Source organism: Bubalus kerabau, chromosome 19 (genome assembly GCF_029407905.1).
Source record: "Bubalus kerabau isolate K-KA32 ecotype Philippines breed swamp buffalo chromosome 19, PCC_UOA_SB_1v2, whole genome shotgun sequence".
Classification (NCBI taxonomy): Eukaryota; Metazoa; Chordata; class Mammalia; order Artiodactyla; family Bovidae; genus Bubalus; species Bubalus kerabau.
In genome coordinates, this window is record NC_073642.1 from 16551886 (window position 1) to 16696064 (window position 144179).

A 144179-nucleotide genomic window follows, 5' to 3' on the forward strand; every position below is an offset into this window, starting at 1 on the left:
TCGTATGCTTGCTGAAATATCTTTAACAAAATTATGAAGTTCTTTAATATGAGGCAGGCTCAAACAGATAAATACGTAAAATGATCAAATCATGAAAACATGTGATACCAAAGCAGTCTGTTGGTATCACAGACCCTGCACCCTCATTCTAGGAAACCCTAACATCCGAATTTTGGAAGAGACACACTTTCTGCTGAACTTCACCCAGGCCTCTTACATCGCTTTTCCACATAAGAAACCTGAAACTCCCTCAACCATTCTTTCTGGGGTGCATGACTTACAGCTGCACATTTCCTGTATGTTTCTAAGCTGCTTATAAACTGGATCTCATTTGCAGTAACCACTTGTGTTTCTTAGCATTTTCTCCAGGCTGTTAATATAGGATTTCCAATCACATTAAGAGCTTCTCCTGGAAAACTGTAATTCAAAAAGATACATGAACAACACTTAGGAAGGATAAGAAATGGAAACAGCCTAAACGTGCATTAACAGACGGATGGATGAACACTGTATACACATACACAACTGAATGTGTGGATGTGTGTGTTATATACACACACACACAATGGAGTTTACTCAGCCTTAGAAAAGAATGAAATGATGTCAGCTACACAGATGGACCTAGAGATTATCATACTACATGAAGTAATCGGAAAGGGAAATACAAATACCGTTATGATATTACTTACATGCGGAATCTAAACTATGACACAAATGGACTTCTTTACAAACCAGAGACAGACTCACAGACCTCGAGACCAGACTTGCGGCTGCAAAGGCAAAGGGGAGGTGGCGGAGGGAGCGTTGGGGTGTCTGGGATTAGCAGATGCAAACTGTTATATGTAGAATGGATAAACAAGGTCCTACTGTGTAGCACAAGGAGCTATATTCACTATTCTGTAACAAATCATAGTGAAAAAGAAGAAGAAATAATTTCTCCTGGTTTTTTCAGAAAGTGCACAGGGGTGCCACTTGTCGGGACACAAGTGTTTCCCTCATGCTCTTCTGCACGCTCTGGTTCCCACTTTTGATGTTTAGCGCATCCTGTTAATACAAAGCCTCTCCTCACTGTCACCATCGCCGAGCCTCTATGCACAGTCCTGCAGCCTGCTCGCCCAGGGCTCCCACCCAAGTCCGGGGAGGTGGCCAGTGACCGGTCTCCAAGACGACATTGTCTTCCTGCCCTTCCTTCCCCGGAACCTGATGCACACAGCTGACCTCTGTTCTTCAGCCAAAATGAACTCTGCCATGCAAACCAATGCCAGAAAGGTCCGTCTCATGAAACACACCAGGACTCACACTCAGACACATCTTCACGTCCTTCACGCACCTGTCCTCTCTGGTCTTTCAAGCCTGCTCATCTTTAGGTGGGGAGCATTCTGGAAAAGCACGGCTCCTTCAGACCAGACTTACTGCACCCCGATTTCCCTGTGGCACTCTACTTTCTGGTCTCCTCTCTCTCCACTTGGCTTCAGGGAGAGTGATATGCACGGAATAGATGAAACATGCAACTATTTTGCATTAAAAAAAAAGGTGAAATTTCTTTTCCCTTAGAACTACAGATTCGAGTAAAGGCAAAGAGAGGGAAACAACTAACATTTACACACATCAGATGAGAAAAAAGGAAGGTTCAGAGAGATCCTCCACTTGCCCAAGCTAACCATCTAGCAAATGACAGAGGGCTTCCCTGTGGTCCAGTGGTTAAGACTCCGCACTTCCATTGCAGGGGGTGCAGTTTCAGTCCCTGGTCAGGGAGCTAAGAATAAAATTAAAATTAAATAAATAATAAAGTAAAGAACCAGGTTTTGGACCCCTCCATCTCTTTCTCTCCCTGATTACTTTCTTTCGTAGTTTTCATCAGCCTGACTGAAGTCTCCTGTCACCACTTTGTGGGTATCTTAGTTAATATCTGACTATAAAACTAGACTCCATTTTTTCTCTGACTACTTCCCTTTTATTTTTCCTTTAAATTATCCCTGAGTCCAGATTTCCCTCCACATTATGTTTACAGATCACCCACTGCTTTTTCCCTTCGGAAGAAGACAGCCGTGGGGGGGAATAAGCAGAGTACATCCCGTCAAGTGTCTCCAAGTGAAGTTTATCGAACCTCGCATGCACCCTCTTCTTTGCATCCTACCCAGATTCACATGCGGAAGATTCCATTTCCGTGTTTTACTTTGGTTCTCACTGTAGGAAATCGGAACTTGGAGGGACCTAACAACCATTGGTCCACCTCTTCTATTTTAAAGATGATGAAACTGGAGCTAAGAAACCAGTCCAAGACCTCCCAGCCCTTCCCTAAATCACACAAGTTAAGAGTGGAGCCAAGAAACTCTGGGCACCCAGATGGAGCTTCTCTGAGTGTATCCGACTGCCTTTATGTGGATCAGATATGCTGAATAGACTTGCTCCCGCGAGCTCTGCTGGGATGGTGACTGCATGTGCTTAAACATGGTTAATGTCAGGAGCTGCCTCCCATACATGCATGCATGCTAAGTTGCTTCAGTCGTGTTCAACTCTGTGTGACCCTATGACTGTAGCCCACCAGTCTCCTCTGTCCATGAGATTCTCCAAGCAAGAATACTGGAGTGGGTTACCATGCCCTCCTCCAAGGGAATCTTCCCAACCCAGAGATCAAACCCATGTCTCTAACATCTCCTGCATTGACAGGCGGGTTCTTTACCACTGCTGCTGCCAAGTCGCTTCAGTCGTGTCCGACTCTGTGCAACCCCATAGACGGCAGCCCACCAGGCTTCCCTATCCCTGGGATTCTCCAGGCAAGAACACTGGAGTGGGTTGCCATTTCCTTCTCCAATGCATGAAAGTGAAAAGTGAAAGTGAAGTCGCTCAGTCGTGTCCGACTCTTAGCGACCCCATAGACTGCAGCCCACCAGGCTCCTCCGTTCATGGGATTTTCCAGGCAAGAGTACTGGAGTGGGGTGCCATTTGCCTTCTCCATCTTATGTGGAAGAGCTCAACTTTTGAACAGATACATTATAAATATGGGCTCCCCTGGTGACTCAGATGGCAAAGAATCCTTCTGCAATGCAGGAGACCTGGGTTTGATCCCTGGGTCGGGAATATCCCCTGGAAATGGCAACCCACTCCAGTATTCTTGCCTGGAGAATCCCATGGACAGAAGAGCCTTCTAGGCTACAGTTAATGGGGTCATAAAGAGTCGGACATGACTTAGCGACTAAACAACGTTAGTCATCTGCTAGGATGTTGCTAAGTGTTTCCACATGTTGTTGTTGTTGTTGTTCAGTCACTAAGTTGTGTTGTTCAGTTACTCTATGCAACCCCATGGACTGCAGTACGCCAGGCCTCCCTGTCCTTCACTATCTCCCAGAGTTTGCTCAAACCTATGTTCATTGAGTCGAGGATGTCATCCGATCATCTCATCCTCTGTCCTCATTCCACATGAACGTTTAATAAATGTTTGCTCAGTCTGAATCTAGACAGTTGCCCCCAGCAAGTAAATCCTGTTTCAGACCTGAGAATATTACAAATGATTGAAGAACACTCTGATCCCTTGAGAAATTATTCTGGAATCATCTCCACTTTCACATGCATCCTAAAGAATAGAGGGAAATGTTTGTCATTTTACAAAAGCTGTCACATTCCACTTGAGGTGACCAGGACCGAAAGCTAACCACCCTCAGAGTATAAATGCCATACATCTTCAAGGTAGCGACTGCCCTCTAGTGTCCTGTGAAAATAGCAAAAAGTATACTTCGTGGGTGTGCTCAGTCATGTCCGACTCCGCGACCCCACGGACTGTAGCCCTCCAGGCTCCTCTGTCCATGGAACATTTCGGCAAGAATACTGGTGTGGGTTACTGTTTCCTACTGCAGGGGATCTTCCCAACCCAGGGATCAAACATGCCCCTCCTGGGTCTCCTGCATTGGCAAGCAGATTCTTTACCACCACCACCTGGGAAGCTCTCCCCATCTCTAAAAGGAAGAAAATAACATTTAGACCTTTAGTTTTTTATAAGGAGATATATCATATCTCATGTCATATAGAAAGCTTTCCATACATGTTTGCTAATATTAGGATCACGAGGTATTAATAGTTTAATGTATTCACCAAATCAAATCTTTCTACTACATTAACACACTAAAGAACAAAAACGCTTAGGTCATCAGAGCAATTCCACTTTCCAGAGACAGTCAGATGGAAAAACACTTAAAGGGAGAAGGAAACTGGAGCATGAAAAATGTGAAGAGAAAACAAAACTGACTTTGGTCATTTCACAGCCTCGCTTTAATCATTCAGTAGGTGCATTCATGATGTATGGTATTATTTACAGACTTCTCCAGACAGCTCTAAATGCACATACAGCAAAGCTTTATCAGCCAGCTGTCGAGTCATTGTAAACCGGATAATGAGTACCTTTGCCCATCACGTGCAGAATTCCTTTTCTTGGCTCACAGCTTGTGGCCCTGTGTCCTCCTTGTGGCCATGGGATTGGTCAGTGTCTCACGCAACTGTGAAACAAACCCCCTTTTCGTCATCTCTGCTTGAAGGTGCTTCCAAAGAGAGATGGCAGGCTTCCGAAGAAAGAGCTCCTTCCTCCGTGGGCCGTGTTTCAGCACATTTCATCAACAGCAATAATATTGCTTTCTATGTATGTATTAGTATTGTTTTATGCAGTAATATTGCTTTCTTGTATATGCCTTTCTATAAATTCCTTCTATATCTACAATGCATTCTTTACAAATCTTAGAGCACTGTGCAGGACTACACTGGATACTTGGCAAGATTATTTCTATTAACTTTGTTCCAGACACCCAACCAAGAGCCATAGTTGACATAACTACTCAACTCACATTGGAAAAGTTAGAAGTGCCCCAGCCAATCAAAGGACTGAAATAGCCATGTTTATAGTTCAGTTCAGTTCAGTTCAGTCGCTCAGTCGTGTCCGACTCTTTGCGACCCCATGAATCGCAGCACGCCAGGCCTCCCTGTCCATCACCAACTCCTGGAGTTCACTCAGACTCATGTCCATCGAGTGGGTGATGCCATCCAGCCATCTCATCCCCTGCCGTCCCCTTCTCCTCCTGCCCCCAATCCCTCCCAGCATCAGGGTTTTTTCCAATGAGTCAACTCTTCACATCAGGTGGCCAAAGTACTGGAGTTTCAGCTTTAGCATCAGTCCTTCCAAAGAACACCCAGGACTGATCTCCTTCAGGATGGACTGGTTGGATCTCCTTGCAGTCCAAGGGACTCTCAAGAGTCTTCTCCAACACCACAGTTCAAAAGCATCAATTCTTCGGCGCTCAGCCTTCTTCACAGTCCAACTCTCACATCCATACATGACCACAGGAAAAACCATAGCCTTGACTAGACGCTATAAAACATATTCAAAACTACTGGTCAAACATTCAAGGAAGATCGTGACAAGTCACACGTCTGGATCCTGTGACCTTCCCCCCAAAATGGCCCCTCTCTATCTCCCCTCCCACCAGAGGGAATAAAACCTCTTAATCCCCCAGCATTGCTTATTGCAGCCCAGAGGCTTAGTTGGGACTTTCTAAATTTAACCCACTACTCCAGAATTTTTTTAAAAAGGTTCTTAAGCATAAGTCAGTAAGGGAAGATGGAGCAAGAAACTTGAACTTATTTTCCTAATAACTCAACCTGCTTTATGTACGTACCTATCATATCAAGAACAAAGAAGTAATAAGAAAGATAAAGATACTGTACTCTCTTAGACTGTTAGGGTTGGGGACCTCCAGGATTCAGACTGACCAAAAATCTGGGACCAAATGGAAATGCACAGACCAGCTATCTTTAAGTCTGGCCTATATGAAATGTAGCAGAATTGACAAGTCCGTATCTAACCAGTTGATAAATATTTCACACTTTTAAACTTTAAAATAGCCCTTAGATCTTATCATATAAAGTAAAAATAGCCTGAATCAAAACGGACTAATTCATGGCATGTGTACTAAACAATAATCGTTTTCCTATCTATACATTGTGTGCATGTGTGTGCTCAATTGTGTCTGACTCTCTGTGACCCCATGAACTGCAACCTGCCAGGCTCCTCTGTCTATGAGATTTTCTAGGCAAGAATACTGGAGTGAGTTGCCATTTCCTCCTTAAGGGATTCTTGACCAGGAATCGAACACACGTCTCCCGGGCCTCCTGCATTGCAGGTGAATTCTTGACCACTGATCCATCAGGGAAGCCCCTATGTTGTGGAGGGATATTTTTAATGTATATATGGATATTTTTATGTATATATGTCACAAATACTTCCATCTTACTTCTCCAAAATTTAATTTTTAAAAGTTGAGCTACCTTTCAAAATCATCAATTAAACCTATTGGTTACATATTTGTCTCTTCAGGACTACCTATATAATGTTCTTTTCCTGCCTCACTTGTTATACCACATATTCTAACATACATCTCAGCAACATACCATTTATATTCTGATCAAAAATCTTCAGCTTATGGTTTGATATTTCAACCGTAAAGTATGCAGAATGCAGGTTTCTGATGGTATCCTTATTTAAAATCATTAGCAAGAATATGGGCAAATTAGCTATTAGCAATAGCTATTTTTTAAAGTTGTTATATTTTAACAATATTTGTTAAAGTTGAGTTTTCTTGATTTATCCACACCAACTCCAAATCGGAAAGAAAGCTGTTACCACAAAACAAATTTTAAAGAAGTAGAGTTTTGCCACTTCCAAATACTTTTGAGGTTGAAAGAACTAACTTTGTGACTCTTTGGAAGAAACACTTCTGTAAATAAGGGTCATTTATATGCTATGTGGCAGCCTGGATGGGAGGGAGTTTGGGGAAGAATGGATACACGTATATGTATACCTGAGTCCATTTGCTATTCACCTGAAATTATCACAACATTGCTAATCGGCTGTACCCCAATACCAATCAAAAAGGCTTTGTGAGATAGTTCAAAGTCATATTTTCCTCAAAGGCTATTTTTTTGGCCTTTTGCACATATCCTATTGAATTCACACACTCTGATTTAGATTTAGAGAAATCTGTATTGCTGAGATTATATATTGTAGGTGTAATATTCATTGGAAGGACTGATGCTGAAGCCAAAGCTCCAATACTTTGTCCACCTGATGCAAAGAGCCAAGTCATTGTAAAAGACCCTGATGCTGGGAATGACTGAAGGCAGGAGAAGAGGGTGACAGAGAATGAGATGGTTGGATGGCATCACCGACTCAACGGACATGAATTTGAGCAAACTCCAGGAGGGAGTGAAGGACAGAAAACCTGATGTGCTGCCGTCCCTGGGGTCGTAAAGAGTCGGACACGACTGGGTGTAGGTGAGAGGTGAACAGGATAGCTGGTTTCGAATAGCCTGCTTTCCTGAGTGACAGTCATGGAATTAAACAGACCTCCCTATCTAGCCAAATGACCAAATGTGGTGTAGGGGGTATCTCCTGAAAGAACTTTAATTTCCAGAGGAGTACATATTTATGGTCCCTGAAATTCGAAGACATTTGAAGCCAGCAGGGCCAGAAGTGAATGGGTAGCCAAGCATGTCCTTTCAGGGGACATGGTGAAGAGTCCTCACTGCCCAGCTCATGGCTCGAATCTCCCGAAGTGTGTTACTACCGTCCTGCTGAGCACATCCCCTGCTCACCCTGTAATTAACAACTATATAGCACTATATAGCGCCACTGACTTCCCCACTTGCTTTTGTGGATAGCGCTAGTCTTGGTTTCAGCTCATCATCAATCTTTTCAGAAACTTCAGCGCTGTCACAAAAGCTATGCATATAAATCTCCCCACTGTGCTTCTGCAAATTAAATAAAATGTGTTTTAAGCTTGCCTCAAATGCACAGGCTTCATGTGATTTATTTCCACACAGTTCTTAGGGCTGTGCCGAAGCATGACTCAGCTACCCGCAAAAGCCCAGACTTTGAACATGGGGACAATCACTTAGAGGCGGGGCCCTTGTAGGAGCGTGGGACACATGTAACCATTCTGCAAATATATGTGGGATGAAGTCTAAGTGGAGGAATTCTTCGTATCAGTCTTTCTCTTTTCGAAAGAAATCTCTTCACCTTTTTCTAGAGATATTTCCGTGCCAAGTTCAGGTTGACTGTCGCTGATCAAGTTCATATCTAGCCATCACTTCATGGACACCCATCAGTTACTAATGCACTGCCCCCACTTGATTGTCCCTGAACTTGAGGATGATGATAATCATTTTTTCATGGCTTCTAGTTTTTTGAGTTTCTTTCTGATTTGGGCAAGTTTTAAATGATCAATATAATAGACCTTCTCCAACAAATCAAATTGGCAGATTGTTGATGCTGCTCTAAATATGATCCAAGGACTGAGGCCAACCACACCACCTTGGAGTTGGTTAAAAATACAAATTCTCAAATCCCACCCCAGATGGGGTGGGGCCCAGCAGTGTGAGTTTTAACCGCCGCCCCACCCACCCACCCAGGTGATTCTGACACATGCTAAGGTTTAAGAAGCATTGTCCACCTCTCCTTTCTCTTTTTGTCCCTTAGTGCCAAGATCTTCAATTTGGAGGACACATGGCAATGTTCCCAGGTAAAGGTGGCATTTCCCAGCCTCCCCTGAAACAAAGGGAAGTCCATGACATACTTGTGGAAGCCACCAGAAGAGGAATCCAGGACAGCAGGTCCAAGAAAGGCTGCCTCAGCTGGGAAGTGTGTCCCCTTCGCCTATTGCCTTTCCTTCTGCTTCCCACTGAATTGTGGATGTGAGGTCCGGTGCTCCAACAGCCATCTCAGTCAATGAGGCAGCCTTGATGATGGAAACAGCACTGAAAACTGAGCAGCTAAAAGGCAGAAGTCTGTTCCTAATAATCAGATTACAAAGCAACCACACTGGCCATGGCTTTCAGTTCTGCATCCCCAGAATTGAGTGTGGAGACTGGCACACAGTAGGGGCTCAGTAAGGATTTGTTGAATAAACAAAATGAATGACTGAATGCATGCTTGCTCAGTCACTCAGCTATGTCCAATTCTTTGCAACCCCATGGACTATAGCCCGCCAGGCTCCTCTTTCCATGGAATTTTCCAGGCAAGAATCCTGGCTCGGGTTGCCATTTCCTTCTCCAGGCGATCTTACGGATCTTATCGACCCAGGGTTGGAGCCTGTGTGTCCATGGATATACACTAAACCCTTTCATGTTTATACTGGTCCTTCCACTTTTTCTAGGTAAAGCAATCAAGTGGACTTTCAGTGAATAGTCCCAGGTAAGTGTTGGTCATATTTTCCCATTCCTCGAAGACTATGGGAGACTCTGTAGTAATATATCAGTGAGCAACTAGCCCAGAACTAGACCAACTTGCAACCCACTTGTAACCCACTCCAAGCACTACATGTCACCTTGGTCACATCACTTAAGCTCTCAAGGTCCCCATAGGCAACATAAGAAGGAAATGATTGTCAGCATCCTGTCAGCACATCCAATCAATCAAAGATTCCAGAAGAGACTTCAGAGTCTAGAAATAATCTTTAGTCTCAGTTCTTTAAGGCTTGTTTACAATTACTTTTATTATTATTTTTATTGAACTAATACAAGGGGCCAGGAAACCCTGGGAAAGAGATTATTTATTACATGACCTCAGGGTCGTGTGCTATAAACGTCACAAGTAGGCACACCCCTTTCACTATTTATTTCCAGTAAAACAAAAGATCGAGAAATCAGCATCAAGAGATGACACAATACAGCTGAGACCATTAAAAGCAACTCCTCCCAAACTGGGCATCATAAAAATACATCATGAACCGCAAACAGATTTGCTCAACGAGGGACAGCTCATCCTTCTGATTCTCCACTAATGCCATAGGGAGTTTCTCAGGGTAGAACGTGAAATGAAAAAGAAGCGCCTGGCCAGGAATGCTGTACATTATCCCCCAATGACCTGCCAAAGTGACTATTTTTAAAGACACATTTATCACAGCAGGAATGACAGCATTTAAGAAGTGGCCAGGTCCCAGTGCCAGACAATCCTGCATTGGAAAAGTCTGCAGAGCATGGCTGTACCTTTACAAAGGCCTGGGTGATGGATGAGATGGGAATTGCCCTTGGTTGGCTAGATGGTTGGTGTATGGAGCCATAAGGATAATGCAGAAGTGAGAACTTGGGAATCAAATGGAGTTTACCTCAAATCATCGCAGCCATCCCAATGCTCAAATATGAATCAGGCTTTAGATTTACAAGATTCATCCTAACTAGAAATGCAGGCTTTTGCTGCCTTATAAATTTCTTAAGCAGTAACTGTTCATCGAATTGTACTATCCCACTGAAAAATCATGTTATAAGGGAGGTAGTAATCCCAGTTTACACCGTTCTCTTTTATGAACCTAGTGTATTTTGTATCATAAGCAAGTATATTACAGCTATGTTACATTGATCCTCTCATTATTGATGTAGCACTGATGTTAGGTAACTCCTGTAACAAACTGAGAAAAACACTAATACACAATGATACATTTACACATTTGGGGGAGTCAGGATATCAAACCAGAGTTGATGAGTCTTCCTTCCCTGCACAGAAAAAAAAAAATGGTGATCCAATTATCAGTGGACGAAAGAAGCAAAGAAAACCTTTTCATCATTAAAACTGATTGCAGATCAAGGATAGAGAGGTGCCAGGAATTTACTTTCTCCTCTCCACCTTCAACTCCAGAGAATAATGAAAGGATGGCTGGAAGCTATCACGGGGCCTAAGTGTTTCTCCAAAACAGAAAATACACTCAATGCTGCCATCTTTATTCTTCTTTAAATTTTTGAGGTTTCTGGTAGCAAAAGCCTGGCACTTCATAGAATTGAAAGCATCACAAATCAAAGGGCTAGTTCTTGCAGACTGAAGTCCATCTGGCCTCAGGGTTCACCTCCAGGACCCAGGGCTTATAGCTCACAGTCCCTTCTAGGCAAGACGGTTCTGATGGGTGAGACAGTTGTTCTTTTTCCATGGATTCAAGACTTCAATCTATTACTGACCTTTGCCAAAGCAGTTTGTCCTGAGTTCCTCACCCCACCCCCACCCCACTCCCATTCACGTTTCATACTAGACCTCAGGAAAGTGTTCCTTGTGAGGACTGAAGAAAAACATATATGACAACCCCTGCGCTCCCCAACTCCCATGCCAATGTCTGCTTCAAAAAGAAACAGAACCGAGACACACAGAATAGATTTCCATGGGTCTGACCATTATAATAAACACGGTCGTGTCTCACTGCCAAGTCTACACTTTGAAGGCCTGCGGCTGCCTTCCCCCACCCCGCCCTCCATCCCCCATGCCCACCACATCTCATTCCTGCCTACAAAGACGACGGCAGGAGCCACGGAACACTTTCTGTGTTGCTTCTGGGGGAGCAGGCACGTCAAATGCTAGGATGGACGATGTTGAGCTTGCGTTTCACCAGCAGTCTATGTAAGAGAGGAAATAATTCCTCCCCCACGAGAAGAAAAGAGCCAGAACGAGATGAACAGTGCAATGTGAGTTCATGAAGTGCATCCTCCCGCCAGCAAGTTAAATGGCTATAAGAAATTGTGCTTGCACTTCACTCCATCAGCCCCAATTTCCTGGGACCTCAAACACCAACTCCTCTCCAAATATGGCTAAATGCTGGCAAATATTTGCAGACACCTTTCTGCAAATGAAACCCAAAGACAATTATGTACAAAGTTAGTTTACAGAATGCCTATCCCCTTAAGTGTTTTTGACTAGATCAAAATAGGAATAAATATTATTCTTCAATTTACCCCCTAATCATCATGGAAAACTTAGGACTCTTGGAGGGGGTGACATAGATTTCTACAGATATTGCTCAAATATTTGGTTTCCTATATCAGAGTATCTTCAATGCTATTGTGCCAATTTTCAAATGGACACTATGAGAAGTGACACTTTAACTGCAAAAATATATGTATCATATGTACTTCAGAATTCAGATGATGACTCAACTTCCCCACCAAGTCCATTTGTTAAGTCCTTGGGCTCCGAGGAACTTTACGGAGGAACGTGAGTGTTTCTCAAGTTCATTTTGAAATGCAAGAAAGTCCTTGTACCTCACTTGCAGAAATACACACCCCTTGCTTAGTGTGTGCTCCCACTGGGGGGTGCTCTCCCCCTTGGGCTGGGGACACTAGAAGCCAAGCATGGAGTTCTGAGATTCTATGGGAGGACAGCTCAGGAAACCCCCAAATCAGTCACCTGAGTTACAAACATACAGACAGCGGAAATGGGTGCTAAGCTAGGGGTCACAAGTTCAACTTTTCCTCCTGCGCTATCCAGGTGTCCGCCGGACAGTGACAGACAGGAAGTGAGGGCACCGCTGAGGTGCCCAGACGGGGTTCTTCCAACATTTCCTTTCCCTGGTAGGTGGTTCACATCAGGACCTGTTCTCGAGTCTCTGGCAGTCGAAGAGCAATCAGGCCACCCCCAACGAGAGAAGTGGCCGCCAGAAGGATGGGGACCACTTTGGTGATCCCAACGAAAGAAGCGAAGATGGTGTTTCCCAGGATGGCACCAAATTTGCATAACCCGTTGAGGATGCCAAAGGCTGTTGCCCTGTAAAAGAAGGAGAAAGTAAACCATTCTGAAGAATACAAACTAGACCTCCTTAGATGTGTGGGACTGGGTTCTTTCTTTCCCTTGTTAAAGAAGTGTGGCCTGGACGGGAGGAAGTCTGGGGGAGAAAGGATGCATGTGTAAGTACGGCTGAGTCCCCTCGCTGTTCACCTGGAACTACAACATTGCTTTCTAATCAACACATTCTTTTCTACCTCAACACGAAATAAAAAGCTTTTTAAAAAAAATAAAAACCCTGTTGGAGTGAATCCCTGTAGCAAAAAATAATAATAATAATAAAGAAGTATAGTGAAGGTGTGGGAGGGAATTTTTTCCCCTAAATATCAAAGTAACACATTCTTATTTTATCCTAATTTGGCAATACAGAATAACATAAAGATACAAGAATTTGTAACTTCACCACTGCAAGGAATCACCATTATTAACATTTTGGAGTATTTCCTTCCAACTTGAGTTGTTCACAGGCTTCCCAGGTGGCGCTAGTGGTAGAGAACCCACCTGTCAATGCAGGAGACATAAGAGAGGCAGGTTTGATCTCTGGATCAGGAAGATCCCCTGGAGGAGGGCATAGAAACCCACTCCAGTGTCCTTGCCTGGAGAATCCCATGGACAGAGGAGCCTTGCAGGCCACAGTCCATGGGGTTCACAAAGAGTCAAACACAACTGAAGCAACTTAGCATGCACACAAGTACCTGAGTATTGTGACATATTGCAAGAATGAAAAAGGATGAAGCAGAAAGTGTAAGTGTTCCCCATTAATAACTCCTCTACCTTCTTGAGGCAAAAACAGTTCTGCCTAAATAGCAGATCTCCAGATATAAGGCTATATTTCCCAGACTCCCGTGCTTCCGAGCCTAGCCATGTGAGTAAGTTGAAGCCAATGGGATATAAGTACAAGTGGCAGTTCCTGAGAAACTTCCTTAAGAGATGTCAAGAGTGGTCTTTTCCAACTGCATAGCACAGGGAACTCTGGTCAATGTCATGTGGCCATCTCGATGGGAGGGGCATTTTGGGGAGAACGGATACATGTGAATGAATAGCTGAGTCCCTCTGCTATTCACCTGAAACTATCTCAGCATTGCTAACTGGCTATGTGCTGTGTGCTCAGCCGCTCAGTCGTGTTCGACTCTTTGTGACCCCATGGACTGTAACCAGCCAGGCTCCTCTGTCCATGGGATTCTCCAGGCAAGAATACTGGAGTGGGTTGCCATGCCCTTCTCCAGGGATCCTCCAGGGGATCTTTCCAACCCAGGGATCAAACCCAGGTCTCCCACATTGCAGGCAGGCTCTTTACTGACTGAGCTATCAGGGAAGCCCAATAATACTGGAGTGGGTATACTCCAATATAAAATTAAAAGTTTTGTTTTGTTTTTAAAGAGTCCTTTTTCCTTCCATCCTGCTTCCTGGAATGTAGATGGTCTCACTGCAGACCATGACGGAGGTCATGAAAGAGGAAGAAACAAGATAAAAAGAGCCTACAGTTCCTATCTTCCTACATCTGTCTTATTAACATCTGGAGTCTCTCACTCATGGAAGAACCTAATCCTAATTGGTATTAACCACACTTCCCAGTGATAACTACTGTTAACCATCAATTGTCTTCTGACTCCATTTATGTATAGAGGCAATATTCTAAGCACTATTGGAACTTTCCAGATAAGAATACTGGATTGGGTTGCCATTTCCTTCTCCAGGGGATCTTCTCAACCCAGGGATCAAACCCTTGACTCGTATGTCTCCTGAATTTGTTGTTTTTCAGTTGTTCAGTCGTGTCTGACTCTTTGCAACCTCATGAACTGCAGTACCCCAGGCTTTCCTGTCCTTCACTACCTCCTGGAGTTTGCTCAAATTCATGTCGATTGAGTCAGTGATGCCATCCAACCATCTCATCCTCTGTTGTCCCCTCTCCTCCTGCCTTCACTCTTTCCCAGCATCAGGGTCTTTTCCAATGAGTTGGCTCTCTACATCAGGTGGCCAAAGTACTGGAGCTTCTGTTTCAGCATCATTCCTTCCAATGAATATTCAGGGTTAATTTCCTCCAGGATCAATTGGTCGTATGTCCTTGCAATTCAAGGGACTCTCAAGAGTCTTCTCCAACACCACAGTTCAAAAGCATGAATTGATGCTTTGGCACTCAGCCTTCATTGTGGTCCAATTCTCACATCCATACGTGACTACTGGAAAAACTATAGCTTTGAGTATACAGACCTTCGTCACCAAAGCAATGTCTCTGATTTTTAATATGCTATCTAGGTTTGTCATAGCTTTCTTTCCAAGTCACTATAAATTAAGTAAACTGTCTCTATTTCATACCACAAATTTATAAAGAATATATATATTTTTACTTTAAATTCTTTTTACATTTTTTCTATAATCATACCACACTTTTTCTTTATCCATTTTTGCCAACTCCAACCCCAGTCTTTTTGTTTTCAGAATTTTTTGGATATTTTCATATGTGTATTTCTCCAAATAAACTTTACAGTCATTTTTTTCGAGTTTCTCAGGGTGGGAAAAAAAAATCTCATAGAGTTGTGAATGAATGCTTCAAAAGCTGAAAAATACTTAACATTTTTGTGAGAGTAAATCTTCTTAGATACATATTGACATATATTTAAGTTTTATTTTATATCTCTCAGTAAAGTTTTACGATTTCTTCACATAAGCTTTTCAGTTTTCTCATCAAATGGATTCTGAAATATCTTATGATTTCTTCCATTATTAAATGAATTTCATTTTATTGTTAATATTTGATCTTTTTAAAGATCTATAAATTCTTATGTCAGTTTTATTATTGACCATTTTACCAAATTATTTTATTGTTTCTATTACTCTCTTTGTATAATTCCCTTAGGTTCCCTGGATTTAAAACCACATATAACTGAAATAGTAAATTTCCACCTCTTATTTTTTGTAATAGAAGTTCTTTGATTAACAGAAGAGGTTTCAAATACAGTATTCTGTGCTTTTCCATAGCTACCTGTAATCCAATACCTCTGTCGTCAATCTTGGGAATATCATTATTTTCTGCAGAATTGCATTTACTTGCCTTCCACACCACTTCACACTCATTTCTGGCCCAAGAGCCACTCACATGCAGTCCTGAAAAATCCCCCCTCCACATACTATGAATCCATTTAAAATACTGAGAAAGTGACATGGAACAATCTCCAAAACATGTGCCTGTGAGAATAAAGCATGGCATAGAATGTTAGCATGTTCTCATCTTGGTTTTAAAAAGCGGGATGGTAACATACACACAAAGATGGTAGCAAAACACACAAACACATACACACACAAACACATACACACATGCATTCCCATTTATGCAAAGACTATTTCTAACGAGTACACGAGAAACAGGTAGCAATTGCTGCTTCTGAGAGCAGAACTAGCAGCCTATGGTGGAAGAAAGATTGAACTTTTCATTGTAAATCTTTTTTTTTTCACTGTCTGATTTTACACTGTCTGTGTAACTTATCTATTAAATAAAAAAAATATCCACAGAAGAAAAAAATTCCCCCTCCATTAGAAGAAACTACCTGCTAAGCAATGGGCCTTGACTCTATGCCTTTAAACTAGACTTCTTCCTAAAGAGTGTGCACGAAAGAAAATAAACGCTGCACGTTCCTGCCACATTCTCTGCAAATCCTAACCATCGTGCCTCCTTTCACCTTTATTTCTGCTCCACGCTTTGTCTGTCCAGCTCTTCCTGTCTCCTTCATGTCCCACTGGCAGCTCTGTTCTCACCTCCCTTCGGGTGGCACATACATAGGTTTGGCCCTGGTTCCTCTCTCCTGGACAAGGTTTGCCCTGGTCCTTTACATCTTGTCATCCAACCCACTCTATCAAGCCTTAGCCTTCCCAAGCCCAGGCCTATGCCAGCTTCTGGGCACACCCAAGCCTCAACAGCCCAAGAGACATTTGGTCCATCAAACTCCAAGAAGACCAAGACGGCCGCGGTGGAGGATCTCGGGGAAGGCTGACTCCTGGCTAAAGGAGCCCAAGCAAGTCCCAAGGGAAGGGCAGAGAGGAGCTGACCTCTGGTTGGTGGGATACAGCTCCACTGTGATCACATCCAGCGCGTTCCAGGCGGCAATGCTGGTCCCGCAGAACAGGCACTGCCAGCCGATCATCGCGGACTCGCTGTTGCCGAAAAACAGGAAGAAGCAGCAGACGGCAGAGATAAGCATGGAGCCACCTGCCCAGGGAGATCAGAGGAGAAAGAAACATGAAATCCAAGTCAGACAACACCTGCAAAAGCAGGTTCATCTCCACACACAGAGCCCACAGCTTGGACCCCCACATGGCACCCCAGCCATGGAATTAGAGCCTTCTGCATGGGTCATGTCACCAGAATGAGCCCCCAGGAAGGATTTCAAGATTCTCCCTCCCTAGTACTGTCCAGTGGTCATGTATGGATGTGAGAGTTGGACTGTGAAGAAAGCTGAGCACCAAAGAATTTATGCTTTTGAACTGTGGTGTTGGAGAAGACTCTTGAGAGTCCCTTGGACTGCAAGGAGATCCAACCAGTCCACCCTAAAGGAGATCAGTCCTGGGTGTTCTTTGGAGGGACTGATGTTGAAGCTGAAACTCTGATACTTTGGCCACCTGATGCAAAGGGCTGACTCATTTGAAAAGACCCTGATGCTGGGAAAGATTGAGGGTAGGAGGAGAAGGGGACAACAGAGGATGAGATGGTTGGATGGCATCACCAACTCTATGGACATGGGTTTGGGTGGACTCCAGGAGTTGGTGATGGACAGGGAGGCCTGGCGTGTGGCAGTTCATGGGGTCAGGAAGAGTCAGACACGACTGAGAGACTGAACTGAACTGAACTGAGTACTGTCCAGCCCAGAGTAACTGAAGACAAGGCAGAGAGGGTGGATATTAGTTCAGAAAATATATGCCAGACGTCCTAAGGTGCCTGAAATTCATCAATGTCAGAAGACTCCCTTCTTGGGACTTCCCTGATGGCTCAGTGGTAACAAATCTGCCTGCCAATGCAGGAGGCACGGATTCAATCCCTGATCCCAGGAAGCTCCCACAGGCCACAGGGCAACTGAGGCCCTGCTTCAGAGCCCCTGGGAGCCACAAATACTGAAGCCTGTTGCCCTAGAGCCCGTGCTCCACAAGGAGGGAGCTCCCCCTTGCCGCACCTAGAGACAAGCCGGCATGGCAACGAAGACCCAGCACAGCCAAAACTAAATAAATAAATGAAAATTTTTTTTAATTTTTTAAACCCAAGACTCCCACATTGCAGGCAGATTCTTTACCAGCTGAGCCAGCAGTATAAGTGAAAGTCACTCAGTCTTGTCCAACTCTTTGCAACCCCATGGACTGTCCATGGAATTCTCCAGGTCAGAATACTGGAGTGGGTAGCCTTTGCCTTCTCCCAGGGATTTTTCCAACCCAGCCACCAGGGAAGCCCCTTAAGTTTTAATTGAAGGATAATTACTTTACAATATAGTGACAGTTTCTGCCACACATCAACACGAGTCAGCCACAGGCATACGCATGTCCTCTCCCTCTTAAACCTCCCCCGACTTCCCTCCCCATCCCACGCCTCCAGGCTGTCACAGAGCATAGGCAATCATCTTTTCTTTTAAGACTCCATTCTTATGGAGCTCAAGTTCAACTGGACACCGGTTACAGAAGAACACCTGATCAAGAGCCCCGGTGCGCACTCTTATGTATGCCACCTGCATCCCAGATATATCTAAGCTACCCTCCTCAGCCCTGCCCTGTGCCCCAGGAAGCTAACCCCTGTGGACGGCATGCCTGCGGCTGGCTCCCTTGTCAGTTGCAGGGAGAAAGGGCTCGGGGTATTTCATGCCAGTTCCCAGCCTGCTTTATAAGCCCTTTTTGGGGCAAATGTTCCATCCCTCCAGGACTATAGTTTCTCCCGGATGCCTCCTCCTCCTTGGTTCTAGCTCTCTCTGGTTCAGTTACTGCTGTTTTCTCCCTCTGTCCCTGGAGATAGAGCCTGCTGCCCACTGTCACTAGTATCTGGGTGTCTCATCAACCTCATCTATCCCCATAACCCTGCCCACACATTTAAACACTGCTCCATCCTACAGTCTTCACCAGAACTATCTTGGGTGAATTCCTTTTCCCACCAGGACTCTGGGTGACACAGTTAATAACAAGAGATCCCCTTGAAGGAAGGCTAAGTCGCACCCTACCCAAATTCAACACATCCAGCCCAGAAGAGCTGAGGAAGTCTTGAGTGGGTGCAAGGCAGGGATCAAGAGTGTGTCAGAAAATATGGTGGGAATAGTTGGCAGAAAGGAAGAAAATAAGCAGGTCCCAACCAACCAGCTGGGAAACAAAGAGGAGTCCCCACCAGGGATCAGGAGCCTGGAGGAGGGAGTTCTTCAGGTTGCGAAGGAACCAGAATGCTGGTCTGGCCTCCCCTGCAAGTGCCTCCCTGGGTTGGGTAGGGGCGGCACCTGTGCCTGGAGCCTCGCCATCAGACCCGGAGCCGCTGAGACTCATGCCAAACCCTGCTGACGAGCTGGGGGATGGTAACTGTCCACCTGCATTCTGCTGATTCTGGGGAAGGATAGGGCTGTGGGTAGCATGCTAACCTCTTTCCAACAGTGAGGAGAGAACGAGAGTGGGAGGAGACTGCTATCTACTGGACCACAAGTGCCCTGAGAACTGTATCGTCAACATGCATGCATTGCTCAAAGTGGCCAGCCATGGGCTTTGGTGTACAATGTTTATTGAATACAAAATATTATCATCAAAGAAATCATAGGGAACCATTGCTGTTGTTCAGTTGCCAAGTCATATCTGACTCTTTGAGACCCCCCCTCCCCCCGCTCGCTGGATTGTAGCCCATCAGGCTCTTCTGTCCTCCAGTATCTCCTGGAGTTTGCTCAAACTCATGTCCATTGAGTCAGTGATGCCATCCAACCATCTCATCCTCTGTCCCCCTCTTCTCCTCCTGCCCTCAATCTTTCCCAGCATCAGGGTCTTTTCCTGTGAGCTGGCTCTTCACATCAGGTGGCCAAAGTACTAAAGTTTCAGCTTCAGCAACAGTCCTTCCAATGAATATTCAAGATTAATTTCTTTTAGGATTGACTATGTTGAGTCTTCCCACTATAGATCCCTCTGGTCCCCAGTTCTTCCACTCTCATCATTAGTCCTTATTCTCCTTGTTTTGGAGAGGCCTGAGGTCAACCCCAGCTGCCCCTGTGTGATCTTGAGTGAAACACTCAACCTCCCTGAGCTGTCTCACTTTCCCCATCACAGGGTTACAGTGAAGGTTAAATATATTAATATTTACAAAATGCCTGGAACAAAATCTGACCTCTAATAAGCACTTCCTAAGTGTTGGTTCAATGAAATTTCTAGTTTATGTCTATCTCTCCAACAGATCATTTGTTCCTTAAGCACAAGGATGGGGTCTGTCTCAGTTAGCATCGTATTCCCATTGCTGACCACACAGCCTGGTGGAGAGCTGTCCTGGACAAATTAATGTTTATTAAACTGAATAAATGAGGAATAACAGGCTCATCAGGAAAAGTTTCTTCTCTGCTGTTAACAAGGCACAATTCTGGCCCGAAGAGGGCACAGTGGCAGAGTAAGCAGGATAAATGATGCTCCAGCAGACTTGACTGGGGGGTTGTCTGAGGGTCTTGGGAAAGGCAATTTCAAAACAGATCACTCCACATCACATCGAGACACTAACTGAGTACCAGGTAGGTACTGGGCCCTGAGAATATAGCAGCTGATACTCTGTACACCAGACCTTTTTCTAAAGATACAAAAAGAACACTGTATGAGCTTTTAACAGTCTTGCTCAGAAATGAAACAGACATTAGTAAAAGATGAAAATATGAAGACAAAGGTCTATATAGTCAAAGCTATGGTTTTTCCCATAGTTATGTACGGATGTGAGAGTTGGACCATAAGGAAGGCTGAGTGCCAAAGAATTGATGCTTCTGAACTGTGGTGCTGGAGAAGACTCTTGAGAGTCCCTTGGACAGCAAGGGGATCAAACCAGTCAATCCTAAAGGAAATCAACCCGGAATATTCATTGGAAAGACTGATGCTGAAGCTGAAGATCCAATACTTTGGCCACCTGATGCAAAGAACTGACTCATTAGAAAAGACTGATGCTGGGAAAGCTTGAAGGCAGGAGGAGAAGGGAACGACAGAGGACAAGATGGTTGGATGGTATCGCTGACTCAGTGGATATGAGTTTGAGCCAATTCCAGGAGATAGTGAAGGACGGAGAAGCCTGGAATGCTGCAATCCATGGGATCTCAAAGAGCTGAACAAGACTGAGTGACTGAACAACATATAAAGAATGATGAATGGTAAGTATTAGCTGCAGATATCCAGTTTGGGGAGTATGACTAGTTAGCATTGGAGAACTCTACTTTCAGCTGGGATACATTCATGATGACAAGAAGAGACTCCGTGGAGAAGGAAAGGACATGTGCTCTCTCCCTGCCCCACCTGCTCCCTGTGCTCAGCCCTCCCTGCACCCTTGGTTGAGGGGGGCAGTCCATTCTCGTTCACAGGGGCACCCCCCCCCGCCCCCAACCCTTCATCCACCATCATCTCCCAAGAACTCTTTCAGCTGCTCCAGGAGCTGACACAGAATTCACTATTCAACCCTAGGACTTAAAAGACCTGTGATAGAAATTCACTTCCCGGGGACTTCCCTGGTGGTGCAGTGGCTAAGAATCCACCTGCCAACGCCGGGGACACGGGATCGGTCCTCGGTGCAGGAAGATCCCACATGCCTCAGGACAACTAAACTTTTCCATCACAACTACGGAGTCTTCGGGCCCTAGAGACCATGCTCTGCCACAAGAGAAGCCACTGCAGTGAGAACCCACGCACACAGCTAGAGAGCAGCCCCTGCGCGCCAGAACCAGGGCAAGCCCGCATGCAGCAACAAAGACCCAGCATAGCCGAAAATAAAATAAACAAAGAAATTTTTAAATTAAGAAAAATATTACTTACCTGAAGCTATTATATACGGAATGGATAAACAAGGTCCTACTATATAGGACAGGGAAATACATTCAGTACCTTATGAGAGAGCTTCCTTGGTGGTTCAGTGGTAAACAATCTGCCTGCCAATGCAGGAGACTCAGAATTGATCCTTGGTCCAGAAAGATCCCCCAAACCATGGAGCATCTAAGCCCATGTGCCACAACTACTAAGCCTGTGCTCTAGACCCTGGGAGAGGCAACTACCGAGCCCACGAGCCACAGCTCCTGAAGCCCAGGCATCCTAGGGCCCGCGCTCTGCAACAAGAGAAGCTGCTGCAACGAGAAGCCTGTGCCCCGCAACTAGAGAGCAGACCCCAGGCCCTGTTGCTCTGTGTGCAGCAACAAAGACCCAGCGCTGCCAAAAATAAATAAATAAATCATTAAAAAAAAAAAAAAGAACAAGAAACTCACTTTCTTGTACGAAGATTGCTCTTTTCTTCTCCAAAACTGTGGGGTTTTTTCCCCATAAAAATAGACCTGTCAGAGCCACTCCAAGTGATTTAGTTCAAGTGCCAAGTAAAAATGTATGGCTTCAGACGCCTGTTTTTCTTCTCTACGTTGTTATTACACAGACCGACAGAGACTGCTTGAAACACGCTATTTGTCTAGCTCATTACATACTAATATTTCCAAAGTTTAGAAAAAGGGCCAGTGGCAGACATGTCACACACTTCCTCTCACTGGAGCAAACAGGTATTATTTTAACCTTCGTGGAAGAGAACCTTAGAGCAGTCGAGGAAGTCGTGCAGACTCACAAAGCCAGTGCCGAGATGGCCAGCTGACTCCCAGCCGCCAGTCTCTGACACCACACCGCCCTGCAGGACCTTCCTGCTGAAAAACTTGGTGCCTCCAACTCATCCAGGAAAGAGGTCATCTTCGCTGATTCTCTCAGTCCCACAGCGTGACTCAGCCATGACTCAGTGGCAGACACCGAGCTGGGCACAGACATCACAGAAGTTGATAAGCCACCATCTTCCCACATCAGGTTTCAGTTCTAACCAGAACACTGTGGCTCAAGAGGACACAGTTCAGTCTGCTATGCCTGAGACATCACCATTGTCTCGACGAGATTAAAAAGCAGAAACCGCAGGCATGTCTTGGGCTCACCATTCTAAATATCCATGCAACTACTTATTGACAAAGAGACTCTGCAATTTATTTTGTGTCCTTTGAGCCTTGCTGCTAGGATCTTGGAATTAATTTTCCCTGACAACTACATCCCTGGGGCCGAACTCATGGCATGTGTATCAGCATACTGTCTGCTCCTCCTCCCCTGGCCTTGACTCATATTCTTTCTTTAATAATTTTATTAATTTATTTTTGGCTGTGCTGAGTCTTCAGTGCTGCGTGGGCTTTTCTCTAGCTGCAACAGTGGGAGCCACTCTTCATTGCTTCTCTTGTTTCAAAGCACAGGCTCTAGGCGCACAGGCTTCAGTAGTTGTGGCTCCCAGGCTCTAGACCACAAGCTCAGCAGTTGTGGCGCATGGACTTAGTTGCCTCAGGGCACGTGGGATCTTCCTGGACCAAGGATCGAACCCTTGTCTCCGGCTTCGGCAGGCGGATTCTCTACCACTGAGCCACCAGGGAAGCCCCTTGACCATATTCTTCTGTGTACATTTTCCCTGTGCTGTGCTCAGTCGCTCAGCCGTGTCCAACTCTTTCATGACCCCACGGACTGTAGCCTGCCAGGCTCCTCTGTTCATGGGATTCTCCAGGCAAGAATACTGGATTGGGTTGCCATTCCTCCTCCCACTCCCGACCCAAGGACTGAACTTGTATTATTTGTATATCTTGCACTGGCAGGTGGATTCCTTACCACTAGTGCCACCTGGGAAGCCCCACGTTTACCCTGGCTCTGGGTGTATATATATTTTGTTTCTTGTTTACCAGGCCTGGCTTGTGTTTTGGTAACAAACTGCTGCAAATCTGGCAGAATGAAGCAAGGCAGACATGAGAACCTGCAATGCACCAAGCACTAGGAGATGCTTTGGGTGCATTGTGTTAAATTCTCACAAACCCCTGCCAGCTCATCATAAGTCTACTTATCTATAAAATGAGGCCCAGAGAGGTAAAGGAACATGTCCAAAGTCAAAGAGCCTTTAGGTGATAGGATTCCAACATGAGCCTGTCCAACTCCAAAGCCTGGAATGTTATTACTATTAAATAATAAAAAGTAACAAGATTCACCTAAGATCATCAAATGAAAGTGATGCTCATTTAAAAGCATTTTAGTGTATTTTTCCACCAAGAGGAATACAAAGTGGGTACAGCAGACGTGTATAACATCCTACTGAAGTGCTAATAGAATACGTAACTGTGACAGAATTACTGAATCAGGAAATGAAGGCTTGTGCCTGACCTGGACTAGGGATCTCAGAGATCTCCAAGGTGCCCTGGGGTTTTGCAGACTTGGTTCTATACCAGCAGAATCCATCTTACCTACATGGTTTCCTGTGTGAGTTTTCTTGAAAAAGAAAAGGGAAATCCCACTGCTTTTCCTCCACTTTAAGCCTCTGCCCTAGCCCAGTAGAATACAAACGTGACATCCCTGACAACTCACCAATCATCTTGAGTCTTCCAACTCTGTCCATGAGCAGGGCAGAAATGATGTTCCCAGGCAAGACAGACAGACTGCCAAGGAAGCTGACGAGGTAAATCAGGAAGTCGTTGTCTTGCTCTAAGTCCATATGGCAGCCCTCCTTCTGCTCCAGAAAGGTGACGTTGATAAAATGACAGTTGATGAACTTATGTTGATAGAGGTCTGCGGAGAGAAGGAAACATGTGGTTCATGTGAAACAGGGAAAGAGGGGGGAGAGAGCTGGGGAGATTGGGGGCAGAGGCAGGGATTGAAGTTATTCCCCTTCCTTGGGCAGGCAGCACCACCCCCTGGCAATCAGACAAAGTCAAGGTGATGACAAACCTAGACAGCATATTTAAAAGCAGAGACGTCACTTTGTGGACGAAGGTCTGTGTAGTCAAAGCTATGGTCTTTCCGGTAGTCCTGTTCAGATATGAGAGTTGGACCATTGAGAAAGCTGAGCGCTAAAGAACAGATGCTTCCAAATTATGGTGCTGGAGAAGACTCTTGAGGGTCCCTTGGACTTCAAGGAGATCAAACCAGTTGATTCTAAAGGAAATCAATTCTGAATATTCATTGGAAGGACTGATGCTGAAGCTGAAACTCCAATACTTTGGCCACCTGATGTGGAGAGCCTACTCACTGGAAAAGATCCTGATGCTGGGAAAGACTGAGGGCAGGAGGAGAGGGGAGCGACAGAGGATGAGATGGTTGGATGGCATCACCAACTCAGTGGACGTGAATGGGAGCAAACTCTGGGAGATAGTGAAGTACAGGGAAGCCTGGCGTGCTGCAGTCCACGGGATCGCAGAGTCAGAGTCGGACGTGACTTAGGAACTGAAGGACAACAGGAACAATGGGGGCAAGGTACGGATGTAGCAAGAACTCTTTAAAAATGTAACAACTTGTGTAAGTTTCTCTAAGCAAGGGGAAATGAAATGAACATTCACTGAGGGACATGTGCAAGTAGAACATCTTTCAAGCCAGGTAACAGCCCTGTTTGTATCAACAATATGACGCTGAGGCCACCCTGCCTGGGGTACTCCTTCAAGGATTCCCAGCTTATAAGAGGCGAATGACCAGAGAACTGGGTGCAGATTGAGCCAGTCACTCCAACGCCCTTGCAGAAACCTGAGCATGCTTCTAAATAAACACCATTGGCTCAGTGGTTGTGGGGGTTAGGCAGGAAATAGATTACTAGGTAGAGTAAAAATACTCTGCATGATGTTACAATGATGCATATTATTCATGTATCCAAGCCCATTGAATGGACTACACCAAGAACAAAGACCTTTCCCTCGCCTATTGCTCTGGAAGTCTGTTCCTATCTCTAACTAAACCTTGAGACTTAGAAGCTTGGGCAGAAATGTGTGAAGAAAGAATAAAAATGTGAAGAGGGCAGAATTTTAAATTCTGATTTACTCTTTTGTGGCAGGTGCTTCATAAATAAATGCACCGTTATGTATGTGGAATCTAGAAAAATGCTACAGATGAACCTATTCACAGGGCGGGAACAGAGACACAGATGCAGAGAATGGGCGTGTGGACTGGGGGTGGAGGAAGGGGACAAATCGGGCGGTACACTGACATACACACGCCGCCACATGTGAGACAGGAGCTGTGGGAAGCGCTGGACCACAAGGGAAGCTCAGCTCAGGGCTCGGGGCTGACCTAGAGGGCGGGGTGGTGGGAGGGAGGCTCGGGAGAGAAGGGACGTATGCACGCATGGAGCTGACTCAGGCTGTTGTGCAGCAGAAACCAGCACAGCATCGTAAAGCAGTTATCCTCCGATTCAAAACTTTAAAATTTAAAAACAAAAGCCTTACTATGCAAAAAAATAATAAACCTTACCGTGAACTATGGACTTTGGGTGATGATGTGTAGGTTCATTCATTATAACAAAGGTACCACCCTGGTGGGGGATGCTGATAATGGCGGAGGCTATGGTGTGTGAGTAGGCAGCACATGGAAATTCCTGTATCTTTCTTCTAATTTTGTTGTAAACCCAAAACTTCTCTTAAAAAAAAAATAAAGTCTTAAAAAGTAATAATAAGCATTTGCTTTGGAACCAGTTTCATGTTCTCTGGTACCTTCTAACATCAGCTGTTCTAGAAGAAAGATCACTGTATAGGCTCTCCGCAAACCTGGGTTTGGGAACTGGCTCAGTGGCTGGCCCTCTTTAACCCCCCTGAGCTTCTGCCTATAAAGTCGGAGGAAACACCTAATGATGACCACTGCTTCCCAGCTCTAATATTTCATGATTACAAGTGTTTGCAAAATCCCAATCTCCCCACGTGGCACAGTGGTAAAGAATCCACCTGCCAACACAGGAGATGCAGGAGACCTGGGTTCAGCCCCTGAGTCACGAAGATCCCCTGGAGGAGGGCATGCATTCCTGTCTGGGAAATCCCAGGGACAGAGGAGCCTGGCGGACTACAGTTCATGGGGTCGCAAACAGTCAGACCCAACTGAGCTCTCACTCACTCACCTCCCACATTAGACGGTGCATATCTATGGCGTATTAAGTTTAAAAAAGCAAGTGGCACAGCAATATGAGCTATATAATCAATTTACTTTTAAACAAACATGTATGTTACCTATGTAAATAAAAGGTTTGCAAGGACACTGTTACATAGCAGCTCCCTCTGGAAAAAGAGGAAACACTATCAGAAATCAAGGGCCAGATGGAAACAAAGTTTTATTTCAACTCTGCCTCCTTCCTAATGTTTGAATTTTTGCAATAATCACATATAAGTGTTATAACTTTCTTAAATGCTAGGAAGAGTAGTAAGGACAGACCCTACTAAATGAATTGATATGTTGCCCATGTCTATACACACACGTATAAGTGTGAACATACAGACTTGATTGCACCTGTGTATATATAATGTGTGCCGGTATGTAGTGTATATATGTTCATGAATTATGTGTAGTGTGTATGAACATCTGTGTCATATTGTGGTATGTGGGAACATATAAATATATATAGTGTGTGTGTGCATGCTAAGTTGCTTCAGTGTTATCCAACCCTTTGCGACCCTATGGACTATAGCCCTCCAGGCTCCTCTGTCCAAAGGGATTCTCCAGGAAAGAATACTGGAGTGGGTTGCCACGCCCTCCTCCAGGGCATCTTCCTGACCCAGGGATTGAACCTGTGGCTCTTATGTCTCCTGCATTGGCAGGAGGGTTTTTTACCACTAGCACCACCTGGGAAGCCTATATATATATATATATAGTTCATACATACGAAGTATACAGACACATAAAATTACTTGGGCTTAAGTGTCACTAAATTCTATGACTATATATATATTCATAGAATTATATATATATACATATATAAAATAGCAGATTTTATCTTGCAAACTCCTAAAATATTTTACATAAATAAAATGTACTTGCTGACATTGAAAGAAGAAGAAAATAAAAGATATGCCAAAGATGAAATGTATAAAACTCACCAATATTTTTTTAAGTCCCATAATGGACTATTTAAAGACCAAGAGCTATTTAGAGACCAGATATTGAATTGCTTGAGACTGGCGTCATGAAGGGGAAAAAGAGGTTCTCGCATTAAACTGTGCCATGGTGCCAATGCCAGGGAGAAAGCATTGATCCGGACACAATGCAAGTATTTCAGAGGAAGCCTCACAGACTTTACAGTTTAACAGTTAAGGGATGAAGCCAAGCTTCCCCAACTTGTTATCTGTGGCCTTAATGTAAGTTGCTTAAGCCTCTGTTTTCTTAGTTGTAAGATGTGGATGTTGGTACATTTCTTACTTGAGACAGTATCAGTGAAGCCCCTGGTAAAGCTCAGTTAGTTTCCTTGTAACCCAGCTCCACTTGGTATTAATTCATAATGAGAGCAGTAAAAATAATGAGGAGTGAGAGAGAGGTGGAATTTTGTGATTTTTTTTTTAAATCATAGAAGTCTGAAATGGGGCAATTTTAAAATATTCTTATCTTATTTCATGCATGAAGCTTGAAAAGATGCAGTCTTTCCTTTTCATGTATTATTGTGAGAATTTTATAATTTTCAAATTATGCTAGGTCTTCAAGAATGCACTCCAGGCATAAAATGTAACCCTCTTGGAATGCTATTTTTTTTAATCTGGGTCATAATTTGTTCCTACCAAAGACTCTGAGCATACAGCATCAGTCTTGTTGAGATCAGAACACTTGCCCAGTGCTTCTATTTCTATTTTACATGAGATCAAACTGGGATTCAGACAGATTAAATGATTTGGCACAGCAACTTCTTTGTGCCCTGCCTGGGGCAAGAACCCAAGACTCAGCACACACACCAGTGAATACTTTACTATTCCTAAAGCTTATGGCTGAGCAGTCGGACAATTTCTAGACACCAAGCTTACCCTGTTCACGCTCTTACCTGTGTTATAAAAGATGGTCGATTCAATGGTGCAGTTTTTGAAATAGGTATCAGTCGATGTAACATCCTCAAAATAGCACTCGTCAAATAACGTGTCCTCAAAGAGTACATGTTTAAAGTACATCTTTGTGAACCTATGGGGAAAAGAAATAGCCCCCAAATGATTCATCCAGGAGAAAAAAGGAGACTTGAGACTCAAACACAAAACACAGAAAGGCAGAAGAAGAATTGCAAACTAAAAGGTTCTAGCACATTATTTTCAACCCAAACTAGTTCCCCTTTTCTTCACCGTGTATTTATAAACAGAGAGGAGCCTCAAGACCGTGGGAGCTGACGTTTAGTCCAGGTACACATGGAGTTCTAGGCATCAATCTACGATTCCCAAAAGCAGATTCTGCATCAGAATCATGGAAAGATGAAATAGTGTGACATGAATATATTCATAATATCTCAGTTTAGGAGCTTTAAAAAACAGGAAAATCCCTTACCTGGTCTTGAAAGGTTTAAAGGCAATAGATGTTTGAGGGCCTCAGAATTTCTGTTTTTAAAATTGAACCAACAAAAACGTGGGGGAATACAGGCAATGTCGTCCACACTGGTGAACATAATTGGTTCAGGCTCTGTGGAGAGCAGCTTTGCAAAATTTGAAATGCACTATCCCTTTGACCTAGGAATACCACCTCTACAAATCTGTCATGCACATACTTGCTCATGCATTCAAAGAAATCCATTCACTGATCTTCACTGCAACATTGCTGATAACAGGAATAGCTTACTAGAAAGATAGATAGATAGACGATAGATAATAGATAGGGGACAGGTAAATGATAGGAGAAACAGATAATAGATGACAGATAGGGTAGATAGATGATAGAATGGATAGATAGACAGGTACCACACATAGCCATCCACCTAATTATTATAATGGCTACAGGTGCTCAGTTGCGTCCAACTCTTTGCGACCCCATAGACAATAACCCATGGGGTGGCACAGTGGTAAAGAAACCACATGCCAATGCAGGAGATGCAGGAGACCCAGGTTCAATCCCTAGGTCAAGAAGAGCCCCTGGAGAAGGAAATGACATCCCACTCCAGTATTCTTGCCTGGGAAACCCCATGGACAGAGGAGTCTGATGGGTTACAGTCCATGAGGTCGGAAAGAGTCAGACACGGCCGAGCAACTGAGCACCCATAGCCATTGTAATAATCAGGCAGATCTGTGTGTCTTAATCTGGAACCATGTTTAAGATGTATTGTTAACTGAAAAAAAAAGAAATGCAGCATGATATTTATAGCATGTGACTTTCTTTCGTGTGAGAAAGGATAAGGCCCATACACCTGCAAGTGCAGAGCACACACCTGGAGAGAGTGCCGCAGACACAGGCAGGTGTGTGCGGCCCTGGGGAGGTACATTGGGGGCTGAAAGGGAAAGTGTTAGTCACTCAGCTGTATCTGACTTTTTGTGACCCCACAGACTGTAGCCCACCGGGCTCAGACAAATTTTCTTTATACCAAGTGTATATAATACTTTTTCACTTAAAACCGAAACAGCCAATAAGAGGTAAAACCCCTGGATGATTGTGAAGCCCAGCCCACATCCGGAGCTGTTGCACGTCTTCAACTCCTGCTGCTGCTGCTAAGTCGCTTCAGTCGTGCCCAACTCTGTGCGACCCCATAGACGGCAGCCCACCAGGCTCCCCTGTCCCTGGGATTCTCCAGGCAAGAACACTGGAGTGGGTTGCCATTTCCTTCTCCAGTGCACGAAAGAGAAAAGTCAAAGTGAAGTCGTTCAGTCATGTCCGACTCTTAGCGACCCCATGGACAGCATAAACTTAAAACGAAAAAGCAACAGGACACTTAAAAACATAGACTCACACACAGGGACATCAGCCTCTACTGGTTATATTTCCCAAGGTTGGTTAAGCTATTAAGTGAGAAACCTTTGCTGTGTCTTCATTTGTGAAGAATCTCAACCCCATTCATTCATTCATCTGTCAATTCATTCACTGATTCAGTCTCAAACAAAAGTTTTACCGAGCGTGGTATTAGGTGCTAAGAGTACAGACAGAAAAGACATGGTCCCTGCCCTCAAGCCTAATGGGAAAAAGAAATGGAGCCAACAGACAATTCCGGTTCAGTGGGGACCCAGTGACAGAGGCAGCACAGGGCACTGAGGACCGCTGCTGCTCTTCAGGGCCGCCAGGTCATTCCGCCCACGAGCACACATGATGGCCAGGGCCCCTTACTCTTCACTCTCAGCTATGTTCTGCTGAGAACCCTAACCTAGAACCACGTCTTATTAGCTTTGACAAAAAGACCTCTCAGCAATAAGAAGGCCTGGGGCAGTCTCAGGAGAAGTCTCCAGAACACTTGCATCAGAATAAAATAGGGAGACAAACTGGGAGAGTAGCATTGGCCTATATACACTACCGTGTGGGGGCCCAGATGGTGAAGAATCTGCCTGCAGTGCAGGAGACACGGGTTCGATCCCTGGCTTGGGAAGATCCCCTGGAGAAGGGATTGGCAGCCCACTCCAGTATTCATGCCTGGAGAATCCCATGGACAGAGGAGCCTGGTGGGCTACAGTCCACGGGGTCGCAAAGAGTCAGACAACTGAGCAACTAATGCTTTCACTTTTCATGTGTAAAACAGATAGCTAGCAGGAAGCTGCTATGAAGCACAGGAGCTCGGCTGGTGCTCTGTGATGACCTTGAGGGGTGGGATGTCGGGGGCAGGGGTGGGAGGGAGGCTCAAGAGGCAGGGGATTTATGTATACATAAGGTTACACAGCAGAAACCAACACAACATTGTAAAGCAATTATACTCCAATTTTTAAAAGTTAAAATAAACTGATGTAACTTAGGTACCAAAAAATAAAGAATAAAATAGGAGGTTATTACAAAAGATGGGAGTTCTCTTCATTCCAACCTGCACCTCTTGAACTATAATCACCAAAGGAAGATGCCAGATTATTACACTTTAGGAAATGTGAGAATCCCTGATCAAGAAAGCCAAATTGTTTTCAACAGTTTTTCTTAGGGTTAAATTTGAATCGGCCTCCAAAAGCTACCACTGAACTCTTCCTACTTCTATGGAGAAATTGATCACTAAGCCTTTTGTTACAGGAAGATGACTCTGATTTCAAAAGTAATGTAATATGTATGCTGACTGTATTTACTCAGGAAAGCTATTCCTGGAGCCTGTCTCAGGTCTTTGCTCTTCTTAATATATCCTTCTCTTTAATACAGTAATGGGCTGGTGATGAGGCCTCCGGTGATATTTTAATGTTCTGCCAAAGGTGGGTGAGAAAGAAGGGCCATAAATCATAAAAGGTCTGACACCAACAGACCTTAAAATGTATCTCCAAGTGAGTTATAAAAAGCCAAAGTTATAAAAGGAGAGTTAAAAGGAGAAAATGCCAAGGCATATTTTATGAGTCTTTTATATAAATCATCTCCTCCTATCTCTAATTTATATACTGAACTGGTCCAAGATGCTTCACTCAGGAGGTCTCAAAGGCTGAAAGAAAAGTTAACAGAAGTAGCTTGTGGAACCCTTCCTTTAAGGAAACAGAAGCCATTGGTGATCCAGAGCCTGGGGTGGAATTATTATTACAAACACTTTATTTCAGTTACCCTCAAGCCCAGTGCTTCATCCACCAGGTGATCTAAACTACGCCAAAAGTCGCACCTACGCAGTCACCATGATTTAGACTTGAATGGGCTCACACTCAAGAAACTCAAAACTAAAGAGGGAAACAAGAAAACTGGCAATTAAAATCTGGCGTGATAACTATCAAGCTCAGACATAAGTAGGACTCCCCTGGTGGTGCGGTGAATAAGAGTCCACCTGCCAACACAGCAGACACGGGTTCAGGCCCTGGTCCAGGAAGATTCCACCTGCCGGGGAGCCACCAAGCCCTCAGGCTACTACTGAGCCCGTGTGCCTGCAGCCTGTGCTCCACACAAGAGAGGCCACCACGGTCAGAAGTTCATGCACAAGAAGGGTAGCCCCACTCGCCGCAACTAGAGAAAGACTATGAAGAAAAACAATGAAGACAGCGCCACCAGATATTAACTATTTTTAAAAAAAGCTTAGAGATAAGCTACAAGATCATTGCAAAAGGGTACTTATGATACAGTCAGGTACAGCATGATATTGGCTTTTCCTTAAGGATAAATAAAAGCTATCCAAGCCAAGACGCAGAGCAAGTGAATTCCAGGCAAAGGGAATAGCATATGCTAAGGCACAGAGGCATGATATATAATGTATACCCTTCAACTGACTTTTTCGTTAAGTGTAAAATTCTCTTTCACATCATTTATATCACCTTTCAGAGAGAAAATAAACAAAGGGTCTATTTTCCCAAGGCTCACACACACAGACCGTCCTACAATAAGCCTTCCACATACAGTGAAATAAAAGAGAAACTTTTTCAGGAAAGACCCAGAACTCTAATTTCTCACACATTATCTCATATCAGGTCCTAATCTGAGATGAAGCAAAGCCAGAATGAGAAAACTGTCCACGTCAGGGGAGTTCCTTGGCAGGCTAAGGCTTTGCCTTCCCTGGTCAGGGATCGAACCCACGTGAGGATCATGAGGCCATGGCCAAAAACCCAAAACATAAAACAGAAGCAATATTGTAATAAATTAATAAAGACTTTTAAGATGGTCCACATTAAAAAAAATCTTTAAGAAAAAAAGAAAATCACTTCAGAAAATATATGCTTGGGGCTCATTTTGCTTAAAGAATGAAGGAAACAGAGGGTCTTTTGTTTATAACTTCTATGCAACTTCTTAAATTCTCTGTATAACTCTAAATAACTTCTTAAATTCTCCACACATAGGCATCAGGCTTTAACTTCACCTCCGACACCACCTTTCAAAAAATGAAGAATACAGTTCAACTTTTAGCACTGTCATTAAAAGATTTCAGGCAAGTCTCTTCTCCTCTGCAGGCTTGTATTTTAAAATCATTAAAATAACATTATTGAGGAGATGACTTTTTCCAGCTCTAGTATTTGGTTTTATAAATGAGAGGTATCTTTACTATAAGTAGCCTGGGAAAGAAAGGAGTAGAGTGGAAATGGCCATCAAATGGTTGAAATACTATTTCATAGAGAAGCAGACGTATATGATGGGAAATACCGGCTCTGCATCTACCAAACAGACTCTCTAAGGACACGTCCTTGTGCCTCAGGGGATCTGCCAGTAAATCCAACTTACTCTCTCCATCTTCTCTTACACTTACGGCCACCTAAGTGCTGAAATCACCATATCTCACCCTGTCTCTTTACATGGATCCTAGAACATTTTTAAAAAGAGGGTATAACTGAAAAGGAGCAGGATACTATGGTCCTTGCCTCCCATGTCCTCAGCCTGCCTTTTGTCTGTGGAAAAACTTTAGCCAAAGAATAAGTTCCATCAGAGAAGTGAAAACACGCAGAAACAAAGGAAAACAGTCAAAGGAGACCAAGTAATAATAGTTTAGCCATTATGCATAGTCAGGGACTCTTAGCTCCCTCTCAAGGACTACTCTTAATATTCTGAGCCGTGTCCTGTGAGCTGACAGGACACAGCTCAGAACAGTGTCTGACACCCCCACCAGGTGGAGAAGTTGACGGCATGAAGACCAGACGGTAGCCGTGATATCAGCTGTCACAATTCTAAGAATCAGCCTCAAAGAAATGGAAACAAACCAATCCTGGAACTGAAGATTAACTGCACTTAAAACGGTCAAGATACCACTGGTCAGACCCCTGATGACCAATTTCAAGGTGACTGTCAGCTGACTGTACTGTTTCTGCATATAGCCCCCTCCCTCCGTCTGTAAAAGCTCTTGCCCTCTGATTGTCAGTGGGGGGAGCATGGCCTTCAGACAGATGTCCACCTCCTCCCCTTGCCCCAACACTGAGTTGCCGGCATCCAAAAGAAAGCAAACTTTCCTTTCCGCCAACCTGGCCTCTGTATTGGCTTTTGAGCAGTGAGCAGCCAGACCCCACTTTTGGTTACATAACCTTGGTGTGTGTGTGTGTGTGTGTGTGTGTTTTAGTCGCTCAGACGTGTCCCACTCTTTGTGATCCCATGGACTGTAGCCCACCAGGCTCCTCTGTCCATGGAATTCTTCAGGCAAGAATACTGGAGTGGGTAGCCATTCCCTACTCCAGGGGATCTTTCAGACCCAGGGATCGAACCTGGGTCTCCTGCATTGGGGGCAGATTCTTTTTGGTCTGAGCCACCATGGCTCAGCCACATAACACCAAATAACCTTGATACCAAAGATCAATAAGAATAGTAGAAGGAAAATATGCACCAATCTCATTAAATGCAAAAATCCTAAATAGAACATAAGTACTTCTGTGTGTGTGTGTGCATGTGTGTGTGTGTGTGTGTGTTAGTCGCACACACACGTGTGCTCAGTCGTGTCCAACTCTGCGACCCCAGGGACTGTAGCCCGCCAGGGCTCCTCTGTCCGTGAGACTTTCCAGGCAAGAATTCTGGGGTGGATTGCCATTTCTTACTCCAGGGGACCTTCCGGACCCAGGGATCAAACCCACATCTCTTTCATCTCCTGTATTGGCAGGCAGCGTCTTTACAACTAGTGCCACTTGGACTTTAGCAAATGCACCCATCGCTATGGTACCATGCAGACTGTTTCCACTGTGCTCTGCTTATTTATCCATACTTCCCTCTCCCCTAACCTCTGGCAACCACTGATTTGCATACTTTTGCCTTTTTCGGGATGACATACAGTTGAAATCATAAGGATGCAGCCTTTTTAGTGAGGTTTCTTTCACTTAGGAACATGCATTTAGGGTTCTCAACGTCTTTTTATGACTTGATCCCTTACTTCTTTGGCACTAAATAATATTCCAGGGCCAGTATGTACCACAGTTGATTTATCCATTCACCTACTCAGGGACATCTTGGATCATTGCTAGAAAATAGGGTAGTTCTGGCAGATGGTATATGGGACACCTCTGTGGCTTTCTTTCAATTTCACTGTGAACCTAAACAGCTCTGAAAATAGTCTTAACAAAATAATAAGTTGAAACCCAATCTGAAATATTTGCACAATTTTTTGTAGAAAATAAAAAATAAAGGACATGTGTGTTGCCGCCACATTTTAACAGTTATGAATAAAACGGCTATAAACATCTAAGCAACACAAAAAAGAATATTAGTAAATCAAATTTGTCAATGTATTGCCATTTTAAAAAATTCACATGGAATGATCAAGATATATCCCAGGAATTAAGTACAGTTGAATATCCAGAAACAATATTACTTTAATCTATCATATTAATAGGTCCAAGGAGAAAGCCATATGATTGTCATAATAGATGCAGAAAAGCATGTGACAGATTCAGTATGCTTTCATGATAAACACTCTCAGCATACCTAAAAGAGAATTTCCTTAACTTTATAAAGAAGACCAATCAAAAACATAGCAAGTATCATACTTCAAAGGAAGACACCCAAATTACCCCCACTGAAGTCAGGATACCCATTAGCACTGACATTATAAGCAACACAATACTGTACATCAAGTACACCTCAATTAAAAATATTTACAATAAAAGAAGTAAATGGCCTAAAAATAACAACAAAAAAAACTAATTGCAAAATTTATAGTATGAGAATTATACATTCACATCTATAACAAAGCGTGATATTTACCTAAAATTTAAAGCACACAAAAGAATGCTGTACAGTGTTTACAGATACATAAATATATGGGAAAGTATAAAAACACACATGCATGTAAAACACTGAATTTATGACCGTGGTGATCATTACTCCTTAGGAGGAAGAAAAACAACATCAAAAAGAGCAACCAAGTGAGCGGTTTAATCTATACTAAAATCTGAAGTCAGTGTGAAAGTCGCTCAGTCGTGTCTAACTCTTTGTGAACCCATGGACTATATAGCACACGGAATTCTCCAGACCAGAATACAGGAGCAGGTAGCTTTTCCCTTCTCCAGGGGATCTTCCCAACCCATGGGTTGAACCTAGGTCTCCCACATTACAGATGGAATCTTTACCAGCTGAGCCACAAGGGAAGCCCACTGGAGTGAGTAGCCTACCCCTTCTCTAGGGCATCTTCCCACCCCAGGGATTGAACCCAAGTCTCCCGCATTGCAGGTGGATTCTTTACCAGCTGAGCCACCAGGGAAGCCCGAAGTCAGTGCATCACAGTTTATGATTTTACAAAGCTAATAAATAGGATTGCTCTGAATAGAGTTGTTGTGTTATTCTCTACTCTTTGTATATTTGATATATTTCATGATGTAATAAAAAAGAAAAGAAAGGAGACAAAACAATTGTTATTGGCAGATGACAGGGCTGTTAGAACTAATAAAAGAGCTCAGCTCAAACATCACCAGACCAACAGGATTTCTGTTGATCAGCAATAATAACCTGGGTAAAGGTCTAATGGAAGAACAGCCACCCCGTTTTTAGTAGCTATTTAGTTGTAAATGGGCTTCCCACGTGGTTCAGTGGGTAAAAATCTGCCTGCAATGCAGGAGATGCAGGTTTGATTCCTGGAGAGGGAAGATCCCCTGGAGGAGGCCATGGTAACCCATTCCAGTATCCTTGCCTGGGGAATCGCATTGGACAGAGAAGCCTGGAGGGCTACAGTCCATAGGCCCACACAGAATTGGACATGACGGAAGCAATGGACTACGCACGCATGCACAGTTGTAAAATATTCAGGAAGAAGCTCTATAAGAACTGTGCACAACCTAGATTAAATTTCTAAATTATGCTGAGGTATTTTAGTAGTGGGCTTCCCTGTTGGCTCTGTAGTAAAGAAGACATGGGTTTGATCCCTGGGTCAGGAAGATGCCTTGGAGAAGGAAATGGCAACACACCCAGTATTCCTGTGGGGGAAATGCCATGGACAGAGGATCCTGGTGGGCTACAGTCCATGGGGTCGCAAAAGAGTCAGACACGACTTAGCAACTAAAGAACAACAATAATTTCAGCAACCCTGAAGCATGATGGACATTTTATCTCAATATTATGACTTTCTGATGTGCAATCATAGGCTTACACAGGTCAGAGAGGGTTCAGCTAGTCACTGACCCATCAAGGCTTGGAACCTAGACCCCCAAGTCTTGGCTACTTCCTCAGACCTGAAGCCAGAAGGTACGTTTAACACATTTCCCACCCTTGGCAGCTTCATGGGGCGTTACTGCCCTGAAACACACCCACTGCAGATGAAGAAAATTTTTACTGATGCCTCACTAAAAAAAGCTTTTAACTGTGTGGGTAGCATGTCACTATGATGCATGAAATCAACCTTCTCTCTTCTAGATTGACTTTCTTTCTCTTTGCTATCCCTGCTAAAAGTAATCTTCTTCATGTGTGGTAGCTAATAAAGTAAATAATTTTACCTAAAATTTTAATCAGCAAAGTGTGGCTAAAGTCAAACAGGGACTACTGGTAAGAGTGGGGACAATGCTAACGAATGTGAAGAATTTAACTTCTCAAAAGAGACTCAAGATTCCCACAGGTGAGGTGTTTTCTGGTTTGTGACCAGCAGATGGCAGCATAACTCAAGAAAAACAAACAAACCCACGTTCCATTCCTTAGTATCAAAGGTTCCTAATCTTTTTTGAATTGTGGTGCTGGAGAAGACTCTTGAGAGTCCCTTGAACAGCAATGAAATCAAACCAGTCAATCCTTAAAGGAAATCAATCCTGAATATTCATTGGAAGGACTGATGCTGAAACTGAAGCTCCAATACCTTGGCCACCTGATGCAAAGAGCTGACTCACTGGAAAAGACCCTGATGCTGGGAAAGATTGAAGGCAGGAGAAGGGGATGGCAGAGGATGAGATGGTTAAATGGTCTCACGGACTCGATGGACATGAGTTTGAGCCAATTCCGAGAGATCGTGAAGGACAGAGAAGCCTGATGTGCTGCAGTTCACGGGGTCACAAAGAGTCAGACACGACTTAGTGACTGAACAACAACATATGAGATTATCTAAGAAATAATCAGCCTTGTTATCATGGTCATCACCATTGCCATTATAGTAACACCACAACAGAGTGTCACTGAACAAAGGCAACTTCACAGATGAAGTCTCTTTTAATGAATTTGTCTCTGCACAGAATAACATCATATCAGAGGGACATCTAGCCATCTATAACATCCCTTACTTTTCAACACTTCCAAAGCATTCTAATAAAGAAGGGCAACATTTCTTCTTTTTTTTGGTGGCGTGGGGGGCGTCGCTGTGCTGGGTCTTCCTGCAAATCACAGGCTTTTTTTTTTCCCTCTAGTGCTTAATTGCCTCAGGGCATGTGGGATCTTACTTCCTGGAACAGGGATCAAACCTGAGTCCCCTGCATTGGAAGGAGGATTCTTAACTGCTGGATCACCAGGGAAGTCCCAAGAAGGGCAACATCTCTTCCTTGGCAATGCCAATGCAAGACCTCTGGGTTTATACTGAAGAGCCCTGACAGTGAGAAATCCCAGCAGGGATTACCATCCACCACCAACCATCAGCCTGGGAACTGCCATCCTTGGAGTGGCCACTCTCAGCAGATTCTAGTGACCCAAGTGTCCCCAGCGAAGGCATGTGCACACGTGGGCATGTAAACGTGGAGATGTTTGTGACTGAGCCTCGGCATTTTAAAACATCATCTGAAAATCTGAATTCCATGTCTACTGATAGTCATGCCTAACTTTCCTTCCTCAAAGGCCTTATATTTATAGAAATAACATTGATCTTTTCATGTCACACTTTCTTTCTCATTCTAAATAACAGAGAACATTTGTTAAGGTCTGGCCAGTAACATACGGACTAGACGGCCCAAGGCCCCCGCCTTGGACTTCATCCAGACTCGTACCTCTTTCCCACAGCAGCTAAGAGTCAATGGGCACAGCCACTTGGACACATAGCTGGGTGTGGGCTGGAAAAGTAGAACTGGCATTGGAGGAGAGAATCCCTGGTGAGAACTCTTGCACAGGTGCATGAATAAGGGGCAGCGTCTATCACCGACACTGAACTGCCTGGGCTGTGAGGTTTCTGGTGTAGCCCTCCCCTGACCCAGTGAGCTTGCTAAGGATAATTCAAGATGGCTAACAGCAGAGGTAGAGATGCTCAGCTTAGAGGATCACGTGGCTTGGAGGGAACTTTGTGCTGTCCTGACCCATTTGGGGCCATTGGAGGCAACCTCAAGGAGGCATTCCTAAAGCTCAAAGGTCTGGACTATCCATCTCAGTGTTCCAGGAGTAGAAAGAGGAGGGGTCAAACAGACTGAAGACGAGGTCTGTCTGCGAGCTCGCTGTTGTGTCCAACTCTTTGCAACCCTATGGACTATGTAGCCTGCCAGGCTCCTCTGTCCATGGGATTCTCCAGGCAAGAATACTGGAGTGGGTTGCCATTTCCTTCTCCAGGGGATCTTCCTGACCTAGGGATCACCCTTCTCTCCTGTGTCTCCTGCACTGCAGATGGATTCTTTACCACTGAGCCAGCAGGGAAGCCCTGAAGAGGATATGGGCAGGACTTTTTTAACACTGCTCTAGTTTTTTTTCTCCAAAGGACAACAACACTCTTGATGGCAAAGGGCCATGCCGATAGACACTTGGAGGTCGGATCTTCCTGACCCAGGGATCAAACCCACATCTCCTGCATTCCAGGAGGATTCTTTACCCACTGAGCCGTCGGGGAAGCTAATAATAGGTGAAAGAATATCATAAATTAGTGTCATATTAGCCTTGGGCTTGCTGCTGACAAGGCATCCAGAATCAAAGAAAAAGCTCAACAGTCAGGCTGTAAGCTTTGGGCCCTCCAAAAGTTTGGCCCCAGAGGGCCAAACCTCTGGGCCCTCCCTCCCAACAGGCATCATTGAGGGGCTCTCTGTGCATCACCAATAAACGTGTGAGGTCTCAGACAAGACAGTCTGGTTGACCCTCCTTGATCAATCAACCCTAGCCAGGATGATGGGGGACCGCACGGTATAGACAGCGCCACCAGGGGGCACTGTCGAGTCCCTGGCAGCCTAGGCAAAGTGTGATATTTATCAGTCTCAGAGCTCAATCCCCACCATATTGAATTCTTATCTGGCCAATGCCTCCCTCCCCAAGACAGTACCCACACACACTCCTCTTGATCTAAGGAAAGTCCATGGTCCTGCACTTACTTGTCATTCACAAGTTTCCCGTGTTGGTGAATCTGATTTTCCATCGTGAAGTTGATTGTGACACCGTACACGTGCTCGTCGTGAAACACCTTCATTTTGGACTTGTACGCTTCATCTTGAAAATACCGGATCATGTCAGGGAACCAAACTGTCAGTCCATAGTAACTGTAATAGAGAAGAAAGAATATTGGAGCAGCAACACCATCAGAGTCTGCATTTCTGATATGATGTAAATCAAGCCCATTTTAAATGAGTCCATATGGTTCACTAGAAAATACAACTTATATAAGTAGACCTAATGGAAAACAAGTCACAATAGTCTCTATAGATGCCAAAAAGGCACTTGATAAAAAAACAACATGCATTCTTGATTAAAACGCCAATAGATTAGAAATTCATGTGTGCTTCCTTAGCATGTAAAAATACATATAGTGCTGGTGATTTAGTTGCTAAGTTGTGTCTGACTCTTGCGACTCCATGGACTTGGCCCACCAGGCTCCTCGGTCCATGGGATTGCCCAGGCAAGAATACTGGAGTGGATTGCCATGTCCTCTCCAGGGGATCTTCCTGACCCAGAGATCAAACCCAGGTCTCCAGCCTTGCAGGCAGAGTCTTTACTGAGCCACCAGGGAAGCCCAAAATATATATAAATGTATCTCAACTCAAAAGGAAGGATCTTCTGATGGGGAGAACACTGTGGTCACTCCCACTAACATAAGAAATAAGACCAGGATACACATATCCTCACTACTATTTAACACTATGTTGTAGTGTTCGCTAACTCAGTTAATTAAGTTAGTCTTAACTAACTCAGCTACATAAGGAAAAAAACAGGAATATAAAATTACAAAGCAAACAGTCAAACTATATTTGCAGATGGCATTTTATACCTAAAATCTCAACATCACCAACTCAAAAAAATGGCCATGAAACATACAAAAATGATGCTCCATCCCACTCATAACCTGAAAAGTGAAAATTAAAACCATACTGTGTTATCATTCTCACCCACCAGACTCAAAACCTTGAAGTTTGCAAAAACTCTGCTGGTGAGGCTGCAGGTAAGCAGGTGCTCTTATGCACTGCTGGGAAGAGGACAGCATTTTGCAATACCATCTTGAGGCGAATTGGTCAGTGCCTACAACAATTACTGATGGATTTATCGCCTTTTGACTCCATAATTCTATTTCTAGGAATCTATTCCACTGATTTGGAGAAGGCAATGACAACCCACTCCAGTACTCTTGCCTGGAGAATACCATGGAGGGAGGAGCCTGGTAGGCTACAGTCCATGGGGTCGCAAAGAGTCAGACACAACTGAGCGATTTCACTTCACTATTCCACTGATTAACTTGTCCAATACAAAGGAGCCCACAAAGAGTGACTCACTCTGGCACTGTTTACAACAACAAATGTCTGAAAACTTCCCAACAATCTGGGAACAGGGTCCCGGTTGAATAAAGTGTAGAGTTGTACTGTGGAGAGCTATGCATACATTCTATGCTACTGTAAAAAAAGAATGTAAATCTCTATCTAGCGGTATGAGAGAGCTCCAGAATATATTGTTGAATGCAAAAAGGAAATGCAAAACTGCTTTCTTGAAGTTCCTTCTCATAAGAAAACAATAAAGAAATTTGTAAATATACATATATTTGCTTAAATTTACAAAAAGAAATACTAGAATGATAAATAGAAAAATAAAAGATAATTACATAGAGGACGCAGAATAGAGTAAATAGAGGGGGAAGGAAGGGAGACCAGATCTCACTGAGGTTCCAACACTGGAAAGTCATTACCTCCTTGACAAAATTAAATTAGACCTAAGGAAATCTCTTAAAACTTTCAGTGAGTTGGATCCAAGGGTCTACCATTTTAGCTTCTGGAATGTTCTGTGTTCTCGTCCAGCTTAGACGGGACAGGTGGACGTGAGCAGTCTGCTTCTACATTTACCTGTTCGGTAAAGAGACTGTTTGGGCTCCATCAAGATCTATTGGAAGGCACTTGGTTAGATATTGGAAAAGGCAGGTCTTCCCACATTCCTCCCATAATCCAAGAGGTCATTAAAGCCAAATGAATTCCCTGGGTTGAGGGGAATGAGTCTTTGGCCATGGGCGATGGTGAACAAAATAACTTCATAGATGAAAGTTTAAAATTTCACCAAAAGATTTTAGTTGATAATAGCAATTTATTGAGCACTTACTGATGTGCCAGAAACAACTGCACTTTATCCGTACAATGAAACAGCCTCTTAACACTATAAATGGGCCTCAAAACTCGCACGGAAAGAAGGGTCATGTTATCTGGAGGTGAATAAAATGACTAGGGTGAGAGACTACTATTTAAGAGAGGAGCCAGCTAATCATCAATCACATTATATTTCATTTACTTTATTGCTGTGAATATTATTGCAAAGGTTCTCTGTTTTCTGCATTTAATATTCACAAGGACACAGACAGCTGCTGACCCAACATTCATTCCCTGCTTATTCCTTGGGAACAGGAAGTTGATTTTGTTTGGGTGTCAGTGCTCAGGAAAGCTAATGGTATCATCAGCTGAGAGGCAAATCCTGATTAGTCTGAAGTCATCGGGAAATCACATCCCGATCACCAGTGGCTAGTTTAGCCCTAAAGCATGTGACACACACATTTGGCTAATATAATGTCGGGGTGGGGAGAGTCTGCTGGCAGCTTCTGAGAAAGGTTTGAAGTGAAAGTGTTAGTCGCTCAGTCATGTCAGACTCTTTATGACCCCATGGATTGTAGCCCGCCAGGCTACTCTCTCCATGGGATTCTCCAGGCAAGAATACTGGAGTGGGTTGCCATTTCCTTCTCCAGGGGACCTTCCCGACCTGGGGATCGAACCCCAGGTCTCTTGTATTGCAGGCAAATTATTTAACATATGAGCCACCAGGGAAGATGAGAAAGGTCTCCTTGATGTTAAAAAGTGGAGCTCAGGGACTTCCCTGTTGGTCTAGTGGCTAAGACTCCACATCCTCCAAAGGCAGGGGTCCAGGTCAGGTAACTAGATACCACACACCATAACTAAGACTTTCCAAGCCTCATCTAAAAAAATAATAATAATAATAATCCCCCATGCAGCAGCTAAAGATTCTGCATGCTATAATGAAGGTCAAAGATTCCACATGCAGTAACCAAGACCCAGCAGGACCAAGTAAAAAGAAAACTATTTTTAAAAAGTCAATCTCAGAGAAAGGCAGCCTCTTCCTTGGGACACTTCCATGTCCGAGAATGCCAAGAGCAGTTGCAGACATCTTGCTAGCAGATAAGAACTAGCCTGAGGCTGAATCCCCACCTGGAGGCTGCCTCTCCATGGAATTCTTGTTACAAAGGATCAGAAATTTCCTTGTTGTAGAAGCCGCTAGAGTGGGTTGCCTGTCATAGCCAAAAGCATCCAATCTGACACAGACTCTATATGAATTAGAACCAACAGTAACCCTCAACGTACAGATGAGACATGGGAAGCACAAGAAAATTAATGAACTTTTTGTTCAGTTGCTAAGTTGGGTCTGACTCTTTGCAGCCCCATGGACTGCAGCACACCAGGCCTCCCTGTCCATCACCAACTCCCGGAGCTTGCTCAAACTTGTGTCCATCGAGTCGGTAATGCCATCCAACCATCTCGTCCTCTGTCATCCCCTTCTCCTCCTGCCTTCAATCTTTCCCAGCATCAGGGTCTTTTCCAATGAGTCAGCTCTTCACATCAGGTGGCCAAAGTGTTGGAGCTTCAGCTTCAGCATCTGTCCTTCTAATGAATATTCAGGGTTGATTTCCTTTAGGACTGACTGGTTTGATCTCCCTGCTGTCCAAGGGACTCTCAAGAGTCTTCTCCAGCACTACACTGTCTACGTTTGTCATAGCTTTTTATTAATTAATGAACTTAAGGAAGACAGAACTTACCTTAAAGCCATGGTAAACCAGACCACGGCCAGAATCAGCGTGTTCATCCTGTAGGGGCCCATCACACAGTACAGAGCATTTTCCCAGACCTATAACCCACAGCAGAGATGGGTGGTTAAAGGCAGAAACTTGTGACTTGGAAGAACTCCTTTTTAAGATTCTCTATTAAATTGCCTAGGAACCCATGGGGAGAACAGGCAGCAATGTCTTCCAGAGGCAACAATTCTGCTCAAGGAACAAGAAACCCTCTTCCGTTCTTATTAGCTGGTGTCATGCTCTAACAGTCCTGCAGCATCCATGAACACAATGATGCATGTGACCAAAAGCACAGTGAGTGGGGATATCAGGGTGCTGAGTAGCCTTGAGCTCTTCTCCCCACCAATGGGAATGGATGCTATTTCAAACATTGAACCACCCTGCACCAAGAAGGTTATCCAGGCTCAGTTGACTCTGGCCCTTGACTGCCTGAGTGTTTGACAGTTGGCTTGTCTCATAGGACCACTTCTCTAGAGAAATGGCCTTGCCCTTCATAAAGACTTTCTCAGAGATCACTTAAAGGGGTCCTTTCTTTCACTCCCTCCCTCCTTCCTACAGTTTATTTAAAGAGAAAGTGCCATTGGAGTGGCATATCAGCAAGAATTTTCACCTATCTAGGATTAGACTCCCAGCACTGTGGGACAAAAATTGATCCTGAAATGTCTCCCAAATATGGATTGAATTTTGGGCCAAGAGGAGGAACTGACAAGTGGAATACCGCCTGTCATACTGGTAAACAGAGGATGTCACCTTCATCAGTGACTTCAGCCATCACCAGAAGGCGAGCTGCTGAGCCCTGAGGGAACTCAGAAGGGAAAACAATACCTGCCTTTTAGCAGCCACCAGACTGCAGCCTCTCCCCATGGTGAGCCCTGAGGAAACTCAGGATGTGAAAACACAGGAAGGACATTGGCCCCAGATAGCTGAGGTGCATATAAAAGGAATAATTTCAGTGAGCCCAGACTTTTGCATCTTCCCAGGCATGGAAAAACACTAAATTCTTTAATGTGACATATCTAGTTTTCTTTCATTAACAGTAAACTTTTGACGGTCAGACTACCTGCCCTTTGTTGCAAAACTCCTATATATCTGGCTTCCACCGTCCTTGCCTCCTTGGATAGTTCTCTCAGAGTTACTTGAGCTGCTACCTCCTGGGCTTGAAGTCCTGAAAATTCCCACTGAATAAAACATAACTCTCAGACCAAAAGAAGAAGAAGATGCTAGAAAGAAAGGTGCTTTCTCGGACTAGACATTGTATCTACATTCAAAATCTCTGCCTTTGGAAAGAAAAGCAAAGAAAAGAAACTAAGGATTAGACAGTTTGTGGTTCAGGGGTCACAGGAGTTGGAGGTCGGTGTGGGCTAGGACCCAGATGTTGCTTCCTGCCCATCACTGTGCCTTGGGTTGACCAGCGTGTTCAAAATCTCTATTCCTCATCCACAGCTCACCATAGAGCCTCCCTCTCACCCACCCCAGGTCTCCAAACATACCTGCTTGAAAGTGGTCTTGAATCTGACTAACCAGCGTTGATACCAAGTTCCTGTTGAACTCTGGATCTCAATGAACTCATCCATTTGCTTGGGAGTTTTAATGTTGGAAACCTGTGAAGCAAAGACGGGCTAGAGAATCTCAACCTTACTTTGACTTTTCAATTTTTAGTTGACTGTAACTGACTTTATTAACTTCCTTAGGGCTAGAGGAGCTTTTGGTGACCCTCTAGTTCAGTAATTCTTAACCAAAATTGTACACAGCATCTCTTAGTGATCTTTCTCAGGTAGATATGTCCCTCTGCAAACAAATGATTCAGAGTTTTTTTCACTCAGTTATGGCTTTGGGAAACACACTGAGGTCCTGTCTATATCTTACTTGCCCATAATAGAGTTGACTGCACCTTAAAATTCACAAGTCTATCCTTAATGGGCATTAACATCAGAGACGTCTGGAGCCTGCATAGACAACAGTGTGTGTGTGCGTGTGTGTGTGTGTTAGGAGAGAAAGCTTGCTCTGGAAGACTTTTTTAATTATTTTATTTATTTTTGGCTGTGCTGGGTCTTTGTTGCTGCACGGGCTTTCTCTAGCTGTGGCAGATCAGGGCTACTCCCTGGTTGTGGTCTGTGGGCTTCTCATTGTGGTGGCTTCTATTGTTGTGGAGCACAGACTCTAGGGCACGAGGCTTCGGTAGTTGCAGCTTCTGGACTCTAGATTAGAGCACAGGCTCAATAGTTGTGGCACATGGCCTTAGCTGCTGTTCTTGGATCAGGGATCAAACCCATGTCTCCTGCATTGGCAGGCGGATTCTTTACCACTGAGCCACCAGGGAAACCCTGTGTAAGACATTTTTTAAACACAGCAGAATAAAAGACATTAAGTCCTCCTTCTGCACAGCAAAAGAAATCGCCAACAAAATGAAAAGACAACCTACTGAATGGGAGAAAATATTTGCAAATCATAAATCTGACAAGGGACTAATATTCAAAGTATATCAAGAACCCGTGCAACTCCCAGCAAAAAAAAAAAAAAACAATCCAATTTAAAAATGGACAGAGGATCTGAATAGACAGTTCTCCAAAGAAGACATAGAGATGGCCAATAGGCAGGTGAAAAAAATGCTAAGCATCACTAATCATCAGGGAAATGCAAATTAAAACCACACTGAGATATCACCTCATACCTGCTAAAATAGTTATTACCAAAAAGACAAAAAATAACACGTGTCCATTAAGATGTGGGGAAAAGGATACCCTTCTGCATTGTTGGTGGGGATGTAAACTGCAGAGGCTACTATGCGAAATAGTATGGAGGTTCCCCCCAAAATTAAAAATAGAACTACCATATGATCTATGAATTCCACTTCTGGATATTTATCTGAAAGAAATGAAAACACTAAATCAGAAAGATATCTGTACTCCCATCTTCACTGCCATATTATTATAAAGGTGAAGATATGGAAACAACCCAAGTGGCCATTGATAAGTGAAAGGATAAAGAAGATGTGATACACACATACACACACAGGAATACTAACCAACCATAAAACATGAAATCTTGCCATTTGCAACAACGTGGGTAGACCTTGAGGACATCATGGCAAGTGAAATAAATCAGATGGAGAAAGACAAGTACTGCATGATCCCACTTATATTTGGAGAATCAACCAAACCAAACAAAACAGAAAACCAAGCTCATAGATACAAGAACAGATCAGTGGTTTCCAGAGGGGAGGGGTGTGGGAGGGTTGGACAAAACAAGAGAAAGGGGCCAAAAGGTACAAACTTGCAGCTATAAAATAAGTCCTGGGATGTAATGTAGAGCATGGTGAAAACAGTTCAGTTCAGTTCAGTTCAGTCACTCAGTTGTGTCTGACTCTGCGACCTCAGGGACTGCAGCACCCCAGGCCTCCCTGTCCATCACCAACTCCTGGAGTTTATTCAAACTCATGTCCATTGAGTCAGTGATGTCATCCAACCATCTCATCCTCTGTCACCCCCTTCTCCTCCCCCCCTTCATCTTTCCCAGCATCAGGGTCTTTTCCAATGAGTCACTTCTTTGCATCAGGTGGCCAAAGTATAGGAGTTTTAGCTTCAGCATCAGCCCTTCCAATGAATGCTGCTGCTGCTGCTGCTGCTAAGTCGCTTCAGTCGTGTCCGACTCTGTGCGACCCCATAGATGGCAGCCTACCAGGCTCCCCTGTCCCTGGGATTCTCCAGGCAAGAACACTGGAGTGGGTTGCCATTTCCTTCTCCAATGCATGAAAGTGAAAAGTGAAAGTGAAGTCGCTCAGTCATATCTGACTCTGAGCAACCCCATGGACTGCAGCCTACCAGGCTCCTCCGTCCATGGGATTTTCCAGGCAAGAGTACTGGAGTGGGGTGCCATCGCCTTCTCCAATGAATATTCAGGACTGATTTCCTTTAGGATGGACAGGTTTGATAATAGTTAATAATACTCTATATTCATTACTTGAAAGTTGCTAAGAAAGTAAATCTTGAGTCCTCAGCACAAGAAAAAACATTTTGTAACTGGTGACAGATGGTAAGGAGACTTATTGTGGTGATCATTTTGCAATGTATACAAATATCAAATCATTATACAGAACTCCTGAAACTAATACAATGTTACATGCCAATTATACCTCAATTTTTTTTAAAAGGGACTTCTCTGGTGGCTCAGATGGTAAAGCGTCTGCCTACAATGTGGGAGACCTGGGTTCCATCCCTGGATCAGGAAGATCCCCTGGAGAAGAAAATGGCAACCCACTCCAGTCCTCTTGTCTGGAAAATCCCATGGACACAGGAACCTGGTAGGCTACGTGCATGGGGTCACAAAAGTCGGACACGACTGAGCAACTTTTTACTTCACTTTTAAAAAAGAGACATTAGGTCTTCCTTGCTACCCCTGGTTTTCCTGTTGGAAATCAAAGAGATAGGGAATGGGAATAAGGCTGTGTGTAAAAGGAAGAACAGAATCTGACTTCATGTTGGATACGTTTCTTTAACCTTTGCTTTCTGTGGCTTTTGTTACTAAAAGGATGCTGTCTACAGCTGTAAGCTTTCCCTGCCTGGGGAACTCTGCCCCTCTACTCGCATACTAAGTTGCTTCAGTCATGTCCAGCTCTTTGTGACCCTATGGACTGTAGCTGACCAGGCTCCTCTGTCCATGGAATTCTCCAGACAAGAATACCGGAGTGGTTGCCAGGGGATCTTCATGACCCAGGGATGGAAACTTCGCCTCTTTCACCTCCTGCATTGGTAAGTGGATTCTTTACCAAGAGCCAGCTGGAAAGCCCACCTCTCTACTGACTTTAAACTAAAGTGTCTTTGTTCAGCTCACAGGGAAACACGCCAACCCTGCCCACCTGTGAATGGCTGCAGGGAAGAAGAAATGAACACATCCCCTTCCTGGGGCTGGCCAAGCCAGGAGATATTTTGCAAGATTTATGGTCTTTTTACTTTACTTCCTCATCTCCTCCCTGTCTCTATTCTATAAAAGAAACTAGCACCCAGAACCCTATAAGATGGTAGTCCACCACCTTCTTGGACACCCAACTTTCCAAATAAAGTCTCTCTTCCTTGCCTCAACACCTCCTCTCCCGATTTATTGGCCTGTCGTGTGGTGAGCAGACCAAGCTTGGACTCAGCAACACAAGTACCCTGGAAAAGTGTCCATTTGTCCAATGTCAGCAGGTAGCTCAAAGGAGCAGTCCTGACTCATTAAGACAGTGATTTTCAGTTTAATCAATGTTTAAGACAACCACTGAATTCTGTGACTAACAATCACGTTAAGGAGATTTCTGACCATACAGACTCTTAGCCAAGTTATCAAGGTCTGTGCTCGCAGACCAAATCAGAAGAAAATGGAAGAGGCTACTCAAAAAATTCAAAAACAGTTTTTACCACCTCTCCCAACAAATTTTTCTTCTGGGGAGAAAAGGCTTTAGTCATAAGAGCATCTCCCATTCTTTCTTCAACCAAGGGACTGAGGATGTAAAGAGACAAAGGAAGAGAGAGAGAAGTGAGGCTGAATATCACACGGGAAAATACAGTCGCTGAAATACAAACAAGTGGTTCTTTAAGTCCCCAGCACCAAGCCCCGGATGGCATGGCTTCATTTTTCTAAAGCTTGAACACAATGGTTCTTAACTCTTGCCTGGGCTGGATACCCCTTTGAGAACCTAGTAAAAGCACAGGTGCTCTTCCTAAAGTTGCAGGTATATAAGCACAGCAGAGCCTCCCGAGCTGGCGCTGCCACTCCCGGGTGTGTGGCCTTTGCAATTGCACTACTGCCTGGTCCAGACACAGGAGAGGGAGCCCAGATGGCCCACATCATGGGACTCTTGGCTGGAGCTGATCTTCCTGTTATTAGATAACCCAGGAGGGCCAAGAACACAGCTGAAGCCAAAAGGGGCTGAGTGGAAGTGTTGAAAAAGTGTCAGTTGCTCGGTCTTGTCTGACTCTTTGCGACCCCATGGACTGTAATCACCAGACTCCTCTGTCCATATTCTCCAGGCAAGACTACCTAAGTGGGTTCCCATTCCCTTCTCCAGGGGATCTTCCCCATGCAGGGACTGAACCCAGGTCTCCTGCATTGCAGGTGGATTCTTTACCATCTGAGCCACCAGGGGAAAGTTGACCCCAAATCAGGAAACACGTTATGATTCACATTCAGTGGGACCTCCCTGGTGGTCCAGTAGTTAATACTCCATGCTTCTACTGCAGTGGGTTCTGTCGGATTCCATCCCTGGTTGAGAAACCACAATTCCACATGCCTTGTGGTACTGTCAAAAAAATGCAAATTTTGTCTTTGCTTTCCTCTTGGGGAAAATAACACCCTATTCCTTAGGGATCTGGGAGTGGGTGTGTTGACAGCTGCAAGCACAATTACTCTAATTTACAATTAACTAGGATGTTTGGCTTTGCTTTGGTCTAAACTATAATATGATCTGTGTTCGCCCCAGCCCTGCAGAACAGCAGCTCTCAAGGGAATATTTCAACACCTCTCCTTTGCAAAGGTATCCTAGGGACACCTGCCAGGGGGACATTTCAGAAGCTTGTGAGGCAGCAAACAGGGCTGGAGACAGAGGTGAAGCCAGGGCCCTGTAGGGGAGGAAAAAGTTCTCCTCTACCATCCTAGACTCCCTGACTGGGTCTGGAAGCTAAACTGGCAAAGACAGATTTAACAGGAGTGAGGACTTCCCTGGTGGTTCAGTGGCTAAGACTGTGCTCACAATGCAGGGGGCCTGGATTCGATCCCCAGTCATGGGTCTAAATTCCTCACCTAAAAGATTCGGAGTGCTGCAACTGAGACAACACAGCTGAAAAAGATTAACAGAAGTAAAGCACCCACATTTTACTAAACTTTTACGTATCTGTGGGAGCCTTCACAAGAGAATGAAGTCCCAAAGAAGTGACCAGTGCAGGAAGCTTTTATACTGTGTGTGTGTGTGTGTGTGTGTGTGTGTGTGTGTGTTACTTGCTCAGTCACGTCCAACTCTTTGTGACCCTATGGACAATAAGCTACTAGGCTCCTCTGTCCATGGGATTCTCCAAGCAAGAATACTGGAGTGGGTTGCCATACCCTTCTCCAGGAGATCTGCCTGACTCAGGGATGGAACCCAGGTCTCCTGCATTGCAGGCAGATTCTTTACTATCTGAGCCACCAGGGAAGGCTTAGAAACAATAAATTTGTGAAGAACAGACAAAACAAAGGGATTTGGGTGAATAATGGTGAAGAAGTAATTAGGATGATAAGGGTTTGTTTAACAGGGTTTGTTTATATAGCCTTCTTCATCTGAGGAACAACAGCCATAGCTCTTGAGAACGTCTTCTTTCCTCCTGGTTCAGGGAAAGCATCTTTCAGGTGGGAGATTTATGGCCTGTTTCAGGGAAGAAGGGGGAGCAAGGGGAGGTCAGAGTAACCTCTCTGCTTCTGCTGTTCTCTCCAGCTCCTTCAGCTTATGGGATACAATACGCTGAGGTGTCATAATCTGGGGTTGTTATATCCTGAACCCCATCAGCTCAAAGGCACTGAGGAGGGCCACCCCCAGGGCTTCCCATGGGCACTGAGTCCAGCCTGCCCGATGCTCCTCCTCAAGGCCACTGAGTACGTTCACTGTGATATGTCCACGGAGCGGAGCACACAGGAGCAGAGCAGGCGACTCCAGCCAGTGCGGCTGAGTATTCACTTCCGACTCCAGCCACAGCCCAGCGGTCTGAGGTTAGTAACACTTTCCAGTCATTTGTTTTTTCCTTTTTTCCCTGCCCCAGCCAGTTATCCGTTTCTACATAATTAATATGATCATCAAGTCAGCATGATAGCATGCAGGACCTTGTGGGGCTCCTGGGCATAAGGCCTTTCTGTGTCTCCCATTTCTCTGATTGCAGGAAAGAGCCTTCAGTCAGCCTCCATGACCTTCCCTAAGTTCCAATGGGCAGTTCCAAGCAGTCGTTAATTAGGGAAGAGATGAGAGATCAGGGAGAAACAATAGTGAGGCCTTGGAGCAAGGTCCTGTTTCCACATCAGTGTATACATATAATATCTTTGAGCTGTTTTACAGATCCTGAAATCCCCTCCAGGTGAGAGAAGTTAACTATTAATGATGATATGCTGCCCACAAGCATGTAGACCCCAGACTAGTTGGACCTGAAGGTTGATGATGCTGACTCCTACTTAACTCACCACCAACCCATCACCCATCAGAAGAACGTCCATGAGCTGATCACACCCTCTTTGAGCAATTACTATTAAACTTCTCACTATCTTCCCCAAGTTGGGACACACATTTCTGAGGGCATTAGCGTGCTGTGGCCCCCCTTTCCTGACAAAGCAATAAAGCTATTCATTTCTACTTCATCCAAAACTGTCTCTGAGATTCGATTCGGCACCTGTGTACAGAGAAGCTGAGCTTTCGGCATCAGTTATGGAAATACTGAGTCCATAACCTTTCTAATTCCCTTTTCCTGTGGAGGGGTGAAAACTACTAAAAACAGAGTTTATGCCCAAGGACTTGGTGACTGGCATGTATGTTGAAGAAAGACAAAATTCCAGGTCTCAGAGCCCTCTACTCACTGATTCCCTGCCTGAGCTTTCTTCTGGGGCATGCACACCCTTCCTGAAATGAGGAATTCTGGTCCTGAAGTAAGGGCTCAGTTTCACCTTTGGAATTTGGAGTTTTGATTGATTTTCAGGCCAAGAAAGATCTCATTTCTTAAAAGTAAGCTGTTTATGTTAGAATGGGTTGTTAAAAGAGAAAGTCAGACCACTTCTCTAAAAAGGGGTCCCAGTCAGGCAAACCTTGTGGTTGGTTTATTTTTTTTTTATTTAATTTTTATTGGAGGATATTTTATTTATAATGTTGTATTAGTTTCTACTATAAAGCAAAATGAATCAGTCACGTGCATGCAAAGTCCCTTCAGTCATGTCTGATGCTGCAACCCTATGGACTGTAGCCCACCAGCCTCCTCTGCCCATGGGATTCTCTGGGCAAGAGTACTAGAGTGGTTTCCCATGCCCTCCACCAGGGGATCTTCCCGACCCAGGGATCAAACCCAAGCCTTCTGCAGCTCCTGCACTGCAGGCGGATTCTTTACCACTAGCACCACCTGGGAAGTCACACATACACATATATCCCCTCTTTTTTGGACTTCCTTCCCATTCAAGTCTCCACAGTGCATTAGGTAGCCTTCCCTGTGCTATACAGCAGGTGTTCATTAGTTATCTATTTTATACAAAGTATCAATCTGTGGTTAGTTTAGAAGTGATCCTTCCAGAGGCAACCTTGGAAAAACCACCCTGTGTAAGGTCCTGCATGGGATAAGCAGGGCAAGACAGAGGTGGAAGGTCAGGGAGATTTATAGTTACAGGGACAGACGTACAAATGAAGTGGACAGTGATCTAGGCAAAGACTCCTCTCAGGAGGGTCCAGGGCTATTGTGGGACAGATACCGCATGCTAATAAACTGCTTCACATGTGGGAAAATCCTTGGGAAATGGGCTCAAACTCAAAAGACATAAGCTTCTTTGCATGAGTAAAGGAGAAAGATGTGTTTTATTCCACAGAGAGGATAGGGGAGGGGAGGGGACTAAAGAAGGAGAAAAGACGAGGTGGGTGGGGAGAAGGAAGGAAGAGAACCTGTACTCTGAGAGGGCGATCCTCTGTGCCCCTTGAGTCCATGAAGTCGCACAGAGTTGGGCACAACTGAATGATTAACACATACACATGTATAGAAAAATTTTAAGCTAAATGTTATACTATAAAACTCCTAGAGAAAAGCACAGGCAGAATACTCTCTGACATAAATCACAGCAAGCTCCTCTATGACCCACCTCCCAGAGTAATGGAAATAAAAGCAAAAATAAACAGGGCCTAATTAAACTTAAAAGCTTTTGCACAATGAAGGAAACTATAAGCAAGGTGAAAAGGTAGCGTTCAGAATGGGAGAAAATAATAGCAAACGAAACAACTGATAAAGAATTAACCTCCAAAATATACAAGCAGCTCATGCAGCTCCATACCAGAAAAATAAACAACCCAATCAAAACATGGGCCAAAGAACTACAGACATTTCTCCAAAGAAGACATACAGATGGTTAATAAACACATGAAAAGATGCTCGACATCACTCATTATCAGAGAAATGCAAATCAAAACCACAATGAGGTACCACCTCACGCTGGTCAGAATGGCTGCCATCAAAAAGTCTACACACAATAAATACTGGAGAGGTGTGGAGAAAAGGGAACCCTCTTACAGTGTTGGTGGGAATGCAAATTGGTACAGGCACTGTAGAGAACAGCATGGAGATTCCTTAAAAAACTGGAAACAGAACTGCCATATGACCCAGCAATCCTACTGCTGGGCATACACACAGAGGAAACCAGAAGGGAAAGAGACACGTGTACCCCAAAGTTCATTGCAGCACCGTTTACAATAGCCAAGACATGGAAGCAACCTAGATGTCCATCAGCAGACGAATAGATAAGAAAGTTGTGGTACATATACACAACAGAGTATTACTCAGCTATAAAAAAGAATGTATTTGAGTCAGTTCTGATGAGGCGGATGAAATCAGAGCCTATTATACAGAGTGGAGTAAATCAGAAAGAAAAACACCAATACATATGTTAATGCATGGAATTTAGAAAGATGGTAACAATGACCCTATATGCAAGACAGGGAAAGGGACACAGATGTAAAGAACAGACCTTTGGACTCTGGGAGAAAGCGAGGGTGGGATGATTTGAGAGAATAGCATTGAAACGTGTATGTGAAACAGATGACCAGTCCAAGTTCAATGCATGAAACAGAGCCCTCAAAGCCAGTGCACGAGGACAATCCAGAGAGACGGGGTGGGGAGAGAGGTGGGAGGGGGGTTCAGGGTGGGGGACACATGTACACTCATGGCAGATTCATGTCCATGTATGGCAAAACCACCACAATATTGTAATTAGCCTCCAATTAAAATAAATATTTTTTTTAAAAAAAAGGATGAATATGGAATTTAGAAAGATGGTAACAATAACCCCGTGTACGAGACAGCAAAAGAGACACTGATGTATAGAACAGTCTTATGGACTCTGTGGGAGAGGGAGAGGGAGAGGGTGGGGAGATTTGGGAGAATGGCATTGAAACATGTATAATACCATGTATGAAACGAGTTGCCAGTCCAGGTTCGATGCACGATACTGGATGCTTGGGGCTGGTGCACTGGGACGACCCAGAGGGAGGGTATGGGGAGGGAGGAGGGAGGAGGGTTCAGGATGGGAAGCACGGGTATACCTGTGGTGGATTCATTGCGATGTTTGGCAAAACTAATACAATATTGTAAAGTTTAAAAATAAGATAAAATTTAAAAAAAAACTAAAAAAAGGATGATTCTGAATACTATTAGACACATGTAGAATGTCTATGAGTGCTCTTAAATAATATATATTTATATGTAAATATGGGTACATCTGGCTATCTCCATACGAATACAGCTAGTTTTTTCCTTTGCTATTTTTGAGCAATTAGTGGTGTGGTACCAAGAAGGAGTCCATCAAAATACAAAAAATAATTATGATGCAGTAATATGATACAGAATATCAGGGGCTTTATTTCCTTTTTGACAAATTTTCTGTGATGTGCTTATGCAGTAAAATTATTTTTTAGCAAACCAAAACAGTGAAGAGGAGAGGCCCCCTCCGGCTGGCACAGGTGACCGCACACTCACCGTGAACACCTTCTCTGGGGCCCCCTTGGCCCTCATGTTGGTGTCGTGCACGTGCTTGAGAATCATCCAGGCTTCGTCGTGTTTGCCCATCTGGTAAAACCAAGGAGAGAGACATGAACAATCCTTTGCTAATTAGAGGTGGAAAACCCAACAGAGACAACAGGGTGCTGACGCTCGCATCTTAGGCCACTGGCCATGGATGCGTTACAATCTGTGGCTTGTGAAAAACCAGCACAAGCTTCTGTTGCAGCCCATCCTGGAAGGCTAATCAGGCTGTGCCTTCGAGGTGTAAATGCTGGGTATTATTATCATCATAGGCTGTGAGTAACTACTTGTAGTTTTAAGGTTGAATAGACTGCAGGTGGGAGCCATGATCCTCTCTGGACGATTAAAGCCAAGACCCAACATATAACAGGTTCAATTGTGTCCCCCACGCCAAAGATATGTTGAAGTTCTATCCCTCAGTGCCCCCAGAAGGTGACTTTATTTGGAAGTAGGGTTGCTGCAGATGTAATTAAGATGAGGTCATACTGGGGTAGGATGGGCCCCTAATCCAACATGATTGGTGCCCTTATAAGAAGAAGCCCAAGTGAAGACCTAGAGGCACTCAGAGAGAATACTTTGTGGTGACAAAGACAGACTGGAGTGAAAGAGCTGCAAGCCAAGGACCACCCCAAATGTAAGCAACCCACCCAGAAGCTGGAAGAGACAAAGTGAAGGTTGCACTATGGCAGTGGCCCCCAACCTTTTTGGCACCAGGGACCTGTGTCATGGAAAACAATTTCTCCATGGACCAGGATGCAGAGGATGGTTTTGGGAGTTTTCAAGTGCATTTCATTTATTGTGCACTTTATTTCTATTATCACTACATCAGCTCCACCTCAGATCATCAGGCACTAGGTTCCAGAGGTTGGGGACCTCTTCCCTAAGGACTTCTGAGGGAGTGTGGTCCCACAAACACCTTGATTTGGCACTTTTAGCCAACAGATCTGGGAGACAACAAATTTCTGTAACTCTGAGACACTCAGTTTGTGTACCTTTGTTACAGCAGTCCTAGAGAGCTAATACACATCAAAGCTTCTGAGATAAGCTTGGATTAAAAAAAAAAACAAAAAACTTTTTGCTGCATCTGCCCCTGACCAATGGGATGAAAGAAGACATTCAACAAGAAAGTCTGCAGAAAGTTAGAAGGAAGCTTGTGAGTGGACTCTGAGAACTGGGGCTGTAAGAGCCTTGGAGTCCTATCGCCCTTCCACCAGCCCTACCCATCTGACCACTGCAAGCACGAGAGCCTCCACCACCACCACCATCAAGCTGGAAACCTCATAGGACTGTGGGAGCAGCCTTCTGGAGGAGAGAGGCCCTGTAGAGACAAGAGTCTTGCAGGGCTGGGGAGCAGAGAAAGAGCGACAACCCAGTTCACTGCTGTAACATGGAAAAAACTCCATGCAGCTTTTTGTTTTGTTTTGGGCACTTTTTGTTTTGTTTTGTTTTCTGCCTCACAGCGCGTGGATGTTAGTTCCCTGCCCAGGGATTGAACCAGTGCCTCCTGCAGTGGAAGCACGTTGGAGAGGACCACTGGACTGCCAGGGAAGTCCCGCTCATGCAGCTCTGAAGGTCATCAGGACCTCTGGGGAGCATGGGTACCAGAAGCATCTTCAAGAGGGTGCCCTCCAGCTCCACCCAGACTCGGGAAGCGGTGCCGCTGCTCTGCACTCTGTGAGCTCGGGTCCCTCCAGCTCTGGCAGTCCTTGCATCCTGGGCAGGCCACCATCACGACGGGTTTAATGACGGGCCAGGTCAAAGCCAACCTGGGACCAAGGGGCTAGGACAGCAGGCCTCGCACGGGGCGGGGCACTGACTCACCTCCAGCAGAAACCTCGGGCTCTCCGGCAGGAACTTCAGGGCCACCATGGACACGGTGCAGGGCAGAGCGCAGACGATGACAAACACTCTCCAGCTGTGGAAGTGGTAGTTGCTGCCCATGCTGAAGCCCCAGCCTGTGAAGAAGCAGCCAGACACGAAGCACTAGTTACAACAGCCAGGACATGGAAGCAGTGCAATGTCTGTAGACAAATGAACGCGTAAAGATGTACTATCTATTCATAGTGGAACACTACTCAGCCATAAAAAGGAACGAAACTGGGTCATTTGTATTGATATTGATGGGCCTAGAGTCCATCATACCAAGTGAAGTAAGTCAGAAAAGAGAAAAACAGATATCGTATGTATATTAATGCCTATTTGTGCAATCTAGAAATATGGTACAAATGAGCCTGTTCACAGGGCAGAAATAGAGACACAGACACAGAGGACAGACATGTGGCACAGAGGGGAAGGAGAGGGTGGATGAACTGGGAGAGGAGCACTGACATATATACGCTCAGTTCAGTTCAGTCGCTCAGTCGTGTCCGACTCTCTGCGACCCCATGGACCGCAGCACATGGCCTCCCTGTCCATCAACAACTCCCGGAATTCACCTAAACTCATGTCCATTGAGTCGGTGATGCCATCCAACCATCTCATCCTCTGTCGTCCCCTTCTCCTCTTGCCTTCAATCTTTCCCAGTATTGGGCTCTTTTCAAATGAGTCAGCTCTTCGCATCAGGTGGCCAAAGTATCAGAATTTCAGCTTCAATATCAGTCCTTCCAATGAACATTCAGGTCTAATCTCCTTTAGGATGGACTGGTTGGATCTCCTTGCAGCCCAAGGGACTCTCAAGAGTATTCTCCAACACTGCAGTTCAAAAGCATCAATTCTTTGGCACTCAGCTTTCTTTATAGTCCAACTCTCACATCCATACATGACCACTGGAAAAACCATAGCCTTGACTAGATGGACCTTTGTTGGCAAAGTAATGTCTCTGCTTTTTAATATGCTGTCTATGTTGGTCATAACTATGACATAATATGACATAACTATGACAACATAATATGCTATCTATCTATGTTGGTCATAACTTTCCTTCCAAGGAGTAAGCGTCTTTTAGTTTCATGGCTGCAGTCACCATCTGTAGAAATAGCTAGCTAGCAGGAAGCTGCTGTACAGCACAGGGAGCTCAGCTCCGTGCTCTGTGATGACCTAGAGGGGTGGGATGGGGTGGTGGTGGGAGGGAGGCTCAAGAAGGAGGGGATATGTGTATACATGGCTGATTCACCTCATTGCACAGCAGAAACTAACACAACATTGTAAAGCAACTATACTCCAGTTGAAAATAAAGCAGTCAGAGTGTCTCTGACACTTGGTCTTAGAGTGACCTTCAAGAAAGTGAAAGTGTTAGTCCCTCGGTCCTGTCTGACTCTTTGCAACCCTATGGACTGTAGCCTGCCAGGCTCCTCTGTCCATGGGATTCTCCAGGTAAGAATACTGAGGTGAGTTGCCCTGCCCCTCTCCAGGGTATCCTCCCAACCCAGGGATCAAACCTGCATCTCCTGCATTGCATGCAGATTCTTCACCATCTGAGCCATCAGGGAAGACAAAGGAAAGCCAGAGCAGGGCCTTATGTGACCTAGGGTTTTGATGGGGGATTACTCTCACCCACGTCAAAGAGCAACACCAGCTCTGGGTGATTCCAAAGCACAGGGCTTAAGACCACAGTTTGAAAACCACTGTCAGTGATAACGCTAATTTTTTTTTTTTTAAAGAAACTGAGCTTCTATATTCAAATGAATTCATAATCATTGAAACAGAGAGGTGACTAGCTCCAACTCAGCTTTCATTATATTCAAAGTATTCCTAAAACTCATTTTTGGACATTGCCTTTAGAATCTACAAAACGTTATTTCAAACATCTTTATAAGTAGCAAATTTCCCTCTTTCAGGGAACAATGACACAGTGGAAAGTGCCTGGACTTCTGCGGTTACATAGGTCAGAGTTCAAATCCTGGCTTTCTCACATCGTTACTGTTACCTTGGTGAGTTTCACAGCTGTAGAATCCAGCTAATGGTACTTCCACAGATTCACCGTGTGTGAAAGCGCCCCAGCAATCAATAATAATTCACCTTCTTTGAGGGTAGCTTTGATTTGTTTAGAAATAGTTACATGACATTTAGTGCCAAAGATGGTGAGTAAAATGGGTGAATATCAGCAAAGATCAGCAAAAGAACTGTTTTCTTTTTCTCTCATGCCATTCAAAACAACCTCTGAAGACAATTCCAACAGGATTTCTGGTGTTGGTTTTGTTTTTAAGGTTTTTTTTTTTTTTTTCTGATGGGGACCATTCTTAAAGTCTTTATTGAACTTGTTACAATATTTCTTCTGTTGCTTATGCTGTGCTTAGTCACTCTGTCATGTCCCACTCTTCGCGACCCCGTGGACTGTAGCCTGCCAGGTTCTTCTGTCCATGGGATTCCCCAGGCAAGAATACTGCAGTGGATTGCCATGTGCTCCTCCAGGGGATCTTCCCAACCCAGGTATCAAACCCAGGGCTCCCCCACTGCAGGCAGATTCTTTACCATTTGAGCCACCAGGGAAGCCCATGAATACTGCAGGGGGGAGGCTATTCCTTCTCCAGGGGACCTTCCCAACCCAGGAATCAAATCGGGGTCTCGTGCACTGTCCGTGGATTCTTTACCAGAATTTTGTTGTTTATGTTTTGGATTTTTTGGCCTCAAGGCATGTGGGATCTTCACTACCCAACCAGGGATTAAACCTGCACCCCCTGTATTGGAAGGCAGTCTTAACCACTAGACTGCCAGGGAAGTCCCCCAATAGCATTTCTTAAAAAGACCTAACTTTATAAATAAATATAGTGATTTCTAAAGTTCAAAGGGTAAATATAATTCCGCTGTAAAATCGCTATTCCATTTACTTGAAAAATACACTAAATGGCTAACTCCAGAGGTGCGAGGTTTATGTCTTGAAGTCTATTACTTACCATTGCAGTTCAATTTGTCGTACTTGCCAGAGACTCCTAACTAACATCTCTTGTTTCTGCAGATATTTCTAACTCTATTTGCAGAGTGAAGGACTGGCCAGAGAGAATCCCAGGTGGAAAAACACGGGACTGTGGCCACTTTTACACAATGGCCACAGAACATAATACACAGAATACATCCAGCCTTCTCAATCAGAATCAAACCTCTTTATGCACAGCCCGTCCTCCTTCCCATATCACTGGGGTTTGCTTGTTTATTTTAATTTTAATTAAAAAGCCTTTCCTTTCTCCTGGGAGTGACAACTGGAAGAGGAAGACAAAACCATAGGAAGATTTCCACATTCTCAGCTCGTGTTCAAAAACCATTCTGGTGTAATTAGAAATAACCACATAGCCATCCAACTCAGGTGGGTAACAAGAGAAGAAGAACAGAAACAGGTATGTTTAGAAAGTACTCTGCCTCAGAGAGATATTTTTTTCTTAATGATAATATGTGCAAATTATCCAAAATCCATTATTCCCTCATGCCTCTCTGGTTTTTACGGTGACTTAGTAACCTGCACTTCATTAGGCACATCTTTGGGGCCTTGAATTAAATAAAATTAAATAGCGAACTGCTTCCAAATATATGGTACAACCGCTAATCTGGAGACATGGATTGTCTTGTTCACTGATCTTTTAGCTTGCCCTACTTTTTCTCCATCAGGATTTCACAAACAGCTGGTGCTGCTGACTACAGTGGGAATTAATCTTCCATAGTATAGCCACTCTTTTCAGGGCTGTGCCCATGACTTCCCAGAAAAACATTCTGAGCTTTGTAATTTTCTTTCTTAATGACTCCGTCACCCAAATTCCTGGTGCCAAGACCTCACATCATTTCATTCCGGCAAAAGCAATTAAATGGTTTGTACAAGCTACATACAAACATTCCGTCTCCTTTCTGGATCACCCTTGCATTTGTCCCTGCTGAGTGGAGGCGATGTGAGCGGATTAATGTCTTAGGCCTATTAAAAAATATCATCAAATAACTGGTTCACTGTGGGCAAAACATCTGGTCCTGGTAAAAATGAGGCTTAAAATAAATAGTCACTCCTGTTACACTGTGATTCTAGTCTACCATATTTCTAGGATGGTTTGCCCTCAAGTAAATGTGCATTTCAAGCCTAATCATCCAAGAAGCCATTTTTAAATGGCATGTAAAAACCACAGATTTCATACAAGCATCAGTTCAGTTCAGTTCAGTCACTCAGTCATGTCCGACTCTTTGTGACCCCATGGACTGCAGCATGCCAGGCTTCCCTGTCCATCACCAACTCCCGGAATTTACCAAAACTCATGTTTATCGAGTCCGTGATGCCATCCAACCATCTCATCCTCTGTCACCCCGCTTCTCCTCCTGCCTTCAATCTTTCCCAGCATCAGGGTCTTTTCCAAAGAGTCAGTTCTTCGCATCAGGTAGCCAAAGTATTAAAGTTTCAGCTTCAGCATCAGTCCTTCCAATGAATATTCAGGACTGATTTCCTTTAGGCTTGACTGGTTGGATCTCCTTGCAGTCCACAAAAGCATACAAATAGGAAAATATCCCGTCCATTTGGAGTAGGATATTTAAGCACAAGCCCTGTTATCAGCCAGCAGCCTTATGGCCCCTCTGCCGTGGAAATCCCATTCAGTTTTGATCAACAAGTTCCCAGCCCGAATTATTTTATTGTTTCTTTAAAAACCAGACACCCAGACATTGGCATGTGTTAGTGTGTAAAGTGAAGTGAAAAAATGACACAGTTTGTAGTGACTACTGAAGGCTGCTACCCACCTCACAAAATCTTTCCAGTCCTTCTCCACTGGGTTGCAGACTTGTGGTTTGGGTGTGACTGACCCCACCCACAACGCCAGGGACGGGAAATGAAGTATATGAACCCTCAGTATCTGGCATCCTCTGGAGTTTAGTGATTGGCTGAGGTGAGCATATGACCTAAGCTGATCCAATCAGAGTGAAGCCAAGAACCTTTGCTCATTGGTTGGTTGTGGGGGCGGTCCCCTTACAGAACAAGCAGTCTGCAAACGGCCAGAATTGCTAATGCAGCTTGGAGGGAAGCCAGGCCAAGTACTAGAATCATCTCCAAAGTTTTCTCGACATTCTTTGCATCCTAAGAACTGCTGGCTGTAAAGGCTGGCACAGATCAAATCTCTAGAGTCAATTCCTTTTGCTTCTTTCTCCCTTCATTTTATAGATGAAGGAACCAAGCCTAGACAAGCTAGAGTGACTTGTCCCAAATTACAGAGCCCCGCTATTTTGACTTAGCTTTTATCCAGAATCTATTTATTCCCCTCCCAGCAAATTTTTCTAATTCAATTTATATGTAGAAATAGTTTCTTACTGTTAACACATTTGGACCAATGACCAGGGGAAATGATATTATATTAATAGCAAGGACAAAAGCAATTCCTTGGACCCATGTAACCAACAGCCTGGATAATTAAAGTGTGCCTTTAGGGGAAGGGTAGAATGCAGAGCCTAATATGGGGAATAATACAGTTTTGTATCTAAAATTATGAAAAACTGCCTGTGTGCACGTTTAGGCGCTTCAGTCGTATCCACCTGTGACCTGATGGACTGTAGCCTGCCAGGCTCCTTTGTCCATGGGATTCTGCAGGCAAGAATACTGGTGTGGGTTGCCATGCCCTTCTCCAGGGAGAACTGCCTATGGTAACAGAATTACCTGGAAAACGTCAACTCTTTATTTCATTGTTTCTGTTCATATTTCTTTCTCTGTTTCTAATACAAAATCCAGTGGGATATGGTCTCAAACCCATTTCCTCCAGCTTCAGGGCACACAGCCAGGTTACACTGCCCGGCGTCCTTTGCCGTAGTGTGTGGTCGCATTACAGATTTGGGGCCAAGGGGATGTGAGCAAAGAGGATGTGATCCACTTCCTACCCTGCCCTTCAAAAGCACCCACATGCAACTGCCCATGCTGTTTTCCTGAACCAGCATGTAGGTTACATGCTGAAGAGGGGAGAGCACAGGCTGGGAGGAACCTGAGCCCTAAGATTACTGAGGAGCAGAGCTGCCCACAGATCAGAAAGACCAGCCAGCTTTGAAGGAGGGGAAAATATCTTTGGTGTTAAACCAAGATTTCAGGGTTGATCAGGTTCTCAGGGTAATATACCCAGCATCTCCTTAACTACACCAATCCAAGAAGATTGCTTCTTCTTAAAAAGATAATGCTGAAGCCTCCATTAGTCCAGAACAGACAACAGAGAGGTTTAGATTTAAAACAAGCATGCCAAGAGACAAAGTAACCCTCCTACGCTATTGGTGGAGATGCAAATTGGTACATCCTCCCATGGAGAACAGTATAGAGGTTCCCTAAAAAACTAAAGATAGAATTACCATATGATCCTGCAATCCCACTCCTGGGCATTATCTGGAGAAAATTCTAATTCAAAAAGCTACATGCACCCCAGTGTTCACAGCAGCACCATTTACAGTAGCCAAGACATGGAAGCAACCTAAATGTTGCTGCTAAATGTTGCTGTTCATCATGGGACAGAGGAACGGATGAAGAACACGTAACATATATTATGGAATACTGCATGCATGCATGCTAAGTCGCTTCAGTTGTGTCTGACTCTTTGCAACCCTATGGACTGTAGCCCACCAGGCTCCTCTGTCCATAGGATTCTCCAGGCAAGAATACTGGAGTAGGTTGTTATGCCCTCCTCCAGGGTATTTTCCCCACCCAGGGATCAAACCCACATCATCTCCATGGGGTCGCGAAGAGTCAGACACGACTGAGGGACTTCACTTTCACTTTTCACTTTCATGCATTGGAGAAGGAAATGGCAACCCACTCCAGTGTTCTTGCCTGGAGAATCCCAGGGACGGGGGAGCCTGGTGGGCTGCAGTCCATGGGGTCGTGAAGAGTCAGACATGACTGAATGACTTCACTTTCACTTTTCACTTTCATGCATTGGAGAAGGAAATGGCAACCCACTCCAGTGTTCTTGCCTGGAGAACCCCAGGGACGGCGGAGCCTTATGGGCTGCCGTCTATGGGGTCGCCCAGAGTCGAACACGACTGAAGCAATTTAGCAGCAGCAGCAGCAGCAAGAACCTACTATATAGCATAGGAACCATTCTCTATATTTTGTAATAAACTATATGGGGAAAGAATCTGAAAAAGAGTAACTGACTCACAATCCTGTACACCTGAAAGTAACACAACATTGCAAACAAACTGTACTTTAATAAACGCACACACGCACACACACACCCCAAGGAGGGAAATGGGTGGAGAAGTGTTGGCTAACTTCAGGGGCAGTTGTCTGCTCCTCCCTATGGTCTGCAGGATTCTAGATGATGGCAAAGCCTACATCCGTAATCTGTAGTTTGCCAAAAATAATTTTGAAGGATGTTAATGGCATTACCCAGGATACCCCAAAGGTATAATCAAATTCAAAACTGCTGCCTTCTCCCTACTTTACTCTTAATAAAATCCAATAGTGAAAGTTAATGTTGCCAAGTCTCTGTCCAGAAAATCCAGTTTTCACAATTAACCAAGATAATAAAATTGTCTCGGCTGAAACCAAGACCTTGTCTGTAAGGGCTGCTCCATGTCTGCAACCAAAAGAGGGACAGCAGGAAGTAAAATGGAAAATGCATGAGAGCACTGCGCTGCGAGGGAGGGGGCGTCAGGATTCAAGGTCACGCCAAGGCCAAGTCATCAATCTGGCCGAGTCACCAACTTCTTGGCCTCTGCTACACCATCTATAAAAAGGAGTTACTGAGCCTAACTCATTGTGAGGAGGAGAACTGGAGATGAAGTTTGCCTTAAAGGGCTTCCTGGGTGGCTCAGATGATAAAGAATCCACCTGCAATGCAGGAGACCCAGGTTCGATCTCTAGGTCAGGAAGATCCCCTGGAGAAGGGAATAGAGCCTAATTTGCTGTGAGGAGGAGGGCTGGAGATGAAAGTCGTAATCCTTTCAAATAAAAGAGAGGAAAGGAGAGAAGGAGGGGGGAGAAGAGGGAGGGTAGACTGTATTATTTCCAGACAGACGTGTACTGAAATTAGCAATGTGTCTCCAGTGCTGGAAGTTCTTTAGAAAGATCCAGGTTGTACTCAGGAACTGTGTATGAGAATGTGGGATTAAGGCTGAGGACAGGAAGTGCTGTTCGGATGCAGGTGTCTCGGAACAAAGGCCCATTGGCCCTTTGAAGCTTTCTGTACTCACCGTAGTGCGGGATGATGCTCCAGGCCATGGCAGATGCATAGATGCCACCAGTCATCCAGAAGATGCCCAGCCAACTGAGATGCTCTCCTCGCTTCTCCCGGGACAAGAATTCAGAAAAATATGCAAACACGATGGGCAGAGCACCCCCAATACTGAAGAGAGAAAACACCAGAAAGGAAGAATCAAGTCAGACACTAAAAACAGTCAGACCAGGAACCCAATCTCCGTGTCCCGCCCTTGGGCCAAGTGGTGAAACAACCCAGTAAATTCAAAAGACCAGCCTAAGGCAGCGTTAGGTTCTTTTGACCTTATACACTGACTTTGCAACCTAACCCCTTTCTAAGATTCAACCTTAACACAGTATCGTGGAAGTCACACAAGAATTCAAGAACTTCCCTGGTGGTCCAGTGGTTAAGACTCTGCCTTCCACTGCAGGAGGCATGGGTTCGACTCCTGGTTGGGGAATAAGGCACCACATGCCGTGAGGTACAGCCAGAAATTAAAAAGCAGAATTCAGTTCAAGGTTTTCTGGAGAACCACTCAGAGGCAAGGTACCAGGATGGATGGATGGCAGGAGGGGCCAGCTGAACCTCTGTGATTACGTACCCTATGCCTGAGATGAGTCTGCAGAAGAGGAAAGCTCCATATCCCTGTACGAAGGAGGAGAGGGAGGCAAAGGAAGCATTGATGGCCAGGGAGATGCTGAGGACTCGCTTCCTCCCCAGCTTATCAGCCAGGCCCCCCAGGACGAAGGCTCCCCCCATCATTCCTAGGTAGACTATCAGCCCTGTGAGGAAGAGAAAGAGAGAGAGGAGGGTGGAGAGAGGAGACAAGAGATTAGAGACCGTGCGGTGTTTTAGAAAACCTGATGCCCATCTTAATGCATCCTAGAAATTCTGTGTCACAGACACAAAAGGTGGAGTGTGACAGATGTCGGCGGCAAATTAGACATGTTGGACAAATGCGACTTCTGAGGAACGCTATTCAGAAAATAACAGCCTCACCAGGTTGACACATATGTACACGTGCTAAAATAGATCAACCAGAACTGGGTTTGACGTACCTTTCTTTGAAATGCGTAATGTGCAGCTGAAGGAAATTCTGTCATTTTTATTTTTAAACAAAAAAGTGGCAGTGCCTCAAATGTCCTTACCTGCGGGGTTATGCTTAAAGACAAATTTCCCAGGAAAAAGTGTGGTGAGGCAGGTATGGGGACCATTGGGAGGGCAAAGACGAGAGTGATAAGAGCAACTACCAACAAGACAGTTTACTTTAGTAAACACCCAAGAAGAACCTTTTCCAAGCCACAGCCAATGTTCAGATTTTTTTAAATTGGACTGTAATTACTTTAAATGTTGAGATTTCTCAGGAGAATGTAGAAGAGAGCAGCCATGAGCTAGCCTTTCTCCAACAGGCGTAACTTCTACGTGCTTTGTAATACAATCAATTACCCTGGTGGTGGTTTAGTCGCTCAGTCGTGTCTGACTCTTTGTGACCCCATGAACTGTAGCCCGCCAGGCTCCTCTGTCCATGGGATTCTCCAGGCAAGCATACTGGAGTAGTTTGCCATTTCCTCCTCCAGGGGATCTTCCTCACCCAGGAATCCAACCCAGGTCTCCTGCATTGGCAGGCGGATTCTTTACCACTGAGCCACTGGGGAAGCCCCATCGGTTACCTTAAGATATAGTAATATAAATACACTGTTGTAGACACATTTATGGAATTCCAATGAACCCAGCATCCTCAGAGAAGTGGAAGATCTCTAGAAGCTCACAGATAATTCTTTCCAACTAAAAACTGAATACTTACTATTTATCAACGACTGTTGCTAAGAATATATTGATACATTATATACTAAACCCAAGAAGGAAATTCTGGAGAACGTCTTTCATACAGTGGAAATCCTGAATACAAATTAGGTAAGTGTCCTTTTGCTCAACCTTGACTGTAAATCAGATGAAGAAGATCATTTATCTTTCACGAAAAGGAAGCTTCTCCTGACCCGTGGATACTTTATTTAGGCAGATGTGTGCTGGGAAGGGCCCATGTACAGCCAAAATCTTCATTAGCTGTTTAATCAACTTGAAGGGAGGTCCCCAAAAGGAGCAATGGAACTACGCTCTGCTTTACCTTCCCGGTGGCAGGTTTCCTTCTTTTATTATTTTATTTATGAGATGAAAAGAAGATAACTTTGATGCTGTCAGTGGTTTTCACTAACTAGGATTTCCTTCACTCACACGCCTCGTCACTTTTCACCTCCACACAATTCAAAGCCATGAAATAAGCCATTTCCTTTTTCCCTTCCATATATGACATCAATCAAGGAACCATGCCTATGAGTCTACAAGCATTCATTCAATGCCTGTTATTAGTTAAGTGCTATTTGGTGGTGCTAGTGGTAAAGAACCCACCTGTCAAGGCAAAAAAATAAGAAACTCAGGTTCGATCCCTGGTCAGGAAGATCCCCTGGAGGAGGGCATGGCAACCCACTCCAGTACTCTTGCCTGGGAAATCCCATGGACAGAGAAGCCTGGCAGGCTACAGTCCATGGGGTCACAAAGAGTCGGACATGACTGAAGTGACTTAGCCCATGTTTTCATTACTGGGAATACAGCAGGAGACAAATGTATGAAAATCCCTGCCTTCGTGGCCCTTACATTCTCGTTGGGAAAAGAGATGATGAGTGAGTGAGTGAAATATACAGTAAGTGGGTTGCTGAAAGTGATACAGAGAAAAGTAACACGGAGGCAGAGACAGGGAGAATCAGAGTGGGAGGTGGCACCTCCAAACAAGATGGTTCAGGGTCCCTCGGGGAACTGGGGCACTTGGGCAAAGGCCTGCGGTGAGTCAGATGCGGGCACGTCCAGGGAAAATTGCTGCACCTATGCTCCTGGGCCCAGGGTTTTTCTCCACTACTATTTTACCAGTTTCTCAGCCCACAGCTTAGAAAATATAGTGAGCAATCTCCCACTTTATTAGGTCATTGACATTTGTGTTTGAGAAAATAAGCCAAGACTTGCAAACCCAGCTCAGGCCTGGGTCATGCTGTACTGTAATGATGTCTGATTAGTGTTCCCACTAGACTCTGAGTTTATCTGCCTGATTCAGCCCTGACCAGCCAAGGGCTTTCAGAATCTGGCTCCTGGCAGACTTAATCTTGCCCAGTTCTTAGCCATTGAGTGTTATGTCTCAATGCCTTACTCATTGATGCTGCTGCTGCTGCTGCTGCTAAGTCGCTTCAGGCGTGTCCGACTCTGTGCGACCCCAGAGATGGCAGCCCACCAGGCTCCTCCGTCCCTGGGATTCTCCAGGCAAGAATACTGGAGTGGGTTGCCATTTCCTTCTCCAATGCATGAAAGTGAAAGTGAAGTCATTCAGTTGTGTTCAACCCTCAGCGACCCCATGAACTGCAGCCTACCAGGCTCCTCTGTCCATGGGATTTTCCAGGAAAGAGTACTGGAGTGGGGTGCCATTGCCTTCTCTGACTCATTGAAGAGGGTGTCTTAAAACCATCTTCTGTGGCCATGATCCATCTCTATCAAGAATGAATTGGGGGCTTCCCTAGTGGTCCACCGTGCAATGCAGGGGACACTGGTTGGATCTCTGGTCTGGGAAGATCCCACATGCTTCCAGGCAATTAAGCCTGTGTGCAGCAACTACTGACCTGCCTCCCTAAAGCCTGTGCTTCTCAACAAGAGAAGCCACCGTGGTGAGAAGCCCATGCATCTCAACTAGAGAGTAGCCCTCACTCGTTACAACTAGACAAAGCCTGTGCACAGAAATAAACACCCAGCACAGCCAAAAATAAGCAAAATAAAAGTAAATAAATATTTTTTAAAAGAATGAATTGGGTTCGTGCCTGGGTCGGGCTGTAGCTTTCCTGTTACTCTCACCAGGCGCACTAGTCTGCATGACTGGCTTTGCGCCTGGTCCATGCTAGTTTCCTACCAGCATCTGATGCCCCAACCAATCAGAAAAGTCCCAAACTCTGCCCCTGCCCAACCAGGCCTTCCCCAGGAAAGAACTAGGTTCTACCTCCTCAGACTTAGACAACCTACCTAACACAACACCCATGGCCAGAGCCCCACATATGAGATGCCCTGCCCTTCTTCTCCCCTCCCAGATAGACCCCTGGGAGCTCACCACCAGCCCAGTTCACAAGGGAGTTTTACATCATTCCTTATGCTTGGTAATTCAGGCTTCTAGACCAGGGCGGAGAGGGAACTATTTTCCCCAGGTAGGTATGTGCAGCTTCCAAGTTTGGTAGGCCTCATTTTACTACAGCTCCCTGCCTAGATGCTGAGAAAGACTGTGGGCAGGAGGAGACGGGGGTGGCAAAGGAGGAGATGGTTGGATGGCATCACCTATTCAAGTGGACATGATGAGTTTGCACAAACTCCGGGAGGTAGTGAAGGACAGGGGAGCCTGGTGTGCTGCAGTCCATGGGGTTGCAAAGAGGACATGACTAAGCGACTGAACACTGCCTAGAATTTCCAGCATCCCATTCAGCCAACAAATGACTTGTGTTGGTCTCGTGATACCTGGTGAGTAAACATTTGGAATAAAGAAAGAGATAGTGAAAGGGAGGAAGGGGGTCCAGTAGTTTAGAATCCCTGATTGTCCAGTGGTTAAGAATCTACCTTGCAATGCAAGAGACACAGGTTTGATCCCTAGTCAGGGAACTCAGATCTCACATGGCCCGAGCAACTAAGCCTGTGAGTCAAGCTAGGAGGTCCATAAGCCTCAGTGAAGATTCCACATGCTGCAACTAAGACCAGACACAGTCAAATAAATAAATAAATAGATATTTAGGGGAATAAAGGAAGGGAGGAGGAGGAGGGAATTCCCACCCAAAATACAGCTCCATGAGCAAAGCAGATGATACAGTGGCTTTAAGCCACTGAGTTATACAGGAATAGATAATGGGGTAGCAAGTATATACTTCAACCAGTAATGCTGAAGAAGCTGAAGTTGAATGGTTCTATGAAGGCCTATAAGACCTTCTAGAACTAACACCCAAAAAAGATGTCCTCTTCCTTATAGAGGCCTGGAATACAAAAGTAGAAAGTCAAGAGCTACCTGAAGTACCAGGCAAATTTGGCCTTGGAGTACAAAACGAAGCAGGTCAAAGGCTAACATAGCTTTGCCAAGAGAACACACTGGTCACAGCAAAGACCCTCTTCCAACAACATAAGAGAAGGCTCTACACATGGACATCATCAGATGGTCAACACTGAAATCAGGTGGTTATATTCTTTGCAGCCAAAGATGGAGAAGCTCTCTACTGTACAGTCAGCAAAAATAAGACCGGGAGTGGCTTATTCAGATCATGAACTCCTTATTGCCAAATTCAGACTCAGATTGAAGAAAGTAGGGAAAACCACTAGACCATTCAGGTATGACCTAAATACAGCAGAAGTGACAAATAGATTTAAGGGACTAGATCGATAGACAGAGTGCCTGAAGAACTATGGACAGAGGTTCGTGACATTGTACAAGAGGCAGTGATCAAGACCATCCTCAAGAAAAAAAAATGCAACAAGGCAAAATGGCTGTCTGGGGAGGCCTTACAAATAGCTGAGAAAAGAAGAGAAGCTAAAGGCAAAGGAGAAAAGGAAAGATATACCCATCTGAATGCAGAGTTCCAAAGAATAGCAAGGAGAGATAAGAAAGCCTTCCTCAGCGATCAATGCAAAGAAATAGAGGGAAACAATAGAATGGGAAAGACTAGAGATCTCTTCAAGAAAATTAGAGATACCAAGGGAACATTTCATGCACAGATGGGCACAATAAAGGACAGAAATGGTATGGACCTAACAGAAGCAGAAGATATTAAGAAGAGGTGACAAGAATACACAGAAGAACTGTACAAAAAAGATCTTCATGACCCAGATAACCACAATGGTGTGATCACTCACCTAGAGCCAGACATCCTGGAATGTGAAGTCAAGTGGTCCTTAGAAAGCATCACTATGAACAAAGCTAGTGGAGATGATGGAATTCCAGCTGAGCTCCTTCAAATCCTAAAAGATGATGCTGTGAAAGTGCTGCACACAATATGCCAGCAAATTTGGAAAACTCAGCAGTGGCCATGGGACTGGAAAATGTCAGTTTTCATTCCAATCCCAAAGAAAGGCAATGCCAAAGAATGCTCAAACTACTGCACAAATGCACTCATCTCACATGCTAGCAAAGTAATGTTCAAAATTATCCAAGCCAGGCTTCAACAGTATGTAAACCGTGAACTTCCAGATGTTCAAGCTGGTTTTAGGAAAGGTAGAGGACCCAGAGATCAAATTGCCAACATCCTCTGGATCATCGAAGAAGCAAGAAAGTTTCAGAAAAACATCTACTTCTGCTTTATTGACTATGCCAAAGCCTTTGACTGTGTGGATCACAACAAAGTGTGGAAAATTCTTAAAGAGACAGGAATATCAGACCACCTAACCTGCCTCCTGAGAAATCTGTACGCAGGTCAAGAAGCAACAGTTAGAACTGGACATGGAATAACAGACTGGTTCCAAATCGGGAAAGAAGTACATCAAGGCTGTATATTGTCACCCTGCTTATTTAACTTCTATGCAGAGTACATCTTGAGAAATGCCAGACTGGATGAAGCACAAGCTGGAATCAAGATTGCCAGGAGAATTATCAATAACCTCAGATATGCAGATGACACCACCCTTATAGCAGAAAGTAAAGTACAGAAGATCTAAAGAGCCTCTTGATGAAAGTAAAAGAGTAGAGTGAAAAAGTTGGCTTAAAGCTCAACATTCAGAAAAATAAGATCATGGAATCTGGTCCCATCACTTCATAGGAAATAGATGGGGAAACAATGAAAACAGTAGCAGACTTTATTGTTTGGGGCTCCAAAATCACTGCAGATGGTGACTGCAGCCGAGAAATTAAAAGACGCTTGCTCCTTGGAAGAAAAGCTATGACAAACCTTGACAGCATATTAAAAAGCAGAGACATTACTTTGCCAACAAAGGTCCAACTAGTCAAAACTATGGTTTTTCCAGTAGTCATGTATGAATGTGAGAGTTGGACTATAAAGAAAGTTGAACACAGAAGAATTGATGCTTTTGATCCGTGGTGTTGGAGAAGACTCTTGAGAGTCCCTTGGACAGCAAGGAGATCTAACCAGTCCACCTAAAGGAAATCAATCTTGAATATTCATTGGAAGGACTGATGCTGAAGCAGAAGCTCCAATACTTTGGCCACCTGATGCAAAGAACCGACTCATTGGAAAAGACCCTGTTGCTGGGAAAGATTGAAGGCGGAAGGAGAAGGGAATGACAGAGGATGAGATGGTTGGATGGCATAACTGACTCAATGGACATGAGTTTGAGCAAGCTCTGGGAGTTGGTGATGGACAGGGAAGCCTGGTGTGCTGCAGTCCATAGGGTCGCAAAGAGTCAGACATGACTGAGTGACTGAACTGAACCAATCTGAAGTACTCAACACACTTAAGAAGCCTAATGCATCCTATAACAGCAGCAAAACAGCAAACACGGACTCAGCACTGGCCACTAGACAGGAGACCCGGATTTGGTCCCTGGGTCATGAAGATCCCTTTGAGAAGGGAATAGCAACCCACTCCAGTATTCTTGTCTGGAGAATCCCACGGACAGAGGAGCCTGGCAGGCTACAGTCCATGGGTGCACAAAAAGTCAGACATGACTGAGCAACCAAGCACACACACACACACGTGTGTGTGTGTGTGTATATATATATATACATATATATATATATATATATATATAGTTGCTGTACAGCAGAAACTCACACATTGTAAAAGCAACCATACTGCAATAACAATTTAAAAAATAAAATAAAATTGAATTTCAGATTTTAAAAAAAGTTAGTCAGGGTTCCACCTTGGTGATGGGATATATCACAGACGGGAGCAGACAGCAGGTGCAAAGACAGGGAGGCAGAAACAGCGCCTGATGTGCGAGGGCAACTACCAGCAAGGAGTTCCGTGTGAACAGAGTGCAGTAGACGTGGGACACCTGGCGAGGAACTGGGGCTGGTGAGGACCGAGGCCAGCTCATAAATGGCGCAGAGGGTGTATGTGTGCGAGAGAGAACATGCGTACACATGTATGATTGCATGTACATGTGCTGTCTACATGCCTGTGGGCCTACAAGTTTAGGAGAAGGGGAGACAGGAATCAGACAAATGGTCAGGACATTTGGTAAGAACCCATCTATACACCCCTGGAGAAGGAACTGGCAACCCACTCCAGTATTCTTGCCTAGAGAATTCCATGAACAGAGGAGCCTGGTGGGCTGCTGTCCATAGGGTCGCGCAGAGTCGGACGCGACTGAAGCGACTTAGCATGCATGCATACACCCCATACCCTGGCCCCACCACAGAGAAAAACACCAGAGTCCAAAAGAAGTTCTATTTTTCTCTTACTTCAATAAAGCTATCTTCAGCACTTCTCCAGTTTCACTGTGCACACAAATCACGGAGGGATCTTTTTAATATCAGATTCTAATTCTCAGCTCAATAGGTCTGAGTTGGGGCTTGAGATTTTGCCTTTCTAGCAGGACTGGTGCGCTGATCCATGGACCACACTCTGAGTAGTGAGAGGCTAGTGTACACCCACCCTCAGGGAAACACAGGGAGGGGTAGCGATGAGAATCCTGGTCCCCGGAACCCAAAGATCTTGTTCACTGGTTGCATAATTTGAGAGACATCCTCTCACCCTCCAAGGGCTGACCACCATATCTGCAAACTGATTACTGAAGTAGCTAACCTCCAAACTGGGCTTCCCAGGTGGCACTGTGGTAAAGAACCTCCTGTCAATGCGGGAGATGCAGGAGACACAGGTTCGATCCCTGGATCAGGAAGATCCCCTGAAAAGTAAATGACAACCCGCTCCAGTATTCTTGCCTGGGAAAACCCATGGACAGAGGAGCCTGGCAGGCTACAGTCCACAGGATTACTAACAGTCAACTAAGCATGCAACTTCCAAGCTGCCTTCCCATTCACTTGTAAAAAATATAAAAAGAGAAATATGAAATTCTGTAGATTTCTCAGGAAGAAAATTGTCAGATTATAAAAACAAACCCAACGCAAAGAATAATATCCCACTGTATTGCTATGCCACTGTTGGTCTGTCCATTCACCTACTGAAGGAGATCTTTGTTGCTTCCAAGTATGAGCAATTATGAATAAAGTTGCTATAAGCTTCAGTGGGTGGATTTTTTGTGGACATACATTTTCAAATTATTTTGGTAAAGCCAAATGACTTTTTTTTTTTAATTTTATTTTATTTTTAAACTTTACATAACTGTATTAGTTTTGCCAAATATCAAAATGAATCCGCCACAGGTATACATGTGTTCCCCATCCTGAACCCTCCTCCCTCCTCCCTCCCCATTCCATCCCTCTGGGTCGTCCCAGTGCACCAGCCCCAAGCATCCAGTATCGTGCATCGAACCTGGACTGGCAACTCGTTTCATACATGATATTTTACATGTTTCAATGCCATTCTCCCAAATCTTCCCACCCTCTCCCTCTCCCACAGAGTCCATAAGACTGTTCTATACATCAGTGTCTCTTTTGCTGTCTCGTACACAGGGTTATTGTTACCATCTTTCTAAATTCCATATATATGCGTTAGTATACTGTATTGGTGTTTTTCTTTCTGGCTTACTTCACTCTGTATAATAGGCTCCAGTTTCATCCACCTCATTAGAACTGATTCAAATGTATTCTTTTTAATGGCTGAATAATACTCCATTGTGTATATGTACCACAGCTTTCTTATCCATTCATCTGCTGATGGACATCTAGGTTGCTTCCATGTCCTGGCTATTATAAACAGTGCTGCCATGAACATTGGGGTACACGTGTCTCTTTCCCTTCTGGTTTCCTCAGTGTGTATGCCACTGCTCTCACTATAGTAAAGTTGCAGGGTATAAAATCAACACACAGAAATCCCTAATATATATTATATATATATATATATATCCCTAATATATATTATATATATATAATATAATATAATAGATATATTCCTAAGTATTTTATTCTTTCCGTTGCAATGGTGAATGGAATTGTTTCCTTAATTTCTCTTTCTGTTTTCTCATTATTAGTGTATAGGAATGCAAGGGATTTCTGTGTGTTGATTTTATACCCTGCAACTTTACTACAGTGAGAGCAGTGGGATTGCTGGATCATAAGGCAGGTCTATTTCCAGTTTTTTAAGGAATCTCCACACTGTTCTCCATAGTGGCTGTACTAGTTTGCATTCCCACCAACAGTGGAAGAGGGTTCCCTTTTCTCCACACCCTCTCCAACATTTATTGCTTGTAGACTTTTGGATTGCAGCCATTCTGACTGGTGTGAAATGGTACCTCATAGTGGTTTTGATTTGCATTTCTTTGATAATGAGTGATGTTGAGCATCTTTTCATGTGTTTGTTAGCCATCTGTATGTCTTCTTTGGAGAAATGTCTATTTAGTTCTTTGGCCCATTTTTTGATTGGGTCATTTATTTTTCTGGAGTTGAGCTGTAGGAGTTGCTTGTATATTCTCGAGATTAGTTGTTTGTCAGTTGCTTCATTTGCTATTATCTTCTCCCATTCTGAAGGCTGTCTTTTCACCTTGATAATAGTTTCCTTTGATGTGCAGAAGCTTTTAAGGTTAATTAGGTCCCATTTGTTTATTTTTGCTTTTATTTCCAATATTCTGGGAGGTGGGTCATAGAGGATCCTGCTGTGATGTATGTCAGGCAGTGTTTTGCCTATGTTCTCCTCTAGGAGTTTTATAGTTTCTGGTCTTACGTTGAGATCTTTAATCCATTTTGAGTTTATTTTTGTGTATGGTGTTAGAAAGTGTTCTAGTTTCATTCTTTTACAAGTGGTTGACCAGAGTTCCCAGCACCACTTGTTAAAGAGATTGTCTTTAATCCATTGTATATTCTTGCCTCCTTTGTCAAAGATAAGGTGTCCATATGTGCGTGGATTAATCTCTGGGCTTTCTATTTTGTTCCATTGATCTATATTTCTGTCTTGGTGCCAGTACCATACTGTCTTGATAACTGTGGCTTTGTAGTAGAGCCTGAAGTCAGGTAGGTTGATTCCTCCAGTTCCATTCTTCTTTCTCAAGATCGCTTTGGCTATTCAAGGTTTTTTGTGTTTCCATACAAATTGTGAAATTATTTGTTCTAGCTCTGTGAAGAATGCTGTTGGTAGCTTGATAGGGATTGCATTGAATCTATAGATTTCTTTGGGTAGTATACTCATTTTCACTATATTGATTCTTCCAATCCATGAACATGGTATATTTCTCCATCTGTTAGTGTCCTCTTTGATTTCTTTCACCAGTGTTTTATAGTTTTCTATATATAGGTCTTTAGTTTCTTTAGGTAGATATATTCCTAAGTATTTTATTCTTTCCGTTGCAATGGTGAATGGAATTGTTTCCTTAATTTCTCTTTCTGTTTTCTCATTATTAGTGTATAGGAATGCAAGGGATTTCTGTGTGTTGATTTTATACCCTGCAACTTTACTATAGTCATTGATTAGTTCTAGTAATTTTCTGGTGGAGTCTTTAGGGTTTTCTATGTAGAGGATCATGTCATCTGCAAACAGTGAGAGCTTTACTTCTTCTTTTCCAATTTGGATTCCTTTTATTTCTTTTTCTGTTCTGATTGCTGTGGCCAAAACTTCCAAAACTATGTTGAATAGTAATGGTGAAAGTGGGCACCCTTGTCTTGTTCCTGACTTTAGAGGAAATGCTTTCAATTTTTCACCATTGAGGATAATGTTTGCTGTGGGTTTGTCATATATAGCTTTTATTATGTTGAGGTATGTTCCTTCTATTCCTGCTTTCTGGAGAGTTTTTATCATAAATGGATGTTGCATTTTGTCAAAGGCTTTCTCTGCATCTATTGAGAAAATGACTTTTGAATTCTCTTAACTTTTCTATGCTGTTTTGCTTTAGATATATCTTCTGTAAGCATCTTATAACTGGAATTTTTAAAAGCTAGGTTTGTGCTGGGACTTCCCTGGCGGTCCAGACGTTAAGACCCTGTGCTTCCAATGCAAGGGGTGTGGGTTTCATCCCTGGCCAGGGAACTAACATTCTCCTGTGCTAAACAGAGTGACCAAAAATCTTTTTAAAAATAAAAAATAATTTTTAAAAAGGCAGTTTTGTGGAGATGTAGATAATGAAGCAAATATAGTAAAATATTAATTGTAGAATCTAATTATTAGGTATATAAGTGTATATTGTAAACTTATTTCTATCTTTCTATATGTTTGAAATTTTTCATAATAAATGTTGAGGGAATAGTGAAAAAGCAAAAAACAAAAAACCAAACATGAATGGATGATTAAACGTTTGTGATTGTCACACAGGACAGATGGGTCAGATGTGGCCCTACGTCGCTTCTGGGCCACCAGTTTGCAATCTCAGCAATAAACATTGAACCAGGTATTAAGCTATTCCGTCTTCGCTCCAAAGCCACCCTTCCAGCCCCTCCATTGTCCACAAACGACATGTGCTTTGCAAGCCCTGCCAGTAGGGGGCACTGGAGGGAGGCTTAAAAGCTGGCGAAGGGGCAAGGACCTATGCTTTCTGCTCCTGCAAGTTTCACCTGAGCAGCACTCTTTCACGCTGGCTGCAGCGGTTCCCTTCCGCCGCCGCAGCAGCGGAATCCAATAAGAAGAACCACTGGAGAATGGTTCTTGGGGGAGAATGGACACACGTATATGAATGGCTGGGTTTCCCAGGTGGCTCAGCAGTAAAGAATCTACCTGCCAAGCCTTAAATGCAGGTTCAACCCCTGGGTCGGAAAGATCCCCTTGAGAAGGGCATGGCAACCCTGGCAACCCACTCCAGTATCCTTGCCTAGGAAATCCCATGGACAGAGGAGCCTGGCGGGCTACAGGCCATGGGCTCAACTGAGGGACTAAACTAAGGAAGTAAACAATATGTAAGGCTGAGTCCCTTTGCTATCCATCTGAAACTATCACAGCATTGTTAATCGGTTAGACTCCAAGACAAAATAAAAAGTTTAAAATGTGTCATAAAATTAATTATTAAATTTATTATTAATTTATTAAAGGCAGAACCAGCCACATCCTGCCTCCCCTCCCCTCACACAGCACCAGCCAGCCAGCACCCCTCTCCATAGAGCTGAGCTATAACCCCATGGGAATGCTTTCTCTCAGTTTCTAAGTTATCATAATTCTAATTTATTCCTTCTTGCCGTCCCTACCTCAGTATACGTTCTATAAACATTTCACTTATACGTACTTAGTTAATAGTATTTTTTTACATTAAATTCTCTCTGTTCTGATAACTGGCATAATTTCTGTCTCCTGACTACACCCTGATAGATTCAGACACATAGGCAAATTGATGAATCTTAGAAATTAGACACTGAGTTCAATGCCTATGCTGTACCGGATAAGGAGGCTGAGTGCCAGAGAAGGCCAGAGACTCGCGGAGGCTCTCTGCTGGCCCTGCATACACTCTGGTCTCCTGGACCAGAGCCTGGTACTTTTGCTACTAAACCTCACTGTCCAAGCCAAAGCAGGAAATCGAAAGAACAAGAAGAGCTTCTCAGAATGCTGTCGCAGGGAATCAGGATATGTGGCCTCCAAATGTGCCATTTTGATACAAGGAGTGTTTCAAGCAGAAGACAGCTGAGAAAGAGCAGACTCAAAAAAAAAAGAAAAAGCTCCCTGTTCTCTGCTATTGCTTAGTGTCTTCAGTCGTGTCCAACTCTACAACCGCATGGACTGTAGCCTGCCAGGCTCTTCTGTCCATGGGATGCTCCAGGCAAGAATACTGGAATGGGTTGCCATGCCCTCCTCCAGGGGATCTTCCCGGCCCAGGGATCCAATCTGGGTCTCCTGAACTGCAGGCAGATTCTCTACCACTGAGCCACTAGAGAAGCCCCTGACCTCCCCTACATTTGCCTAAAAGCAGGCAGGCCGTCTATGGGGTCGCACAGAGGCAGACACAGCTGAAGTGACTTAGCAGCAGCAGCAGCAGGCTTAGACTCTAAATCATCGGAGACTCTTATCAACCCAAAGACACGACAAAGAGGAAAAGTATCACTTGAAACAATTCTGTATTATTAATGGTTTGCTCCATATGTTTACCTTACCACAGTTTACCACTCTTGGAAGCCTAAGACCCTTTTTCTGTGTCTTGTCCCTTCTCTACAATGTATTGTTCTCTGTGAAGATGCTATCTAAACTGTAACCATCCCAACTGTAACCATCCCTAGAGGTACTCACAAGTATATGCATTGTGCATGGTAATGAAGTCTGTTTGTATTTCTCTTGCTAATCTGTCTTTTGTTAGTTTAAATCAAGGGCCCCCTGTCACCGAACCTAGGAAGGTAGAAGTTCTTCCTTGCGCTGTCTTGGGAGGCCATGAAAAGGAAGAAAGGAAAAAAGATGAGCTTATCCAAGGAGAAGAAAAATAGAAAATTCACAATGCCTCTGAAATGGCTCTGCTATTAAACTCATTTAAAAATCTGTTTTCCACAGAAGAAGTTAAGACAATAAATCTGGAAAATTAAAGTGCATTGGAGTTATCAAAAATTACTTTAGCATGAAGCTGATAAGGGACTAGTTAGAAAGCTGTTAATAAGAAGTCTCCCCTCCTTCAACAAGCTCAGTGGCGTTTTAAGGCAATGTCACCCCTAATAACACTGAGTTTTTGAGATAATTGAAAACCATGATTGCAAAGACTTCCCTGGTGGTCCAGCGGCTACGACTCCGTGATCCCAGAGCAGTGGGTCTGGGTTTGATCCCTGGTCTGGGGACTAGATCCCATGTGCTGCAACTAAAGAACCTACATGCCACAGCCAAATAAATAAACATTAAAACAAACAAATAAACAAAGATTGCTACTTTCAGAGTAGAGCGGATGGAAGTAAAAGGAGAGGGGTGGGGTGAGTAAGAAGGGCTTGCAAGTGGCAAATAAAATGGAATAGGCTTCCTTGGAAGAGGGAGGAGCCCGTGTTGGTAAGTTCCCATAAAAGGAAGAGCCCAGTCTTCCTTCACACATGACACTTCAGCTGGTCATGTCATAGTCCTGGCTCCATGAACGACCAGCAGCATAACCACGGGCACTGCACTCAGCTTCTCCGAGCACCACGCCTTCTTTGTAAAATTCAGACACAGAGTTATCTTGCAGAGTTATTAGGATTTTGTAAGACAGTGGGTTGCAAATATGTAGCAGGATGCCTGACTCAAAAGTGATGCACTACCTGTAAATACCAGTTAAATCTATCTGGTCTATTGTGTCATTTAAAGCTTGTGTTTCCTTATTTCTTTTCTGTCTAGATGACATGGGGTGGGGGGCGGGGCGGGTGGGATGGATTGGGAGAGTAGCATTGACATATACCATGTGCCAAATAGCCAGCTAGTGGGGAGCTGCTACAAAGCACAGGGCGCCTCAGCCCCGCGCACTGTGATGACCTCGAGGGGTGGGTGAGAGGAAGGTGGTGGGAGGGCGGTCCAAGAGGAAGGGGATATATACAGACACACACCTATAGCTGACTCACTTCACTGTACAGCAGAGACTAACACGTCATTGTAAGGCAATTATACGCCCTCCCCAAAACTATTCAAACACAAACTTAAAAAAAATAAATGCATAAGTGATCAAAGTTGCTATTGCTGCTATGAGCAGTCCAGCTTAGAATGGGGCTGGGAACTGAGAGAGCCATGGGATTGGAAAAATGACAATAGGTTGGTGATATTTTAAAATCAAACCAACCATATATCAGAATTTGCAGAAAGGATCAAGACAAGCGGAAGAAACTTATTTATAGTAGCATGCCCTTTAACTGTACCTCCCTGTCTCCTCACCTGGAAAGGAAGCCAGATTTCAATAAAAAGCTTTTTAGGACAAAAGTTTTTTCAAGTTTATTCTAACAAGACTTTGGCAGGGGACTTCTCCTCTGCCCCAATTCTCTTTCTAAAGTTCCCAGATTAAACATCATCTCCTAAGAGAGGCAAGCCTGATGTTCCAAACTGGGACTCATCAAACTTTCTCTCTAAAGGGTCAAAGAATAAATATTTTACTTGCAAATAATTTACTTTACAGATGTCTTGTGGTCTCTGTGACATATGCTTCTTCTTTTCTTTCTTTATAATCCTTTAAAAATGTAAAAACAAAAAATACAAAGTCCTCTACATTCAAACAAGTACCGTTTCGCAAGCATGTTCATAAGTCCAATTTGTTCACAAGTTCAACCAAGTTAGCCTAGGTATCAACTAACACAGTCAGCTATATAAACTGTACTGTAATAGGTTTATAATGCTTCTCACACTAGTAACACATAAGAAACAAACACAGAGATAAAGAAAACATTTGTACTCTTACAGTACAGGACCTTGAGAAGTACAGGAGTACAGCACAACAGCTGCCCCTGAGGGCTGGCATCAAGTGAACAGGCCAGAAGAGTTAGTGATGGAGGAGGGAAAGGAGGTGGGAGAGGGCAGGGCCGAAAGGTTGTCAGCAACAGGAGACGGAGGGCAAGCTGCCATGTCACTCATGCCTGATGATGATGGAAAGCGTATTCACATCTCTGAAAGTTCACAGTTTGAAGGGTCATATGTAGGGGATTGAGTGTAGCCCACAAGTCACAGCTTGCTGGCTCCTGTCCTGTTCCAAAGGAAATTCTGTCATCTCTGCCGGTCCTTCCACATCCTACCACCATTCCTTTATAGAACTTATGTCCATTTGCTCCGATGTATTTATTGGTTCAATGTTTGTCTCTAGAGGTGCTCTTCACACCGACAGAATATACCCTCAGCCCCAGAGGCAGCAGGCTGAGGAAACAAACAATCAGATTGTGCTGGCTCAAATGTGATGGGAAAGAAGAGCCCCCTGCAGAATAATCTTCTTTATTTAGCAATTAACCAAGAACAGTGAAGGCATTTCTCTTTTTTTTGCTTGAATGCATTGAAATTAAATGCATTAATATCCAAGGAATATTCTGAGCTCCCTTTTTCTGAAACCACTCCAATATTTACTTGACTGCATGCATATGCTTTGAAGGAATAAAATCAGCCTCTCCAAATGGAACCATTGCCATTCCACTTTATTATTCAACCAAATATACTTTCCTGAAGGGTAATGTTCTCTTGGACGAGGGTCTGGAAGTCAGTGGTAGCTGTGATAAAGACTGAATATATAAGGGAATCCCCAGGAGAAGTCTCACTTTGCTACTAAGGCATGGAAGAACATCAAGATATCCATGTGCATACCCCTATTAAACCAGATGCCTTGGGTAAGTTGGCCAAGTGTTTTGTTTATATGACATCTGAATGCTTGGAAACTTCTGAGATGAGTAAATCCTCTCTCTTGAGTCTAAGTGCTTAGCACAGAAAGAGTTTGGCTTTAACGATTGGTCTAGTGGAAACCAACCTGGCAGTCACTGTAGTGAACTCTCCCGCTGCTTTGTGTGCAAGTGCTCAGTCATGTCCAACTCTTTGCAACCCCATGGATTAACCCACCAGGCTCTTTCAGTCCATAGAACTTTCCAGGCAAGAATACTGGCATGGGTTGCCATTTGCTCCTCCAGGGGATCTTCCCCACCCAGGGATCAAACCCACATCTCTTACGGCTCCTGAATTGGCGGGCGGGGTTCTTGACCACTAGTGCCGCCTGGGAAGCCCCAGTACTTCATGTGTCAGGTAAACTCAAGTGAGTGAATCTTTGGAAGTAGGCTAACTTGCCCTGCTGAAGGGAAATAGGTTAACAGTCTGCTGAAAATTGGAACTCTCCAAAAGGTCACTAAGACATTTGGAAACAATGTTTTTCTCTAGATGCAAGGAGTTGAAGGTCTAGGGGTTACTCTCTAGTTGCAGTGGGCAGGCCTCTCACTGCGATGGCTTCTCTTGTTGCAGAGCACAACCTGGGGGGTGGGGCACAGGCCTTAATAGTTGTGCACAGGCCTACTTGCCCCACAGCATATGGGAATCTGTCCAGACCAGGAATCAAACCCATGTGCCCTGCATTGGCAGGCAGACCCTTAACCATTGGACCACCAGGGAAGTCCCACAATTTTATATCTAAGTAAATTGTTCCAATATCTGATGGAAGAAATCCAGGTATATAATTGGGTGATTCATCAAATGATGAATTGTGTGCCCCAAATGATGGAGTGTGCTTGGCCGCTCAGTCGTGTCCAACTCTCTGTGAGCCCATGGACTATAGCCTGCCAGGCTCCTCTGTCCATGGGGATTCTCCCAGGCAAGAATACTGGAGTGGGTTGCCATGCCATCCTCCAGGGATCTTCCTAAACCAGGGGTCAAACCCAGGTCTCCCACATTGCAGGCGGATTCTTTACTGTCTGAGACACCAGGGAAACCCAGTGATGGAGCAGTCCATGAGAAAAGATGCATCAATACTACACAAGGACACCAAGGCTGGAAGCATGTGTCGCTCTGCCTAAGGATGTGATGCAATCACTCATGCTTGGTCCTTCGGCTATAGAGAAGCCACAACCCCATGGAAGAGCAGAATCATCTGTCTTGGAAGGTCTATGATCAAGATGTGGTCAACAGACCCAGAGGTAGGGTCTGCAGGTGGACTGGAGAGTTAGAGGGACAGGGACACTTGTTACAGTAGCGTAGCGTAAGGATAAGGTCTTTTTAATAGATATTTTAATAGTAATTCACAATCTTTTGGGGGTCTGTGTTGGGTATTCATTGCTATGCAGGCTTTTCTCTAGCTGTGGTGAGTGGGGGCTACTCTCTAGCTTTGGTGCACAGATGTCTCATTACAGTGGCTTTTGTTGTGGAGCGCAGGCTCTAGGGCGTGCAGGCTTCCGTAGTTATGGCTTCCAGGCTCTAGAGCACAGGCTCAATAGTTGTGGGTCATGAGCTCAGTTACTCCACAGCATGAGGGATCTTCCCGGATCAGGAATTGAACCCAGGTCTCCCGCACTGGCAAGTGGATTCTTTACCACTGAGCCACCAGGGAAGCACATGGATAAGGTCTAATCCCAGGAAAAGGTTCTTTCTCCAGCCATACTTATGGAAAATTAAAGACCCTGAAAGGAAGCCCAGAGACTCCATCATCCCAGCTGGTGATGCAAAACCAAGCTCAAGCCACAAGGCAATATTCTGAGCCAGTAAGGATACCCAGGCCCCAGATCCCTGGCCATGTCTTTGGTGAGTAGAAGACAGGTCTACAGTCATGGTGGAAGCAACGGTAACAGAAAACATTCAGGATACCAGTGAGGTTTCTGCCCAGGGCTCAGACTAGCCCTGGGGCAAAGGGGTACCTGGCATGTCCCTTAATCGCCTCTCAGGCTGATAGCAAGAGGCTTTAAGAAATATTCCTTGAGGATGCTGTGAGAATCCTAACATTGCCTTGTTCACATCCCCCGACACTAGAGCCATCTTAGAAAAGCAGAGATTTCCTTTTGTACCTCTCAGTGCAGGTGAGAAGACGTGTCATCTGGGCTAAAGCTGTAGAGGTGTGACACCTCGGACAGCTCTCCTGAGGACCATGAGCATCTCGGCCGTGACCACTACCCATGAGACTCGCAACCCCTCCTCCACTCCACCACAGCCCAGTTGTGGCTGCCACTGTGTTCACGTCCAGAGGGTAGAACAATGTGCCTGATGACACCCAGGACCAGTCCAGGAGAATCACAGTAGGGCTTATTAACTGTGGAGTATTTTGGCTCCATGGTAAAGAATCTGCCAATTCAGGAGAAGCAGGAGACTCAGGTTCGATCCCTACACTGGGAAGATTCCCTAGAGGAGGAAATGGCAACCCACTCCAGTATTCTTGCCTGGGAAATCCCATGGACAGAGGAGCCTGGCAGGCTACAGTCCATGAGGTTTCAAAGAGTTGGACACAACTGAGTGACTGAGCACATGGCTGAGAATTAGAAGCTGAGATGGGAGTAGCTGACATAAAATCAAGAAAAGAAACTGCAATCTTCATGCTGAAATTTGCTCAACCCCATCACCTACATGTCAGTGAGTATGGGAAGACCCATAATAAGCCCAGCCCATTCCTCTGCTTCAAAAACACTCACAATATAGCTGAAATAAATAGGTGGACACAAGTCAAGTGGTAGAATAAGGCAGGGGCCAGAGAAAGGCCACAGCAAGAACTCTGGCAAGGTGATGGCAGGAAAGAGGGTGGAAGGCAAACTTGGCTGCCCTAGAATAAGCAGACGGTTGGGGTGATGGAAGATGGTTGGAGGGGGATCAGCAGACCGAGCATCACACAAAAGAATCAGAAGGGGATGAGGCTGGTTATTGGCAGAGGTCAAACTCACAACCTTCCAAAACCTGGATGTCTTTTTGATACAATGACTCTGAACAGGCCTCCTTGTCTTCAAAGAACATTAGCCTCAATATTAGCACAGAGCTGATTTACAACCGGGACTGGAAAAGATCTGTCTTTCTGTCTGGGACACCTAGAGGTCTGGCTCTGACTCATGGCCAAGATAAGGGCAATGAGATTTACGGTGTGCTGTAAAGTCTGAAACTCCCGTGGCGATCCCTACAGCCGGTTTGTTTACTCATGGTTTCAGTGGCATAACTGGTTACTCAAAATGGCGGAGCAAAAGCCAGAGGGATGAGCAAATCCTACTGAGAACTTCTGCCTTGAAGTCTTCCTAAAGGGAATATTTCTTGCACAGATCTTGGTGGTTTTACCTGGAGACAAGTTCATATAAGAATAGGACCCTAGTGACTATGCTTGCATATCTTTTGAATGTCCAGTGCTTGCCTACACGCTTTTTCTCACTTTAAATAAGAGCCTATGTGACTATGGGCTTCCCAGGTGGTGCTAATGATAAGGAACCCACCTGTCAATGCAGGAGACATGAGACACAGCTTTGATCCCTGGGTCAGGAAGATGCCCTGGAGGAGGGCACAGCAACCCACTCCCAGGATTCTTGCCTGGGGAATCTCATGGACAGAGGACACTGGTGGGCTACAGTGCATGGGGTCACAAAAAGTCATACACGACTGACAAAGTGAACTGAACTGAGCTAACCAAACAATTATTTTCATCCACTGTTTGAGACTCCTATGTGACAGAGATCTGGGCAGGTTTTAATATTAGTATGTTAGGAAAGTGAGTATTCACACTTTTGTTGAAATAAAATGTATCTCATGGATATACCTCTTAATTTTTTTATTCTTATGACAGTTACTCCTTTCTCTTTACCTTTGGTGGCTCAGAGGGTAAAGAATCTGCCTGCAATGCAAGAGACCTGGGTTCGATCCCTGGGTTGAGAAGATCCCCTGGAGGAGGAAATGGCAACCCACTCCAGTATTCTTACCTGGGAGATCCCATGGACAGAGGAGCCTGGAGGGCTACAGTCCACGGGGTTGCAAAGAGTCAGACACAACTGAGCAACTTAGCATGCACACACAAGTGATGCTCTTTCCCATCTGAGTCTTCACACTGCTTGTTTCTCCATCTGGCTTGTTCAGATCTTTGCATGGCTGGCTCCTTCCCATAGTCCAGGCCAAAGCTTCCCTGGCCACCCATCCACAGGAGTCTCTCCCTCCAATAGACGGAATCACAAAGGCCAAGTAGAAGGCCATTATAAACCCAAGTGGGTGACATTGACCACTTGGGGCAGGGTGATCAGTGGAGCTGGATTCTGGATGTATTTTAAAGGTTGGGTCAAGTTACTTCCCTGGTCCCGTGGGTAAAAATTTGCCTTGCAATGCAGGGGATGTGAGTTCAATCCCTCGTCAGGGAACTAAGACCCCACATGCCACGGAGCAACTAAGCCCACATGCCACAACTAGAGACTCTGTGAACTGCAACAAAAGATCCCACTTACTACAGCTAAACCCCAACTCAGCTAAATACATAAATAAATATTTTAAAATTTTAAATAAAGTCAAGAGAATGGATGGCATATGAAGCAGAGATTAGGCCAGTTCAGTCCAGTTCAGTCGCTGAGTCGTGTCTGACTCTTTGCAACCCCACGGTCTGTCCATCACCAACTCCTGGAGCTTGCCCAAACTCATGTCCATCGAGTCAGTAATGCCATCCAACCATCTCGTCCTCTGTCATCCCCTTCTTCTCCTGCCTTCAATCTTTCCCAGCAACAGGGTCTTTTCCAATGAGTCAGCTCTTCGCATCAGGTAGCCAAAGTATTGGAGCTTCATCTTCAGCATCAGTCCTTCCAATGAATATTCAGGACTGATTTCCTTTAGGATTGACTGGTTGGATCTCCTTGCAGTCCAAGGAACTCTCAAGAGTCTTCTCCGACACCACAGTTCAAAAGCATCAATTCTTCGATGCTCAGCCTTTTTTATGGTCCAATTCCCACATCCATACATAACTAATGGAAAAACCATAGCTTTGACTAGACAGACCTTTGTCAGCAAACTAATGTCTCTACTTTTTAATATTCTGTCTAGGTTGGTCATAGCTTTTCTTCCAAAGAGCAAGCGTCTTTTAATTTTATGACTGCAGTCACCATCTGCAGTGATTTTAGAGCCCAAGAAAATAAAGTCTGTCACTGTTTCTATTGTTTCCTCATCTATTTGCCATGAAGGGATGGGACCAGATGCCATGATCTTCATTTTTTGAATGTTGAGTTTTAAGCTAGCTTTTTCACTTTCCTCTTTGACTTTTATCAAGAGGCTCTTCAGTTCCTCTTTGCTTTCTGCCATAAGGGTGGTGTCATCTGCTTATCTGAGGTTACTGATATTTCCCCTGGCAATCTTGATTCCAGCTTGTGCTTCATCCAGCCCGGCATTTCAGATCTCCAAAAGAGTGGGGAGAGAGAGGACCTTCTCTGGCTGAGTATTGACATGTTCCAGTGTTAAAGGGTCCAGAAGATAAAGAGAAACCAACAGTGGAGAATGAGAAGGAGTGGCCAGCGGGACAGCAGGAAAACTGGAGGCAGGGATATCCCAGATGTCCAAAAAGAAAGTGTACCAAGGAGGCAGGAGGGATCACCTCTTACAGTGGCTGCCGGCAGGTCAGGAATGCGGAGGACTGAGATTGGACCACGTGGGGGTAATCTAGACGAGAACAGTCTTCTGAAGCGTTGGGGACTAACTTCTGCTCAAAGTCAAGTGAGAATGGGAAGTGAGGACTTGGATTTAGTGGGTTTAAAAACAGAAGAGATGTGTGTGAAGTCAGAATCAGAGAAACAGTAGCATGTTTGTGCACTGATGGGAATGACTCCAGAGAGAGAAGTCAGTGAGGGAGAGGAGGGTGAAAATTATGAAAGTGGTCCCCTGGAGAAGTGGAAGGGGACAGGCATGAAGCCTGAGAATGGACAGGTGAGCCCCACAGCTCGTCCACGGCCACAGGAGGAAGGGGGAAGACCCGAGGCAGCTAGGAAGCTGGTGTGGCGGTGGGCACTGTGGGAGCCCTTTCTGGACGCTTCCCTGCTTTCTCAGTGAAAGAGGCACTGAGTTCATTATGCTGAGGAGGTGCTGGGGGTTGGAGAGCAGAGGGTGAGGCACGAAACAGGCATCAAGGAGCGTGGGCCAGCGAGTGGTTCTGGGAAATGAAGGATGATGCTGGCGGCAAAGGGCCCCCTTGAGGTTCTTGACGATGAATTTAAAGTGAGGCCAGTGGACGACGCACTGTGGAGCTCACCAGCCGCGTTCAGCTGCGGGATGCAGACTCGTGAAGAGTGAGGTGCGAGCAGAGCTGGTGAATGCGACAAACAAGAGAAGCACAAGAAACTGATGGTCTGTGCAGGGAATGGTTATGCTTCTGTCCGCAGAATTAAAATCCAGGGAAGAATGTGGTGAGGACAAGAGTGTGGTGAGACACTACCAGGGTGTTGCTGTCCTGAGGCTGAACAATTCTGAGAGCTGGAAGACTGGATAAGGTGAGTTACAAAGACAGAAGCAGGTACTCGACATTGGGATTTTTGGAGGGGTTGGGGTTATTGATAATAATAAGACCCAGGGTAAGACCAGGACAGTAAGTGGTTGAAAGGGGGCTCTCACTGCAGAAGACCTTAAGGAATAAAGAAACGTGGACATTGGAAAATGCTTATGGAAATCACCAAGAATTACAAAGAAAAGAGCGACAGGAAAGCTGCAACTAAAACCCTCCAGGGGGACTTTCCTGCTGGTCCAGGGGCTGAGACCCTTGGCTCTCGATCCAGGGGACCCGGGTTCCATCCCTGATCGGGGAACTAGATCTCACACGCTGCCACTAAGAGCTCACACGATACCAATAAAAAATCCCACCTGCCTCAGCTAAGACACAGCACAGCCAAATAAATACATAATAAATCTTTTAAAAAGAAAGAAAGGGCATGTCCAGAGTTCTCCTTTATCCATTCTCCTTCTAAATACTATAAGGTTGTAAGTAATGGCTTTTGCCTTTTACCCTGTGTTACAGATTATAAGACTTCCCTTTTTAGGACCCAACGAGAGGTGAGGAAGAGAGGTCAAGGAAAGGATGGGACTTCTTTGGGCTAATTGCTGCACATCACCAACGGAGATTGATGTATGCCTCTGAGTCAGCAAAATCTCCAGTGTTGAAACAAAAGATGCTCACTCTGCATATTTGAGAGTCTGGGCCAGTCCCCATGGAGAGAAAGGCATTTACATTCAGTCTGCTCATGGACCCCAGAGGACATGTCAAAAGGTGTTACATTTCCAAGACCATCTATCTGACTCTCCCATCTCTCTCCCTTGCCCTGCTAATATCTGAGACTCTCTGGAAATTAAAATTCAATTAGTTGCAAAGAAAAAAACCAACTCATCTGGGCTTGTGCTGTGGAAGAATTAAAAATACAGAGAGAGTTTACAGCCACTGGCCTTCAAAAGGGTATTATAGCTGTACAGTCATGAACTCCACATTGGATGTCAATGTTTTTTTTTTTTTTTTAATTTCTAATTTTCTCTTTATTATTGCTATTCAGTCACAGAAAAGATTAACATCTCTCTAAGAAATTTATTTTAGCATATGCCATATGTTGATACAATCGACATAATAATTTTATATGAAGAGAATCCATTGCAGAAGTAACTGAGGTGCCCTTACAAGAAAATAAAGGAAAGGCAATAAAGAAATTCTTGCATATAAAGTCTTCTGATGTGCATCATTTTTTCAAAATATAAAACCTTAATATTAGAATAAAACAGAACACCAAGGATTAGGAAATGTTCCATGCAGATGCTTGGCATATGTGGTATATGTATGGGTTGAGTTATAATAAAAATACTTATGTATTACAGTCAATTCTTATATAGAGCTAGAAACAGAAATTTTCAATCAAGCATGACTGGACTGACATTTTCTGTCAATTACATGATGAATTACAATTGTATGGCAGTCACTTCTGGCCCGCAGTGTCATGATAAATGCTTCGTAAGATACAATATTTCTCCTTGTTAACTTGCAAAACATGGGTGCCTTTTTAAAATGTTCTACAAGTTCTGATGTTCCACGCTATCTGATGTGATTCCTGGCAGGGGGAGGGTGGAGAGGTCCTTGGAGCCTCCATCGCTCTTGGTGCCTCCAGAGCTCCCTTGCTCTGGAGCATTTCTTGGGACCCTTTTCATAGGAGGATGGCAGTGAGGTGCTTCAGCAATATAGCGGCCTCTTCTGGGCTGACACAAGTGCCTAAGTATCAGATCACTGCAGGCCCCTTGCCTTCCTGATCCTGGCTGGGATGTGGACTACATCACTCTCCACCTACAGAAATACGCTGTAACTGACTCCAGCACGCTGATGGAGGACCAGTGCCTAACTGGCAACTGCATCTTAACAGAGTGATGCATTTTGCATAAGGGTTGCTCAAGGTTACGTATGCAGTGGGCACATAGGAACATGTTCCACAGAGGGAACGGCAAGGCAGAGGAGAAGCAATGGACTTTCAAGGCAGACATAGCTGGGTTCAACTCCTAGAGCGGTCACTAACTAGTTTTGCTGCTGCTGCTGCTAAGTCGCTTCAGTCGTGCCCAACTCTGTGCGACCCCATAGACAGCAGCCCACCAGGCTCCTCCATCCCTGGGATTCTCCAGGCAAGAACACTGGAGTGGGTTGCCACTTCCTTCTCCAATGCAGGAAAGTGAAAAGTGAAGGTGAAGTCGCTCAGTCGTGTCCAACTCTTAGCGACCCCATGGACTGCAGCCTTCCAGGCTCCTCCATCCATGGATTTTCCAGGCAGGAGTACTGGAGTGGGGTGCCATTGCCGTCTCCAGACTAGTTTTGACAAGTTACATTAACTTCTTAGAGACTAAGTTTTTTCCAAAAAAAAAAGAAATTTTCTTTAAAAGGATGCAAAGAATGCTTCCTTTGTAGGTTGTTCCAAGCATCAGAAATGTCATATTTAAAATACTTAGTATAAAAGAGGTGGTGCTGGTGGTAAAGAACCCACCTGCCAATGTAGGAGACATGAGAGACACAGGTTCAATCCCCGGGCGGGGAAGATCCCTGGAGGAGGAAATGGCAACCACTCTGGTATTCTTGCCTGGGAAATTCCATGGACAGAGGAGCCTGGCGGGCTGCAGTCCATGAGGTTGTGAAGAGCTGGACATGACTGAGCACCCACGCATTCCAGTACACAAGAGTTTATCAGATTGTAACCATTGCTGCTGGTGGTAGCATGATTATTACAGTTTGCTTTTAATTTAAAAGAAAAGTAACAGAGTTTGCATCAACACTGGGAAATAATGGACCCTTTTTCATCAGTCCTTTGTTTTCTATGAAGGAAATCCATATGTGAGAAAATAAGCCTTCCAACCTCATTGCTAGAAAGTCCCCCACAGTGAACACGAGCGGCAGTGAGCGATGACACAGGACACGAGGCCTGCCTCAGCAACCACATGTATCACTTAAGGCCTCCAAGCAGCACTTCCCTTACCCTGTAAACTGGGGCTTACCACTCTGATCGCCTCACAGCGTCATTTAAAGATCAGATGTGAGTATCTGTGAAAACCACTGATAACCCCTGAAGCACTGTGCAAATGTAAGCAAGGTCTTTGGGTACAGCCCCATTTTTTTTTATTCCTGCTGGTCAAGGTGTGCAAACATCCCATCCATCCCCACGGACACAAGAAGGAAGCCATCTGGGGAGAAGTCCTACATAGCACAGTAAGCACAAAGCCTGACAACTCAGCAGCTCCTGCTGACCCTGAGTCTCTGTGTCAGCCGCCTAATTCTCTATGCTGGCTGAACAACAGTCACCAGACCGCTGCTGGTGGTCCCAAAATGCTCCGCCACACCTTACCCGCAGAGACTCTGACACCATTATTCTAGAACAGGGCTTGGTTGCTTTTTCCTTTTTTTAACAGCTCTTCAGGTGACTCAAAAGGGCAGACAGAGGAGAGAACCACTCACTTGGAGCACTGGTTCTCAACTGGAGGTGATTTCATGCCCCCAGCGTACACTTGCAATATCTGGAGTCATTTTTGGTTTTATATATATATATACACATACTTGGAGCTTCTCTGGTGGGTCAGTGGTAGAGAATCTGCTTGCCATACAAGAGGCGCAGGTTTGATCCCTGGGTTGGGAAGATTCCCTGGAGAAGGAAATGGCATCCCAATCTAGTATTCTTGTCCAGGAAATGCCATAGACAGAGGAGCCTGGCAGGCTACAGTCCAGGGGGACAAAAAGAGATGAGCACGACTTAGCAACTAAACAACAATACACACACTTGTACAGAGAGTGAGCTAGGTATATGTATATGTATATATTTATGTGTATATATCCAGCCCATGCCTGACCCTGCAACTTGCCCTCCATTCCTAGTAGATATAACAGTCTACTTAGGGATTTCTCCCACACATTCCTGCTGTATTGTCCATGATCTGAAGATTATATTTTCAAGTATGTGAGTTAAGCTGAAGCTCCAATACTTTGGCCAGCTCATGTGAAGAGCAGACTCATTTGAAAAGATCCTGATGCTGGGAAAGATTGAAGGCAAAAGGAGAAGGGGCAGCAGAGGATGAGATGGTATGAGAGCATCACCGACGGAGCGGACATGAATTTAAGCAAACTCCGGGAGACAGTGAAGGACAGGGGAGCCTGGAGTGCTGCAGTCCGTGGGATCACGAAGAGCTGGCATGAGTCAGCGACTGAACAACAATGACAAATGTGCATTTAGAGTTCAGTGGACTTTTTCTAGTTCATTAAAGTTTTCCATGGTAGGGGCAAATATAGAGGAATCCATATAAATTAATAAATATCATATTTTTATTCCAAAAATTGGTAAACCATTAGTTAGCAAACATCTTTTATTTAGATCTGGAGGAGTGTGCTTGCAACAGTGGAGGGAAAAAAAAGTCCTTCAAATCTTTGAAGGAATCATGGCCAAAGATGTTCTGCAGGCAGTGTAGACAGAATGTACTGAGACATCTTTGCTACAACAAAAGTTCAAACCAGTTAGAAGTGGAACCTCATCTGTTGGAGATGGATCACAAGAACAGAATGAGTATTAATTGATTACATACTGTGTGCAGACCCTGAGCTGGACAGTTAGCACAGTGGCATGGTAAGTCGCTTCAGTCATGTCCGATTCTTTGTGACCTTATGGACTGTAGCCCCCCAGGCTCCTCTACCCATGGGATTCTCCAGGCAAGAATACTGGAGTGGGTTGTCACACCCTCCTCCAGGGGATCTTCCTGACCCAGGGATCAAACCCGTGTCTCTTACGTCCCCTGAACTGGTAGGCAGGTTCTTTACCACTCTCAGTCAATTCTCCCAACAGCCCTGAGAACTAAGGATTCCTCCTAGTCTCCCTCCGTCCCCTCCCCTCCTTCCCCTTCCCCTCTTTCCCTTTCTCTCCTCCTATGTCTTCTCCCTCTTTCTTTACACAATGCTATTTACTCCATACACACAGAACTCCAAACAGCTTTGATTCAATCTTGATTAAAATCAGAGTAGAAATCCAGGATCTGTAAATTTGAACAAGTGGTTAATAATTAGCAGTTGTTGACACAAGTGTTTTCAGACTGAGGTAGGCTCTATCCTTTGATGTAGGACTTAGTTGACAGGCACGCACACACACACACACACACACAATAGCAGAGACAAGTGGAAAAAGTGCCTCACTCAAAGCTAAATCCATATTTAACATGTAGCCGACATCATAAAGATGATGATTTTGTTTCAAGACCTTTTCTTTGCAAGGGTTTTCTTAACCCCCAATGGTTAACTGTGAAATTACTTTTCATCTTGAAATTATGATGCTGATTTGGGGATTGGTTGATTAGCTGGTGGGTTCGTTGGTTTTAGAGGAAATTGTTTTTCTTCATTGTATGTTTGTTACAGAACATTGAATTTACTCACTAGCTTTGTAATAGTCAACCCTGTGACTATGAATTCACTAATCTTATTATAATAAACACAACCAGCTGTGTAAAAATGTAAACCTCTTGAAGTTAAGAGAGCTTGTCTTCTTTGCATAAGTCATCTGTTTTCTTCCTTGAATAAATTAAATAAGAAAAACTGATGCTTATAGCAGAAATATTTTAAAGCTCCACATAAAAATCTCAATTTTTCAAAACACTCAAACAGCCTCTACTATTTCCTCTACATAATAGTCCAGGAATTGCATATTTCCCCTTGGACTACTCCAATAACCTTCAGCCAGCTCTCCCATCTGACAATTCATTCTTCATCAATGTGGGGATTTTGCTAGTTGCTAAATATATCACCTCCCATTAGACATTCCAGAATTGGGGAAATAGCCACAGAGTGGATTTAGGGACCTACCAGGCCCACTGTGAGATGGACCTGAGCCAAAACTGCATTGACCACCTGACTTCCATTGTTCCTAGTCTGACTGATAGACCACCGTGATGTTCTGAATCTCCTGGAATTAGTGTCAGTCCAGATCCCATAATCCTCAAAAGGTCTGATTATTTCCTTTTCCCCAATGCACAGTCAGCCTGGTAGAAAGCCAAAAGTCCCCTGGGAGAAACCGGGAGAAAGATTAACCAGAATAAATTTTGGGCAAGGGTACTGTGATCCTTTCCTTAAGGAGACCCAGCCTCCCCTTCATTCATGGATTTGGGGCTTATCAACTGGCTCAAACCTGGGAAATGATTGAGGAACTGTGACTGTTTTTTGAGACAGGTTAGACTTTTGCTCCCTTGACCTGGAATCTTTCTGTTTATACAGATCAAACAAGAATTTAGTAAGCTTCTATGTATTTCACTCTGTGAATCCCTCAGTCTCCAGGAGTCGGGCTGTCCCGGTCACTGTTTGGCTCTGTGGTCCATTACAGCAATCACGCCGTCCTTGACTTTGGTGGTTAGGTGCTGCCACTTGACCCCTGCCACCCCGGGTCCCATGACTCCTCCTGCACTTAGGCTCCTCACTGCAGTGGCGGAAGTCCCCACAGTGAGGTCTGGCTTGCATTTAAGAGTGATCACAGAGGACTTCCCTGATGGTCCCATGGATAAGAATCCGCCTGGCAATGCAGGGGACACAGGTTTGACCCCTGGTCGGGAAAGATTCCACATGCCAGGGAACAATGTAGTCCATGCGCCACAGCTGCTGAGTGTGCATGCTGCAACTACTTGAGTGTGCATGCCACAACTACTTGAGTGTGCATGCTGCAAGTACTGTAGCCCCTGCCGCTAGAGCCCATGCTCATCAACAAGGGAACCCCCACAGTGAGAAGCCCACATACCACAAGAAGAGTGGCCCCCACTCACCGCAACCAGAGAAAGCCAACACACAGCCAGCACAGCCAACAAGTTAAACACTAAATTTTAAAAAAAAGGTTGCTTATCTTATGTAAAAAAAAATAAGAGTGATCATGCTGCTGCTGCTAAGTCGCCTCAGTCGTATCTGACTCTGTGCGACCCCATAGATGGCAGCCCACCAGGCTCCCCTGTCCCTGGGATTCTCCAGGCAAGAACACTGGAGTGGGTTGCCATTTCCTTCTCCAAGAGTGATCATAGAGCTCCTCAAGGATGTTAGGAGGTGGCCTCACAAATTTATTTCTCATAGACACAGTGAAAGATATATGCTGTGGACCCTCCCAAGATGGGTGCATAGGTTTTAAATGACAAATCCATTCTAACATTCCAATCTCCCTAAGCCTTTGAATCTCTTCCTCTACATAAAGCCTAGGCAGGTCTGGCACTCAAGTTTATACACTGTGAGCCAGCGTCTGGTCCATGTTTTAGCTACCCAACTAACCAAACTGGTAGAGCCCTTTTTAACTCCTCAATCTTCAATATTAAATGTTGATTTCTGTTTAGCAGGTCCATATCAATTAATGCAGCCCGATTCAATTTTATTTTCCTTCCCCATTACCCCACACCCTTAATATCCATTCCCACACATGTTTCCTGAACTTCTGTGTAAATTAGAAAACCAAGTAGTTCTTTTGCTGTGTAACAGACCTCCTCACAGGCTTCCCAGGTGGCTCAGTTGTGAAGAATTTGCCTGCCAATGCAGGAGACACAGGTTCAATCCCTGGCTCAGGAAGGTCCCCTGGAGAAGGAAATGGCAAGCCACTCCAGTATTCTTGCCTGGGAAATCCCATGGGCAGAGGACCGTGGCGGGGTACAGTCCATGGGGTCACGAAGGGTCAGGACACAACTGAGCATGCATGCAATGCAAAGACTTCTTCATGGGTCTCACTTTGACCCTCACTTTTAAGGACCTGCAGTAACTTGAGTTTAGTTATACAAGTCCAGAGGAAAAGAGGGGGTTGAGGTCCTCAGGAGAATCAACAATGTCTTGCAAGGCAACTGCCACAAGGGAGGCAATTACAGCTTCCTCATCAAAGCAGGGTTACACAGGTGGAGAGGCTGCGTCTACTGGTGAAGAAGACGCATCAAAATTTAGGAGTTCAGTGCCCTCAGCTTCATCGGGGTCTTCCCATACATCCCCATGCCAACTTCCAGGATCTCATTTCTTGCCTATCAACAGTAGACATTCTGTGAGGCTGGGAATTCAACTCTGCACTTGTAATTCAGTCACTTAGAGGATGGGATTCTGGGTTTGGTTGTCAGCAGTCTCAGGAGATAAACGTCTCCTTCAGGGCAGACACAGAAGATTCAGAGTCACTTATGCAGTGCTTGGTGCTGGGAATTTGAGCCCTGAGTTCATTCATTTCTTTTCCCACTCTGTCAATGACATTAGGAGCAACCAGCCAATCTCATACTCATTAATTTGACAAAAATGTTAGTCTAACAAAAATGATCTCCCAGATCCTTGTCTCTTTTAAGTGTCTGAACATGAGTATCCAATGAAATGTTGTATATCCCTGTGACCACGTCATGCTGTGAACACAGAAGTGCTCTCTTTGCCGTAGGAAATAGAGTCAATGCTGCCTTTAAATCTAACTGGGTCACAGGACCAATTCCAGAAGCTCCAGAATCAATTCAGTAAACATATCCTTCAGATTCTGTTCCCCTAGAACCGCGTCCAGTACCAAAATCACTGGGGTAGAGTTGTCGTCTTAAACCAGCTTGTCACTCTCTTCCTCAAAGCCATTTAATAGCTCTCCATTGAAAGCTCTTCCATTGACTGTGCAATCAAGCCCACACTCCAAAACATGGCAATCAGTGTGGACTCTGATAAGGGAGCTCTTGGTTTTCTTTCTATTCTAAAGAATCCCATGATCTAAAAAAATCATAAAAACAACGGATACAATCAAACACAAAGAGATTATATGAAAATTCCTAGTGGTGGATTTCACCATCATGAGTATTTGTTTCCATGATACTAAGTAAGTACTTATTGAGCACATGTTGTGTGCCAGGCTCTGGGGTAGAGGCAGCCCCTCCTTTTAGGAACTGACACTCTGAATTCAGGGTTAAAGATAAAGCGGCTCATAAATCAAGTGTTCTGCCCTGATGCTCACTGTGAATTTGCATATAAAACAATTAAAGGATAATCTTTCATGACAGTAGAGTAATACATCCATCTCTGAGCCGCTATGGAAATTCAGTGCACACTTTATTCTAATGAATCCACTCCATCTGACATTGCTCCACGTCCTCCCTTAGCTCATACAGACATCAAGCCCTAGGGGTCCCCTATTAGGTTCTAAATCACTGTCTGAAGCTGTAGGACTCCCTGAGCCTTCCCACTGCTGATGGCAAGAAAAACTAACAGCCAATAAAATACCCACAGAGCAACTAGACCCTTTCAGGAAATCCAAATTCTAAAGGCAAAAGTGGAACTGTGGCCTAAAAACAGAGCTCTCTTTCTTCTCATCAGCATGAAGGTGGGAATCACCCACAGTTCCAGCTTAAGGAGTATTTTTTACAATTATAGGAAAACCTTGGTGGTAATTTACCAAATTCAGGCAGAGAAGGACACTGTTGGTTTGTTTTGTGTGTCATGAATAAGTACTGTCCTGCTGCTGCTAAGTTGCTTCAGTCGTGAACGACTCTGTGCGACCCCAGAGATGGCAGCCCACCAGGCTCCCCCGTCCCTGGGATTCTCCAGGCAAGAACACTGGAGTGGGTTGCCATTTTCTTCTCCAATGCATGAAAGTGAAAAGTGAAAGTGAAGTCGCTCAGTCGTGTTCGACCCTCAGCAACCCCATGGACTGCAGCCTTCCAGGCTCCTCCATCCATGGGATTTTCCAGGCAAGAGTACTGGAGTGGGGTGCCATTGCCTTCTCCGAAGTACTGTCCTAGCTATAAGGAAATAAGGATTAGAGATGCCAACAATTCGATGTCATTTGAAAAAGAAAATGTCACACCAGATAGTCCTTAACTTCCTATCTTCAAGTCATTTTAAATGATTTTTTTCCTGTATATAACCAGAAAATACATAAATAGTAACTAAAAGGGATTAAAAAGAAGTGTAGATTCATTCATCAACCACCTAAAATCATGGAAGTCTTCAAGAGGAAGACTCCAAGATCAGTACAAGGACACACAGCCACTGCACAGAGGAGCAGATGTAAAAACAGGCTGCTTAACTCCACAACATGCCAACCTCAGGTTCTGTCCCTTACGCTGTCTCTGTTTCCTTCACATCTGAGTAAAAGGGATAACACTGAACACTGCATTGCACAACTGCATAGTTTGGTATTCTATGTTTCTCGTGTGAACTTTATTTTCATCATTAGAGCAAAACTCACTGAGTGCTGGGACCTGCCCGCCTTGCATTGCCATGAGGGAATACTACAGGGAAATGTTCAGTGATCCTTCTAAAAATAAGAATAACGAATTTAATTAACAGATGAATGCCTTCTTCTTGTCTTAAAGGGAACTACCCACTTCATAAGAGAAAGGGCTGAAGAAAAACAAATATCGTATATTAACACACATATATGGAACCTAGAATATATGGAACCTAGAACGGAGAAGGCGATGGCACCCCACTCCAGTACTCTTGCCTGGAAAATCCCATGGACGGAGGAGCCTGGTAGGCTGCAGTCCATGGGGTCATGAAGAGTCGGACAGGACTGAGCAACTTCCCTTTCACTCTTCACTTTCATGCATTAGAGAAGGAAATGGCAACCCACACCAGTGTTCTTGCCTGGAGAATCCCAGGGATGGGGGAGCCTGGTGGGCTGCTGTCTATGGGGTCTCACAGAGTCAGACACGACTGATGTGACTTAGGAGCAGCAGCACGGAACCTAGAAAGATGGTACTGATGAACCGATTTGCAGGACAGCCATGGAGACGCAACCACAGAGAACAGACTTCACATGGCAGGTAGGGGGAGGAAGGAGAGGGTGGGAGGAACGGGGAGACTACCATGAAAACATATACACTGCCATATGTAAAACAGACAGCCAGCAGGAATTTGCTGTGTGACTCAGGGAACTCAAACTGGGGCTCTGTGACAACCTAGAAGGGTGGCATGGGGTGGGAGGGAAGTTCAAGAGGGAGGGGACTCTTGTACACCTATGGCTGATCCATGTTGTTTTATGGCTGAAACCAACACAATATTGTAACTATCCTTCAATTAAAAATAAATTTAAGAAAAGAAACAGCTGCTGAAACTGTAAAAAAAAAAAAAAAGAAAAGAAAAAGAAACAGGGCTGAGCCTTGAATGCTAACATTTTTCATGGGGCTTTTTCTTCCCCAAATGAAACACTTTTAGATGTGACCCACTAAAACACAACCCTTGAAGGAAGCAAACTTTCATCTTTCTAAAAGCTCAGCGAAGTGGCACAGCAGCACCTAGATATTTTTGTTACCTGGCCTGGGGATGCTTCTTTTATCTTCTGAATGGATTCAGCCATTTCCAGGAAGAAAAATAACAAAATAGTTCATGATTTGAGGTCTGAATTTGGGAGTGGGAGGAGTTCTCCCTCTGAATTCTTTCCCTGGAACATTAACTAGGGTCAAGTCTAGAGGCATCACTTTCAGTGTCTTTTTTCCTTTTTCTTTTTTGGCTGAACTACATGGCTTGAGAGATTTCAGTTCCCCCACCAGGAATTGAACTCGGGCCAGGGCAGTGAAAGTACTCAATCCTAACCACTAAACCACAGGCAACTCCTCCAGTTGTTTTTCTTTTTTAATAACAAGAGAGTTAAGAGAATGAGAAGACAGCTTACAGACTGATAGAAAATATTTGCAAAAGACATCTGATAAAAGATGGTTATCCAAAAACTACAAAGAACTCTTAAAACTCAATAAGAAAGTAAAAAAACCTAATTTAACAACTCCAGTATTCTTGCTTGGAGAATTCCATGGACAGAGGAGCGTGGCGGGCTACAGTCCATGGGGTCACACAGAGTCAGACACGACTAAGCAACTTTCACTTTCACTTTCGAAGACCTTAATAGACACTTCACCAAAGAAGGATGATTGTTTAGTCACTAAGTCATGTCTGACACTTCTGTGACCCCATGGACCGTGTAGCCCACCAGGCTCCTCTGTACCATGGGATTTCCCAGACAAGAATACTGGAGAGGGTTGCCATTTCCTCTTCCAGGGGATCTTCTCAACCCAAGGACTGAACCCATGTCTCCTTCATTGGTAGGTGGGTTCTTTACCACTGAACCACCAGAGAAGCTATACAGAAGGTATACAGATAGCAAATAAGTATATGGAATGATGCTCCACGTCATAGGTCATCAGAGTAATGCAAGTTAAAACAGCAAGATACCATACCACACCTATTAGAATGACCAAATCCAGAACACTGAAGACATCATATACTGGTGAGGATGTGGAGCAACAGAAACTCTTATACACACTGCTGGGAATGCAAAATGGTACAGCCCCTTTTGGAGACAAGTTGGCAGTCTCTTACACAACCAAACTTATTCTTCCCATACAATCCAGCAATCATATACCTGATACCCAAAGGAGCTGAAAACTAACTATCCATACAAAAACCTGCACATGGACATTTATAGCAGCTTTATTCACAACTGTCAAAACTTGGAAGCAACCAAGATGCCCTTTGGTAGGCAAATGGATAAATAAAACTGTGGTACATACAAATAATGGAATATTATTCAGCCCTAGAAAGGCATGTGCTATCAATCCATGCAAAGACAGGGAGGAAACTTAAATGCATACTATTGAGCAAAAGAAGCCAATTTGAAACAGCTACATACTATATGAGTCCAATTGTATGAAATTCTGGAAAAGGCAAAACCTTATGAAGACACTAAAAAAAAAAAAAATCAGTGGTTTCCAGAAATTGGAAAATTGATTTTTAAAAAAAGTAAAGAAACAACCTTAGCAATAATAATTAAAATATCTTGAGCACCTATGATGGGCAGCCACCATTTCAGGCAAGTTAAATTCATTAAACTCATTTAGTCCTCAAAAATCCTATGAAGTAAGATATCCTTAGCGGCTCCATTTTGCAGAGAAGGAAACTGAGCACAGAGAAGCTAAGTAATTCCCAAAGTCACTCTCCTAAGAACTGGAGGAGACAAGGTCCACTTGGCTGCAGGGTCCAGGCTGTTCCGTGATCTCAGTGCAACTGTGCCAAGTTGCTTCAGTCATGTCTGACTCTTCTCAACCCCATGGATTGTAGTCCACCAGGCTCCTCTGTCCATGGGATTTCCCGGTCAAGAGTACTGGTGTGGGTTGCCGTTTTCTTCTCCAGGGGATATTTCCAGCCCAGGGATCAAACCTATGTCTCCTGCATCTCCTGGTTTGGCAGGCAGGTTCTTTACCACTGAGCCACCAGGGAACTGCAACTCACTATCAATGCTGCAGGGAGACTATAATAATACAAAGTAACAAGAACTAACAGTAGTTTAGTGGGCATGGAGCTTACCAGCTTTATCTCATATAATCCTCGCAACAGATGTATCATTACTCTATTCCATATATAGGAAAATTGATCATTAAAGAAGTGATGACTGCCCAAGGTCACTTGCCAAGAAAGATAAATGACAAAGCCATTTGCCAAAACCTTGTTGACAGACACCAGTGTCCACACTGGCAACGTTCCCCACACCATGCTACCTCTCTGTTGGAAGAAATTCGTGGTGTTCAGGTACCTATGGGGTGCCTGACAACTGGAGAGACGTCTTCCCCATGGCATGACCTCCTTCCTAAAGACCATGCATGAAAGAAAGGCTGTGTGGTGTAGCAAAATGAGCACAGATCCTAAAATCAGAAAGACCTGGGTTGAAAGTCCAGCTCCAGCAATTACTATGTGCCGTTGAATACAGCTCACTGAGTCTGCTTCCTGATATGTACAAATGGGACAAAAATTCCTATAAGCACCATGGTGACTATGAAGCTGACATGAGAAAATGCATGGAGAAGCCAGCCTGATGAGACTGTCCAGTCACCCACCTCCCTGGATCCATTAAGGGGGCCCCACAAGTGCATATGGGAGTCCATCTCTATCAGGGGTCTGCCTGCCCCTTTTGGGCTGAGTCACAGCATCTTCATTGTAAACACTGAAAGCAAAACTTCACAACGTGGGTTCTCCAGATTGAGACCATGTTTCCTCAATTCCCAGCATTTGCCCTGGGAGCCGGCTCTTAATGAGGTTGTCGGGTACCAGGGTAGTGGAGAGACCAAGAGGGCATGAAATCATTACCAACATGCCAATTTGGACTAATACAAATCTAGGGTTTCAGTTGAGAATACCACAAAACAAAATAATGGTCTTGGAAATGTTTAGATCAACAGGCAACAGTTTCTTTTTGTCAGGGAGTTGGGATTCATTTTGATTTTGCCCTTTTAAAAAAGTCTATTGAAACTTGAAGAGACAGCAGAATTTTGCTGACAAAAAGAATAATAATTTTTTTATTATTTTAAAATAATAAAAAAAAGCTCTGGGTGACATCTTGCTTCTTGAGTCATTTCTTTTGTTTGTATATACTTGGTCTCTTTCAGTTCCCTGATAGCCATACCTGACAGAGATCTCATAATTTTAAAGGTCCCTTTAACTTTAATTAAATAGGAATAAATAAAAAACGTGGGTGTGTGTGGTTTATTACACTCAGTGTAACTTGTTTCATCCATGTTGTAGCTTGTGTTAGAATTTACTTCTTTAAAACTGATTATTTTTTTACATTTATATTCATTAGGGATAGTGGCCTTTATGCTTCTTTTTTAAAAATTTTATTGAAGTATAACTGATTCACAATGTTGTGTAAATTTCTATTCAGCAAAGTGATTCAGACATATAGGTCTCTCTATATATAGACAGGTATCTTTTCATATTATTTTCCATTACAGCTTATCACAGAATATTGAATACAGTTCCCTGTATGACCTTACAATGCATCCATCCTATATGTAACAGTTTGCCTCTGCTAATCCCAGGCTCCCATTCCTTCCCTCCCCTACCTCCACTTCCCTTTGGCAACCACAAATCTATTTACTACATCTGTGAGTCTATGAAACCATTTTTAAAAGCCTCCAGGGACAGTTTTTTATGCAGATGTTTTCTCCATTTTATACCCTAGTCCTATTTATTGTGGCTGTAAATCAGGGGCCAATGAGCTATAACCCACAGGCTAAATTCAGCCTGCTACATTGTTTCTAAATAAAGTTTTATTGGAACACAGGTGTGTCCATTTGTTTGCATATTGTCTATGGCCTCTTTTGTGCTAGAGGCAGAGTTGAGTAGTGGCGACAGAGACCATCTAGACCTGTAGAGAAAACGTTTGTCAATCCCTGCTCTAAAGCAGGCAGTGGGGCCAGAATGGCACAAAATGTTGAAAGCATGCATCCTTACCATAATCAAATAATTCTCTGTTTGTTAATGCCTATTTGTCCCACTTTATCTAAGTTCTTTGAGAGGCAAGGACAACATCTACCTTGTTAAATATTTTTTCTCCAGGGCTGGAGCAGAAAGACTAAAACATGGTACACAAACAAGAAATATCTGTTGAATGAATGAACTAAGTTGATGGGTGGATTTTGAGTTCTTGAGGGTCATAACGGTTAAAGTGCCTCAGTCTTGAGTAAGAGCCTGACTCCCGGTAAGTACTCTGACACTGTACTTTTGCTAAACAATCAATTGTATGGACTGTGAATTTAGAGAATGAATATGTTTTGCAGGACATTTAATGACCAAGACAAGCCCTTGTCTATATTCTGATGAATCTCTTCTATGCCACACTATTTATGCCCACACTCTCTCTAACTTCACAAAATTCTCTGTGCCTCAAGCCCTGATATCTGAAGTCTGGCTCTGATGGTGCTAGTCTCATCAAGGATTTGCCAAGCTCCCGTCCTCCATCCCACGGACTCCATCTGTGCTTCACAGTGTGGCCCCAACAGCCTGCAGGGGCTCTGCGGGTGGCCCAGCCCAGCGTTTATCGCCAAGACACACGGGCGTTCAGCCCACTAACACTTACATACAAGAGAAACCAGGAGCGGATGTTAATGGATTCTGGAAAGTCACAGAGAGGACTGAGTGGAAGAGACATGCACACACACAAAACGAATTTGTTATTTGGATATGGAAGATGATTTAATATAAAGAAGAGAGAAATCAGACTCTCAGGGAGGAGGAAAAGGAAGTATAACCTTTAAAATCTGTGAATCCCTATATTGTATGCCTGTAACTTATATAATATTGTACATCAGCCGTACTTCAATTTAAAAAAAAAAAAAAAAGACTTGGAAAAAAGAACTAAAGTCTTGAGAGTCAGTTCTCAGTAGGAACCTAAGCTCCAATATCTATCAGCTTTGTAAACCTGTGCCTATTAAAGTCTCCGAGATAAAAACACCTTCATGACAAAATGGATGTAAAATGATGGTGCTGCAAGGACATTATGGTAGATTTAAGACGCCTAAGAGTGACAGGTGCTATACAAATTATACCGCTCTTTCCCGCTTCAGATTGTCACGCCACAGGGAGAATGAGCTCTGAAAAGTTCTACTTACCAAGCATTCCTTTCTTGGAACTAGAGAGACACATGTCCTTCTCGGCACTGGGCAGGGCAAAACTCACCACGAACACTTCCACCCCATCAGCCATCAGGGCCAAACCCAAAACAAAAAAGAGGGTCCACTGGAAGCGTCCGTGGCCACACTCATCAATGATGGTCTCGTACTGGTGCGCCAGCTGCTCCTCGTCTTCCATCCGCTCGGCCAGCAGGTCTGCCTGGCCCCGAAGGCCGTCGGCCCTGGAGGACGCCATCTTGGCCTGCTTGGCCTTGACGTCATCCGGGTGAGGGATGCCCTGGTACTCGCCTTCGTAGATCTCGTCTTCCTCATCGTGGCCTTCCGTAACGTCACTCTGCGCATCCTCTTCTGGATTGGACTCATTGCCACGATAGTAGCCATCGCTGGGGGCGTAGCCCTCGTAGTTGTCCTGGTATTTGTAGTCATCCATTCCTCGGCTCTGGGGCTGCCTGCTTGCCTCTTGAGCTATATTCCCTTCACTGTGATAGAGGTTTGGGCTGTTTCAATAACCATCATCCATGCCAGGTACAGACGTTTAAATGTAGACTTCTTGGGTGAATGTGACACCCTTTGTCTTTTGCATTCAGTGGCTATTGGAAGTCTTTGAAAAGTTGCAAAGTCTGGCCTGGTCTCCTTCAGCAGTCCAAAGGTGTTGTGTTGAACGCTGATTAGAAATGGGTCCAGCTGTTCTCCTTGACAAGGAGCCCACAGGACTTGGCAGCTTGCTGACTGGCCTGATTTGTTCTGCCACTGAAGGTTATGCTCTGGAGTGAAAGAAAGAAAAGACTGTTATGAAATGTAGAAATTCTGGCAAATTACTCTCAGAATTGAACAAATATATTTATTAGTGCCAAGGTTTCATGTGTAAGGTGGAGGGCATCTTGATTAGACATCAGATTCATATCAAATGAATGAGCCTCAAATCAGTGAGAAAGAACAGTGGTCAGAGAGCCCTTGGAAGCACTGATTAACCCATGAAAGGGGTCAAGTCTTATATTAATACAAGAATGAAATGTAAAGTAGGCAAGACGTTTTTCAATGCAAGATGATTTTGTGTTATGGATTTTCTGTTAGAATTAATCAAGCTTTTGGCAACAGGGCAGGTTTATTACAGTTCAGCCTCTGTTATGAGAAGACCAGCTTCTCTAACTGTCAAGAAGTGTCTGTGCAATTTTGTACCTAGAAATGTATGGCTAAGAAATATCTAGGACCATTTTTCCCAAGGCTCAGCTTACTTTTGATACTCAGCATTGTGGTTCCAGGGCTACTCTGATGTCCTTGCACTTGCCTTAAATAGGTGAGAATAGTTGCTGAAGACCTAGAGTCACAGAGCTTGTGTCTGAAATTCGATCCTGCCACGTAGTGGCAGTGTGATCATGCGCATGTTTCTGAGCCTCGATGTTCTCATCTATAAACTGGAGATAATCAATAGCACTTAACTCATGAGGTTGTGCATAAAGTGATCAGGATAGTGTCAGACTCGCTTGGTAAGCACTTTTTAAGCTTTTTTTAAACTTTTTATTTTACACTGGAGTATAGCTGATTAACAATATTATGATAGTTTCAGGTGGACAGGAAAGGGACTCATCCATATACACAAATGCATCCATTCTCCCCCAAACTCCTCTCCCATCCAGGCTGCCACATAACACTGAGCAGGTTTCCCTGTGCTATACAGCAGGACTTTGTTGGTTATCCATTTCTAATAGAGCAACCCTATTTAAACATTGATGTTCTTTTGCTCTTTTTTCTTTCTAGCTCCAATTCTGGGAACCAGGACCCAGTATTGTCAGACCCAAGACCTTACCTTGTATCCCAATTCCAATCACTGGGTCCATCTGTTGATTTCCATGCCCAGCAGTGAAATATTATTGTGTACATGTACGCATACTCCATCGCTCAGTTATGCCTGACTCTTTGCAATCCCATGGACTGTAGCCCGCCAGGCTCCTCCATCCATGGAATTCTCAAGACAACAATACTGGAGTGGGTAACCATTCCCTTCTCCAGAGTATCTTCTCAACCCGGGGATAGAACCAGGTCTCCCACGGTGCAGGTAGATTCTTTACCATTTGAGCTACCGGGGAAGCCCAGCAGACCCTGTCCTAATCACATCCCTATAACCCCAGTGCTCACAAGGTCTGCAACTACCATTTAACGATGTCCCCTGGGCACCAGAAACTGTGCTAAATGTGCCACATCCTTTATCCCTAATTCCTACAATGATCAGAAGGAGAAGAAAACTGTGCCTGTATCTTTATCTTACAGATAAATAAATTTGTATTAGACCATGCCAGACTGAACCATGTCAAATTAATATTCTAAATCTGTTTTTATTATATCTGTTTAGGACCACAGGAGGAATATAAATCACATGTAAACAGCATGAGAGCTTAGCAGAGTGCTATAAAAAATGGAGAGAGGATGCCAACTGCCTGAGATCTGGTGTGCTATTTTCATCCTGTGGGTTCTGCAAAAATGTCATGAACCAAAAATGATAGATATGCAATTCCAAAAGCACGTGTGGGAAATACCACTCGGGGCAAAGGTCCTGGGACTCACTTTGTGGAAAGAAGCAGATCTTTGTCAAAACGAATTCCTCTCATCATACCCAGTTAAATGGACCGCTGTGAATGTCAGATGTCATGGAGTCAGGAAGACTATCGAGTGTTGTGAGTTTTCTCCTCTTTCATTGAGAAATGCCAACTCATTTTCTCAGCAAAGTATTTTCCAGAGAATACAATAATTAATCATTTTCTCTGTTACAGATTAAGTTGGGAAAAAATGGTATACTGAAACCCTAACTTCCAGAACCTCATAATATGACCTTTTTAGGAACTACATTGTTACAAAGGTAATCAGGTTAAAATCAGGTCATTAGGGTGGCCACTAATCCAAGATGACTGGTGACCTTATAAAAGGGGGAAATCTAGATGTGGAGACAGACACGCATAGAGAAGATGCTGTCTTCTCTATGTCAGTGGAAGGGTACGACTGACAAGACAAGGGATGCCTGAGGCCACCAGAAGGTAGGAGAAAGACATGGCTCACAGCCCTCAGAAGGAGCCAACCCCCCTCAGAAGGAACCAACCCCCCTCATCAGGACTGATCAAAACCAACACCTTGATTTTGGATTTCTAGACTGTGGCACTTTGAAACCCTCAACTTCTTTGTTTAAGCCATTCAATTCATAGTGCTTCGTTATGGCAACATTAGGAAATACATACATTCGAAAACATTAGCAAGTCTAGTGTTTATCAGCTAAACAGCAATAATAAAACAACCAGAAGAGCAGCTACTAAGATAAGCATGTTACCAGCATTATCTCATTACCCTCACAGCCAATAAAGAAGCAGTACTATTCTCTCCATCTCACAGATGGAGACACTGGGGGCCAAGAAGATTCAAGAATGTGCCCAAAGTAACACAGAGAATCAATATCAGGGCTTGGATTTGAAGCCAGCCTCAAAGAACATGTTAGGGATGAGCTTCTGATTCCCAGGTTCAAGATTGTTTGCCCATTCTTGACAAACATTCCCCAAGATCCTTGGTGCTCTCAACAAACATTCCCGAAGATCCTTGGTGCTTAAGGCAGTGTATTAGGTATGACATGACTTGATCCCCACTCTCAAGAGGTCTACCCCTCATGAGACAATCAGACAACACAAAGCATCATGCATCATAAAAATGACAATCTTGATTATCAATAACATTATCTTTCATTTATTGGATGCTTTGTGGCTTTGACCCAGGTACAGTGCTAAGTTTTGTAGTATCTTCCAACCAGGGCAAGAACCCTATGAAGCAGGGGCTGTTTTTACACTCAGTTTACAATAAATAAGACTGAGGCTGAAGAGGTTGGATAGATGCCAGTGTCCTGGGTTGTAGTTCTCTCAGGGGATTCAAAGAAGGGAGAGATCACCATAGGCTGAGTTCTGCCGAAATAGCATCCTAGAGGTTAGGGGCCTTCCAAGGGCAGGCAAGCGCTCAGAGAAGCAAACAACAGAGAAGGGGGCACTGCGGGCTGGAGGACAGGGAGAAGCAAAGGCACAGAGTTAGGGATGGCTTCACTTGTTGTGGCAGCAATGAAGAATCCGCCCACAGCAGAGGATCCAAAAGGGGGCAATCACAGGAGATAGACTGGGGAGGTAAATAGCAGTCAGTCTGAATGCCCTGCTCAGGGACTGAGAATTATCCTTTGAGCAAAAGGAGCCCTGAAGATGGTTGTTGAAGTGAGTAAGAGTGGTGTGTCGTGTAGAGCGGGAATCTGGAAAGATGTTGCTAGTGGGGATGCAAATCCTGATTTTTAAGTGAAAACCCGGAGACAACGAAACCAGGTAGAAGTTTTCATCTGTGTGTGTGTGTGTGTGTGTGTGTGTGTGTGAATAGCCCAGAGGTCAGGTTAGGCCTGGACAAAGGAGGTGGCCTTCAGACAAGAAGAGAAGGATAAACACAAGGAGAGGTTCACAGGAGAACGAGTGATGTATTTCCTGGCAGGTGAGAAGGAACAGCAAGGACAACTGGGATGATGATGACTCTAGGGAGGCAAATTCTGGACTGGAAATCCTACAACTGCTGTGCAGTTAAGACAAGCAAAAATCTTCTTTCAGGCCGATCTGCCTTTTTGGAAGGTGAAGTGAAAGTCATTCACTCAGTCGTGTCCGACTCTTTGTGACCCCATGAACTATACAGTCCATGGAATTCTGCAGCCCAGAATGCTGGAGTGGATAACCATTCCCTTCTTCAGGGGATCTTCCTAACCCAGGGATCAAACTCAGGTCTCCCACACTGCAGTTTTTACCAGCTGAGCCACCAGGAAGGTGGCAGGATATATACCGGGCTTCCCAGGCGGCACTAGTGGTAAAGAACCCACCTATCAATGTAGGAGACATAAAAGATACAGGTTCGATCCCTCGGTTGGGAAGATCCCCTGGAAAAGAAAATGGCAACCCACTCCAGTATTCTTGCCTGGGAAATCCCATGGACAGAGGAACCTGGTGGGCTACAGTCCCTAGGGTCTCACAGAGTCAAACACAGCTGAACCGACTTAGCAGGCATGCACGCAGGGTATACAGCAGAGTGGTTCAAGAACACAGCCCGAGTGTCAAGGCCCCAGGTTCAGATCCTGACTCTGCCACTTCCTGCTGCCTGTGTGCAAGCTGCCCGTCACTCTGTGCCTCAGTTTACTCATCTGTAAAGTGGCCACAATACAAGTACCCACACTGGGGATTTGAGAAGATAATACATGAAGACTGCTTAGCACAGTGCCCGGCACAGATGTGCTCAACATAAATTTGAATTATTATCATTGTTGTTGTTATGATTATTATCTGAGCATTGATAAGGAAAATGTAGCCAGGATCTCAGCTTGAGCTTTGCTGAACTCCACTTGAGATCTGAGGCCCATCTGGACTGGGCTGGGGAACCAAGTACAGAGAAAAACAAACTGACATTTAGTTATTCAGGAAAACCACTGCTTCTCAAAAGCGGCCGAGCACAAGTCTCTTAAGCACCCTCCTTAAACTCTTACGTTCTATTAACCTCTGCATCTGTGCCACCTGATTCAAAACCACTGTGTGGTAAACACTTGTTCGTAATTAAATATCACAGAGAACAAAGCTAAAAATATTACAATCAAATGATGTAATGCTTCCCAAAATGTGTTCTGCAGAACATTAGGCCTTTTAATATGCTCATTTAAGGGAAAAAAGAATTTCAAGAGAAAATGAGTTTAGGAAACGTTGTGTATATTCTATTCACCACTTTCTTTCAGAGACTAGTAATTCATATGGCTATGTTAAAAGCTGTGAGAAGACCTGCATAAAGATGCACTTCATACCACAGTGAGCTACCCCAACACACGCACCAGAGTTGCTCCAATCAACAGACAAACGACAGCAAGCGTTAGCTTGTATGTGATGAACTAGAACTAGAACCCTCATACATTGCTGGTCGGAATGAAAAATAATTCTCCCACTTTGGAAAACAGTTTGGCAGTTTCTTAAAATGTTCCACATATGCTTGCCAAGCAACCTGTTGATTCCATCCTAAGAATCTACCCAAGAGAAGTTAAGACATAATGCCCACAAAAAGACTAATACTTGAATGTTAAAAACAAAATAATTTATAATAGCCCCAAACTGGGAACAATACAAATGTCCATCAACTAATGAGGGATGAACAAAAGGCAGTCTATCCATGCAAGGGAATAATAACCAGAAAGAAAAAAAGAAAAACTCTACTGGCACATATTAAACACGGAGGAACCTCAGAAACATTACGTCAATTAAAAGAAAGCAAACACAGAGTGCCATGTAGTGTGCGACTCCATTATATGATATCTCCAGAACAGGCAAATTTCAGTTCAGTTCAGTCGCTCAGTCATGTCCAACTCTTTGAGACCCCATGGACTGCAGCACGCCAGGCTTCCCTGTCCATCACCAACTCCCGGAGCTTAATCAAACTCATGTCCATTGAGTCGGTGATGCCATCCAACCAATTCATCCTCTGTCATCCCCTTCTTCTCCCACCTTCAATCTTTCCCAGCATCAGTCTTTTCCAATGAGTCAGTTCTTCAAATCAGGTGGCCAAAGTATTGGAGTTTCAGCTTCAGCATCAGTCCTTCCAATGAATATTTAGCACTGATTTTCTTTAGGATTGACTAGTTGGATATCCTTGCAGTCCAAGGGACTCTCAAGTCTTCTCCAACACCACAGTTCAAAAGCATCAATTTTACAGCATTCAGCTTTCTTTATAGTCCAACCCTCACATCCATACATGACTACTGGAAAAACCATAGCTTTGACTAGATAGACCTTTGTTGGCAAACTAAGTCTCTGCTTTTTAATATGCTGTCTAGGTTGGTCATAGTTTTTCTTCCAAGGAGCAAGCATCTTTTAATTTCATGGCTGCAGTCACCAAATGCAGTGATTTTGGAGCCCCCAAAAAATAAAGTCTGTCACTGTTTCCATTGTTTCCCCATCTATTTGCCATGAAGTGATGGGACTGGATTCCATGATCTTAGTTTTCTGAATGTTGAGTTTTAAGCCAATTTTTCACTCTCCTCTTTCACTTTCATCAAGAGGCTCTTTAGTTTTTCTTCACTTTCTGCCATAAGGGTGGTGTCATCTGCATATCTGAGGTTATTGATATTTCTCCTGGCAATCTTGATTCCAGCTTGTGCTTCATCCAGTCTGGCATTTCACATGATGTACTCTGCATATACGTTAAATAAGCAGGGTGACAATATACAGCCTTGACGTACTTCTTTCTTGATTTGGAACCAGTCTGTTGTTCCATAACTGTTGCTTCTTGACCTGCATACAGGTTTCTCAGGAGGCAGGTCAGGTGGTCTGGTATTCCCATCTCTAAGAATTTTCCACACTTTGTTGTGATCCACACAGTCAAAGGCTTTGGCATAGTCAATAAAGCAGAAGTAGATGTTTTTCTGGAACTCTCTTGCTTTTTCAATGATCCAACAGATGTTGGTAATTTGATCTCTGGTTCCTCTGCCTTTTCTAAATCCAGCTTGAACATCTGGAAGTTTACAGTTCATGTACTGTTGAAGTCTGGCCTGGAAAATTTTGAGCATTTCTTTGCTAAGGTGTGAGATGAGTGCAATTGTGTGGTAGTTTGAGCATTCTTTGGCATTGCCTTTCTTTGGGATTGGAATGAAAACTGACATTTTCCAGTCCTGTGGCCACTGCTGAGTTTTCTAAATTTGCTGGCATGTTGAGTGCAGCACTTTCACAGCATCATCTTTTAGGATTTGAAAGAGCTCAACTGGAATTCCATCACCTCCACTAGCTTTGTTCATAGTGATGCTTCCTAAGGCCCACTTGACTTTGCATTCCAGGATGTCTGGCTCTAGGTGAGTGATCACACCATCATGGTTATCTGGGTCATGAGGATCTTTTTCGTATAGTTCTGTGTATTCTTGCCACCTCTTCTTAATATCTTCTGCTTCTGTTAGGTCCATACTGTTTCTGTTCTTTATTGTGCCCATCTTTGCATGAAATGTTCCTTTGGTATCTCTAATTTTCTTGAAGAGATCTCTAGACTTTCCCATTCCATTGTTTTCCTCTGTTTCTTTGCATTGATCACTGAGGAGGGCTTTCTTATCTCTCCTTGCTATTCTTTGGAACTCTGCATTCAAATGGGTATGTATATCTTTCCTTTTCTCCTTTGCCTTTCACTTTTCTTCTCACAGCTATTTGTGAGGCCTCTTTAGACAACCATTTACCCTTTTTGCAGTTCTTTTTCTTGAGGATGGTCTTGATCACTGCCTCCTGTACAATGTCACGAACCTCTATCCATAGTTCTTCAGGCACTCTATCAGATATAATCCCTTGAATCTATTTCTCACTTATACTGTATAATCATAAGGGATTGATTTAGGTCACACCTGAATGGTCTAATGGTTTTCCCTACTTTCTTCCATTTAAGTCTGATTTGGCAATAAGGAGTTCATGATATGAGCCACAGTCAGCTCCCCATCTTGTCTTTGCTGACTGTATAGAGCTTCTCCATCTTTGGCTGCAAAGAATATAATTATCTGATTTCAGTATTGACCATCTGGTGATGTCCATGTGTAGAGTCTTCTCTTGTGTTGTTGGAAGAGGGTGTTTGCTATGACCAGTGCGTTCTCTTGGCAAAACTCTGTCAGCCTTCGTCCTGCTTCATTTCGTACTCCAAGGCCAAATTTGCCTGTTACTCCAGGTGTTTCTTGACTTCCTACTTTTGCATTCCAGTCCCCTAACATCTTTTTTGGGTGTTAGTTCTAAGAAGGTCTTGTAGGTCTTCATAGAACCATTCAACTTCAGCTTGTTCAGTGTTACTGGTCAGGGCATAGACTATGATATTGAGTGGTTTGCCTTGGAAATGAACAGAGATCATTCTGTCATTTTTGAGATTGCATCCAAGTTCTGCATTTCAGACTCTTGTTGACTATGATGGGTACTCCATTTCTTCTAAGGGATTCTTGCCCATAATAGTAGATATAATGGTCGTCTGAGTAATATTCACCTATTCCAGTCCATTTTAGTTCACTGATTCCTGAAATACTCATATTCACTCTTGCCATTTCCTGTTTGACCACTTTCAATTTGCCTTGATTCATGGACCTAACATTCCTGGTTCCTATGCAATATTGCTCCTTACAGTATCGTACTTGACTTCCATCACCAGTCATATCCACAACTGGGTGTTGTTTTTGCTTTGGCTCCATCTCTTCATTCTTTCTGGAGTTATTTTTCCACTGATCTCCAGTAGCATACTGGCAAATTTATCGAGACAGAAAGCAGATAAGTGGTTGCCTGGGGCCAGAGGTGGGAGAGGGGAGTGACTGTAAGTAAATTTTAGGAAAGTTGAGTGTTGGGAATATTCTAAAACTGGATTATAGTGATGGTTGTTGCACAACTATAAATTTAATAAAATCATTTACTCTAGTGAGTGGATTTTTCATCATGTGTATTTTAATAATAAATGATATATTATATATAATAAGTTAATTGTTCAGTCATGTCTGACTCTTTGCAACCCCATGTACTGTAGCCTGCCAGGCTCCTCTGTCCATGGAATTCTCTAGGCAAGAATATTGGAGTGGGTAGCTGTTCCCTTCTCCAGGGGATCTTCCTGACCCAGAGATCAAATCCAGGTCTCCTGCATTGCAGGTGAATTCTTTACCATCTGAGCCACTAGGGAAGCCCTATTATGTTAAATAATGTTGTAATGTATATTATGTAATAAAGCTCCTATTCTCTCCCTTTTACTTCCTTCCAAAATCTATTTAACAGGATTTAATTGATTTAAACCAATGTTTCCCATGATTATGGACCTCTTTTTTCTTGGAACCTGTATTAACATTTATGGAATATAGGCTCTTCTAAGGGGACTTCTCAGGTGGCTTGGTCATAAAGAATCCACTTGCCAATGCAGAAGAGGCAGATTCAATCCCTGAGTTGGGAAGATTCCCTGGAGTAGGAAATGGCAACCTGCTCCAGTCTTCTTGCCTGGAAAATCCTATAGTTAGAGAAGCCTGGCAAACTACAGTCCATGGGGTCTCAAAGAGTTGGACACAACTGAGCAACTGAGCATGCCTGCAGACCCTTCTACATAGTGAAGCACTGATTTTGTGCTTAGAACCTAAGTTTTATTCATCTTAGGATTTTGTCATGCATTGAAAGGCCACTTGGCAGGTATCCCAGAATCTATCTGCATGCAGGACCCATTAGAAGTAAGAATTAGCTAAAAAGAAATAGCCTGGTTGTAGCCCAGTGGGCCACAACCACAACCTTCCAAGATTTTCCACCAGCTTCAATCAAATCAAATGTGATGCATTAAAAGCCCAGACTGTAGCTCCTTGGATGCAAACAATAATAGACGATGTCCCCTTAGCAAAGATACCAGTAGACTCAGACCACCCCTGGGAAACTGAGCACACTCCTTGGCCTCTTTAGCAGGAGTCAGTAGCAGTGCCCTTCAGCTGATATTGGCCTTCACCCCAAAGACTCAGAGCAGAAGAACATGGCAGATAACCCACGCTAAGAAAAACTAGTGCACCAACACAGGAGATGGCTTGCGGACTCCTGAAACTATTTGTCAGGAATTAATGGGGGACTGAGGCAAAGAGGGGTAAAGCCTGAGAAAAATGTTATTTAGAACCTTGGTGTAATTCTATCTTACATGAACAAGGATAGGAAGGTCAGCAAACTCAGTTGAGTTCACTCAGTCGTACACAGATGAGCACTAATGAGATAGTCAATATGTCAATTAGCTTTGCATACACCTCTTACTTCACTTCCCATCCTAATTGTACAGGTCATGCCAATAATGAGTCCAAAGAGAAGGCAGGGGATTCAGTACAAAATATTGTCAGTAGTTTAAGAGAAAGACCACTGGACCCCAGGATACAGGATGTGAACTATATAGTCTTATGCCTGCCATCAAGTCATGGTGGGAACCTGGGTGAGGCATTCAGATCCATGTGTCTAAATGACAGGCTGCCTTGTCATATCTACATTATATATATATATATATATACACACACACACACACACACACACATATATATATATATATACACACACACACACACATATATTACTGGAGAAGGCAATGGCACCCCACTCCAGTACTCTTGCCTGGAAAATCCCATGGATGGAGGAGCCTGGAAGGCTGCAGTCCATGGGGTCGCTGAGGGTCGGACACGACTGAGTGACTTCACTTTCACTTTTCACTTTCATGCATTGGAGAAGGAAAGGGCAACCCACTCCAGTGTTCTTGCCTGGAGAATCCCAGGGACGGGGGAGCCTGGTGGGCTGTCGTCTATGGGGTCGCACAGAGTTGGACATGACTGAAGTGATTTAAATATAAAATACATATATATATTATACTGTAATTGTGTATTTCATCCAAGAGATTGTGAGAAATTCTAGGATAGATAAACTCTGGGTTTTACTAACTTCTTCATCTCTAGCACCAGTTACAGAGTCTGCAGAAAATCCTTGAAAATATTTGCTCAATAAAGGAGGTTAACGGTTATTCAGTGCCTTAGAGGGTTAGGGAGATCACAAGTTTCATATCTGCTCATGTGCTCAATCGGATCCGACTCTTTGTGACCCTATGGACTGCAGCCCACCAGGCTCCTCTGTCTGTGGAATTTTCCAGGCAAGAATACTAGAGTTGTTGCCATTTCCTACTCCAGGGGATCTTCCCAACCCAGGGATCAAACCTGCATCTCTCACATCCCCTGCACTGGCAGGCAGGTTCTTTACCACTAGCACCGCCTGGGAAGCCCTAACTCAGTGCCTGCCTGAAAGCAAATAAAAAATGGCCCACGGGCCACAATTCCCCTGCCTTTGCTACAAACAGACCAGCTGGCTTACCTTTATCAAAGAAAAGTCTGATCAGCTGACATCCTGAAGATGCCACCTTTTATAAGGAGTCATTTACTCTTTTACTTCCCTACTGGCTTTTTATTGACACCGAGGTCTCAGTTGATACAGCCCAGGATGCAATGGTTCTAAGGACAACTTGAGTTATTTGTTATGAACTATAGAAGATAAAACATGTTTTAACCACCTGCAATGCTCCCTGAAATACACTGCTTGATGTTTCTGTAGGAGGTTATATCTTCTATGAGCAGAAAATACCAAGATTTAATCTGGCTGGTATTGGAAGATGTTTTCTCTGAGGTTTCCAACAATCACTGTCCCACTTAAAACAGAATGAGCTCATTAGTGTGATATTAAAAGTACTTCTCTCCTCTTAGCTGAATCATCCTGCTATTCTACTGTGTTAAAACAGAAAGTGAGTTTCCAAGGTGTGAGAAATGATTATTAAGAATCAAACCACATGATCTTTTTAGTTAGAGGGAAATAACAAATATTTTAAAGTACTATCAAATCCTTTAGAGTAATGTCAGCCTTAATTTGACTGTTGAGAGGTTCTTCATTTTAAATACAAAAGCAAAATAAAAATTTATGGAGAAGAGTGCTAATTCAAGCATTATTTAGAACATCAAGCCTGGAAAACAATCCCTGTATATTAAACAACAGGGGCTATGCGGTTCAGTGGCAAAGAATACGCAGGAGACATGGGTTCTATCCCTGGGTTGGGAAGATCTCCTGGAGGAGGAAATGGCAATCAATTCCAGTCCTCTTGCCTGGGAAATCCCATGGACAGAGGAGTCTGCCAGGCCACAATCCAAGGGTTTGCAAAGAGTTGGAAGTGACTTAGCAATTAAACAACAACAAAATAAATGTTGGCATACTTATACCGTTAAATATTATGGTGATATAAAAATTATAGGCTTTGAAGAAATTATTAGGAAAAAATGATCACACTATACTAATAGATGATCACACTGTAATAGTAGTTGAATACTAGGTAAATAATATATTTAAATCACTATGCCAATAGTTCCCATAACATTCTATGTTGTAAATATGTGTTTATATTATACAAATGTATTCCTATCTGGTGGGATGGTCCATTAAGATGTTAATGTTGACCTGCCTGCTTGTGCTCAATCCCCAGGTAGTGTCCAAGTCATAGTGACCTTATGGACTGTAGCCCGCCAGGCTCCTATGTCCATGGGGTTTTCCAGGCAATAATACCAGAGTAGGTTGCCATTTCCTCCTCCAGGGGATCTTCCCCACCCAGGGATTGAACCCATGTCTCCTGTGTCTCCTGCATTGGCACGTGGGTTCTTTACCACTGAGCAAACTGGGAAGCCCAATCAATGTTAACCTAGTGATCCCTGAACTGTTAATTTTCTCTCTCTCAGATAAGAAAGCATTCCTCATTGATCAATGCAAAGAAATAGAGGGAAACAATAGAATGGGAAAGACTAGAGATCTCTTCAAGAAAATTAGAGATACCAAGGGAACATTTCATGCAAAGATGGGCTCAATAAAGGACAGAAACAGTATGGACCTAACAGAAGCAGAAGATATTAAGAAGAGGTGGCAAGAATACACAGAACTATACAAAAAAGATCTTCATGACCCAAATAACCATGATGGTGTGATTACTCACCTAGAGCCAGACATCCTGGAATATGAAGTCAAGTGGACCTTAGAAAGCATCACTACAAACAAAGCTAGTGGAGGTGATGGAATTCCAGTTGAGCTATTTCAAATCCTAAAAGATGATGCTGTGAAAGTGCTGCACTCAATATGTCAGCAAATTTGGAAAACTCAGCAGTGGCCACAGGACTGGAAAAGGTCAGTTTTCGTTCCAATCCCAAAGAAAGGCAATGCCAAAGAATGTTCAAACTACTGCACAATTGCACTCATTTCACACGCTAGCAAAGTAATGCCCAAGATTCTCCAAGCCAGGCTTCAACAGTATGTAAACCGTGAACTTCCAGATGTTCAAGCTGGATTTAGAAAAGGCAGAGGAACCAGAGATCAAATTGCCAACATCCCTTGGATCATCAAAAAAGCAAGAAAGTTCCAGAAAAACATCTACTTCTGCTTTATTGACTATGCCAAAGCCTTTGACTGTGTGGATCACAACAAAGTGTGGAAAATTCTTAAAGAGATGTAAATACCTGACCACCTGACTTGCCTCCTGAGAAATCGTATGCAGGTCAAGAAGCAACACTTAGAACTGGACATGGAAGAGGAGACTGGCTCCAAATTGGGAAAGGAGTACGTCAAGGCTGTATATTGTCACCCTTTTATTTAACTTCTATGCATAGTACATCATGTGAAATGCTAGACTGGATGAAGCCAAGCTGGAATCAAGATTGCCAGGAGAAATATGAATAACCTCAGATATGCAGATAACACCAAATTTATGGTAGAAAGTGAAGAAAAACTAAAGAGCATCTTGATGAAAGTGAAAGAGGAGAGTTAAAAAGTTGGCTTAAAACTCAACATTCAGATAACTAAGATCATGGCATCTGGTCCCATCACTTCATGGCAAATAGACGGGGAAGCAATGGAAACAATGACAGACTTTATTTTTGGAGGCTCCAAAATCACTGCAGATGGTGACTGCAGCCATGAAATTAAAAGACTCTGCTTATTGGAAGAAAAGTTATGACCAACCTAGATAGCATATTAAAAAACAGAGACATTACTTTGCCAACAAAGGTCCAAATAGTCAAAGCTATGGTTTTTCCAGTATTTATGTATGGATGTTGAGAGTTGGACTATAAAGAAAGCTGAGCACCGAAGAATTGACGCTTTTGAACTGTGGTGTTGGAGAAGACTCTTGAGAGTCCCTTGGACAGCAAGGAGATCCAACCAGTCCATCCTAAAGAAAATCAGTCCTGAATAATCATTGGAAGGACTGATGTTGAAGCTGAAGCTCCAATACTTTGGCCACCTGATTCGAAGAACTGACTCATTGGAAAAGCCCCTGATGTTGGGAAAGACTGAGCGCAGGAGGAAAAGGAGTCGGCAGAAGATGAGATGGTTGGATGGCATCACCAACTCAATGGACATGAGTTTGAGGAAACTCCAGGAGTTGGTGATGGACTGGGAAGCCTGGCATGCTGCAGTCCATGGGGTCTCAAAGAGTTGGACATGACTGAGCAACTGGAGTAGCTCCTGCCCCCAGGCAGCCAACAACAACAACCAAAAAAAAAAAACCTATCTCAACAAAGTGAAAGTGAAGCCACTCAGTCGTGTCCAACTCTTTGAAACCTTGTGGACTGTAGCCCACCAGGCTCCTCCATCCATGGGATTCTCCAGGTAAGAATACTGGAGTGGGTTGCCATTTCCTTCTCCAGGGGATCTTCCCAACCCAGGGATCGAACCCAGGTCTCCCCCATTGCAGGCAGATTCTTTAACCCCTGAGCCACCAGGGAAACCCCTGGTTCATGACATTGTCCAGGAGACAGGGATCAACACCATCCCCATGAAAAAGAAATGCAAAAAAGCAAAATGGCTGTCTGGGGAGGCCTTACAAATAGCTGTGAAAAGAAGAGAAGTGAAAAGCAAAGGAGAAAAGGAAAGATATAAGCATCTGAATGCAGAGTTCCAAAGAATAGCAAGAAGAGATAAGAAAGCCTTCCTCAGCGATCAATGCAAAGAAATAGAGGGAAACAACAGAATGGGAAAGACTAGAGATCTCTTCGAGAAAATTAGAGATACCAAGGGAACATTTCATACAAAGATGGGCTCGATAAAGGACAGAAATGGTATGGACATAACAGAAGCAGAAGATATTAAGAAGAGGTGACAAGAATACACAGAAGAACTGTACAAAAAAGATCTTCATGTCCCAGATAATCACGATGGTGTGATCACTGACCTACAGCCAGACATCCTGGAATATGAAGTCAAGTGGGCCTTAGAAAGCATCACTACAAACAAAGCTAGTGGAGGTGATGGAATTCCAGTTGAGTTATTTCAAATCCTGAAAGATGATGCTGTGAAAGTGCTGCACTCAATATGCAGCAAATTTGGAAAACTCAGCAGTGGCCACAGGACTGGAAAAGGTCAGTTTTCATTTCAATCCCAAAGAAAGGCAATGCCAAGGAATGCTCAAACTACTGCGCATTTGCACTCATCTCACATGCTAGTAAAGTAATGCTCAAAATTCTCCAAGCCAGGCTTCAGCAATACGTGAACCGTGAACTTTCAGATGTTCAAGCTGGATTTAGAAAAGGCAGAGGAACCAGAGATCAAATTGCCAACATCTGCTGGATCATCAAAAAAGCAAGAGAGTTCCAATAAAACATTTATTTCTGCTTTCTTAACTATGCCAAAGCCTTTACAATAAATTGTATCACAATAAATTTTGGAAAATTCTGAAAGAGATGGGAATACCAGACCACCTGACCTGCCTCTTGAGAAACCAAGAGGAACCTATATGCAGGTCAGGAAGCAACAGTTAGAACTGGACATGGAACAACAGACTGGTTCCAAATAGGAAAAGGAGTACGTCAAGGCTGTATATTGTCACCCTGCTTATTTAACTTCTATGCAGAGTACATCATGAGAAATGCTGGGCTGGAAGAAGCACAGGCTGGAATCAAGATTGCCGGGGGAAATATCAATAACCTCAGATATGCAGATGACACCACCCTTATGGCAGAAAGTGAAGAGGAACTAAAAAGCCTCTTGATGAAAGTGAAAGTGGAGAGTGAAAAAGTTGGCTTAAAGCTCAACATTCAGGAAACTAAGATCATGGCATCTGGTCCCATCACTTCATGGCAGATAGATGGGGAAACAGTGGAAACAGTGTCAGACTTTATTTTGGGGGGCTCCAAAATCACTGCATATGGTGACTGCAGCCATGACATTAAAAGACGCTTACTCCTTGGAAGGAAAGTTATGACCAACCTAGATGGCATATTGAAAAGCAGAGACATTACTTTGCCAACAAAGGTCTGTCTAGTCAAGGCGATGGTTTTTCCAGTGGTCATGTATGGATGTGAGTTGGACTGTGAAGAAAGCTGAGCACTGAAGAATTGATGCTTTTGAACTGTGGTGTTGGAGAAGACTCTTGAGAGTCCCTTGGACTGCAAGGAGATCCAACCAGTCCATCCTAAAGGAGATTAGCCCTGGGTGTTCTTTGGAAGGAGTGATGCTAAAGCTGAAACTCCAATACTTTGGCCACTTGATGCAAAGAGTTGACTCATTGGAAAAGACTCTGATGCTGGGAGAGATTGAGGGCAGGAGGAGAAGGGGACGACAGAGGACAAGATGGCTGGATGGCATCACCGACTCGATGGACATGAGTTTGAGTGATCTCCGGGAACTGGTAATGGACAGAGAGGCCTGGCATCCTGCGATTCATGGGGTTGCAAAGAGTGGGACACAACTGAGTGACTAAACTGAACTGAGCAACTGAACTGAACTACTCCTCTGTGTTCTAAGGCCAAATCAGGGTTTTTCAAAGGATACCCCTCAAGCTACCCCCAGGAGAATCACTTGGTGCCAAGTAAATACACTCTTTGATCCTATTCCAAACTTTTGACACAGAAGGGGGACAGAAATCTGTTTTATTAGCAAGCTCTCCAGGTAGTCCTTGTGATCACTCAAAGTCAAGAACCTCTGGCTGATGCTCTTCCTACCCCTCGAAGCAGTTAACAATTTGTTTGAGATTCAAGAGCAAATCCAAAGCCAACCTCAGCCAAGTCTTCAGACAATTAGTTCCTTCCAGGAGCTAAACTAAAAGCTCCTGGAAGAAGGAGCAGGCCAGAGGAGCTGGTGCTTTGACTTGTAGGGGACGTACCCAAGCCCTGACAGAGGGGCACTCACAGAGAAGGAGCCTGTGAGTTTCCTGAGAGAAGACAGAGCCCTGTCTGTCCAGCAGGCAGCACTGTGAATGAAGTATAGGCTGTGGGTGCCCAAGGAGGCTATTAATCCTGCACCCCAGGATCAGCAAAAATGGTCTCTTGCAGTAAAAAAAAAAAAAAATCAAGAATTGCTGGATGGTGCCACTGTATCCATCCAAACCAGAACCGCCCAGCAGATGGCAGAAAACCTGATCTCACAGGCAACACTGAGTAGCAGAAAGGACCAGGAGAATCTCTGTGGCTGTAGCCACGGACCAAGAACCAGGCATCCTCACAATTTGAGAGGGGCCTTAAGTAGTCCCTGGTGACTCAGATGGTAAAGAATCTGCCTGCAATGCAGGAGACTGGGTCCCATCCCTGGGTTGAGAAGATCCCCTGCAGAAGGGAATGGCTATCCACTCCAGTATTCTTGCCTGGAGTATTTCAGGACAGAGGAGCCTGGCGGGCTACATATAGTCCATGGGGTGGCAAAGAATTGGACATGACTGAGCAACTAACACACACACACTTAAATAGTTCAATGGCGTGGGGAAGGGAGCCCTAACAAAGACTGATCACCGCCATCTTACCAACCCTATTGTTATCTGAGAAAGAGAAACAGTTTTAAAGGTATTTCGTGCCTTGCTGTGATATCGTAAAGCAAATTCTTGGCCGTACACCTGCAGATTCTAGTTCTGCTCCTCACAAGTTCTGAGAATCTGAGCAAGCCATTTAACCTTTAAGCTTTGGTTTCCTCATGTGTGAAATGAAGAGAAAGTGAGTTCCTGTTCATCAGGCCTTTATGAGAATTAAATGAGTTGATAGATTCAAAAAGCTCAGTACAGTGTCTACTACCAAGAAAGAGCTCAATAAAAATAGCTATTATTATATAAATGAATAACACAGAGACAGGCATTTCTACTGAAATAGGAAATGGCAACCCACTCCAGTATTCTTGCCTGGAAAATTCCACAGACGGAGGAGCCTGGCCGGCTACAGTCCATGGGGTCGCAGAGTCGGACGCGACTGAGCACGCACACTGTGCATTTCTACATACCCACTAACCTCTGCAGCACTGCATAACAGAGCTAGAAGGACGGTGAGAGCCAGCGCAGACTGTGCATTTCTACATACCCACTAACCTCTGCATCACTGCATAACAGAACTAGAAGGACGGTGAAAGCCTTCAGTGCATCCCACAAACAGCAAACCCGCAGACTGTGAAGTGATATTCTTTCGGTTTTTAGCACCGCACTCGGCAGCAGCCCCATCCTGAGTCCCTGGCTAGAGTCCTGACCACCTCCCCCCATCACTCTGTACCACTCCCTCTCCCCCCCGGGACCCCCCCGACCCCCATCCCTGCAGTCACCAGATGGTATTTTGCGCCTGCTGTGGTTCAGAGTGGCTCCCTCAAAATACACCGTATCGATTACTTTGAATTGCAGTTACTTAAGAAACAGCCAGTGCAGGAGGGACACTTTGATCATCTGCCGTCCCGTTGAAAGCAGGAAATAAATCTCTCATGTGAAAAGTACATCTGAATTTAGAAGAACACCCTTATCGCCAGAGACAGGGAATTCGGGCAGAGAATTCGTGAATAAACCCTGTCACTTCTTTAATTGACGACGCCAGGCCTAAATTCTAGATTCTTCACTGATTAAGCACCTAAAACCTAAGTCTCTTTGTTGTGCCAATTCTTCCCAGATGTACTGTTACCTTGTCTAAAACGTATAAAAGCTGCCTGCTTTGGGCCACTTCTTAGGTCTCATTTCTACCAGACCTCTATATGCTTGAATTAAAACTTGATTCTTTTTCTCCTCTTCATCTGTCTTGTGTCAATTTTATTACTAGTCCAGCCGCAAGAACTCAAGAGGAATTGAGGGCAAATTTCCCCCTTCCTGATACTCCCAAAGGACTGTTTCCCAAGGCCAGGCTCCCAGAGTGGGTGATGCTACCTTTGTTGGTATCTGATATGATTTCAAAACATCCCAGATGAATGGATAAAGAAGATGTGGCAAATATATATACAATAGAATATTACTCAACCATTAAAAAGAATAAAATAATTCCATATGCAGCACCATAGATGGACCTGGAGATTATTATACTAAGCGAAGTAAGACAGACAGAGAAAAACAAATCTCACATGATATTGCTTATATAGGGAGTCTTTTTTAAAAAATTATATGAATGAACTCATTTATAAAACAAAAACAGACTCACAGACTTAGAGAATGAATTTATGGTTACCAGAGGGTAAGGATGGAGAAGGAAATGGCAACCCATTCCAGTGTTCTTGACTGGAGAATCCCAGGGACGGGGGAGCCTGTTGGGCTGCCATCTATGGGGTCGCACAGAGTCGTACACGACTGAAGTGACTTAGCAGCAGCAGCAGCAGAGGGTAAGAAAGGAGAAGGATAAATAGGGGTTTGGGATGGACATGTACAACACTGCTATATTTAAAATGGATAACCAACATATATACCTACTGTACAGCACAGGGAAGTCTGTTCAATATTACATAACAACCTAAATGGGAAAATAATTTGAAAAAGAATAGATACAAGTATACATATAACTGGACCGTTTTGCTGTATACATAAAACTAACACAACATGGTTAATCAACTATGCTCCAATATAAAATAAAATTTTTTTAAAAGATAGATGTTCAACCATACCATTAAATAACATTAATTGCATGAAGAAAAAGTGCATTTTTAATGTTCTTTCTATCCCTTTTGATTGTCAGAGAAAAAGTCTCCTTTGGGGGCCAGCACACCTCTGTCACCTGCTTGCTAACTTGTTAAACTGCCTTTTTAACCAAAGTGAAACAAGCCTTAGATTCAGAGCTTTTAGCAAGGGCTAAACATCAATAGGAGAAGGCAATGGCACCCCACTCCAGTACTCTTGCCTGGAAAATCCCATGGACGAAGAAGCCTGGTAGGTTGCAGTCCATGGGGTTGCTAGGAGTCGGACGCGACTGAGCGGCTTCACTTTCACTTTTCACTTTCCACTTTCATGCACTGGAGAAGGAAATGGCAACCCACTCCAGTGTTCTTGCCTGGAGAATCCCAGGGACGGGTGAGACTGGTGGGCTGCCGTCTCTGGGGTCGCACAGAGTCGGACACGACTGAAGTGACTTAGCAGCAGCAGCAGCAAACATCAATAACCTAATATTGTATTATCTTCACTGTTTTTGTTTTTCTATTACTTATAAAGTTTTATAGAAAGAATGCATCTGAGTTATCATTCTATTGGATAGGACAACTGAACAGTACTTATAAAACATAACTGTCCTTGAGTAATAATTATCAAAGGTTTTAATTGTACAATATTGAAGATATAGAGCAAAATACAGTTATCAAAGGACAAGTGCTCTACAATACTGTGCTGGTTTCTGCCATACGTCAACACGGATCAGCCACAGGTGCCCGTATGTGCCCTCCCCCGGGAACCCCCTCCCCCCTCCCACCCCATCCCACCCCTCTGGGTTGTCACAGAGCACAGGCTCGAACCCCCTGCGTCACACAGCGAATGCTCACCTGTGTCTCTTTTACATATGCTAATGTACGCGTTCCCAGGCTACTCTCTCCTTCACCCCCAAGTGTCCACAAGTCTGTTCCTCTGTGTGCGTCTCCACGGCTGCCCTTATGTTGAGGGTCATGCATGAAGAATGCAAGATTGGCAAATACCACTGAGACAGAAAACACTGCCTTCAAAGCAGAATGAAAGCAACATTTTGTTACCTGAGTACTTCAAGTCTATCATCTCTGTTTCAACTTCACCACACTACGAGATAGTTAGGCTTGTTTTTCTATTCCACAGATGAGAAAACAGACTCAGAGAGTCCAAGTCACTTGCCAAGGTCACAGAGCTAAGTTTGAGAGTCAAGATTCAAAGTTTCCACCTGGACCAAGCTTCCTCCCCCTACACCCTTAGTGCTTTTTCTGCTGCCAGATGAGTACCTCTTGGAAACCAATGCTGGTTTGATGAAAAATTAAATGTATGTGGAAGTCTACTGACTACCTACTGCTGGGAGGGCCTGCCTGCCTGATAACACAGACGCCCTGTCTCAGGCCCTTGGAATCCAGGCTTCCTCTATTCTATAACAGAACACTCCACAATTCCACTTTCCTGCTGTTGTTTTTTATTTTTGGTCATGCCCCACACAGCATGTAGGGCCTCGGTTCCCTGATCAGGGATGGAATCTGTGCCCCCTGCATTGGAAGGTGGGGTCTTAATCACTGGACCACTGGGAAGTCTCCATCCCACTTTACTTTATAATCAGACACACTCAACAAAGACTGTATACTCTAAGCAACAACTGAAAACGTCCGTGTATGTTCACTTAGGAACATACGTGCCCTAACTAAACCCAGAGACTGACAAAACTACGTAGCAAATTTGGGTAACAGAGGGGCTCAGATCTTTGGCGGGCATAATGATTAAATTGCCGTAGGACAAGTTAACAGGAGAAAAACAAATTTAACTTGATATGTACAGGTGCCTCATAAAAATATGAAACTCAGAGAGACGACTAATACAGGCGGGGTTTATGCCTTGTAGGCAAAGAAACAACAAATATGTGAAGAACCTGCGTGACGAGGGGTTTGGACTTTGGGAGGTAAATTAGTTAAGAAGTAAGAAGGTTTGCTTAGACAGCCTTCTTGGAGCTAAATTTCCTATTTCTTGTGAAAATAATGCCCACTACCCTCCTGGTACAGGGGAGTTACTTTTCATGCGAGAGATTTATTTCCTGCTTTCAGGGGAACAAAGGAAAATCAAGTGTTCTTCTTGTACTGGCAGTTTCTTAAGTAACATTGATTCAAAATAATCAATATGCCAAAGTGGCATTTTCTGCTTCCCTTTGGTATCATGAGGTTTTTTAATAATGGGAGCTCCATGGAGGCCAGTGAGCCCAGAGGGAGCTTGGAAGGCCTTGGGGAGGATGGCTGGAGAGAGATGTGGAAATGAAGGCAAGGCAAGGTTAACAAGGGCCTTGAGTGGCGACAGAGGGTTCTGGACTCACTGACACCTCAAAGCTGAGGCGTGACGCAGCGCAGGTGCATTTCATTTTACTTTAATTTCTATTTTTTAAAATATTTCACATTTTTTAATTTTTTACTATTCCACCACAGAATGATGTGAAATATCTATATCTGCATCCTCCCCCATCAGCTCTCTTTAATTATTTTGTTGCTGATTTTAATTTCTTTTTTAAACATTTTATTTTATATTGGAGTATAATTAATTAACAATAGCATGATAGTTTCAGGTGTGCAGCAGAGCAACTCAGCCATACATATACACATGTATCCGTTTCCCCCCAAACTCCCTCCCATCCAGGCCGCCACCTGACACTGAGCAAAGTTCAGCACAGGTACATTTTAAACTAGCCTTCTGAAAAATAAATGTTTGCTTTGTTTTCCTGAGAAGCAATATTTCCTTTGGAAAGAAAAGTAAGAGCTATTAAACTGACACCCTCTGTGCTGCTCACATCCACCTGGACACTCACAGAACGTGGCACGAGCTTTTATCTAAGGGAGCACTGAATGGTGCATCTCACTGCCGGTGGGCTGCCATCGCCCAGTGCAAGAAGAGAGATTAGAACCCGCTGGGCATTTCAAATATACCTTTTTTCCTTCCCCAAAATAGATTTGATTCAAAAATCATTCTACTTGTTGAAAACACAGCTTAAAGATAAGGAATAGTTTAGAGTGTCAGACCAATAGCAGAATTGACAATCAGCTTGAAGACTTCTGTGTCCATCATCAAGACAGCCAAACACCTGGGGTCCCCTTCTTGTGTAGTTTACAGGTTTTGCCCACTGAGCCCATTAGCTTTTATAGCTTGACACTGTGCCAGAGAAATAAGGTCTGGAGACAAGCCTCCAACCCACTGACACCACCTCAGAACATCTCTCACCTGAGTTACCCCAACAGAGTCGGCTCACCTCCCTATGGCCTGAGTAACATCTCTTAAGTGGTTTCTCAAGACCTTCAAACCACTGCCCTCAAATTTGGCCTTGAAGGGACAGTGCTAAGCAACACCCACTCCACCTCCCCAGCTATATTTTCTTTTCTCATAACTCCTTCCTAAGGGGATTAGTCTCACTGAACTCTCATCATCACAGTTGCTCACCTTGCGGGGGTGGGGGTGGGGTACCTCCTGCTTGGTTGGTCTGTGCCCAGAGCTGGGGATGCTGTGTGTGTGTGTGTGTGTGTGTGTGTGTGTGTGCACGCGCGCGCGCACGCGCGCGTGCATGCTCAGTCACTTCAGTCGTGTCTGACTCTTTGCAACCCCATGGACTGTAGCCCACCAGACTCCTCTGTCCATGGAATTTTCCAGGCAAGAATACTGGAGTGGGTTGTCATGCCTTCCTCCAGGGGATCTTCCCAACCCAGGGATCAAATCTGTGTCTCTTGTCTTCTACATTGGCAGTAGGATTCTCTACCCATAGTACCACCTGGGAAGCCCACTGGGGATGTTGAGAGGAATATAACAAGCTCCTGCCTCATACCCCTTATGGTCTAGTTCACAGACATTTTACTGAACCCCAGAACAACAGATTTCTGTAAGGACAGGTTTCTTCACACATAAGATCATCTCCATCTCCTGGTCAGTTACAGTCTTTAGAAGTAGATCTCAAAAAGTAAAAATATAGAACTGGCATTAAACTTAAATGCTTTGATACTCTAGTACAGGGCCATTGGTGGAAAAAACTGGATCTCTTCCTAAAAGACTAAAAACTTTGTAGATACAGATTGGTGAGGAAAATGAAGAGTGGCAGATAGAAAAATGAATAAAGGTGATAACAAGGAGAAACCAAGACTGCCCAACGTGCCCCCAAAGGCAAATCGGAGGAAAACAAGCCGGGCTGAAGGAGTTTTCCTTCATGTCTTGCTTTACCTCTTCTCTTGTCTTAGCCCCTGTCCATTTTTTTCCTAAAAACTAGCCTGCTCTTCTACCATATGATCTCGCAATCCCACTTCTGGACATATAACTGGAGAAAAACGTGGTCCAAAGGGATACATGCACCCAAATGTTCATCGCAGCACTGCTTACAATAGCCAAGACATGGAAGCAACCTATACGTCTATTGACAGAGAAATGGATAAAGAAGATGTGGTACATATATAAATGGAACATTACTCAGTCACAAAAAAAATAATGAAATAGTGCCATTTGCAGCAACATGGATGGACTTGGAGATTCTTGTACTAAACAAAGTAAGTCAGACAAAATAAAACAAATATCAAATTATAGTGCTTTTATGGTAATCTAAAAAAAGATACAAATGAACTTATTTACAAAACAAAAACAGACTCATGGACTTAGAGAATGAAACTGTGGTTGCCAGGAGGGGAAGGGTGGGGGAAGGGATCATTAGGAATTTTGGGATCGATAGGTTCACACTGCTGCTGCTACTGCTGCTAAGTCGCTTCAGTCATGTCCGACTCTGTGCGACCCCATAGACGGCAGCCCAACAGGCTCCCCTGTCCTGGGACTCTCCAGGCAAGAACACTGGAGTGGGCTGCCATTTCCTTCTCCAATGCATGAAAGTGAAAAGTGAATGTGAAGTCGCTCAGCTGTGTCCGACTCACAGACTACAGTCTACCAGGCTCCTCCATCCATGGGATTTTCCAGACAAGAGTACTGGAATGGGGTGCCATTGCCTTAAAATGGATAACCAAGAAGGATCTACTATATAGCACAGGGAACTCTGCTCCTTACCATGTAACAACCTAAATGGGAAAAGATTTTGACAAAGAATAGATACATGTATGGGCTTCCCTGGTGGCTCAGAAGGTCAAGAATCCGTCTGCAATGTGGGAAACATGGGTTCGATCCCTGGGTTGGGTGGATCCTTTGGAGGAGGGGATGGCAGCCCACTCCAGGATTGTTGCCTGGAGAATCCCATGGACAGAGGAGCCTGAGGGGGCAACAGCCCACCAGGTCACAAAAAGTCGGACACGACTGAACGGCTAAGCACAGCACAGCACAGACACATGTATAACTGAGTCACTTTGCTGTATAACTGAAACTACCCCAACATTGTTTTGTTTTGTTTTCTTAATGTTCTTGATTTTATTTTATTTTTTTAATATTTTATTTTTTTACTTCACAATATTGTATTGGTTTTGCCATACATTGACATGAATCCGCCATGAGTGTACATGTGTTCCCCGTCCTGACCCCCCCACCTCCCTCCCCATCCCATCCCTCTGGGTCATCCCAGTGCACTAGCCCCGAGCACCCTGTATCATGCATCGAACCTGGACTGGTGATTCGTTTCACACACAGCTAACCCCAACACAAAATGTTTTCGGTGTTAACAAAAATTAAAAAAAAAAAAAAAACTTTCTAAAATGAAAAAAAATACAAAAAATAAAATAAAATAGATAACCAAGGGCCTACTGTATAGCACAGGGAAATGGGCTCCTTATTATATAACAATGTAAATGGGAAAAGAATTTGAAAAAAGAATAGATACATGTATACTGCTACTGCTACTGCTAAGTCGCTTCAGTCGTGTCCGACTCTGTGCGATCCCATAGATGGCAGCCCACCAGGCTCCCCCGTCCCTGGGATTCTCCAGGCAAGAACACTGGAGTGGGTTCCCATTTCCTTCTCCAATGCATGAAAGTGAAAAGTGAAAGTGAAGTCACTCAGTGTCCGACTCTTAGCGACCCCATGGACTACAGCCTACCAGGCTCCTCCATCCATGGGATTTTCCAGGCAAGAATACTGGAGTGGGGTGCCATTGCCTTCTCCAAGATACATGTATATGTATAACTAAATCACTTTGCTGTATGCCTAAAACTAACACATTGCTAATCAACTATGAAAGTGAAAAGTGAAAGTGAAGTCGCTTAATCGTGTGTGACTCTTTGCAACCCATGGACTGTAACCTATCAGGCTCCTCTGACCACGGATACTCCAGTTTAAAATAAAAAGTTATTAAAAAAAAAAAAATCTGCTCTTCGCCACATTCCAGCCTTATGCTGAGCTAAGTTTCTTCAGTTGTGTCCGACTCTGCGACGCCACGGACTGTAGCTGGCCAGGCTGCTCTATCCATGGGAGTCTCCAGACAATACTGGAGAGGGTTGCCATTTTCTACTCCAGGGGATCTTCCTGACCCAGGGATCGAACCCACATCTCTTCTGTTTCCAGCATTGGCAGGTTCTTTACCACTAGCGCCACCTGGGAAGCCCAATCATGGACATGCCCCGTCCTCCAGGGTTGCCTGCAAGTAGCTGATTCTGCAGCTCAGGCCAATGGACTTATCACACACCGCTTGACCAGGGAGGGGCCCCTGATTTCTGCTGCCCAGTTATGGCTGCACCCTGGGTCCCATCATCCTGCTGCTCTCCCCACTGCTGGAAACCTCCCCCACACTTCTCACTTTGAAGAAACTCTTCCTGGATTATCTTGCTTTTGTTAGTCCCCTATGTTTCCCAAAAATAATATACATTTTTTAATTTACCCCAGTACATTTTTTTTCTTTTTACACTTTTTAAAATTAATTTATTTATTTTAATTGAAGGCTAATTACTTTACAATGTTGTAGTGGGTTTTGCCATAGATTGACATGAATCAGCCATGGGTGTACATGTGTCCCCCATCCTGATCCCCCCTCCCACCTCCCTCCCCATCCCATCCCTCAGGGTCATCCCAGTGCACTGGCCCTGAGCACACTGTCTCAAGCATCGAACCTGGACTGGCAATCTATTTCACATATGGTAATATACATGTTTCAATACTCTTCTCTCAAATCATCCCACCCTCACCTTCTCCCACAGAGTCCAAAAGTCTGTTCTTTACATCTGCATCTCTTTGGCTGTCTCGCATATGGGGTCATTGTTACCATCCTTCTAAATTCCATATATATGCATTAATATTCTGTTTTTCTTTCTGACTTACTTAACTCTGTATAATAGGCTTGTTTCATCCATCTCATTAGAACTGATTCAAATGCATTCTTTTTAACAACTGAGTAATATTCCATTGCGCATAGGTACCACAGCTTTCTTATCCATTCGTCTGTCACTAGACATCTAGGTTGCTTCCATGGCCTAGCCCCTGGTCTTTGCTGCCACACACAGACTTTCTCCAGTTGCGGCGCACACAGACTCCTCTTGTTGGGATCCACGGGCCCTGGAGCATGAGGGCTCAGTGGTTGCTCGGGCTCTCTAGTCACGGCCCATGAGCTCTCTAGTTGTGGCACATGGGCTTAGCTGCAGCACGTGGACTTAGCTGCTCCACAGCATGTGGGAACAACCAGGGATAGAACTCACATCCCCTGCATTGGAAAGCATATTCTCAACCACTGGACCACCAGGGAAGTCCCTACCCCAGGACCTTCTAATTCTTGCCTCCGGCTCCTAATTATCCTGGGATGACTCAGTCGTCGGTGCAACTGGCCCTGTGGTCCTCCTCCGCCCCCCACTCCAGGGTATGACATCTCTGTAATTAGTCTCCTCCTTCTCTCCGTCCTCGCCTCTGATTCAGCTTTGGCAATATATACACTTTGTAATTAGAAAGGGCTCAAATGTTGCCAGGAATGCAAACAGATTTAGTGCTAGAGTCTAGAGTTTTATGCAGTTCTGGGCTCCACTCCAGACCCTAGAGTAACAGTGAAAGAAAAGGGGAGAGGAAGGGACCCTGTAATGAGCTTGTAATACATGTCAGGAGCTTTCTCACACACAAGCTCATTTCATCCTCTCGAGGACCTAACGGGTGGATCTGGGTAACAAGAGTTCAGAGAGGCCAAGAGAATTGCCCAAGGTCACAAACCCAGAGAGAGACAGTCAGATTCACACCCAGGGCTATACTTGGCAGCCGTGGCTGTGGTCTTTGGGCTTCTCCACATTTTTACAGAATGTCACAGATTATTTCAGTCTGACACCCGACAAGCCTGGCTACTTGGGTGATAGAATTCCTTGACATGGCTCTTTCCGCTGTTTGGCTCTCCTGTTGAAATGACTCCAATCTATTTGACCTATTTGGTAAGGAGAGATTTCAAATGATGTCAACACCTTAAAGAACTCTATTTAAGCCACCCCACGCAGCATCCCTGCCCTCACTCACCCTTGGAGCTGACTGCCTAGATTGTCAGCACCTTGACGGCAGGGTCCACCTTGTATTTGTCTCCCAGTGCCAGGCTGCAGAACTCTGCACGCAAGGCAGTGTAGCCTGCTAGGCTCCTCTGACCATGGGATTCTCCAGGCAATAATACTGGAGTGGTTTGCCATTTCCTTCACCAGGGGATCTTCCTAACCGAGGGATCAAACCCGGGTCTCCTGCACTGCAGGCAGATTCTTTATTGTCTGAGCCACCAGGGAAGCCCCACTTAATAAATACTGTGTTGCAAAAGAAAAACAAAGAGAAGACTGGGTTTCCACCGATTCTCCTGAACATCAGTCAAAACCCAAATAAATGATCCATCACAGCATCCTTTCATCTGCCTGTGGACACCAAAATGAACTAGGAGAGCTATGTCCTGAACTCCTAAGACAGAAGGGAGGAGGAAGGGAGGAGGGAGCCATTCTGGCTGGCAGGTAGCGCTTTTTCTTAAAAGATGCGTCTTCCTTGTCCTCCTGTTCCTAAACTGCCTTATTATTTAGAGGGTTGTCATACACTCTCTATGGGGAAAGATGAATTTTAAGAAGACCTGGCAGGGATATTTTCATGGGCTCCTCAACAGCTACTAGAATCATCCCAGAAACAGATGGCACATCACGTCAACATGCCGTGTGAAGGACAACTCCTGCTCCAGCATCATCCGGGATCCACCCCCAGAGCCGCCGGCTGCTACCACTGGGAGCCGTGAAGCCAAAGACGCCACGTCTTTCTGTGTTCCCTGAATGTGCTACTGTCTTTAGCATATTGATCTTTGGAAACTTACACCTCTGAAATCAACTAGCCCAGTGTTGTTTTCTTTTCAGAAGGGAAAAAAAAAAAAAAGACTTTCCTCTTCATCATAAACCACAGTCATGATTCACCCTAGAGATCTAAGGGGGAGTAAAGGTAATCTGCAAGCTGGTGTGCACATAGGTAGAGGCTTCCCAGGTGGTGCCACGGTAAAGAACCCGCCTGCCAATTCAGGAGAAACAGGAGACGTGGGTTCAATGCCTGGGTTGGGAAGATTCCCTGGGAGGAGGAAATGGCAACCTACTCCGGTATTCTTGCCTGGAAAATCCCATGGACAGAGGAGCCAGGAAGGCAACAGTCCACAAGGTCACAGAGAGTTGGACACAACTGATTGACTGAGCATGCTTGCATGCGTGGATATCCATATATATAGAAGTGTGGATACGAATATTTTTGCAAAATGGGAGAGGTCTCTGCTGGGGAATTTGAAACCAGCTGCATAGACACCAGTCAGTTTCAACTACTTCAGAAATGTTGCCACTGCTTCATCAGGGCTCAGGGACCCTGGCTTGACTGGGAAGAACCCAGTCAAGCTTGACCATCAGGAAGAGCCCTAAGTCAGAACGAATATGGGTCAAATGAGATGATTGGCCAGAGACAACCTGGAAACTAATTTCAACACCATAAAACCCAATACTGCCAGCCATGTGGCAGAGCAATTCTCCTGGGTTCCCTCACCCTGATGCTCTCCAGCCAGGAGCCTCTTCCCAATAATGTCTCTTGCTTTGTCAGCACATGTGTCTCCTCATACAATTCATTTCTGAGTGTTAAACAAGAACCCACTCTCCAGCTCTGGAAAGGGTCCCCCTTGGTGCAAAATATGGCTATATGCATGGAGAACCTTTGGGAAATATTAACCAAATATTAACAGTAGTGACCTCTGGGAAAGGGGATCATGGGCACTGTATCCAGACAATAAAGCTTTCTGGAAGAAGAGGAGATAAGGGAGCAGCAGCAACAGGGGACCTGTGAGCTTCTTTCTGAAGCATATGAATTACTCCAGAAAACAAAAATTGGGGTCCATACCTCAGCCTTAAGTCAACTTGGTTGGCAGATGTTTGGCAAGTTTATTTAACTCCTCTCAACCTCAGTGTTTCCCACCTTATAGGGTGATGGTGAGGAGAAGAAGTTAGGGCTTCCCAGGTGGCACTACTGGTAAAAAAAACAAAACAAACAAACAAGAAAACCACCTGCCAATGTAGGAGACGTAAGAGACATGGGTTCAATCCCTGGGTCAAGAAGATCCCCTGGAGGAAGGCATGGCAACCCACTCCAGTATTCTTGCCTAGAAAATTCCATGGACAGAGGAGACTGACTGATGGGCTACAGTCCATGGGGTTGTCAAGAGTCAGACACAACTGAAGCAACTTAGCACAGCACAGCACAGAAGAAAGGTGAGTGGATAGATAAACACAGCTGATGTGTGTAAATCTCCATAAATATTACATGATCTACTATCGTAACTCTCAACACATCACAAATGTGAGTTAGCTTTTCTTTTAAACAAACATCCCTACTCAAAACTAAATAATGTTAGAAATTTAAAAGACACAAAGGCAAAACCTTCTGTCCAGTAGAACTTTCTGGGCTGCCTGTTACAGTAGCCACTGGCCACCTCTGACGATTGAGAACAGGAAATGTGGTTAGGGTGACTGTGCATGCGCACTCAGATTTGTCTGAGTCTTTGTGGTGCTATGGACTGTAGCCCACCAGGCTCCTCTGTCCGTGGGATTTGCTAGGCAAGAATACTGGAGTGGGTTGCCATGCCCTTCTCCAGGGGACCTTCCCAACCCTGGGGTTGAACCACATTTCCTGCATAGGCAGGCAGACTCTTTACCACTGGGCCACCAGGGAAGCCCCTCTGCCTTTGTACACTTTTTCTTTCTTGCAGCTCAGCAGAGCTGCATTCTATTGCTAGATGAGATGCTGCTGTGTGGCTTTTAGAGCTGATGGTTGGAATCTAAATATTTAATATTTACTGCAGTTGCACAGACTCCAATGCAAGTCAAGAACAACGCAGTGTGACATTCTCCTGCTGTACTGAAGAGCCTTCAGAAGGTGTCCTTAACACTCAATGCGGGGACTTCCCTGGCGGTCCAATGGTTAAGAATCCACCTGCCAATACAGGGGACACGGGTTCCATCCCTGATTCGGGAAAATCACACACACCGCAGGGCAGTAAGCCCACAAGCCACAACTGCTGAAGCCTACACGCAGCAATGACTGAAGCCCACACATCCTTGAGCCTTTGCTCCACAGTAAGAGCAGCCACGGCAGCACAGAGCCCACGCACAGCAACCAGAGCAGCCCCATTCACCGCAACCAGGGACAGGCCGCACGTAGCGACAAAGACCCAGCCAAATAAATGAACAGACGCTCGGTGTGCTGTGATGCCAGGCAAAAAAACTAAAGGCAATCAGCAGATTGTAATCTATATGAAATGGTGTGTATCCCAAATTGAGAGGTAGTTGCAGGGCAACTTAACCATCATGGCTGTTATTTTCATAGGCATTGCATTGCTACTGATCTGGGGGATGTGCCTGGCCCAGGATCTGCTGAGTGATATTGAAGCTGTCAGAACTAACTGGTACAGCATCTGCAATATCTGCTTCAAGACACTGGACAGACGCAGACTTCCTGACCATCCGTGTGACCAACTGACATCCATGCTGCACACACCGTAATCAAGAAGCATCTTGCAATCCCACCTGATGGAGATGCCAAGAATGTAGTTTTGTGGGGATAAAACTAGGAAGTGCTGCTCACTGATAGAACCATTTAAAAAATAACCAGTTTAAAAAAAATTGAATTGCTTTTTATAAAGCCAGTTAGGTCTTCAAATTTATTCAAGTTGAATTTTTGTTATTTAACAGTGCCCTGTATAGAAACAAAGCAGATTAAGGGCAACAGGATCCTGGAGCAGTGAGAATGGACTGTTTCAGGCAGAGAAATAAAGGAAGTCCTCATGATAAATTGACATGTGAGTAAAGAATTGAAGGAAGTAAAGTCACGAGCCGTGTAGATACAGTCAGCACTCTCCTATCTGCAGGGTCCACACCCACAGATGCAGAATCCACAGATATGGGACGGTTGGCTGTACTACACCATTTTATAGTACAAGGGACTTGAGCATCCTCAGAATTTGGTATCCAGGGAGGATCCTGGAACCAATCCCCTGCAGATACTGAGGAACAACTGTAGTTGCAGAAAGTAGTTCAAGAGGGCAAGTGCAGTCAGGAGCCATGAGAGATACAGAGCAGAGGTGTGATGCGATTTGACAAATTTTAACAGGATCACTCTGATCAGTGCTGTGTTGAAAATAGACTGGGGGTGTAGACAAGGGGTGGGCAGACACCCCACTGTGTGGGGTGCAGGAAGGGAGGGAAGGGAGCAGGGAAGCCACAGAGGAAGGCTGGTCTTGCCATAACCCAAACCAGCAAGAGCAGTAGTTTAGGCTGAGATGGTTATGACGGAAGTGGTAGGAACTGTCAGACCTGGCTCTGTGTTGGAGGTACAGCCATATGGATTTGTAGATGGATTAGATGCTGGGAGTGACCACAAGAGAGGAGTCAGATGACTCCGAGACTTGGCACCCGAGCAGTGGGAAGGATAGAGTAGCCATGAACTGAGATGAAAAAGTCTGCGGGAGGAGCAGCTTTGACTGAAGATGGAACAGGACCAGGAGATTACAGGGAGGCAATATGGCATGCTGGTGATGGGGTTCAGGGGCAGACTGTCCCAAAAGATGCCACTTTGGCATACTGATTATTTTGCATTGATGTACTTAAGAAACAACTGCTGCGAAAAGGACACTCTGACCCTCTTTAGTTCCCCTGAAAGCAGGAAATAGACCTCCCACATGAAAGGCACCCTGCTTATACCAGAAGGAAGAGAGACATCCCTATCACCAGAGATGGGGAGTTCAAGGCTGAAAAGGCTGTGCCAACAAACCTTGTTACTTCTTCACTAATTTACTACCCAATCCCAAACCCCTTTGTCTTGTCAATTCTTCACAAATTTAGTGTTTCTGTCTAAAAGGCATGAAAGCTGCCTGTTTGGGTCATTTCTTTGAGTCCTTGTTTATTTTTTAATGGTTTCCATGTACATACAAAATTAAATTTGTTTTTCTCCTGTTAATTTGTCTTGCATGCATGTGTGCTAAATCGCTTCAGTCATGTCTGACGTTATGCAACCCCATGGACTGTAGCCCACCCGGCTCCTCTGTCCATGGGATTCTCCAGGCAAGAATACTGGGGTAGGTTGCCATGCCCTCCTCCAGGGGATCTTCCCGACTCAGGGATCAAACCTGCAACTCTTATGTCTCCTTCATTGGCTGGTGGGTTCTTTACCACTAGCGCCACCTGGGAAGCCCCATAAAAAACATACTATTTTAACCATATTTAACTGTACACTTGCTTCCTCATCAGCAAGCGGGCTTAAAATTAATAGCCTTTAGCCCAGAGTAACATGCCAAGCCCTCATCCCCATGGTGAATGTCCAGAAACTTCTACTGGGCCTCTGCTTCATTACCTGGCTTATCTATAGCCCCACCTGGGCACTGAAATGCAGGTCCCTCAATGGTTCTTCTCACCTCTTACTGCTTGTGGTACTGATTCAACACTAACAGGCTTGAAAACAAACAAGGACCATCACAGCCTGCAAAGTATTTACTCTGCTCCCAGAACCTGAGCGCCTAACACCTGTTCAGAAGCACTACTTGCTCCCACTCCACACAGGGAGATTCTCTAGGAGACAGAAGGATATGCTTTGCTATCAATCGCCTGCATCCTCATCATCACCACCAATATTCTGGTCCCCTGAGCATTCTGGCCTAGAGCATTGTTATCAACCTTTTTTTACCTATGCTCCCCCTCCTTCATAGGCTTCCACAGTGGCTTAATGGATAAAGAATCTGCCTGCCAATGCAGGAGACACAGGAGATGTGGGTTCGATTCCTAGGTCAGGAAGATCCCCTGGAGGAGGACATTGCAACCCACTCCAGTATTCTTGCCTAGCAAATCCCACGGACAGAGGAGCCTGGCAGGCTACAGTCCAAGGGGGTCACAAAGAGTCGGACATGACTGAGTGTGTTAGGAACACTTTCACTTTCACTTGCCCCACCTTCAACAAATTCCACAGCCATTCATTTCCTAGCCCTCATTCTTCCCCCGTGGGTGTGATGGCTCCATTAAGAGTCACATTATTTTCTGAAAAATTATCCCCTGAGATATGTTGAGTTTAGCTCTGTAATATACATGGGGGGAGAAAAAGAAAAAAGTATTATATTCAATGTAGAAAAAAATTTTTTAAGTTTCTTGGTTTTATTTTTTAAATTTTATTTATTCATTTATTTTGGGCTGTGCTGGGTCTTCGCTGCTGCCTGCAGGCTTTCTCAAGCCGCGGGGAGCAAGGCGCGCCTCTCTAGCTGCGGGGAGCAGGCGCGCCTCTCTAGCCGCGGGGGAGCAGGTGCGCCTCTCTAGCCGCGGGGAGCAGGCGCGCCTCTCTAGCTGCGGTGCACAGGCTTCTCATTGCTGTGGCTTCCCTTGTTGCGGAGCACGCGCTTTAGGCCCACCGGCTTCAGTAGTTGTGGCTCATGCGCTTATTTGCTCCATGGCATGTGGACCTTCCCCGACTAGGGATCAAACCCATGTCCCCTGCTTTGGCAGTGGATTCTCAACCACTGAACCACCAGGGAAGTCGAGAAAATATATCTGCTGATACCAAATATTCTGTCTCAAACTGTAAATACACATGCAAAACCACAGGAGGTTCAGCCAGTCCTAAAGGGCCATTTCACGTCTTTAGAATCACTATGGCTTATGTCCCCTCCACCAGATCAGGCCCCAAGCACGCAGCAAGACTAACCTGGGTCAAACCAAAGTTGGCCACATAGCTTTAATAATTATAATTAAGGGACTTCCCTGGTGGTCCAGTGGTTAAGAATCCAAGTTGCAATGCAGAGGACCCAGCTTCCATCCATGTTCGGGGAACTAAGATCCCACAGGCCAAGAAGCAACTAAGCCCACAAGCCACAGCTCCTGAGTCCACAGCCCAGGAGCCGCAACTTAAGTCCACTCACCGCAATGGAAGATCTCACATGATAAAGACCCTGCGTGTGGCAACTAAGACCCAATGCGGCCAAAGAAATGAATATTTTTTAAAATAAAAGTTATAACTAAGATCTCCAGCCACCCTCCTTGGGCAATATCACCTCAACCAGGTTACTGCTTCTCCACCAGCGTCCCCACTCACCCCTTATGGTGTACTCAGCTCCTGAGGTCTAGGTCCACTCACCAACAGCACAAGCCCTTCTAATCATTAAGGTCATATGTTCTGCATTTCACTTAAGAAAATCGTTTTTTAGGTTTCTGATACAAACACCATACTCCATTTTGACAAATATGTTTGCTTCCCCTAACAGATCTCCAAACACACCCCCTACGCACACACATGCCTCCTGGATGAAGACCAAAACCTGTCAATCGGGAAGACAAAGCAGTTAGGAACATTTAATGCCAAAAGTAATGTTTTCTTTGAGTAGACCTGGGTGCCTTGATTAAAGCATCGCCTTTTAAGATTTTATTGTGTTAATGAAATTTCTCTTCAAATACAGAAATGCAAAGAGAAAATAATATACCATAATGAAAAACATGAACTCACGGCCCAGACACATCTAATCTTAACTTTGACCTTGTGGACTTCTTGCTTTCAAAACAAAGAAAGTTGTTTGGATAAACTTGAAGCTCCCCCATGTAGACCTTTCCCATATTGTAACATCTCTCTCTCTTCCTCCCAGAGATTCACAGGTTTTTATTATTGTTCAGTCACTAAGTCATGGCTCTGCAAAAGTCAGACTCCTGCAACCTCACGGACTGCAGCACGCCAGGCTTCCCTGTCCTTCACTATCTCCCTGAGTTTGCTCAAACTCACATCCATTGAGTTGGTGATTCCGTCCAACCACCCCATTCTCTGTGCCCCCTTCTCCTCCTGCCCTCAATCTTTACCAGCATCAGGGTCTTTTCCAAAGAGTCAACTCTTCACATTAGGCAGCCAAAGTATATAGACATAAATGACAATGTATCTGTTTATATAACAATGTAACAATGTATCTTCCTATATAACAATGTATCTGTTCAATATGTTTTGCATGATTTTTAAACTTTATGTAAGTGGTGTCCTATGGTAAATATCCTGGTTTTTTAGCCCAACATTATATTTTAGAGATTTAGCCATAACATATATGTAATTCTAATTAATTTAACTGAAGTATAGTATTCCGTCATACCTTTCTCTGTAATGATCCATCTCTTTGAGGTGATTTAGGTTTTTGTTATTAAAAACAATGATCATGGCACACACTGCTGTATTTAAAATGGATAAGCAACAAGGACCTACTGTACAGCACATGGAACTCTGCTCAGTGTTATGGGCAGCCTGGATGGGAGGGGAGTCTGGGGAGAATGAACACATGGGCCTGTATGGCTGAGTCCCTTCACAGTCCACTTGAAACTATCACAAGATTGCTAATTGGCTATGTTGCTGTTTAGTTGCTAAGTCGTGTCTGACTCTTTGAGACCCCATGTACTATAGCCCTTCAGGCTTCTCTGTCCATGGGATTTTCCAGACAAGAATACTGGAGTGGGTTGCTGTTTCCTTCTCCAGTCCGCTATACCCCAGTACAAAATAAAAGTTTATTAAAAAAAAAAAAACACCACAGTGATCATGGAACTTCCCTGGTGGTCCAGTGGTTAAGAC

At 44.2% G+C, this 144179-nt stretch overlaps 1 protein-coding gene across 3 annotated transcripts; it reads right to left on the reverse strand.

The window, feature by feature from the left end:
* Positions 1 to 12375: 12375 nt before the first annotated feature.
* On the reverse strand, positions 12376 to 107178 carry SV2B (synaptic vesicle glycoprotein 2B). Of its 3 annotated transcripts, XM_055555841.1 has the most exons (12): positions 106728 to 107178; positions 67106 to 67286; positions 66500 to 66651; positions 58256 to 58389; positions 56390 to 56479; positions 46172 to 46282; positions 44646 to 44734; positions 40729 to 40893; positions 28566 to 28699; positions 24158 to 24358; positions 16622 to 16781; positions 12376 to 12559 (listed from the first exon to the last, which is right to left on the reverse strand). In XM_055555841.1, exons 1-12 carry the CDS (start codon positions 107176 to 107178, stop codon positions 12376 to 12378), a joined length of 2052 nt encoding a protein of 683 aa, XP_055411816.1. The 3 variants fall into 3 exon arrangements, with proteins under 3 accessions (XP_055411816.1, XP_055411817.1, XP_055411818.1); XM_055555842.1 differs by lacking the exon at positions 24158 to 24358; XM_055555843.1 differs by lacking the exons at positions 66500 to 66651; positions 67106 to 67286.
* Between the last annotated feature and the right edge of the window lie 37001 nt (positions 107179 to 144179).

What these genes read in the sequence shown, in the direction of transcription:
- SV2B (XM_055555841.1), bottom strand. Translation starts at nt 107,178, where the DNA reads ATGGATGACTACAAATACCAGGACAACTACGAGGGCTACGCCCCCAGC. An exon ending in TTCCAAGAAAGGAATGCTTG is followed by an intron (nt 67,287 to 106,727) that starts GTAAGTAGAACT and finishes TCTTCCTCACAG; the next exon opens with GGCTGATAGTCTACCTAGGA. An exon ending in TCAAGACCACTTTCAAGCAG is followed by an intron (nt 44,735 to 46,171) that starts GTATGTTTGGAG and finishes TGTGGGTTATAG; the next exon opens with GTCTGGGAAAATGCTCTGTA.